Source organism: Opisthocomus hoazin, chromosome 4, assembly GCF_030867145.1.
Source record: "Opisthocomus hoazin isolate bOpiHoa1 chromosome 4, bOpiHoa1.hap1, whole genome shotgun sequence".
Classification (NCBI taxonomy): Eukaryota; Metazoa; Chordata; class Aves; order Opisthocomiformes; family Opisthocomidae; genus Opisthocomus; species Opisthocomus hoazin.
The window spans coordinates 63,345,643-63,489,821 of record NC_134417.1 but is presented as its reverse complement, the minus strand read 5'-3'; the positions used below and the strand labels follow the sequence as shown (position 1 = coordinate 63,489,821).

The following is a 144,179-nucleotide window of genomic DNA, read 5'->3' as shown; positions in this document are numbered from 1 at the left end:
GACATATCAGCAGTTGCAGGAAACATAGAATCATACAATTATGGAATCATAGGTTGTAAAAGACCTCTAAGATCATCAGGTCCAACCATCACCCCAACACCACCATGCCTACTAAACCATGTCCCGAAGTGCCATATCTACATGCTTTTTAAATGCCTCCAGGGATGGTGACCTTACCACCTACCTGGGCAGCCTAGTCCAATGTCTGACCATCCTTTCAGTAAATAAATTTTTCCTAATATCTAATCTAAACCTCCCCTGACGCAGCTTGAGGTCATTGCCTCTTGTCCTATCGCTCGTTACTTGGGAGAAGAGACCAACACCTGCCTCACTACAACCTCCTTTCAGGTAGTTGTAGAGAGCAATAAGGTCCCCCTCAGCCTCCTCTTCTCTAGACTAAACAGCCCCAGTTCTGTCAGCTGCTCCTTGTAATACTTGCTCTCTAGACCCCTCACCAGCCTTGTTACACTTCTCTGGGTTAGTTTCAGTAATTCCATGTCTTTCTTGTAGTGAGAGGCCCAAAACTGAACACAGTATTCAAGGTGCGGACACTGAGGGACTCTAGCTCTTAAAACAGCTTTTCATAGGTGTATTTTTGAATTGTTTTCTTCAAAAATTTTCAAAAATGAGTGTCAAAAGCCCTAAGGTTTGACAATGCAGGAGTACAAGTGACATTGTTCAAAGAGATTGAGCCAAAGCACTTGACAAAATGAGGTAAAGTGGTTCATCTGCACCCTAATATACCTTGTCCTAGTACAAAAAGCACATTACAGGTGAAAGTATGTAAGATACCTTTACATCAGCAAGCTAGTGTGTATATTCTAAAATTTATATGCTTTTACATTCTGAATTCTGCTATAGTCATGCCAATCAGATAACCATCTTTATGTGCAACAAATAATTTCCCAGATATAAAAGCACTGGAACAGGCTGCCCAGGGATGTTGTGGAGTCTCCTTCTCTGGAGATATTCAAGACCCGCCTGGACAAGGTCCTGTGCAGCCTGCTGTAGGCGACTCTGCTTTGGCAGGGGGGTTGGACTAGATGTCCCACAGAGGTCCCTTCCAACCCCTACCATTCTGTGATTCTGTGATTCTGTGAATCTGTGTGATTCTGTGATTCTGTGAAAAACCCAAAATGGCGAAGAACTTGGTTATGCCAGAGTGGGACTGCATATTTGGTAGCCACGTTGAAAACTCTGTGAAAACTATAGCTCTTTTAACTGTTCAGCAGTCTTTCCCTGTTCTGGTGATGATGGTAGAATTAAAGTTGAGTGCTGTCACTAAAAGAGGTTTAATCCTCTTGCTACATTGTAGTCATATGGTAAATTTTTATAGCTATAACTACTCCTGCTTTATTTGTTATCCCAGCAGGGCATGGCTGAGATATAACAACATCGCACAGCAGGGCTGTGTCTTTTCACAAAACATTTCATTGAGGCTTTTGAGCTACCTCCTACTAATCAGATTTCTCATCGATGTGCCCACCCACCCAAATCAAGCGTGGTCAGTGGACCTGGCAGGTTACCACGTTCTGAGCAGTTTAATGAATATCTACCTATTTCATTTAGCTTAAGAAGAACCAGCAGGGTGGCTTCACAGGGTGGGATTATTGCCTCTGCATCCTGTTGTTCTCTACTGTGGGTTTAATTCCTGCTTCTGCAGTCAGAGTTGGTAATTGTAATCTGAGATAGTGCATTTGATCTTGCTGCTCCTGGCAATGGAATCCCATTGAGCCACCTATTCCAAAACAATGTGTGGAGGTTTCTTATAAACCTAAGTATTGCCTGACATAAAATAGCGTATCTAACTGTAGAGCAACAGCTGGCGTGCTGAGGATATATTCATTTGCACTCTTCTGCACTGCCTCAAGCAGATATTGCTACACATAAAAGAATTGGAAGATGACATTAAAAATATTAGTTGTAGAGGTGCTATTTGTTTCCACAGCTGTTTTCAGTTCTCTTTTCTTGTTCCTAATGTTTTGCAATTTCTTTCTTATTCTTGTTTCTCCAGTGGTACCTGTGATGCAATTTTGAAACTTTAATAAACAACATTCTTTGCAGAATCTTCCATGTAGAATTATAATTTGTTTTATGACTGTTATGATACAGATCATTACTTACTTTTAGGCATATTGTCAGACAACTTTCTGGTCCAAAGAATCAAGAAATTAAACCAAAAGCAGATGAAAACAGAATGGCAGATAGCTTGGACAGGTTCTGAAGTATCCATTGCTTTGCTGTCTGGTTTATGCCTTACACAGTACAAGGCAGCCCAGGATTCAGTCTCAGCTCTGTATGTAATTGTAACTTTTTTGATAGCTGTGTTCCAACTTTATCATTAGGGACTTAATTCTGCAATTACTTATAAACGGAATTCCCATTCAAGTCCCTGAACATGAGTTCGGATTACAGAAGTGAAAGAATTGTCTGTAGAAATACGATTGCAAATACAGCTGTAAACCAGAGGGTTGCTAAAAGCATCATACGGAAGAAGACACTTAGTCTACAGGTTTTGCCTGATCACAGGTAACACAATAAGAAAGATGTAGCTGTCTAGAAGACAGTGATGTTTTCTCTAAAATGAAGTGAAGCTGTAAGACAGAATATGAAAGCATCACAATATTTTTTGTTTGTTTCTTTTTTTCTGCAGTCTGTATGGTTCAATTACATTTCTCTCCACTCTGTCGCTTATTGTGGGATTTGCAGGATGTTACTTTGCAAGCACAGCTCACAGGCATTCCTTAAGACATTGTCTCATGAAGACAGAGTTTGCTTTGTTTGTGGCTAAATGATTCTATTAAATTTTTCAGTGTCACTATCCTGACACAGGGTCTTGGACTTTTCACATTGCAAGAGTGGCTTAAACACAGAGCAGTCAAAAAATAGAAGGTGTGGATGAGGTACTATTTTAGAAACTTCAGAGCTGTGCAAAACATTTACCCTTTAACTGCCACAAGCAGCCCTGAAGTCCTGATGCAAGAAACATCGAAACCCCGCGGAGAACAAATCTATCATCTGGATCTTATCTATCTAAGATCCACCTGAGCTCCTTCTCCAGGCTAAACAGTCTAGTTCACAGCCTCTGCTCCACTCCCTTAATCATTGTCATGACCCTTCACTGGGCTGGCTCCAGTGTGTCCGTGTCTCTCCTGTATTGCTGAGCTCAGAAGCGGGCGCTGGACACTGTGTGTTGTTACATCACTAATAACTAGAAGGCAGATAGGAAGGATAACATAGCAGAAGCTCCAAAGCAATATTTCAAAACTATCAGATGTGACCACTAGAATTAATGTACCAGAACTGTGGGTTGCAAGGGCTGCAAAACTTACACAAAAGTGACAGTTAGAAAATGAGAAATAACTGTTTTCTTTAAGACAAATCAATGCAAACTAGAAATCAGCATTGGACAGTTTGGATCATCTTTGAAACAGAAATATTTAGAAATTATATTATACTGTTGTGGTGCTAAAAAAAAAAAAAAAAATCAATCTTTTTACTCAATGTTTTCCCTTTTCTAGATGCAGTGGCTGGGGGGCAGGAGACAGTGGCTTTACCTACTGTACTCCAGCAAGCAAAACCTGAGACAGGAATGAAGTGGAGTTATTGAACTAGTTAATGAGTATTCTGAAAGCATCTGTCTTTTCTTTCTGTTTATAATTTTTCAAAAGAATGCTAATATATTTTGACATGACAGAATGAATGAATGTATAGGAAAAACAACAACATTAGTGCACTGGGAGAAAGGGAAATTAAAATCTCAAGAGGAATGGGAAATGAGAAATTTTCATGTTCTTCCATAAAGAGAATCACTCTTTATCTGAATTCCTAAATCCCAGGTTGAAAAGCATAAAGTAATGCATTCAATTTCCTGGCTCTAGGTAGCTGCTTATAGAGACCATCATGGGATATATTTCCTGTTCATGTAAATGCTGAGCTTCTGGAATATATCAATAATATTTTGTCCCCCTTCCCAGGACGATTTTCAAAGGAGTCTATTGAGACATTCTGTCAAATTTCAATGTTTGGTTTCTCAGAATTTAAAAATGAAACTCTTTATAACTGCATATATCATCAGGAGGTTAAAAGTAATGAATACCAGCATTTTTTTCTTCTTTTGCTTAAGAAGTAAGTTTGAATCTTTCTAAAGACAGGAAGCTTTATAGCTATATGCTGAATGTTCTGTTCAGCATCAAGGCAAATCCCAAGTTAAGCTATCAGAGACAAAGAACAACAACAATATCATCACCTTATCTAAAGCTTTCCTTCAGAGGATTCCAAAGCACTCAGTAAACGTTAGCAAAGTTAAGCAATTCTCTGTGAGGCAGATAGTCAGAATTTTCAAAAGCCTGTAAGTGCCAGGAAATCCATTAACTCTCTATTATCAGAGGGCATCCCAGAGTAAGCCAGTGAAAAACAGAGTATGTTGGAAGAAAATCAGTCACAGATTACACAGACTCTTACTGTCAAAAGAGTATAACTTGAGAAAAAGATGATGTATGCAGTTAGTTTCCTTTCCTTTTATGTTCTGATTAAATGCTCATTAGTGTTGGTAGTAATTGCCTCATTCATTTTCAAGGGACTTGGCTTTCAAATTCAGAATGTGTTCTGAAATTTGGTCTGATCATTACAATAGAAGCATCTGAAATGGTGATGTTTTTTGAATCTAGGACTGGAATCTCACCCTTGGTCATGCACAGTGGAGTAGTGACTGTGAGGTAGGAGCCTTCCAAAATTTTGAGGTCTCTGGGTCATGTGCCAAACCTCTGCTAAACTCCAGTCTTTACACCATGATCAGATACCGGTTAAGAGAGAAACTCAAAGATCAAACACCCATCAAATCTCACTGTTTATAAAAAGTCAATAAACATCTCTTTAGTGGCAATAATCCTGGAAACGAAACTAAGTCTCAGGTCTTATAACATTGTTCTTACTCCACACTTCCTTGGTGGGTGGCTGTTTAAATTCAGCATCTGAAATCTTTTGGCACAGCATAAATAACCTCTCTAGCAAGCTGTCATTAGACATATTGGTTTTACTCCCCCTCTGTACCTGGTTGGTATAAAATAACACCATCAATCTTGTAAAAAGGACCCCTTGTTTTCCTCCTCCAGCTCACTTACCACCACCTGTCTCCATAAGTCATGAATACTCCTAGCACAGCAGGACCACATTAATGATTTATTTTTTCCAGGGAACACCCTTATTACAAATTATTTTGTTACCTTCCTGGGTACTCTCACTGCAGGACATTGTTGCTAATAGAGCCCCTCGAGCATTTACAGTCTACATTCCTCGTTTAACTGGATTTCAGGTGCTATGCTTATTAAATACCTCATCTCTAATCTCTTTAAGCAAGAGATTTCTGTCACAGTCTCTTTTGTTGGCTAGGAAACTTCTTGCAGCAACAGTAAAAACAGTGCAAGGCGTTTCTAAAATTCATGGGAGAAGTTGCTAGTTGTAGTTATTCAGAGTTGCATGCAGCAATGGGCTCCTTTTTAGGGAGAACATCAGTTCCAGTCTCCCTTGTCTCTGCCACCCTGTGTGACATTTCGTTTTTCTGAAATCCTGGATCACTTCAGATCCTCCTATTATTTTCTTATACACCTCTCAAACTGTGGCAGAAGTAGTTTTGCCATAGACTGCAGTAGGGACAGGACGAAGTGCCAATACCAAATGTTTTTAAAACTCCTGATTTTCATGCCTTCGTCAAGATTTTGTAAATAGATCCCTCCTAACAGACAGAGGAAGTCCTTAGTCAGCTGAGGGAAAGGTTTCAGAGATAAAAGAATCTAGAAAAGGGTTGAATGGATGGTAGGTCTTGTACCCACATAGTCCTGCAAGCATGGGGTGTGCTGGAGCATGCTAGATGGAGACTGACTCTGTGGTGTTGAGGAGAAGGATTGAAAAATAGTGAGATGTCATTTGGGTTGGGACCAAAGCAAGGATCAGCCAGAACGAGTGGCTCTGTGTTGTAGGAGGAGAGGCCAATGCCTGACTAGTGGACTTGGAAGCTGTTACATTTTCTGTTGGTTAGATAGCAGGTGTGAAGAGAGTGTCTAACCAGTGGTGAAGTGGAATGTAGCATGTATATGGAGCAAGTATATAGAACATGTAAGCCTCTTGGATTGCATCTCACATGGATTGCAAACCTAAAGGACGGCAATGTTGTGAAAGGCCTGTGCTCCATGTCATCATCTTTTAATGAATACCTATAGAGAAAAGTTTATTTGGAGATGCTTGAGGACTTATTTTATAATTTTTCCTGGAGTACTTCTTCATTCTCCATTTTTTCATGCTTTTGCACATACTCCTTTGTAACTGTAACAGTTGCTGATGCTTGTGTGTGATTAGTCTGTCATGAAGAGCAAAATTCTACCATTTTTTTAACATACTTTCTTCCAAAATACGATCTTACTAAATCTAAGTAAAAGTGCTTGAATATAACTTTGTATTGTTGGATATATGTGATGCTTTGCACTTCTTACTCCTCTTCACAAAGAATCAGAAAATACAAGATTAATCCAAAACACTTATGAAAGAAAGGTATGTGGAAACAAAGAAATACAGATTGACACTATTTTGGCATTATTTATAAACAGAAGCTGAATGATGGGCCTTCTGTTTTTCCAAGTAAATGTTAATTCATCTAAGTGACCTATTGTAGGGTTTAAACTATGGTAACACATCTGTTCATAGATGGAGAACAAAACATAAAGTACCATATTTCATTTACAGTGTAAACATTAAATACTATAAAGAAGTCTCCTCAGCTTTGCATTTCCCACTGAGAAATTGCTTCCAAAATTGTCTGGACATTTTAGTCTATTTCTGAAGTCCTTACACTCTTAGAAGTTTTGTCTTGCAAAGGAACAGGGAAAAAAAAAATCAAATCAAATGGTTTGTGGAACTACGGAAAGCTGCCTAGGAGGAAGTCTTTGTGTTTGCATGCATAGTTTATAGTATTTACACATTCCTTTAGAACATATCTGTGGGGTATATGGCAGATGAGCCTCCAATGTCCTGCTGAGCATTTTCTGTCGCTTACCACTCTGAGCAGATAGCGTAGACAGGAATGGCCGGCGAGGGAATGCCCTGCTGCTCATGTCTGAGTGAGGAACACCTAAGCAAGAACAATTTCCTTTATGGTTGGATTTCTGTAGCATTAATTGTCCAGCTTTCTTTTCCAACAGACAATGATTTCCTATAGTTAAATAATGTGCAATATATTTTCTTGATACATGCTAATATGCGGTTTCTGATATGCAGCCTAATCACATAACATCACAATCTGTAACCACAGAGAAGCCATAATGTCTTTTATGCACCATCTTACAAAGAATGAACTACATTGTGGAGCAAGGTGTGTCACCGACTGTAGCAGTGGTGGGAATCACAGTCACTCTGAAGTGGTAGTAAGTCATGAGAGACATTTGCAGCCTTCTTCCTCCAGACACAAAGAATATACCACTGGCCTCTTCCCAAGCGTGCTGCTTGGCAAGAATGGAGCAGCACCTACTCTGCACCTTCTCTGTCACCACATTTTTTCCTCTCACTGCGTCCGAAGGGTGTGTTATGTCGAAGAGATACACTGGTTTGCTCCTAGACTTGCAGCGCCTAATCTTTAAATGTTTGTTGATTTGGTACTGATCTGTAAGTTCTCTAAAGCTTCTGCAGTCTTTGTCAATTTTCCTATATTTAAGAAAAGCTGCTGTACAAATTGCATATATTATCTACAAATCGAAAAGTTTTGATTACGGTATATAGCACAGGTTGGCTCCCCAGCTCAGTTTAGTTGGAGGAACTGTACTCAAATAAGATGCAAAATAAGTTTATTTTCTGAGATGCCCAATACACTGGCTTTACTGAAAACATTTCTGCAATTCTGCAGTTAGCCTATATAAGTAATATCTAATCTTTATTTAGTGAAAACAGCCATTGACACCAATGGCAGGAAGGAACTTGATACAGTAAGAATGTTTGATTTGGATTAAGGTTTTTTCCTTTTGTATAACCTCCTTCCCAAAGAAAAGGCTCATTGAATGCCTAGTGTTTGCTGGGAGAAAATCACTCTCTTTGGTTGAAGACAAAAGAATGAGGGATTAGCAAAGTAGATGGACTCCATGGTTCTCAGATAATGGGTCTGTTTCACCAGAATACTTTACAAGAGGAGTCTACATCCTGTTAGGCAGACAGTGTTTGTTCCACTGAACCAGGCTTATCCAATGCAAAATGGAAACATTTGAAATGGAAATGTGATTTCTTAACATTTTTTTGAACATTTAATAAAAAACAGCCCCTTGAAACTCTAACAACCTCTGTCCCTCATCACTTCAGTATTAGTTTCACGTTTTATTTAGTGTGATGCCAGCAGGAGAGCAAACTTTTGGCTGGGAATATCTGTACTTCCATCAAAATCATTTCCCTTTCTTAATGGAATACAGGTAGAAGGTAGAGGCTAAACTGCTGGAAATCAGAGAAATAATGTAGAACTGCTGAATACTGTTTTAGTACTGACTGCGGAGCTGTGCCTGAAATGCCTAAAAGCAAAGAAGACATATAGACTCTTCCACATGGGAGAAATACATTGAGCTTAGAAACACTAAGAAACACTGAAACTGGGACTATGTATGAAAAACCGTATGATTCTAGGCATTAGGTGCGTGTCTGGGTTTACTGCCAATCCTTATGTGAATATCACCTGAAAGCACCTAGTCCTCGGCCTGGACCTTGCACTATTTTTTTTCCAGTGACATATGTATATGTATGATCCACGTATTCGTTAAATAAAAAGAAAAGCGCAAGAATATCTTCATGTCTTCCTTTGGCCATGCACTGAAGGAAAGTGGAAGCTGCTACTAAATTTTAAAGGAAACCATGTCGTAGAAGATTATTAGGCACACGTAAGAGTATCCAGCAGATAAAGCTTGCTGGTATCTTAGGTGTAATGGTTCTGTGTTTCTGGACTCTGGTGACATGATTTGGATGCCCAACTGTTCATTTCCAAAAAGAACTGGGATAAATTTATAGGCTTATTTCTGTTTGAAGTTTCTTGGGCAGCTAGGAGTATATGGCAATTGAAGCTTAGCATGGGGTTCTTGTGATTGATGTTCTGCTCTTAGCTCCAGATGTTCCTGCAGCAATGGCATTTTCATGGGATGACAACTGTTTAAAATATTTGAAAAAACACCGGGCAGACATTAGTTGTTACTATAAGAGACAGAGATTATCAGTAAGAAACCCAGAAATCTGCACCTGTAGGACAGGTTTCAATATAGGCATAAATGAGATGGAAAAAAAAGTGAATAAGTAGATGACAATTTGCTGATGATCCAAATAATTCAGGGTAGTCAAAATGAAATGGACCATGAAGAAATATAGCGAATGGCTGGGTGGTAAACTGGCAGATGAAATTTTGTTTTGATAAATTCAAATAATGAACATGAGACAAGGCAATAATCTTAACTGTACTTGAAGCGCTCTTATTAGTTATTGCCACTCAGAAAAGAGACCATGTTATTGTAGATGGTTCTCTGAGAACATACTTTTGATGCACAGCTGCAGTCACAAAGAAACAAGCGGAATGGTTAGCTTTATTGGGAAAGGAACAGAAAACATTGCTAAAAGCCAGCGGCAGTCTGTGGGGTGCCCACATTTCAGAGTCTGTGTTCGTTTGTATGCAGAGAAGGGTGGTGAAGACACTCGTGGTAAGGAATGGCTTCCAGTTCAAGGGAGAGTCCCTGTGAAGCTAGGACTCTTCTGCTTGGAGAAAAAGTGACTCAAGCGAGGAATGTGATACAGGTTTATCAAACTTGAGTGAGATGAAGAAAACAAATAGGAAAAAAAAATTTCTCATGAAACAAAGACTAGAGAGCATTTGGTCAAATAATCAAGTTTCCAGTTAAAAAAAAAAAAATCTTCTTTCAAACTGTATAATTAAAATGAATGTTTGGCATACCAAATGTTTAAATAGTTCAGAAAATGAACTTCAGAAATTCATCAAAGAAAGAGCTATCTGAGGACCATTAAAGACAGAGGTTTGAAAGACATCTGCAACACCTAATGTTAGGAGTGCCAAAACTAGGAGGACATACCAAGGAAAACACCAGTTTAGACTCGTCCCGTTCTTTCACTTTTCACAAGACTTTTCTGCATATATCCCTCATTTTGCTGGAAACTCACTTTAGGCTGAACCTTAATGTATGCTTCTAATTACGTTATCTGACTCAGATGTTCTGTGTCTCCAATGCTTTTATGTAAAATGTAGGCAGTTATACCCTGACTTTGGGGCACTTTGTGACAAGAAGGTGCAAGACAGTCAGACACTACAGCTGGAAACAACAAAGAGTGAATGAGTGACAACGTATGGCTGCAGTTATGGTTTTATGCTAACAGGGATGTGAGAGCTCCTACTGCACCTGTATCCAGGCTTTGCTTGGGATGAAAGAGTGCAGAATTTAATCTCAATAACATTTGAGAGTAGATATCTTCAAGAGTCATTAGAAATGTCCATGTGTTGAAATATTAGAGGGAACTGAAAATGAGTGAGTCTAGTTCTGGAAACCCTGCAGTGGCATTACTGGGATGCTCTACTCAATCTAGTTATTTGTGCTGGTAAGTCAGGGACCTGTGCTCCCTCTACAATGTGCCATTTACTCTTAAAAGCAAACAGCTGCTTTTGTCTTGAAAGCTAAACTTAAAATTCCCAATCTTTCTCAGACTTGTTACACGAATTTTTGTTAGTCGGATCTGTATTGTATTTACTTAATTACACCATTTATACAGGAGGATGCTACATTTTTAAAGGCAGCTCACCTTCTATCAAACACCAAAATTCTCTATCAGAAAACTACAAGGAATGTTAAATAATTTTATTAACCCTTTGCTTTAGTAGTTGGTAAGAAAACAAGGAAGTTCTTGAGACATATTTATGTAACAGGTCAATTCAGAGTGTGTTAAAATATACGGCTGGATAAATTTCGTAAATAAAGTTGGAAAAATAGGCATCAGAAAAAGCAAAGGACATTGTTAAACTGCATAACTAAGATAGAATTAGGGATTCATCAAAGACCATTTTTCAGTAAATTACTAATTCTTTTATAAAAAACTATATACAACTGTTTTATATCTTAAACCATATCTTTCTTGGCATACTGTCTGTCTACAACTTTGTTAACAAATCAAAAAGTGGCCTCAGGAAGCTGAAAAAGCAACTCAGATACATCATTACCATCATAATTTAAGTTAATTTTCACAGGTGTTCCAAGTCAGAACAGGCAGGAGTGTTCATTGCTGAGAACTAATTTTTGAAGTGCCCTTTGCCTTGGAGCTGTAGAAAGCCGCCTGATGTTCACAAGGCTTAGTTTTGTGGATTTCAGCTATGTACACAGATATGCCAGAACAGGAACTATTCAGCTATGAACTGGAGTCAGCTGTGAAACAGTGACCTGTCATAAATAGTTCACAAAATTAATTAGGTTTAAGGTCTTTTACACAGGGAAGCTTTGACTATTCCAGTGATCGTAATACACCTAGAAATCTTCCTAACTTTGAAAGGGGGATGGATAGTTGATGTATTTCAAAATATTGTAAAGCATGTAGTGAATTTAAAAGGAATATCAAGATTGTATCGTGATTTCCAGCTTGATTAATACATCTTTCAGGACGTGGGTTTTGCCACTGAACTGAAGAGCACAACCCTACCCAGCTGTATGCATGTAATTTGTCCATATGAGTATTCAACTGAAATACATTCTGAGGGAAATTCTGGATTTATTAGTCAATAGAATGCAAGCTGCAAGACCTGTATGACAGGAAACAAGTTATGCTCTTTTATACAGTAATCCTGTAAATTCCTGTCATGGTAAGCCGTAATTTCATGATACATTGACTTAAGAAGTTTCTGTCTATTCAGTTGTGTCAAGACACCTGTTTGTGGGATCTGATAGACTATCTTGTTTGATTCTTGTCTATCGTTGAGTAATTATGTGGAAAGCACGTTTGATTTCGATGTAACACAAAGTCTTAAGCCTTGGGCCAGGAAAAAAACAGGTTTGCTTAAGCACAAATCTGTAAAGAGCTTCAGTTACCTATCCCATGTTCTTTTTACTGCACTTGCATGCCTGGTTGGGACAGACAGAGCAGGAGGAGCACAGGGCAGTTGTGCCCTCTAGTGAAGCTGAGTAATAGACATAGGAAAAAGATGACTCCAACAACTCATATGGAGAAATGGTGTCCAGAAGAGGACCCTCAACTCCATCTCCCAAGACAGTGACCTTCGCTGAATGATGGAGTCAGCCTGCTAATTTATCATTCTCTAATTTCTGGGTCTTCCATTCCTGATTTCTCAGTGGTCCAGCTTCACTAGGAGAAGTAACAAAGAGCTCTCCTGCTGCCTTCCCATGAAACCCTTCTTGAAGAATTAGGAGCTATCACTGCAGCTCTGCCCTTCTTCCCTCCTTTCTAAATGGAGAGGGTGCACAACAATTCTTTGGTGGATGCTGCATGTGCTCTTTTTGTGCAAGTCAGTATCACAGCTGCAATTGCACTTGTGTCTTGAGCTGAACCTGGCACAGAGCCAGGTGTAAATGAAACGAATTAAACAAGTTAAAGGGCTCTGACCTTTCCAGAGACTTAAGCACAGTTTTGCAACCCGCTTCACATATCTCAGCATCCCGGTAAAATACGACTCCAAACCGGGGCATTCTGCAGCATACCTGGGATGGGGAAGTAAGAGAATACTTTTACCCCAAAGTGAAGAAACATCTGTTTTAATCTGCTGACTTTTTTCAGTTTTGTTAGAGGTTAGAATTATGTTCTAAGACCTAGACACCAAAGCTGGAATTTGGGCAGAAAGCAGGTGTTTTACTATCAACAAACAAACTGAGATGGGAAGTGATTATGAGGTCTTTTTGGTGCCTCTCTTGAAATGGTAGCAGCTGATTTGGAAACTTTGTCGATCTGTAGTTTGTTTTTCAGTATCTACAGAGGAGGAAAAATATCTCTATTGTTCCCTGTAAGGAAAATGTCAAAAATATCTGCAGCTGGCCACAGAGTCATACCATGCAGAGCAAAACCACTTTCAGTGAGGGTGTCTGAAGTAGATACTCAGGAATGCTACATTGACCAAACAGTAACAGTCTATCTATCTGACTATCCTTAAATTAAATCAGTATCAGCCATGTCAGCAAATGAATTTATTGTCATTATGTGTTATGCAGGGAAAAAAGACAAAAAGACAAAAAAGATTTTCCAGTGACTTTATCTGAATTTTTCCAGGATGGCATCATGATGGCAGACAGTTTAGGCAGCACATTTCTTATGAACGTTTATAATGTTTCTATGGCCTCCAAAGTTATCATCTAAAAGAAATCTGGGCCTTTCCGCATCCTTCAGATCTGTGATACATAATCTACCTCTGTATTGTCTTCTGTAAAGACTGCTCATTTCTAACTCTCTGGTGTCTCTACTGTTCTTCAGTGTCAGCTCCCTCTGACCATGCAATGCATTTTTCCTCTCAGAAAGTAAACACCATTATTCCTGGGATTGTGAACTGAAAATAAAAATGAGGCTTTCAGGTATTAATATTCATTCTGGCAATGTTTATCCACATGACCATATTCACAGCTTCTTTCAGCCAGCTGTCACTGCAGGCATTCTGAGCAGATGAAGTGTAGCCCATCCAGCTGAAGTAACCTCAGCACAGAAGCCCATAAAACAGCAGTTTAATCTTTGCTGGCCTCCACTGTCTCTTTTACTTTATGACCGTGATAGTGAGTGTTTCCACTCCATTTCAAGAAGGAAGCATCTAGCTCTTGTTCTTCAAAGCTCCGACAACAGCTTATCCATATGTACATTCAGTTGTCCTGATGCAAAGCAATTTGAACTCAGAGAGGCTTTGGGCAGCGTGTTCTGCCATACCAATCACGGTTACAGAAGTTCTGCATAAAGCCTGTTGTGAATTTACATGTGATTATTGATATGAGCGACATCATCTTTTGCTACTTTTACCACCTATTTTTTCAAGATAAAGCACTGGGGAAATATTCCAGGATATCTGCTAACTGGGGAGTACAATTCGAAGCCTCCCAGGACAGGAATTGTTTGTCTTTTAAAGTGAGGGATATTTGTAGCTGATCTCTTGCTTAAAGAACAGCAGCTCAACTTACGTCTAGTGAGGGATATACACCTGGATAAGCCTTGCCTGCCAGATGACACTTCCCAGTCTGGATTTAGGACGCTGTCTGTGGTTTCACTCCTAAGCTTTCGCTGAACTCTGCTGTGCTGCTCTGGCTTTCAACATCTAACCCTCTACATCAATCCTTATTAAAGGGAGTTTGTCTGTCAGTCAACCATATAAGATCTAAATCTTTTTGCTACAAAAGAATCTTGTTTTTTATTTGTTCTCTATTAGCATGAGCAGGTATCACCACTTAGTTTGCCGTGGGAGATTTTAACTTTACTTTTTGGACTATAAATAGGCAGTATTGTGAGTGCCAAAGATCATGTCTTGTTTCATTTTTATTTAAATAGCTTTCACAAAATTGTAGAAATAAAGATGCTCACTGGGTATCTCCTCCTTCCGAATTTTTCACTACCTTTTGGCCAAGACAACTAAGAGCCAGGCCCTGATGTATGCTGTTGCACTTGCATTAAAAGATTTGCATTTGGAACCAGAGCAAGTACACAAATACCATGTACAGAATGCTGTTATCAGATGTGGCATATGAAATACTGGGCACTGTTAGGTTTTAATCATGTACCACACAGGTTCATGTTTTAGGGCAAGCAACTCGATTCAGTAAGGCTCTTACCTGTGTGATTAAACTTATATTTATTCAGAAAATGTCTTAAATACATGCTTACATTTCACCAAGCAATGGGGTTGACATCTCCTTTCTCAAATTAGTGACTGATTGCTGAACGAGCCTTAGATAAAACAGTGGATAGTAACAAAGTATTTTCAAGTGTATTGCTGTCATAATCAAATTACAGATCACTCTGACAAGTGGTACCTCCTTTCAATGAGGTGTAGTAGAATCACAGAATCACAGAATAGTAGGGGTTGGAAGGGACCTCTGTGGGTCATCTAGTACAACCCTCCTGCCGAAGCAGGGTCACCTACAACAGGCTGCACAGGATCTTGTCCAGGCGGGTCTTGAATATCTCCAGAGAAGGAGACTCCACAACCTCCCTGGGCAGCCTGTTCCAGTGCACCGTCACCCTCAGAAGGGAGAAATTCTTCCTCATGTTCAGACGGAACTTCCTGTGCCTCAGTTTGTGCCCATTGCCCCTTGTCCTGTCACTGGGCACCACTGAAAAGAGCTTGGCCCCATCCTCCTGACACCCACCCTTCAGATATTTGTAATCATTTATAAGGTCCCCTCGCAGCCTTCTCTTCTTCAGGCTGAACAAGCCCAGTTCCCTCAACCTCTCCTCGTAGGGGAGATGTTCCAGTCCCCTCATCATCCTCGTAGCCCTCTGCTGGACTCTCTCCAGTAGCTCTCATCCAGTAGTAGATGCGCAGTTTTGTGTACAAAGCAGTAGGTTCCAGTTCCATGTGACATCAACACCACTGAGATGATACAAGAAAGGATCAGAACTGAACAGTTTGCCACAGAGAACAAAGTTCGCTTTGGAGAATTGTAGAATCTGGGATTTTCTTTGAATAAATGCGTTGAATAGGACAAAGTACAAAGATGTTACAAAGAATAGCTTCCTGAAACTTGCTTTTCCTTCCTGCATCTGCAACAGTCCCGGTACAGTAGGCCAGAAAGACATGCACTCAGGAGCAGTTCACTAAACAACGCTGTACATCTAATTTCTCAATATTCAGCTTAGCCAAGAAAAAAGGTGCCCAGCCTCTGCAGAACCAGCAACAGATGCTACCCCATCCTAGCAGCCCAGTGGTGAGAGAGTATAAAGTAAGAAGAGAAAAAACCGAGAGCCTAAAACTAAGGTACAAGGAGAAAGAAAACCATAAAGAATAAAGAAAAAGGTCAAAATTGATATTTCAGCAAAGGATGGTAGAGGCTATCTGTTTTCAAAGTTCTGTCACAAGGGAACTCCAATACAAAGGTCTAGTTCATAAGTGTGAGGGTGCTTTCACCAAACATTTTTTTCACAAGAAAAAACCTCGTGAGCATAAGGCAAAGAGATATTTAAGAGAACAGAAAGAACATCTGAGTGTTGTTAGATAAGTATTTTCTTTTAAAATTTATTTTATTGCTAAATAAATAAAAGCCAGGCTTCTTCATGCCTGCATCAATCTGACTCATTATTGGTTTCCATTTATTTTGGGGGGATAAGCATATTGAATAATGAAAGCAAACTCAATCCACCTTCATGTGAATATACTGCAAGTCCTACAATATGACACATTATTGTAATATAGTGGCTGAATTAATGATTTCAATTTATAAATGAATCCGTGATTTAGAGCTGGGCATATGCACAATCTATTTGAGTTGATATTAAGCCTGTGGAAGCAGTGTATATTTATTAGCACCTTTGTAGTAATGCAAATTACACTTGATTTGGCTTCTGAAACACTGAACAAAGAATCTTGGGAATTCAGAACTTTTAACTCCTTGTTGTACAGTTTACAATCAAGTGTGTTAGAAAATGATTAGTCAATTTACCTGAAAGAGTCCTGGCTGAATGAAATAATATCCAGCCTCTAATGGCAGAATTTTCTGTTTAGACTATAAAGCATTCAGGATTGTAGATCTTCATTGCAAAGACAATATTCATTTGGTTGTTTCATAAAACTATGCTTAGCTAAAGGAATGTAATGGCTTAAGGTTATTCAGCAGAGCCAATATAATTATTACCGTCTGTTAGAGAAATATGGGGATTACTAGAAAATTAATTTGAAAGAGGAAAGGACTTATTATGTAATTAAAGAATTGTCTTTATTAAGCAATTATTGAATGAAATGAGTTTCCTAATAGGAAAAACATCCTGCAGAAAATTACGTTCATCTGTATTTGGCAAACGAGGACCAGGTAATGATTTGAAACTGTATTTTCAAAGATGATTTGCAGAGAACATTTATTAGGTTTCTACTTGTTCACGGTGGAGAGAACCAGTAGGATTTCTCTTGTTCACCATCTGCAAGAATTCTGAATGCAGTGCTGATCAAGACTGGTCTTATTTCCTCCTTCCATACCATATGTCTCTGTCTATGATGCTCTCTGGGACTAGTCCACCCCCCCTCCCTTCTCTTGGAATTCACTCTTTCCTGTCCCCAATTTACAACCTGTTTAAGTTACTAGTAAGGACAGCATCATGTTTCCCTGTCATAGGACTTGTTATTCAGATACCCCTCCATCAAATCAGTATACCTTTGTGGAAAATACTATTACATGTGTTTTATGCATATTGAAGAGTCAGCAGAATGTATCCAAAATAATGTTTTAGGAACCATATTATATACCACTCTAATGCCTCCAGGTTAGGTACCTGGCTCTAAAAGTAATTCACAAGACCAAGATAGAGCATATTGATGAGGAGAGTTAGACACACAGGATTCAATTTGCAACAATCCAGTGGGCTGCATGAACACTTCATTGCAGAAACAGCGTTACACGTCTCTTGATGGTCAGCGACAGTGTGATTCAGTGCATCCTCAGCAAGTCTGCAACGACACCAAGCTGTGCAGTGTGATTGACACGCTGGTGGGAAGGGAGGCCATCCAGAGGGACCTTGACAGACTTCAGAGGTGGGCCTGTGCAAACTTCACGAAGTTGAGTGAGGCCAAGTGCAATGTCCTGCACATGGGTGAGGGCAATCCCGAGCACAAATATAGGCTGGGTGGAGAATGGACTGAGAGCAGCCCTCAGGAGAAGGACTTGGGGCTGCTGGTTGACGACAAGCTCAATATGACCCAGCAGTGTACGCTCGCAACCCAGAAGGCCAACCATATCCTGGGCTGCAATGAACAGCATCGTGGCCAGCAGGCTAAGGGAGGCGATTCCGCCCCTCTACTCTGCTGTGGTGACACCCCACGTGGAGTCCTGCATCCAGCTCTGGAGCTCTCAGCACAAGAAGGACATGTACCTGTTGGAGCAGGTCCCGAGAAGGGCCACAAATCTGTTCAGAGGGCTGGAGCACCTCTCCTAGGAAGAAAGGCTGGGACAGTTGAGGTTGTTCAGCCTGGAGAAGAGAAGGCTCTCGGGAGACCTTATAGCAGCCTTCCAGTACCTGAAGGGAGCCTACGAGAAAGCTAGAGAGGGACTTTTTACAAGGGCATATAGTGATAGGACAAGAGATAATGGCTTTATACTGAAAGAGAGCAGATTTAGATTAGATAAAGAAATTCTTTCCAATGAGCGTGTTAAGGCACTGGAACAGGTTGCCCAGAGAAGCTGTGGATGCCCCCTCCCCGGAAGTGTTAGGTGGGGCTCTGAGCAACCTGCTGTAGTGGCAGGGGGCGTTGGAACGAGATGATCTTTAAAGTCCCTTCCAACCTAAACTATTCTATGATTCTATGATTCTGGTGTGTTCTTTCTTCTTTTTGAAGGAAATACCATTCTTGGATATATTTCCATGAGATTATGAAGTTGTTCTGTATTGCTCTTGATTTGTAGAAATTTGCCTGAATCGTAATGCTCTAGTACAGATGTACACTTCTGTAAAGTTTTAAGAAACCAAGGTCTGTAAGGAGAGGTTAGACCCCTGTATTCCTGCGTACTTAAGGATATTGTTTCCCACCCCTCCCCTACTTAGGCGGGTGGGAATGATGTTATTGATTTCACTGATGTACAACCCTCATAGAACTGCAGGTTTCCAGAACATGTATTATGTTTTACACACAGTTCGTATGTTGTGCTTGAACTCATTAAACTACTTGTTGTGTATGAATGTTGCAATGAAACTTAATTCCTCACTTCTCATCCATCAAGAAGTCTTCTACAAACAGAAATGTAGAAACTGCAGGACCCCAGATTTCAGGTACTGATTAATTTACAGCAGATATTTTCCAGTGTATAACTGAATCAGAGCATACACTTTCCACCATGACCTTAATGAAAAAATGGTCTGCTTGAGTTCAGTTTAATGGCTTGCTAGCACCAGGACACAGGCAAGTCTTCTGGGGTGTCTGGGCATGCCAGGTTACGTGGCGCATGTTACTGTTAGGCCCAAGATCGTTAGATGTGTGAGGTTTTATACAAAGAGCTGTAGTGGGCGTTGGTGGCAAGGCACTGGCAGCAGGGCCTGCAGGGTGGCCTCTGTGAGGAGAGGCTGGGGCTGCCCTGTGCCGGAGGCAGCCGGTTCCAGCTGGTTCCAGCCGGTTCCAGGTGGTTCCAGCAGGTTCCCCAACGGACCCACCGCAGGGCACAGCTGAGCCCCTCAGCCAAGAGTGTGGCTGGCGCCTCTGGGAAAACGTCTTTAGTGAAGGGCAGAATAGCCAGACAGGCAAAGGAATGAGGGGAAAAAAGTGAGGAACAGCAGCATGGATTTTCCCAGGACACACCATCAAGAACAAATTGCAATCTTTTACCTCTCGTCCTCTTCCCAAAAGACACCGTTTCCAGCGGTTTTCCTCTTACATCTCTGTGAAACTTCTTCCTCAGTCAAGAAATTTTTCCTAAGTGCACTCCTCCAGCACTTCTTCAGTGAGAAACATACATTTTCTCCAGATGGCTCCCACTGGTTGAATAATCTGGCTTGGCAACTTGAGATAGGTAACTTCAAATGTTTCGATTTCTCTCCTGCTGTGAGGCAGGTATTTGCCTACGACGTAGCAGAGTATGAAAGCTCCAGTCCTGAGGCAGGATTTTGTTGGTACAAACTGTGCAAGTACAGAATAAAAAGGCATGTCCTTGTTGGGAGAATTTATGTGCCCCAGCTGGAAGACTGAAATACTTTAAGCAAGGCAGCAATAAACAGCTAATGGTACATGTTTATTTTTTAGGTATCATTTGTATGGCTTTTTGACTCCAGCCTACATTATCAGTGTGACAAAATGGAATGATAGCCACTAAAAATTGTCATTTATGAAAGAAACAGTCTTTGTACAAGTTATTTAGAAAATAATTTGTGAATCTCCTTTTATTTCCAAGCAGACATTGGAAGAGTCAGTTCCTTCCACTGAGATATATGTCTGCATATATCATCTACACAGATGTTAAGACCCTAGTGCTGGTGGTTGTTTTCCAGCCTCTGAGATCGATGGTTTCCAGCCTTATGGAGATCACAGAAATGTCTGAAAAAAGCTGTGTGATTTCAGAAAAAGCAGGGCTAAAACTAAAAGCCGTGAAGAGTGGGAACAGAAAAATAGAAGCCAAGTGTATGATGATAAAGTTAACTAGATCATGAGAAAAATGTTGAATTATTTAACCAAATAAATGTAATCTATATACGCTGAGTCACTGTGCCTATCTGCCGTAGTTTCTAGATTTTGATTAATTCAAAATTCAGGGAATCCAGTCCCGCTGGATTCAGACTTGGAAAAGGGAACATCATTACTTCAGCAGCAACTAATGTAATGACTCAAATCCACAGCAATGTAGATCCCTTGTTTTGCTTTTGTCAGCAATGTGGGTAAATTAAATCCTGTTAGTAAGGGATTTAGAGCTTGGTGATAAAGGCTAAGGCCGTAACTTAGTTTAGACTGAGATTATGGGATGGTAATTGTTTTAAAGTGTAGGAATACCAAATATTTACAAGCTGATTTTATACACGTACACATTCTTATATTTGCAGTTCTTACTGGGAAGGGAGACGTGAGGGGGAGAAAACTGCTGTCTGGCTTAATTTTGCTTTAGAAGAACATTGCAAATCACAATGTGCTATCATTCCTACTGCTGACTACTCTTTGATGTGTGTTCGTCTTCAGTTCTATGTGGTTTGGAAACAGCAGACAGAAAGACTGCAATTAGAATGGATTAGAAAAGACAAAATAAATTTTCTTGTTACTTTATTTCTAATCAGTCACTTCCTAAATTTTCCACAAAAATAAAATTTTTGTGGTAATTCTTACAGCAAAAACAGATGAGGCTTTTAGTTTTGTGTCATACAATATCTTAAGGTAAACTATAATAGAGATGTTTGAAGGAGAAATTTGTAAGGACTCAAATTTGACAAGTGTGGGAGCTAGTGTTCAGGTTTTATTTTTGTTTGTTATTCTATGTATCCCAGCTGTTTTTTCCTGTCTATTGCATTTCTAAGAAACAGGGATTGCCCCTACCTAGCCTTTGAGACTGTTCTGTTCTTCCTTCATCTCTGTGGAAGGAATGATGATATGGAATTACCCTCACAACTCTTTGTGTAGTGCAGAGAAGCCTAAAATAGCTCTGAGCTGGCTTGCCTTTCTTAACTCCAGCACTTGACTGCAAGAGTTATGTCTGCATGATGCTGAACACGAAGGCTAATTAGCAGAGATGGATGTGTCACCTTGACCTGGACCTGTAGGCATTGATCCTGGAGTTAGCTGGGATATTTCAGAGTTGCGCTGCATGGGGTAGATGTGCCTCTAATTCCTGGGCTTGATGAACAACTACTCAGAATAAGGGAAATGAAACCGCTATTTTAGTGTAAACCAGGATTTATTCTACTCTGTCTCTAATAAGATTTCAGAAGTAAGATGTGGTTTTATAAAATCTGTAGGATTGTTCCTTACTTACATGAGTTATAGCAAGGGAACTCTAAGCCACCATTTGCCCTCAAACACCACTCTATATACTAGTTGAGGAAGAAATGATATCTTATGCTGTTATCACATACTGCTCAGCATTTGACACAGTAATGCAAACCTCTATGATTTAATCTTTCTTTCTGTTGCTCCAGCAGTAGTTTTAATCGGCTAATTCTGATTCACATTGCTTTTACACCAAATGCAGTGGACATACCCAGATTCTGCATGAGTGTAAGAACTAAATCAGAATTACAAGCACTCAGTGACATCTTCCTGGTTTTCTTGAGTTATCACTGGAGCATTGATATGATATACCCCAGACGAGGGCCCTGAACCTGTCTGGTTCAGCTGCCACAGAAGTACAGGAAAACTGTAGGGCACTATCCCAAAAAGCTGAGAGCCTAAGGGAAGGAAAGATTCTATTTCTAACATAGGCTGAAAACTGGTGATAAGAATTGTTTGTCTGTTTTCAAAATGAAAAGTAAATACTTATTTTATTTTATTTTATTTTTTTTTTACTTGTTAGAAACAATGCAGCATAGAACAACAAGTTTTAAAAATTCTAAAAAACACTGGACATCACAGCTTGTTCAAAAGGTCATGCTAACGGTCCTGTCGTCATGCATTTTTTTTATAGTCTGGGTTTTGACTGATTGTGATTCTGTATGATATGGTGACTGAACAAAATGTTTTTCATCCCATTCTCTTTTACCATTTCAAAATAGTGAATGGGCAAGTTCTATTTTTCTTTTTTTTTCTTTATTTTTTTTCTGAAATCTCTTCTTTTGAAGTAGAAAGTATAGATACTATTGGTTACGGTTTTCAAGGTTAAATCTGGGTATAATATTCCATCTGTGTTTGCTTGTCCCTAAGAAGATTCTGCAGCTCAGACTAGGATCCTGACTAGCTTTACTGCTTTTTCCAGCTTGTACTCTTAAGGTCTCCTTAATCTTATTTAAGTCTACAAAGGACTTATATTTAGCTGAAAACATGAGGGTGTTTTGTGTAGGAAAATTTCAAGCCCTCTTGCTATGCTGTGGTAGAGCAAAAAGATTTTACTCCTTAGGTTCCCGGATTTTAAAACGCCTCTACCTCGTAAAATAAGTAACATGCTGCCATCTACTGGCAATGTCACATTTTATTTCTTCAAGTGATTTTAAGGAATTTGATTTTATTTTCTCTTCAGTAAAACTGTAGGTATCTCAGCAGTAGAAACTTGCAAAGGATCATCCAATTATATCTTATAATTTCCTTTAAGGTTGCTGTGAGATCTTTCTGTATTTGAACTAATAAAACGCCCTATCACAAATCTCAGCTACAACCTCCAACTTCCTGTTCAGCTGAAAGCATGAAGAAATGTTAATTTGCTTAAAAATACAGAAAAATGTGTTGTATCAGTGTATAGTATACCCTCTCAAGGGGTTCTGCATGTCGTTGAAAAATGAACAAATGAAAATCAAAGGTGTTTTCCCAGATACTCTTTAGGCCCTGACTCTGAGCAATTGCAACAATATAAATGTTGAAGGAACTGCATGGAAGTGCTACAACATTACAGGAAAAAAGCTTTTTTTCTTTTCTTTTCTGTGTTAAATTATATGCTTATAAGAAGCAGAACAAGGAGAAACGAATGTGAAAAGTGTTCACGTGGGTCTGAGCTGTTTGTCACCACTGAATTTTGCTTCCTCCTTTGTCTCCAGCTTAATCCAGTATGAACACAGTCATATCACACAGCTGAAGAACAGCTCTTTATGATTTTATGATGAAACATCAAAAAAGCAAAACAAACAACTGAGCCCTGTTTACTCAGCTGAGAACTATTGCTCGGTTCAAACTTGGCCTACTCTGCTGGAGGGCTGGCCAAAGTTTCAGCTGTGTAATGAAGTTCTGCAACCAGAGGGAAAAGATTTTGCAATGAAATAGCTGATTGAACCAATGCAATTTCCAACAGCACATAATGACCATTTGCTAAGGTGAAAGGATGCTATAAGGTATTCATAATTTTATACTTGTGCTGTGTTCTCATTTATTTTACTTTATTTGTACATAAGCAAATACAGAAAACTGTCTGTGTGCATGTGGTTAATTAATTCCTCCTTGTTATGCAATCCCTGCCATTTTAAGAGTGATCATTCCAAGGTGTGTGTAGCAACTATTAAATTATTCTGTTGGCAGAGTGCTTGAAAAATCAAAATTCATTCTGCTATCCTAGCTCTTGTGTTTGTCACATAATCTGCAAAAGCTGAGCATTCAGGAAATACTGGTGTAAATACCGGTGATGCTTTGTATTCACTTGTTACAGTAAATATGAACCTGCTCAAAGCACAGGGTAGCAAAGCATCAGATCTCACAGGCCATAAAAGTATGTTTAGTAAAAGATAGTTCCATCCCTTAGGATAATTGGTGATAGAGCAGCTCTGTTTTGTTTTCAGACTACTGTTTTCTTTTCCTCAGTCATATTTTCCTTCTAATACCCTTGTTTCCTAACATGTGAGCGAATCGCGTTGAACTTGTGGCCTTGTTGCTAGGTTTCAAGCTGCATTTATGCAGTCTACTGAGACAGTATTTTTGTTTTTGAATTCTGAATCAAGTCCCAAGGCAACAGGGCCCTGTTTCTTAGCAACACAGATGGCTGTATATTCCAGCTCTTTTGTACAATGGAAGAATAAACAATGCCCTAAATAAGGGTGTGCTCCAAGTTCATCCCTCTGCTTAACTTCCCGCAGAAGAGAGGAAAGAGAAGCCTTCTGTGGTACAGCGTATGAAGTTTGTCAGGAAGACCCCGTTTTCGCGGAGTGGTGAGTGGTAACTCTATCTTTTCTGGTTACTGCATCTCTTTGGGGTCCCTGTTCACCACTGTGCATATGGATCTGTAGGTACTTTGGATCAGTGAGTTTCAGTTTCTAGGTCACAAACATATGCACGGAAAATCAATGATAACAAAGGTGGTAGAGGTGGGATGAGTGAAAATACACAGACTTCTTGCTTTGGTGACATTAATGGCGAATCATAGAATTGCACTGCTTTAGAAATGTCCTCTGGATGCAAAACTTTGGTTTTAGGAAAAATCCCGGGGCTGGAGAAAACAGGTGGAGGACTGAGACATAAGGAGGAAGTGGGTATTCACGCCACTCGTGGATCAGTGGTGTGTGTTATGCAGCATATGAAAAGAAGAGTTGCCCTTTTGACACCGCCTCTGCAAATGGTTGCATGGGTTTGAGACTTCTTGGAAATATAGGCAAAATTTGAATTTTGTTGTCTCCAGGCTCTGGGACTGACACTGCCATGGGAAGGGAGGAGTGCCAGGAAGAGGGAGAGGGGCAGAGAAGGACACAGAGCTCTGCAGGGCTGAACCTTTCTGCTCCTGACACCTGTGGAGGGGCAAGAGCATACACACCCTTTTCATGATGGTAGCATGTCTAGGTTTTTACCGTTTTGACAGAAACTGGAAAAGCAGAAGAACCTTTGCTATTCATTCACGCAGCTGGCTGCCGACCTTGGCATCTCCCTATTTCACCTGTACCTAAAGCTGGCCTGGTGAGTCTGCCAGCATATCCCTTCAGTCGCAAAACAAGAAAAGGCTTCTTTAAATGTATAAATTATCAGCTGTCAAATTTTGTCCCCTTTTTGTTAAGTGATCCCATCAACACAGCAGCTGGTCGTGGTGGGACAGCTGCCTTGCCTGTAGACTGCTCCCCCATACACACTTCATGGGAAGTCTGGGCCACCTTACAGGACACAAGCAGAGCTCCCATCCAAGCCTCCTCACCTCCTCCCAAGCAGGAACAGATCCAGCCTGTGCTTCAGTGTTTGGATAGCCTGGGAACAATTCGTGGAGCCGGGACTCTGAGTTTTGGCCCCTTCCCGGAGACTCCTGCAAGTGGGGCCGTGCTGCAGCTGGGACCACTTCAGCCAGTGGGATGCTGGACTGGAAGGAGCCCGGCTTGGCAGCACGGCACAGCTCAGCACTTCTTGGGAACCAAAATCATCTGGAAAACAGAGCACAGGAACGTGACCTTCCGAAAAGAGTTTGTGGGTACGTACTTTATCTCCCATAAGCTGCCTACCCAAATCCTTATTCAGAAATGCAGTTTTGTTGGTAAGGGCAGATTTCCATTCGCCGTTATCCTTCAATGGACCCCCACCTTCTCTGAGAAAAAAAACATTCTGTCCTCAGAATGAATAGGCACCAAGAAGAGAAAGTTGTAGGGTTATAGCTTTCCTTCAGGTTTCCTAAGCACTGAACATTGCAGGAAGCAGGAAAAAAACAGTTTGTATTGTGTTTGGGCCTGTTGCAATACCCTTATGATCTATGTGTTTCTTCCAGATTTTGCAGAATATCCAAAGAGCTCTTTAAGGCTGCTATTACAGGTATAGTGTAAGAAAGGTAACACAGTCTGGGAGCGTCTTTAAGATCAGTGAGAAAGAACAGAGATAATGTATTATCTAGATCATGCACAGAGCTAAATACTTTACTGCCTATTAGGGCGTTAGTGCTGCTCCAGTGGTCTTCCACCCTGCCCAGAGGCATCCTTGGCTATAAGAAAGGAATTCCTTCTCCTCCGCCCCCCCCCCCCCCCCCCCCCCGGGGAAGAGGTGAAGCTGGAGTGGCACTGGCTGATGAGGCAGGACGGAACACCTGGGCACATATTGGGATAGCAGTGGGGCAGCTCTAATTAATGTTGTGGCCTGGGTGGGCCCGGGAATGCGGAGAAACATGAAAATGCACCAGGAAGGATGGAGACTGGAATTTCAACATTTCCCTAATTCGAGGTTTGTTTTGTCACTCCAGCTTGTGCAAGGGAGGCTATAGTGCATCCAGCACTGCCCAGCTCACACCAAATCCCTCCAGCTCACACCAAATCCCTCCTGTGCTGTGCTGTGCTGCACGCGCACAGGTTTAGTCTCCCCTCAAGAATGTGCTGTTTAATGAGACAAGAATAAAAACTTGAAGGAGGGGATGTGTTTGTGTCCCTACTTTGTGGTGGGTATTTCAGGCAAAATAAAAATCAGAGCTTCTGTTCCCACAGGCTGATATGAACATGCAGATTCCTGAACATCCATGCATTTGGCTTCAGGTGGGCTTTCTCTAATGGTTAGGAGTTTGATCCTTCAGGTTACTTTGCAGAACTGAGAGAAAGAGAAAATCAAGAACCAAGAATTCTTCATCTAAGCACAGGTACGAAATAATATTGAAGTAAAAGTACAAATTTATTTTCCATGAATGTACTAGGGTATACAGACAGGGCTAGCCAGAATGCAAGTAACAATCAACAGTACAAGTTCTGTTGTATATATGTGTGTGTATTGCTTTTTTCTTTTTCTTTTTGCCAGGGAGAATATCTGAGAAGAAAAAATCCATCAACAGGGAACTATGTTCACCCTCCACCAAGATGAGCGACAATTTTCATTTAAAAGTCAAACAAACTTTTCTGCGAGGTTTGACTTGCCTTTCTCACGGCGACAAGCTGCAGCTCAGCAGCCCAAAGCCAACACAGACGTATGGATAAACCAGCCTCCTGATTTTAGCTACCGGCTTTATACATCATCCAACCCTTCTCAGAAGCCACGAGGAAAGGGAAAAGGGGAACCGCAGCCGAAAATGACCTCTGAGTCCGTAGTCACGCAACAGCTTTCCAGGCTTCGGTCCAGGCTGCTCCCTCCTCTCTTGGAAAAGAAAAGAAGAGTACAGAAACATAGTGAGAGCATGCAGGGATGCGACGAGGAAGGCCAAGGCTCACCTGGAATTGAAGCTGGCAAGGGATGTCAAAAACAACAAGAAGGGCTTCTTCAACTACATCAGCAGCAAAAGGAAGGCTAGGGACAACGTGGGGCCGCTGCTGAATGAGGAGGGTGTCCTGGTGACGGAGGATGCGGAGAAGGCAGAGTTAATGAATGCCTTCTTTGCTTCAGTCTTCAGTGCTAAGACTGGCCCTCAGGAATCCCAGGCGCCGGAGGGAAGAGATGAAGCCTACAAAGAGAACGACTTTCCCTTGGTCGAGGAGGACTGTGTGAGGGATCGCTTAAGCGATCTGGATGTCCACAAATCCATGGGCCCTGATGGAATGCACCCACGAGTGCTGAGGGAGCTGGCGGATGTCATTGCTGAGCCACTCTCCATCATCTTTGAGAGGTCCTGGAGGACAGGAGAGGTGCCCGAGGACTGGAGAAAGGCCAATGTCACTCCAATCTTCAAAAAGGGCAAGAAGGAGGACCCAGGGAACTACAGGCCGGTCAGCCTCACCTCCATCCCGGGAAAGGTGATGGAGCAGCTTATCCTGGAGGCCATCATGAAGCAAGTGGAAGAAAAGAAGGTTATCAGGAGTAGTCAGCATGGATTCACCAAGGGGAAATCATGCCTGACCAATCTGATAGCTTTCTACGATGACATGACTGGCTGGGTAGACGAAGGGAGAGCCGTGGATGTTATCTACCTTGACTTCAGCAAGGCTTTCGACGCAGTCTCCCATGATATCCTCCTGGGGAAGCTGAGGAAGTGTGGGCTGGATGAGTGGTTGGTGAAGTGGATAGAGAACTGGCTGAATGGCAGAACTCAGAGGGTTGTCATCAACGGCGCTGAGTCTAGTTGGAGGCTGGTGACAAGTGGTGTCCCTCAGGGGTCAGTACTGGGCCCAGTCTTGTTTAACTTCGTCATCAACGACCTGGATGAAGAGTTAGAATGTACCCTCAGCAAGTTTGCTGATGACACCAAACTGGGAGGTGTGGTAGATACACCAGAAGGCTGTGCTGCCATTCAGCGTGACCTGGATAGGCTGGAAAGCTGGGCAGAGAGGAACCTGATGAGGTTCAACAAGGGCAAGTGCAGGGTCCTGCACCTGGGGAGGAACAACCTCATGCACCAGTACAGGCTTGGGGTGGACCTGCTGGAGAGCAGCTCTGCGGAGAGGGACCTGGGTGTCCTGGTGGACGACAGGTTAACCATGAGCCAGCAGTGTGCCCTGGCTGCCAAGAAAGCCAATGGGATCCTGGGGTGCATCAAGAAGAGTGTGGCCAGCAGGACAAGGGAGGTTCTTCTTCCCCTCTACACTGCCCTGGTGAGGCCTCATCTGGAGTACTCTGTCCAGTTCTGGGCTCCCCAGTTCAAGAAGGATGAAGAGCTACTGGAGAGAGTCCAGCGGAGGGCTATGAGGATGGTGAGGGGACTGGAGCATCTCCACTACGAGGAGAGGTTGAGGGAACTGGGCTTGTTCAGCCTGAAGAAGAGAAGGCTGCGAGGGGACCTTATAAATGCCTACAAATATCTGAAGGGTGGGTGTCAGGAGGATGGGGCCAAGCTCTTTTCAGTGGTGCCCAGTGACAGGACAAGGGGCAATGGGCACAAACTGAGGCACAGGAAGTTCCGTCTGAACATGAGGAGGAACTTCTTCCCTCTGAGGGTAACGGAGCACTGGAACGGGCTGCCCAGGGAGGTTGTGGAGTCTCCTTCTCTGGAGATATTCAAGACCCGCCTGGACAAGATCCTGTGCAGCCTACTGTAGGTGACCCTGCTTCGGCAGGGGGGTTGTACTAGATGACCCACAGAGGTCCCTTCCAACCCCTACTATTCTGTGATTCTGTGATTCTGTGAAAAGGGACTTGCCTCAGCTTGTCACTCACTTTCCACAGATCCGCTCTTACGAGGCCAAAATACTGTTCGTGAAGAACGGCAAATATAAGCCTGGTGTGTATGAAGATCCGAAACCCCATGATTACACGCAGGTAAAGTGTCTGGCTCCTACACTTTCATAAAGCAAACATGCTGGAATGAAGAGAAGATGCTTGGGGATCAGGCAGTGACGCCACTAGATGTCAGTGTCACTAGCCAAAAAACCCCAAACCCAGCAGTTACTACAGTATAGTTGGACTCTCACTTTGGTAGGTAACTCTGTTCTAGTCAGGAATTACTTGCCAAAACGCCTTCCATAGAGAAAGCTGATGAATCCAGGTTTGGAGCTCTATGTTTTAATGTGCTTTATAGCTGACAAGATGGTTTTACTTTGGCAGAGCAGATTGAAATATGGCATCAGGGCTAATCAGTTCATTTTTACTTTGCTCTCTTTGACACATCTGCCTGTACTTTCTGCTTTCCCCAAATTAATAAGTAGCAGTTGAATTGCTTGACAGGCTGGATGAAAGTATTTTATGGTAATTTTTCCATTTAGCAGCCCTAACTGAGACGGGCATCTCACTGTGCTAGTTCTTGTACGTAACCTATGGCAAGAAACTGTCCTTTTCTCACAACAACTGATAATCAAATTATGTACAAAAACGGTCCAAGGACAATTGAAAAAAACAAGATACAACTTGGATTAGTGCATTCCCCCAAAATCAGTGTTTTTAACATTAGAACTGCTAAGGAAGAGAAATCTTCAATGTAATGGGATTTTGTTCAGATTTTTTTTTCTTTTGGGGACTCATTCTTCGCTTTTGAGGGTTTTTTTTGTAATATCTTTTAAAATCATGTGCCATAAAAACAGAGAGAAGAAGAATCTTTTATTAAGATTCATTATTCTATCCATATTCAATTGACTTTTAATTACAAACCTTCCTATCCCCACTCCTCTGAGCCCTTCAAAGAATCTCACCCAAAGAACAATTAACAAACTTACTATTTCTAAAATAAGAAACAAAACTGAGATAGTAAACAAAGCCCCTTCTGTTCTCCATAGCAAACATTTATACCTGGACATGTAGTCATGTATGTTCATGAGAGTATAAATACTGTCTCAATTTATTTGCCAAGCTACTATAACAGGAATTTAACTTCCCTGTTTTTGAGTTTACCTAAGGTAATTAAAAGCAAACTTCTGGTTAGCTATTATGGCCAGCCAGAAGAAATTTGTCCAATAATATTCTGTCTCAAGGTGAGTTCCATTTATTTCAAGATGACCAAGTTTCCATAACAGTAATTCAATAGTAATTTATCTTAAAACCTGCTAACCAAAACATTGCTCTTTAACTAAATGTGTCTTATTTTTTCTCAAGTCTTGACCAGTAATGTAAATTTGCAAAACCAGTGGAAGGGAAAAACAGCAAGTCTGTCCTGCAACTCTAATGTTACGCTTTCTAAGATCACCACTTCAGAGGGCCTGCCTGTAACAAGATAATCTATAGCATCCCTATCAGGAAATATTCTCAATGTTTCAGAACCTTCCCTGTTCCATTTCAGGAGAAAACTAATGCTTTAATAATTTGACTGGCTCTAAAAGCTAATTCCAGGAAACCCGGTAACTAGATGCCCACGTTATTCTGCCTAAGTGAAACAAATAATTATAATTCAGCATGTCTGAAAAGAAATAAGAAAAAAAGCAAAAAAAGAAAGTTGCAACCAAAAGTTCCCAATTAAGTTCCTGGTAACAACAAAACATTATCAGACTCTCCTCAGGACTTGGTCCAGAGGTAGAGGAGATCTCCATTCTGAGGTCTGGAGGAAAGCAGTGCATATTGTCTAATTGCTTTGACAAGTCATTAACTTTTCAGCCAACTGAAACTTCAGGCTACTTAGTTCTAGTAGGCTGTAGACTGTACAGTGAGGAAATTCAGTAGAACTAAGGACTTGTCTCTACAGGGAATTTTACTCTTTTTTTTTTTTTCTCTCCAGTAAAATGTCCCCTAGGAAGAACGCTTAATGATACATTGTTAGGAGTTCAAAAAGAAATGAGCAATCTCAGTGCAAGATCTCTAAATAAAAAATGTACCTAAGGACCAGCTGCACTGGTCGAAAATTCTTAAGTATAGACTTGATCTTACTCACAAAAAGAGGTAATTTCTGTGTTCGCTTAGATGGGCAGTCACTTTTTCACCATTCAGGCCAATGGGAAATGCTTCATTAAATGGACATCAGAACTCAGTCAGTAAAAAATTAGAAAAACGGGTGTAGTAAGAGAAAGGCAACAAGTAAGAAATGTAAATTACTAGTGTACAGTGTTTCCTTCTCCTTCTGTCATTCTCTCCAATATGCTTCTGTTGTGCATCACACCCATCAATGCACAGTTAAACATTCATTACCATTAAGTTTTCAACATGTAGCTTCATGCACCACTTATGTTCTCTCCCTGATTTCACATGGTGCCCACCCTGCTGCATAGCCCCACCATTTTAACTTTATCTTGTTCACTTAATCAAAGAAAAATATCTTTCTATTCATGCAGATAGTACTGATACCTCCAGAACATCACGGCTATCAATTTCCTATCTTGTAACTCACAACTGTTTTATGATATCCATTTCAACCTGTGAAGATCAGGGAAAATTGTCAGTCAAATCTGTGTACCTAGCGATGTAGTTTCATATAGAAGAAGCAAATTGCTTTTCAACAACAGGCTGATGCACCAAACTCACCCTTCTGAGACACCTTGTCTTGGAAAGATTTTAAGACCAGTGTGCTGGTATCATACCTTCTCCTACACTTATCCGGCTCTGCAAAATGTGTTTTGGTGTAGCGCAGCACTACCAGCAGCCAAACTCACAATTTCCTTTTGCAACTGGCAGAAAACATTGCCGGTTATTTAACATTCTATCCACTTTGAATGCAAAATCACTTTTGCTTCCAAACAATGAGAATACATATCTAAACAACAATATGTCATTGATGTTAAATGACCTTCTTGTTTCAGCCTTGCTTTGAACCCTCTCCTAAGTTCTCCAGCAACAGAAAACTCTTAAGCTCATTGTAATGCAGATGACTGCAGGGTATGTTAATGATTAATTAAATTCACTGGAGAGGTTTGAAAAACAGTGCAAATAATTCCATGCAAACAACTCCAAAGAATGCAACATGTTTACTTTAGTATACATTTTTTTTAGTATCACAGCTCCTTTCTTTAGAAGGGTGTTTTGGTTTTGTTCCTCATCTGTATTGTAACAGGAGACCACTGGACTCATTTGAGATCAGGACCATGGTGGCAGGAGTTGTGTAAATAAAGAACTTCAGGGTAATGGAAAACCATAACTCTTGTCTGCCAGACAGCTTGACCTGTTAACAAGGTAATTAACGGCTAACTAAATCTCCTAAATCTTGTATTTTTTGAACAGAAATGTTACAGATACATTTTTTACCTTACCTAAATCCAAAATGTAAAGATTATAGTTAACTTCAGTGGTCTTGATTCTAGGCATGATTGCTTATGTGATGTTACAATGTACGTTCCTTTTCAAGTGCAGTATGAAGCTGGTTTACCAAAACTTGTGACAAGTTACTCCACAGATCCTTTAAAACTGAAGTTAAAATTACAGCATTTAAACACAGGTAAGTCTTTGACAACACCCACATTCATTGCGTTAAATAAATTAGGAATCAGTATGTGAACAGTAGGGAGCAGGAGTAAGAGCAAAGCACCCCTCTACTCCCATGTAGTTGGCTCAAGTGGTCTCAGATGAAGCTTGACTATCAAACAGCAATGTTTTCCCCTAAGTTTCAGTATCAGAGAAAGTCTGCTTCCTAGCTCTAAATAACGGGCTCAGATCACAGAAAATACACTGTTTCGCTCATGCAAAGACACTCAGTTTTAAGGATGCCTGATACAAGCAGGATTATTAGCTCAAAAATCTGCTTGCCAACGTAGAGTTGCTGATAAGACTGCAATTTCAGCCTTGTAAAGGTGGTTTATTGCCAGGTGACAGAATCAAGTCCAACGTCTGCTCTCCTCATCATAGATACAATAGTCCACATCTGCATTCTTACTGTTGTGGAGAGTCCATAATGGGATGTCTGCCCTTAGTGCAGTTTCCATAGCTTTGCCTCTAATAAGGATAGTTTAGTTGAAAATAATTAACTACGTGTTAGTTAAAGTACACACACGTATATACCATGTAGCATACAACACTACTTTCTTTGTACATTCACAGCACAGCCATGGACAGAATATTATTTGCTTATAATCTTTACCATATATGTTTGAATGCTCCTTTTTTGGAATCCTCTGATTAACAATAAACAGAGCTTTTCAAATCCTAGAGTCCAGACAGTTTGTCCTATAGCTTGTAAATACTGTTTTATTAATATTTTCAGATCCTGGACTTGAACCACTGAAAGGAAAGCAAAAGGACTCCTCTGATAAGAGATTTCTTACATACAGGCCTTGTGAAAATAAATGGGATCCACGGCTGCTGCTACCAAAGAATCCCTGGCCACCTAAATCTGCTTCATTTACAGTTAGTCAGATTAAAAGACATCTTCTTGCTTTTCCCTGCATTAAAAGTTTCCAAAATAATTGTTATTATTATTACTTCTGAATTACATTGATTTCAGAGCATTTTGGATCACACAACAGCTGAACATGAGGGGAAAGCTGGCATGTCCCAAGGGAAGTGTCACTGTACTGGAGACAGGGACACAGACCACCAATTTCCTTCAGCTTTTCAAGAATACAATTCTGTTTCCAACTCATGTTGACTTTGACAGAGTCTGGAAAGATAACCTCTTGGGGAACACATTCGTATTTCAGTCTTTAGCGGAAAATTATACAGCACTGCACATGGCAATACATTTGCAGGAATTAAGATGTCCACATTAGACTGTTCAAAGACACAGACTATTTCAGAATATGCAGGTAATGCGTGGATGCTTTGACAGTTTGTATACATGCACCAAACCTTTAGATGTCTAGATCTCCAAAAAGAGAATGTCTCTATTTTCATTATAAAGCAGCTCCCAGTAATATCACTGAAGATTATCAAATCGTGTGTGAAGGTGGAAAGAAATTGTTTAGGGAAGCAGTGTAGGTGACGACAGACTCCGAGCTGTGAGCATAACTCTACTGAATAGCGGCAAGTCAATATGCACATTTGCAAAACACATGAACTGTCTGAACACAAATGTCTCTAGGCATTTCATAGTGTTGTGCTCTGACTGAAGTCTGAAATATGTCTGAGAATGAGTTCTTCGATGAGCCTGTCAAAGATCATTCTCACGACAGCCACTCCCATTTCATTTTATAGCTCTGATGTACCTCTGTTTCTCTGCTTTCAGAGGCTCACACTGCATTCTTGGATCGAGTGGAGGAAAAGCTGTACCGGATGCAGCAGGGAGAGGCAGGCAGAGGTGTAAGTGTTCATCCTGCTGGAGCAGGGACACTGGATCTAGTCTCATCCAGAGGGCAAATGTGTCTTTGCTCTCCTGTGTTCTTAGATGAGAAATGACTGATGGGTACTGGCAGAAGCCAAAATTCCATTTATTTGGGAGGGTCAGGAGGACACTGACACCCAATTAAACTGAATAGACCCAAGCCTTTGAGTCCAGAGTAAACAATGCAGATAGCTTGGCTGGCCTTTCCTCACGCTGGCTTGCACTAGGGAAAGGTTACTATCGAGTGAGATCCTTGCAGCATCCAGGATGACCCTGGCTCACATGGGCTTAGTGTATCCATGCAGGCAATGCAGCATTGTCTCAGAGTCCGCGCTGCAGCGTTGGTAATCTGAGTGAGATCAAGCAATCAAAACGTGCTGGTCACAACACTAACCTTCGCTAGAATAACTTGTGCTTCTTGGAAAAATACACTTGTCTGAGCAAAGTCCTCTGCTGCTATAGCCAGGATGCTCTGTATTTCTGCTTGTGAAATATCTTGAATGAGATTACTCTTGAAGCGCAACCCCCACTCAGAGAAGGGCCATGCTGGGCAGCATCTAAGGCAGGTGGAAAGTAGGACTGCTTTTTAATGTGTTAGAAGACAATTTTTTAGCTTCCAGCACACCTCTCCTTCAGCATCCCCAGGCTGCTGACACTTTACAGTGCCCTCCATCATAGTCCCCATGCCTAGCTGCCAGAGGCCTGGGAGGAAGAGAAAAATGTCCATGAAATACACCATTTTCTGCTTCCATCTTGTCTAGAACAAACTTCTCATGGGGGAAAGTCTTGATCTTCTCACTGCCAAAACCAGTTTGCTGTAAAACTGCATTTTATCCCGTCATGTTTGATACTAGTCCAATGTGACCTTAATAGCGTGATGACTATATTTAAATAACAATGTCTTTCCTTTCACAGGAACCCCAGCCTAAACAGCATGGTGCTGAGGAGAAAACAATGCGATATGGACTCTGCACCATCATCCACACTGATGTACCAACCTTCTGGTCCCAAGAAACTTCTTCATCTGCTTATGCTATGGAAGATACTTGTGGTCCTGAGCTGTGTCTTGTGTCTGTCCTGTGAGGTCAGGTATAAGCTCTCTGAGAGCTCTGGCCCGCTGCAACAAAGCAGGCCTAGGTCCTTCAAACCATACAAAACCTGGCGCAGAGAGCCCGCTTTATTAATGATGTTCAAATATTTTAGAAAAATATCTGGTTTTTATTGTAAATACCAGCATGGAACAGAAACACACCAAATGCACTTTTTCTTGTTTATTAGTGAGTATTTGACCTCTTTCCCTTGGGTCCTGATTTGTGAAATAACATCGAAGGCAGCATTATTATCTCTTTCTCCTTAACACATTCCTCAATCTGTTTCTCTCTGTGTCACTAAAAATTGCTTACTGACTCTTCCAATTAAAAAATTGTTTTCTCTAACCAGTCCCTCCATCATCTGGAGGTAAAAGAAATGGCACAGCCCATCACACTCCTGACAACTAGAGAAGCCGAGTGCCATCATAAACTTAACGTTGGAAACTCCCCATCCTCTCCACCCGAGAGCCGGTGATCAGCAGACGGTGCCAAAACGAACCCTCCCACTCTTCCTCTTCCTTCGATAGGAGCAGCTGCTTTGCTCTTGACTCTGATCACTACACGATTGACTGCCGAAAGCTCAACACGGTCAGGTAGTTTCAATTCCTTCTATAAGCGTTGCTGAGGGGTGTTGAGTGTAGCGGGGAAGCATTTTTTAGTCACAGTCTGCATTGCTGAGGGCTTTGGAGGCATAGCCAGAGCTAGATTTGGACTCAAATCTCTAGATTTAAACTGTAAGCAAGCTGCATAGTAAATGCACCCCAGATAGTGATTTGGCATTAAAAAATTGCATATTGGATTGTTTCGCCCTTTCCAAAAGACAGTGAGCTGCACACCACCGTGGAAAGCTTGGGACACAAGTAAGAATCCCTCAAGCAATGATCTCATAGCTTTGTATGCACTGTTGTGGGGCTTGGCAATTCTCCAGGGTTTCCCAGATGCAATTGCTAGTGAAAAGAAAAATTATGTAAGATGTGAACACTAAAAAAGGACATATTTTCTGCTAAAACAAGTTTTCTACCAGTCAGGGAGCAACTGCATTGCATTTCCAGACACTTGTTTGGGGTTCCCCCAAATTTGGGTTTGGAAAGAATAAAGTCCCCAGTCTCCCTGGAAATTCCTTATTTTCTGAATGCCAGGCAAACCCAGCCCAGCAAGTGGTATTTTCTCTGTGCATGGCAAATAAAAGCTGTAGGAGAAATTCAATTTCAGAGGTTGTTAGGATCTATACCTCTTGTGGGTAGACATAATCATAATATTATAGCATTGTATCTATGCTAATCATGGAACATGATAAATTATTAGCTGGGCCTTCCCAGAGTAATATGGTATAATAATAGTATAATGGGGTGATGCAAGTAGCAGTCCTTTGCAAGAATGCTGTTGACTCTGTCTTTTTACAGATGGGAAAAAGGAGGCACAGAGCAGGTAAATGAATTGCCCCAAAAGCATGAGAGAAGGGTTGCTCTGAGGCAAGCTCTCATAGGTAAACCTGATGTCTTATCTGTGGAGGTATTTCCAGTGCTCCTTGGGAAAAGAGGAATGAACTTGTCTTTAACTTCTGTACATGACACCTCATCTTTTAAAATGTATATGGCAGACGTATATCTTCCTTCTGGCGCACAGGATGGGAGCAGCCCCTTGTGTTTGCTTGCACTGGGAGTGAGACACACGGGCTTGTTATGGATACTCATTTCCTGGCTTAGGCAGCTTCACCCTTTCATTAGAAGAGCCAGGAAGAAACCACAGGGCTGCTCTGCAGTGAGGAGAGTGCAAGGTGCTAGAGCCTCTGGGGTACAAAGGCTATTAAGGAAACTAAGTTACCTGCAATAAATCTATGCATGGATAATACAATGGGAGTTGTGAACCTGAGAGTTCCTTGAAAATGCTGGCTCAGTTTGTTCACTCTCTGCGATGTAATAGTTACATATACTGTATGCATTTACCATATGCAATTTGTATAAATAAGAAAAAAACAACTGTTCCTGTTAAGAACACTATGAAGAACTATAAAATTTTCTTTATCTCCAACACTACATCCTTGCTAGGAATCAGCTTAGAGAGCATTACTGCTACTGACAGGACAGATGTCTCGCTTCCAAATTGCCACAGGGGAGTGACACCCAGCTATATCCTTTGTGAAAGGCAGACATAGTGCTGCCAGCCAGCTGTGCACCTAAGCAGCCCCTGTCACTCTGCCAGGCTTCCCCGTACAATGCAGTGGCTTGGTCTGAAGGAGCTGGCAACGCTGCCGTACAATGTGGAGATGTAGGTGCTCTCTGGAGAGCAGTTCTGCCCCGGCTACAACGTTGACTTGATGCACTCCAGCAGAGCCCAGCAGGCGTGCAGCGTCACCGGCCTTTTGCTGCATCTCCGCACACCATTGCCCACTGTGCTAGCACGTAGGTGCCCAGGGAAGAAGCGCTCACCCGAGCAGACCGCTGTGGCAGCTCTTCGCGCTAGCCGCCGTTTGGCACCTCCTTGTCCCTCCGTTGCACACCCAAGTTCTTTCGGACTCCAAACATTCCCCCTCAGAGATATTTGCCATTCAGGGTGATCTCCATCTCCCATGACACACTTCACAAAGCTCTGAATCCTCAGAGAAAGTGGAGTGTAGTTTTTGTATCAAGGACTGTCTAAAGCGACATTTTCATGCCTCAGCAGTGGGAGACACATGCAAAATCTCTTCATCATTTTTACTTTTTCATTCTCATTGTGGGGATACAGATGCACTGTAAATCTTGCTGACAGCTATTTCAGCCATTTGGGCACACAGTCAACTGCGGCATGGACACCCCTTCGCCCAGCATACGAGAAGTGATCAGTATCCATTGCCAAAATAGCTGCTGACATCAAATCTGTTCCAGCCAGCCAGCCTTTTTCCATTGACTTTGATGTACTTTGGATCAGGCTTACAGAGGTGAATTCTTTTGTTGGAGGCAGCAGTATTGGATTGTTCCTTTAGAATTACTTTATAAAAACCTCCACAGCTTATACAAATGCAGGGAGTGAATTTGGATACTTTCTTAAATACTGGAAGGAAGCAGCAGGGTTGCAGGTTAATTGTAAATACTGTGATCTCATAAGTAACCAGAAGAAGCAAGCATTACATGAAAAGTATGTTCAGATCTGCCATCCAAGAAAACTAACTATATAAAGAGTAGTACATACAGTAGATTCTGTCAGTTATTAATACTAATATTTTGCATATATAGAGAATTTATCCTGCATATCTTTATGATAAAACAGGCAGAAATATTTCAATATTTCCACCCCACAATATGCTTCAAATTCAATGTTATCTCTAAAGCTGTTGTAGTTTGGACTAGATTTAGCCATGAGTTCTGTGATTTCTTGAACTGAGGTCCTACTCATGTGAATGATTACCATGCAGATTAAAATCAGTATTTGAATTATACACAGGACTCCTAATTCTAATCTAATCTCTGTCAACATTTCTATAACTTTTTTCACATTTTATTTGCCCTGAATTGATACCAAAGTTCAACTAGAAGACACTTCTCTATATCCTCCCTCCATCACAAACCCATACATTCGAAAATTGAGCACATACACATGGAGTACTCTGGTGGTCAGCAAATTTTAGGTACTGTAAATGGTCTCAGAATCATACTGATCATGCTGAAAGTGTTAATAACCTTGCTGCCCTACGCCTTTGAAATACCAAAATTTATACCTTTCCTATGGAAGAAAATAATAAAAAAACGTGAGATAATCAACATGACTAAAAACAGACTAGCAATCTAAAGTTTAAAGAATTATTATTAATTTATTAAGATCTTTCTGAGACCTGATTTACAAAAGCTGGTAAAGATAGCAGGATTGTTTGCAATGAAAAAATCTTGTATTGACCATAATTAAAATTATCAGGCTGGAAAAATTGTGAAGAACAATTTTCTGCCAGATACTTCTCTGCTCCATTAAATGTTGCTTTGAGCATTGCATTATAGCTTATCATGTCATGGTGATAGCAGTAGGGTAATTTTATTGCCTTAATAACACAACTGCAGTTAGCTAACACTGTGCTGTTTAGTTCATATAAAGAAGAAAAATATTAATTTGCTTTAAGTAAGGGACTGTTTCTAAAAGGGCGCTAACTGCATCCAAAAAGACACATAGGAGAGCTGTGCAACACTGGATAAAGCAGTGAAGCCTAAATGAAAAATGTTTCTGGGATGCCTCTTTTCATTTAGATAAGACTAAACCTCTTTTACTTTGCCACCAACCGCTGTAACAGCTCGGGAAGTGCTGGGGATGTTCTGGCTGAATTTTGTGCACACCGTGGCAAAGGACAAGAAGCAGAGAGGAGACTGGAGAGAAGGGAGGTAGGGAGCTGTGGGGAGAGGGCTTCGGGGGAGGCAGGGGGATGCACACAGCCGGAAAGGCTGCTGTTGCTGCAGGATGCCTGTACATGGCTCTTTTAATAAAGAGCCAGTTTAGTTTTAGTACCATGGGATTTCCTCAAGTTACAAACCCACAGGCAGCTCATGAAACACACAAGGTCTGTTCTATAACTGTTTAAAACATAAAGCTTTATAAACATTGAAGTGCTACTTTTGCACCACAGAGGCCTTTTCTTAGCTGGAAAAATAAAACAAGGAAGTGCCTGTCATGCAGGTTGTACTAAAATGATACTTAGCACAATTAACTTCTCTGTAACAGCATAGTCCTCAGCTGACTCTTTACCTACCATCTTTTACTTTGTAAAGAGAAACAGTTTATTTTCATTTGCTTCCTACATAGCTGAAGAAGACAGTAACTAAGTAGGGGTGATATTCCTTAAATGCTCATCTTAAGAGACGGGTAGGAAAACAGCAACCACCTGGAAGCCAGTGGAAAGTCAAAACCCGGATCCATAAACAGATACGTTCCCGTACATGTTTTCCTGAGAGGGTATTGTTCTTGTTGATGGATATGTACATTTGAAAGTAAATAAGAAACAGTGTTCTGAGTAAAAATAGCTAGAAACAGAGAAAGTCCAAGGACACCAAAGGGTTTTTTCTTTTCCCAACAGAGGAAATATTGTGGCCCTGTGGAAAAGGCAAGGAAGGAAAAGGAATATAATGGACTGGCGTACTTTAAAATAATTTATTAATATGCACCATTCCCTCTGATCATGTCTCTAAAAACTGTCTGGCATGCCCTGTGTGAACCACAAACCCAAATACACAGGGGCTGTGTAATCGCACAGTGTTGGCTACCTTGGATTCAGCAAGGAAAAAGTTTCTCGTGAACACAGGGAGAGTTGGACAAAGCCTTAAGTGATTTACAGATCTGGAATTCCAAGCACACAGTCCATGTGCATAGTGCTGTATTGCAGTGTTATTGAAGGAAAAAAAGCACAAAATTTATCAAATTTATTTATTGACTTTATTGATCTGTGGTAGTTTTTTGTTGCAACGGGAGGATGTTTTTTGTTTTTGCCAGCACCCCAGAGTTTATCACAGTTTCACAACATTGTAGGTCCCATAAGAGTGGGCATCCTCCAGTCTTTATGGTGCTGTTCAATATTTTATTTTTATAAGTAGAAATTTCAGAAATGCACTCCCAAAAGTCATATATATAAAGCAAGGAGCAGGCAATGGTTGGGATAGAGATAACATTTCTGTTTGGCTTCTAGACAGATCTAGTCAAGAAGGCTCAGGAGCACAGCTTGGAAACATGGGAAAGAAGAGTGCCAGAGACCTCAGAACACTGCACCAGCATGGTGGGATGAGATTTACATTAGCAGGATAAACTGGAGACACAGGGAAAAGAGGTACCTAAACTACAGATTTGGAGGAGAAGCTAAAAGGTGCTTTGTAGCTGTTCGACTGTTTTATTCTGGAAGGAGTGAAAGCTCTGGTTCTGTTTGGGAGCACAAGCATATACAGTATTATTGACACAAAGGAAACAAGGGGATAAGAAATATTGGAGACATTAGCTCTTTTTTTTTTTACAGTTGGAGGATTGATTTATTCTGGGAACTATGCCTAATGCTAGCTAGGATTGAAGGTGTTTAAATAATCTGCACTCTTCGCTGTCTCATATCAATCACACATTTTACCTCACACTTTATTTTATCTAGTACCTGCCCTTTGTCAGTGGACAAACAAATTGGAACAAGAGTCAGGAGAATAGGCTCTGCAAAGATAATACACTTGTGTCCCTGAGAACATGCATTCTCTAGAATAACAGGATCCTTAAAACAGGACATCAAGAAAATATATTGATTCCCGTAAGATTAATATTTTCCTTGGAGTCGAGGGCTGAGGGAGCGGCATGATTTGCTAATCAGACTTTAACTGCTATGAAACATGGATTCTTCAGACTTTCTCATGGAAAAAAACCTTGTTCCTGATGAGTGGTAAAAACCCTAACAAAATATTTCTCCGTGTCTATCCTTGTCACTTAGATTTATGAAATCAGCTTTGAAATAAATGTTCTGTTGACTGTAAGGCTTCTAACGTCGAGGCACCTCCATGCTTTCGATGAGTAGTGCCAACCAGAAAACGTCCTTTTCCCGTAAGTATGTCTCAGACTCTTGAAACAGGAATCAGTCCCAAGCTTTGGTTTAAAATAGGTCTTTCAATAGACATCTTGTGCAACATCAAGACCCCATCTTGAACATGCACTACAAAAATGGAACTACTTTGGAAGCCATCTCCAGTAGGTTTGCAGATCTCAGCAGCTTTTCAGTGAATTAGCATACTTTCAATATGTCAAAGAAAATTAAGAAGTTAATCTTAAAAATCTGCTGACCCTTATGCAGAAACAAATGTATAGATGTCTTTGTTCTCCTTCGGACAGCTTTGCTTTTAGATCTGCTAAACTCAATGGACAGATCCCCAATAAATGTCAGTGATCTTAGAAAATACTCACTTAATTTGGGAAGGCTGATCAAAGAAACATTCTTGACCTCTTCAGACCGAAGCAACACTGAGAGTATTGATTTTAAAATGCTGTGAAGGGATTCATGTTAGCGATCTTAGTGCTTTGTGCTAAACTTGGCTAATACATAATTGTTGACACACAGTAACAGAATTCATACTTCTCAAACATCTTATTCTTGGAGAGTGTGAATCCACCTTAGCCTTTCATTAGTTGAAGTAGAACAATACACTTGTGCTTTAAGAAAACAAGTGGGGGGCACGTATACTCTCCTGCATGATCTTCGTAAAAATTGGATGTTTTGAACAATCTAAAAAATCATTATTTTCACAGGTTGATGTACCAAGTTCCAGAAACCTCCAAATAGACTTTTTTCAGAGAGTCAGAAAACAGAAAATGTTCCCCTTCTTTCCCACATTTTCCTCCCCTTCCTTTCTGTTTCAGATATTTGAGTGATTTAAGTAAGTGTTCAGAGTCAGTGAATTAAAAACTGAACAACTTGTTAGAAGGTTATGAGCTTAATGGATGTTTCATATTTAATTCATGGGTCCATAAGATGATTGTGCTTTCTTCAAATTGTTGCTGATTTCTTGTGTTTGGGTAAACCTCTTTTCTTCAGTTTTACTTAGATGCTTTTAACGTTAATTATTGTGCTGATGGTAAATGGCAATGTGGCAGTTTTCTTGTCCTTCTTTTCTAATAACTTAAGCCGTCATCAAAACCTGTATGCTGCAACATACACATGAGAAGCTTCAATTATCACCTCTTGGCACTTGGATGATCATTCTGAAATTACAATCAGACCAAAAGTACAGTGTTTTCAAATTCAAAATGGATAAAGACCACTCTTTGACACTTACAGAATGTCAGCCTATCCAGACAACATCTGTAACTACTTCACACATAACCCTGTTAGGCAATGTACTTGAATGTTACACAAGAAAGAAAGAAAGAAATCAGGGTTTAATTCCCTACTGCCTTCCATCCTCTCTAATGTAAAGTGATGTAACTTCATCTTTTGTAATGGAAACAAAGTCACCAATCTGACACCTCGGGGCTTCCACTTAAGCAAAACAAATGGGTGAGCTGGAGCAATCTGCTGATACCGACTTGTGCATTATGACAGGGTATAACCCTTAGTGCACCACGACATGAATGGAACCAACCATTTTTCATGGGGCATTTTGTTCCACAAAGCAGTGTGCAGTTGAATCCCAGCAATACTGTGGAAATTAATAAAAGAGAGTGAAACAGGTTTTGTGGCAATAATCAACGTTATCAATGATATAAAGTAGTCTTGGTTTAATTAAACTGAGTAATAACTCCTGGCCAATACCTCTGAATCTTTCTTAATAAAGAATGGCCTTTCCATTTTTATATTTCCAACTAAGATACGCTGATTCATTGAAAATTTGAACTCTTTGCAAAGAGCTCGAGATTTCCCCCATCTAATTTGAGATCACTATATCTAAATATAAGGAACTTCTAACTTAAGGATCAGTGGGATGATTTTGGTGAAACTTACTGAGCCACGTATCTGTAGAGATTTATTCCTATGGTAGACCAAATAAGCAGTAAACATGGACAGGCTGATAAATCATTGATATGAATAATGACAGTATTTCTCTGTCTAGATAGCCAAGGAGGGTAAAATGATGAGTCTGAGAATGTTTTTCTGAATCTTGTCTCCTCCCATGACCATGCAATGAAATGCCATGTCATACAAACGTAAATGAGAACTTCTGTCTCTTGGAAGACAGGGGTTTGCTGAAGGAGTGCTTCAACTCCCTCTCTCTGACTCCTTGAGATATAATACACTGTGGCATGGGATGAACATATAATCAGAATTTCTTGATTAAACTTTTATGCTGCTCATTGAATATTTCAGGGCAAGAACATAAGAACAATGCAGGGAGCTATAACATACTTAATAATCAACACTTCGCTTCTCACAAGCCTGGTGTCAAAAATGTTTTCCTAGATTCTTTGACTGAAGCCAACATTCACGTTGCTTCCCCTGCACGCCCTACTTAGGCAGCAGCATTGCTGAAGAATGAATCCGGAGAGTCAGAGCTCCTCAGCTGCTGGGCATGCGGTGTCCTTACCTGCACAGCTGAGGGTGGTAGGTGGCACTGGAGGATCCCTCACTGCCTGTACAGGGACCACAGACACTGCCGTAGCGAGCGAGAGTGCGCCCATGCAAGCAGGGCAGGACGTAGGTAAAAGCCAGCCAGTTGCCAAGGGGAGCACATGGCGTAGCTGTGATCCCACCTCTCCGTGCCTTAGATACCTGCTTGAATGCTGCACACTGAGGCCCTTTAGTTGCTCTGGACTTGCAGCATCAAAACCAGACTCCTCTCTTGAAGGTAATAGAGAACTTATTACTTTTATGTCAGGGGACTGGTTGGGATTCTGCATGCCTCTCATCTGGTGGTCTCGTGACTCAAACTTTGCCTGTAAGGAGGAAAGGTAGCTTTCAGTCTCTCTTCAGCATGTTCTGGCTTTGCTGAAGCCTCTCCTGTTGAAGCTGGGATACCAAGCAGGATGGTTTGAGGGATGATGAGAGAATGGAGAGAATTAGCAAGTGGTAACGTAATTCTATAACCTGGTTTTGATAACTTGGCTTTTAAAGCTGGTCTAATTCTCCTTCTGCTCATACAGTATCGATGATTTTTTTTTTTAGAAGTCTATTGGGAATAAGAATTTAGCTCAGATCTGTGAACTGACTTACTGTATTTGGGGTAAATCTGAAACAACTATTGATTCATATTTCAGCAACAGAAGAGGTGAGAACAAGGGTTGACCTCTGTGGCTGTTTGGACAAGAGCGTGCTTTTGACAAACATACTCTGTGTACAGCAGACTTCATAATGTGAAACTGGGGGAAAATCCAAACATCTGTAATCCCATTGTTGACGCAGGGCCACAGAGTTCAGGAGGATATTTGGCATACATGGTGAAGAAGAAATTGGCTTTGTAGAAGGAAACACTCGTGACATCTGAAAATATTCTTTCCTTACATTCCATTTTTGTTCTTTCCATTGTTAGTTCCTGGAACTGTAATTCAATGCAAGACGTCAGCCTTGCAGAAGGACTTCAACCTTAGACTTAAAAATCTGTACTGAAAGTTATTCCTACCGGGAAAGATGCTGGAGCTCAGCTTCTGGGAGCCCTTCTGGGGTCCTTGTGTATATCACCTGGAACCACCACCTTGTTTCGTTGCAATACTTATCCCTGTCTGGGACAAAAATCAGAACACACTGCATTGCATTCTGGTTTTTCATATGTGTATACACACTCACACCCTGCATTTATGCAGTGTATGACAACAATACTTTAAGGGAAAAAGTTTCCTTAATCAATATAGCAAAAGAATTTGGAAGTAAATTAGGAAAATCAAATGGAACGTTTTTCATAAGCCCTCAAATTCTCCGAGTCATACCAAAGCTTTAAACTCAATACAAGTTTGAATCTCTGTTGTTTTAAGGACGAGATGAGGAGCAGGAACACCTTCTAACACTCCTGTGTGACCTATCAGGACTTGGGAAAAAAGCGGGCATTTAAAGCTGACCATACCTCAAACCGTGGAGTCATGCAGGTAGAAATCTACATCTTTACTCCATGACTGTGCTCCTGGTCTGCAACAGCAGCCAATTGCTATATCCAGTCTCCCCCTGAGCAAAGGGTGTGAGGCAAAATTATTTCCCTTAGTTACTTCAAAGCCAAAACAGCCCTAGGCCTTTGCCAAACTTCTGAGAAAGCCACAGTTTATCGGCAAAATATGACCTTCAGGAAATTAGAACAGAATTCTTTGAAATGTGAAGGTAGTCTGAAATTCCATTCTTGTGCAATTTCTAATGAGTGTAGTACTTGCAGTTTGACCCAGGACTTCTGAGTCACAAAACTAATGTTGTTTTTTAGTCCTCTCCACTTCAATTACTACATCAAACAACATGCAAAAGCACATAAAAAGTTAATTTTAAATACTCTTTCTGAATGTGCAAATCCTAGGATACTTCTCATTTTTTTCTCCAAAATTTCACTTTTGAATAACTCCATGTTAGAAAGCTTCTGACTATTTAAAATGTTATGAAAATCTGTGTATTGTTAATAATGTCGGTGCTTATTTTTCCTACAAAAAATAGATGGAAATAGATCATGACAAAAGAAAGCACAACTTTCATAAAATGACAGACACACATAACAGCAGCAAGACTGCAAAAGCAAGATTTGTGAACAGAAAAAGATTAATATTGAATAGTACAAACAAATATCCGGGCACTTACGATGCAAATTTCAACCCAATATTTTCGTTGCTAGCAGCGGCAAGTGGTTACATAGTACCTAACCCTAGTAAGACAAACTTGGGCAGGAGAAAACTCTGCTGTCAGTACTAACATTCTTGGTGCCCGAGCAGTGCCTCAGACTCTGAGACAAAGCGATTAAACCTTTCCTGTGCCTTCACCCTTTGCCCATTGGTGTGTGACACTGGACCCAGTCAATGCTGAACAAGGAGCACCAGCGCGCATCTCACAACAGCAGGGGGGATCACAGCAGAGAGCAATATTTGGTCTGCCGATAGAAAATTTCAAGGTAGAACAAGGAGGTGTAAATTTGACTGGGCTGGCCTGTGCAGTCTGCACACAAACACTCCCCGCTTGACAAGACAGGCAGAACAGGCAGGAGACGCAAGGCTGCCTGACACCCGGCTGGTCTGAGCACGTGTACGGGCAGAACCCAGCACACTTCCAAAGCGAGCACAACTCGCCAGCTTCAGAAGAAACAGCAAATCCACACGGTTATAGACTATGTGGTAAGTTCTGCTCACACCGACTAAAGCTAACTAATGCACAAGAATGCAAAGAGGCATGCAATGAGAACAAGAAAAGCTGCTTGGTGTGAGTGAGTGAGTGAAAGTGAAAAGAAGAACTGGCATAGATGGGAGGGTAAATCTGAGAAACCACTTATGAACGTTTCAAAATGTCTGATACTGTATTGAAACTGGAACTGCTAGAAGTTTTTGGCTGCTCTTCCTAAAGTGTTTTTTCTTCTTCACGTGGTGGACGGTCTGAAGAAGAGTATTTCATTTTGGAGGCGTAGTGCTTTATCAAGCAGGCTCAGCCTCACCAAGTCCTCAGCCCTGGCAGAATGAGGGATAAGATGCTTGGTTGTGAACTGGTGAAGCTGAGCTGTAACATGTTCAAGCGGACCTTGGACAAAGCAGAGCACCTGTGGGATTTGCAGACTGTGGGGGTAGAGCTTAGGGTGGCTGTACTCCTCTGTCCAGCAAGCTGATGGCAGGATGCTCATCAAATGGGAGCTGGTAGTAGGTACACATTGTACAACGCATCTTTTCGCTGAAGAGCTAAACTGCACACCAGACAGCACGGACAGAAGGCAGGGAAGGCAGTTAAAAGGATTTCTTAGATGTGGTGCCGTTTTTTTAACTTCTTGCCAGAGAAGATGCTCCCCAGCAGCTCTGTTGCGTTTAGCAGTGCCTCTCCCTCCCTGCTGAGGCAGCCCCGACCCAGCCGCAGGCGGGGACTCGCACTCTGCTTGTATCAGCTCGCCAAAACAAACAGGTAGGGAAACCAGGAGCCTCGAAATTAATCCGGGTGGATAAGATCATGGACCTAAACACAACGCTCTCTGAAATGTCTCTTTTCATACACTGACAGCTTGAACCGTACCTCTCTGTCTCCTGTCTGGGTTAATCTACCTCCTACCAATGCCAGACGAAAGCAGCGATCTGCCGTAATTTTCATGTTGTAACGACCTGCTGGGATGGTGTACCCACCATTTCTAAAGGAAGAAGGAAATGGGGTTAACCCTTTGGGGTCGTTGTTGCATGGTGTTGGAAAAACCCCAGCACAACGCTTTCCATTTTCTGAGAAAGGGAAATTTATGTGAATTGTGGGCTTCACCTGGAATCTTCAGAGAGACACGAGATTTTTACCCCTTCAAAAAGATTCCTGGCGATATTGGACAAACAAAACGAAATCACTGGATGGAGAATGGGAGCTGTGCTCTGCCCTTCCCACCTGGGGTTAAAAAAATAGCCCAGGAGAAAGTGCAAAATATAAAACTCCTTTGTGTTCTGATACCAGCAGCCGACAGAAACAAGGCAGATGTGACAACCATGTAAGGAAAACGCACAGCGCGGTGACACCCGCAGCCACCGGGCTAGGCCGGCTGTGCTTTGCTTTCCCGACTTTTCTTTTTTTCTCGGTATTTTAGAATAGAGAAAAACTAGCCGCCTGCAGCCAGGGACGCTGACTCTCTACACCGCCTCTGCCACGGCTCCGGGGCACAGAAAGGACAGGTACGCCGAGGGAGCTTCGCGGGCGTGTTAAAAACTAATAAATTAACAAAAAGCTCAGGCAGCCCGCACCGGGAGGGAAGGACCGGCCGCGCCCCGCACCGGGCTCGGCGGCGGAGGCGGCTGCGGGGCAGGGCGGGGCGGGGCGGGGCGGGGCGGGCCCGGCCCGGCCCAGCCCCGCTCCCCCCCGCTCCGCCCGCCCGCGGGGCCGGACCCGGCGCTATAAAGGCAGCGCGGGCGAGGCGGCGGAGCCGTGCCTGCGCTCCCCGCCATGGCCCCGGAGAGAGCCCCGGCGGCCTTCGCCGAGGCCGGGCAGCGGAGCGGGCTGCAGGTGTGGCGCGTCGAGCGGCTGGAGCTGGTGGCGGTGCCCGCCAGCCGCCACGGGGACTTCTTCGTGGGGGACGCGTACGTGGTGCTGCACACCGCCCGCCCCGCCGCCGCCTACCGCCTGCACTACTGGCTCGGTAGGCAGCGGGCGCCGCGCCGCGCAGGGTCCCGGGGCGGGGGGCGGGCGTTTGCCCCTGCGCTTCTCGGGAGCCGTGCGGTGAGGGGCCGGGGGAGCGGGGCTCCAGCCCAGGAGCAGCGATGGCAGGCGGCACCGCTGCGGGGCCGGGGGAGTGGGGCACCGCGGGAACGGAGGCGTGCGGTGTCAGGTTGGAAAGAGGTGGAGGGCTAAAGCCTGCATCCAGCCGAGGTTCGCGAGCGACATCCCGGCTCCGTTCGGATGTTCTCGCCTCTCTCTCCGCTAGGACCGAGGCTTCGTCCCGGCTGTCTCCCTATGGGGTTGCTGCGCTGCTTTGTGTCCAGAGGTGCCCTTTCTCAGCTAAAGTTTTGCTTTCTGGTGACACAGAGGTTAGAGGCCAAGTCACCAGGTTTTCTGTAAAACATTCAACACATCATTCTGACAGCCTAGTAAAGCCCCTCTTGGAGCAACTGGGGACGCTGGAGGTGGACTGATGTCTTTTGCCTTCAACCTTGACTAGCATGGTGTTTACCGACATAAGGATGGACTTTAGGCGACTTCCTCACCTTCTGGAGGTTGCTTGAGACTTCCTTGTCTGGTCACCAGGCCACCTGACCACAGGGGTTGCTGCGTAGCTGCCTGAGATCTATCACTTTGTTCTTGTTTCACCACTGCAGGGTTTGCCTTTGTAGGCAATTACTTCGGTGAATGCACATAAAGACAGGTTGACGTGTATTAACATTAGCGCGTTTGAGTTGCCATGGTTCTTGTCGTGTTTTTGGATGCATTGAAAAAGAATAGCGGATAAAGCTGGGATTGTTTTTGCATAAATGTTTGAAGCTTGTTTAGTTTTGCATGTGTTATGAGTTATCCAGCTGGCACGTGGGCTAGTGGCTGTCTCTGACAAGAGTATAATTATAGATGGCAGCATAAATGAATTTCTGGCAGATGTTCTTTTGTCAACAGCACTGCTAGTTAGTAGCAGGGTTTGGCTATTTAGACTTTTGATAACAAAGTTAGAATGGTTCACGCAGTAGTTAAGGTACCGTAAACACTTCCTAGGGAAAGATGCAAGGACTCTGCAGGTGGAAGTGAAGTCAAAATGGTGACTGACATTTGCACTAATTAAAACCTCTTTGCTGTTGGCTAAAGATCTCTAGTTGTACGCGCTGGTGCACATCTTGTGCTGATGTGGTGATATCAAGATATTGTAAATAGCTTGGCATGCATTGTTCTTATGCAGCTGGCAGCAGCGGGGCGAGCTGCTGGGAAATGCCTTCCTGCTTGTGAGATACGCAGGTGGTGGGGCGGAGGTGCTCAACGCTGCTGCAAGCTCAGTAGCAACAGGAGACCAGAACTGGTTGGGCTGGGCTCTGAGCAACCTGATCCAGTTGAAGATGTCCCCCCTTGTTGCAAGAGGGTTGGGTGAGATGGCCTTTAAAGGTCTCTTCCAACTCAAACTATTGTGATTCTGTGAACTTCATGCAAGGTGTATTGGGAAAGGCAGTCACACCCAGGGCAAGAGGTTGAATCCTTTTGGTATTTTTGCTGAGCGATTCTCACCAGTGTTACATACACCAAATTTATCTCACATGAGCAAAGGTCTTATAACCTGTGGGCTGGGAAGACCTCAGTAGGATCTGTGTGAAGGCTTCCCATAAGCCATCTCTGAACAGCAGCAGCAGTCATTAACAGTCAGACTTTGGGATGGAGAGAACTCTTGTGAACTCAGATTAATGGAAACCCTGTCGCTCTGGAGTTGTACTTCATCTCCCTCTGTTAATAAAAACAAAGCTGTTGCTAAAGAACATCATAAATGTACAGCTTTTCACACCTACTTACAATCACATATGAATGCTGCACAGGAGGAATACTTTCTCTTGAATGTGTACAATGCCAGAGTCTTTTTTTAAATACCATGGAAGGCAGGCAGGAACCTGATTTTCCTTTACTCCTGGTGAAATGTATAGTAATCTCTGAGGGAGGATTACTTGACATTTTTTCTGTCCCTCCGCTGCAAAACTACAGCTTGCATGGTACTTTGTCCTTACCAGTACTAGAGGTTCATTTGCAAAAGAAAAAAAGTTAAAATTTGGAATTAACTAATAATTAGACAATTTTCTAAAGAAAACAAAAATTACAGAATCTCTTTACCAAGTGTGTCTGCCGACTACCTGGGACTAGAGTCCTAGGGAGCCACAAATCCTTGTTTAACCTGATTTTTTTGTCACCTAGTACATAAATGTTTTACTCAAATCATTCAAGTACATCGTCTGCTTTAGTAAAAAGAGTCCAGAAATGGGTGACCAATGTTGCAGTAAAAGGGTTTGTTTTGGGAAAGAATTTCAAACATTATGTAACTTGACTTACCTATCACTCCTTTTTGCATAGTAGAATTTGTGCATATGTAACCCTAAAACCATGCCTATGGGCAGCAATACTTTTCTGGACTTCTAAGCTAATGATCAATGGTTGCTGTGGCTTTCTGGGCCTGCCCTTCTTCCCACTATCATGGTTGTTCCATTGGCCTGAAGCTTCCTATGCAAAAGCCAATGTTTTACCAAATACATATGGAGAAGTGCTGTATAAGAAGGATAATTTCTGAATGAGCTAACTCAGGTGCTGCAATGAAGTTGGCATGGCCAAGCAATCAGTGTGGTCTGTGTTGTGGTGGCTGTGTCCACTTTTAACTTTGCTCAGAGCTCCTGGGTTGGATGTCTGCGCTGGTACTTGAGGGATGTCTTAGCAGCTAAACTAATCCTGAGGGAGATGTTGTGACTTGAAACTATCACCAGTGGAAGCAGCATGTACTATGCCAGTGTGAGGCTACTTCTAGCAGTAAGACTGGCTGTAGCTCACTTGATGTCTTTAATAAAATCATGCATGATGTTTTTTAACAATTTTTTTAACCCTTGTCTCCGGAGATTAAGTGATAAGACCTGTCTGGTCTGGTAAAAATTTTTTTTCCTGTATACTCTGGCTTATTTATAGTTGTTTGTGCCTCAGACTATAAGGTAAGTCTGTTTTCCATACAGGGTGACCAACCTATGCTTGGACTGATGTTCACATTTTCTTAAACAGCGTTTCACTGACTGTTTTATTGCATGGCAGCTGTGAGACTGAGCCTCATAGTGGTTCTTATCTCTAACAGTGTTCCAAACCCAGTTTGTTTCAACCCTGAACCCTGTTGTGTAATTACAAGCAATAAATCTGGAGGATCTAGTCCTCATGTATATGAATAGCCCTATTCAAACAAACAAAACTTTACTACCAACTTTAAGGAGGTACCTCGGTCTGAGAAAGAAGAACTTATTATGTGACAATGTGCTACCATTGAGTGGTGGGGATTTTTTCTTCCAGAGCTTCTTGTGTTATCTCCCGATTTCAGTGATTTTTTTACTTTTTTCTATGGCCTCATGCTTTTCTCTTCCCCATGTCTCCATTATTCATTGAATCACTTCCCTGTTTCATCCTTTCTGCTTTTGGGAGGCTTCCATTGCACCCATGTCCCCCAGAAGCTGTGCTGGTGGCAGTGGTGGCACGGGTCCCTGGGGAAGCACAGGTGTTGGTGGCCGGGGGGAGTTGTCCTGTGGCATTTGCACTACGGGGCCACAAACAGAGCATTCCCTCTCCCTAAGAGAGGAGCTAGGTCTGTGATCCACTTGGACATCCCTGTCCTCACTTTCCCATGCTCTGTATTTCCTACTACCTTGCTGACAGGCTCCCTGTGACAACGATGACTCCCTACACCGTGAGGTGACACTGAGACCTCACTGCACACTTCCCCTTCTCCCACAGCCTGGGAGAGGTATCTCTGTCTGGGCTGCCTGGAGCTCCGCTCTGTTTTTTTCCACTTGGTCACCTGGAAGCAAAGAAATGGTTAATGCAAGTGAGCAGCTACTCTTGAGAACTGTTGCCTGTATACCAGCTTCTTCCTCTTATTTAGAAACAACAAATAAAAAATAAATGGAAAACCTTGTCTTTCTTTACTCCTCAAAAATTCTTGAGAAGCTGATTTTTTGAGACTTGATTCTACTTGCATCCTTCCTGAAACAATCGAAACTGCTGAAAATGTTCATAAAAACAGCATACGCCCATGCTGAGAGTTTTGTTTTGATATACAGCCTGCTTTGCAGTGCGATTGAGCCATCAACACACTAGTTAAGGAGGTCATTTTGCCATGGCCCTGAGAGGAGGCTAATCTCCAAAAGGTACAAAACAGAAGAAAATATCTGAGCCCCAAAGCTGCTTTTCTTTCTCTCAGCTGTACCAGGCAATCTAATAAAAGATATCTAAGCAAATCACCCTTTGCTTGCTTGATACTGTCAATAGGATTGCTCTTGAGTTATTTTAACTGTATGGCTTGGTGAGTTGCTCTTAGCATACGTATGTGGTTTACCATCTAGTCTTTGCACATGAAAGTCTACAAATCATTACTGCAGACGCTTGCCATGCTAAACTTGCTTAATTAAAATATTCTCTTGTTCAAAGAGGTTGAGAGCAGACAAACTTGGCTATTTTTCACTTTTTTCTTGCTTATGAAGGCAGTTCTACAAGTAGTTGAGAAATGGTCTGGATGGTCATGCGTTTGGTGGTGAACAAGGTTATGAAGTAGTGTTTTGTTGCAACATATACATGGGCCGTACAACCTGCTGAAGGCAATGCCTGATTGTCAGAGACAATTTCTCCAACAGAATTCAAACTTATGTTAGTCCTTTATAGACATAATATTTCATCAATTTCAGGGAAAGAATGTACCCAGGATGAAAGCACAGCTGCAGCTATCTTCACTGTTCAGCTGGATGACTATTTAGGAGGAAAGCCTGTGCAGAGTAGAGAAATTCAAGGGTATGAGTCTACTGAGTTTGTGAGCTACTTCAAAGGAGGAATTAAATACAAGGTAAAGAGCCAGTTGCCAAATTCTACAAGCATATGTAACATTGTTCCCAAACTAAAATAAAATCTTTTGCTTTGTGTCTGTTACTGAAAACTTAAAAATTGTTTCTTGATGTTTAGTGGTTTTAGATCTGAACTACCGGTCTTAAAACAGAGAAGTCCCTGCGCTTGTACAGAAAACAGCAGCTTGTTTACCAGTGTCCCTTCTGATAATTGAAAACCTCTCCCAGTGATTTATTACCTCCCCCAATCAAACTGTCCTGAAATTTTGTACTTGTGTCTAAGGGTGCTCACAGTAAGGACACTGTTTCAGAGGCAGAAGATGTCACAGAAACCATGTCTATGTTGCAGACTGAATCATTTTATTCAAATGCAGAACCCAATGTGCTTACGTCGTTAAAAACATGAGCAAAGTGGAAAAGACCAAAACCTAACTGTAGACTAAAAATGGTGCTTTTGCAATCCTACTGCAGTTTTTTTATTTTGAAGTTAAAAAAAACCTCCCAAATACTTTTCATGAATTTTTTTATTTGAAAAAGCTGCGGTGTTAGCCTCCCTGTTGTGTCACTTCCAGAAGCAGAATATTTGGAAGGAAATTTTGAGACATCTGTTTATTTTAAGAATAAAGTAGTGTATCTCCTGAGAATCTCCTTGTAGTAGGAGCTCTGAGAGCCATCACTCAGTCAGCCTTTTTCCCATTATGGAGGTTTGTAACTTATCACAAGTCTACACAACCAATTTGAAGCTTTTAACTCTGCTTGTGTAAGAGAGCTTGATAGTATCCTGCCTGCTCTTTTATTTTTTTTTCTCTGTAATTTCAAGAGACGCTCTCTGTTCCAACCCAAGATCTGGGTCTCCTGAGGGAGTGAAGAATGCTGCCTCAGAGACGGACAGACAAGCCAGTTTACAGGAACAAGTTACTTAAACTTACACTTTATAGATTGTAAATAAATTGTTTGGTCTTGCTTCTACCAGTTTGGTACTCTTTGCTAGGTTGCCTCATAACCTGCAAATACTCCTTTCAGAAAACTACAGACCTACTGTGGAATGACTCCTTCCTCTACATATAACCAGGCACCAAAAACACCCAGACCTCTGAATTTTAGGAATTTGAGAGCTTGTACAGAAGCTGTATATTCCTCTGCTTTCCCTCAGTCCTTATTTGATAACCCACTCATTTTTGTCCTAACAGGGTGGTTCAGCATTATCTTATGCTCTAGATGATGCAGGAAAGTGTGATAAATTCTATACTTTCCCTTTCCTCACTCATCTGAACACGCTTTGAAGCTAGGAGATGTCTCTTCCCTCAGATAAAGGCTCACACCTGAGAGTTCAGCAGCAGCAGTGTTCCCCAAGTCTGTCTGCTCTGTAGTCAGCATTATTAAACAGTATGTTATTTTGGCTCATCTCTAACTGCATAAACTTTTTTTTTTTCCCCTGCTAGCTCCTCAGCTGTAGCAAAAAGGTAGGTTTGCAGAAATCAGACTGAAATAAAGCTTGCTGTTTTGTTTTATTCAGGCAGGTGGTGTTGCCTCTGGATTTAATCATGTTGTTACTAATGATCTGAGTGCTCAGAGGCTGCTGCATATCAAGGGCCGGAGAGTTGTAAGAGCCACAGAAGTCCCCCTGGCTTGGACCAGCTTCAACAGAGGAGATTGTTTTATTATTGACCTCGGAACTGTAAGTCTTTCCTAGAGCAAAACACACTGAAAAGTAAGAGATGTAGCATCCCTTCTAAGGTCTGAATCATCCCCTAAAATGCATAACTGATTTTGTCACTCACCCAAACTGACAGAAAGAAGAAAAAATCAGTTTTAGTGTCACAACACAAAATTGTCCGAAATGTTTTCCGAAGTACACACAGATTGTGCTTCAGGAAACAGTGCTCTTTCCTACTAAAGGCATTGGGATTTTTTACTACAGGTGTTTGAACCTTAAGCTGTTCACATGAAGTCCTGCCTGACTTTGACACTGTCTGCCAGCTGAATGGGATCAGTGCTTGGGTTCAGAGCAGAGCCCAGATTGGACCTTTCTCTTAAAAGCGTTTCTTCATATTCATAAAACTTTGTTTGTGATAATTCACCCTAAAGAAATAGCTGCAAAACAAGAACAAGTTGTCAAAATAAACCTGTCGTACAATGTGTTATATGGTACGTTATAAAACTACTTGAGTATTTCAAGAGATCACTTGAGAAGCAATCCCATAGTTCAAGGCTTTCTGCTGAAAGCAAGTAGCATAGTGCAGAAGCATATGGACAGATAAGATAATTTTTCTTGCTTCACATGACTTACAGTATTGACACCTTAGTATAAAAAAGTCTTAAAACGAATTCAAAAGTAGCAGCTGGGATGTAGTTCATTCTAATGAGGTGCTAGTTATCAGTTTGAAATTATTCCCATGCTTGATATGCTGGCGTATAAAGCTAAGAGCATATGAAAAAGAAAAGTTTATCTGCAAAGCAGCAACTGCAGTTGGCCTAAACTGTAGTGCTTCACAAGGAAGTGGTCAGCTATTCACCAAGGTTTCAGAGAAGAGTTTCCTGACCTATTGAAAAAGGAGCAATTCTGAACTCGTTATAGGTTTGGCTGCTGCTTCTGAAAAGCATCCCCTGGTGTCATCATTGAAGACACTGGCATCAAGTAGCCATATTGATTATGTCTGTTAGAATTTTATCAGGCTTAGCAGCCTTCAGACAGAACAACCACCAATGTTTTCCTAACATTGTCCTGTCCTCCTGTGGCACTGTGGCCTAATCATCTGAAACAACTAAATCATCAATATCCAAACAGCTGTCTCTCAATGTCACTTTTTATTAAGGATGCATAGGAGACTCAAAACATCTATTCCTTTTCAGACTTAACCCTGGGAAATGGGAAAGTTGGAATGAAACATTGATAGAAAACACTGCTTTTGCAGTCAGGCTGTCGCAGGGCTTGAGTTTTCTGGTTTGGAGTTAACCTCCCATGGACACTCTGTGGAACTGGGTGCGCTCCATGAATTTGCTTGTCCTGACCCTCATTGTGCCACGGTTACCCAGTTCACCCACAGTAATTAGTCAGGTCACGCTGTAGACATGGCAATGACACTGATGTGATGCACTGTGGGTGTATATAGTGGCGTTACGTGTATAGCTTGGGGTTCATCCTTTTTGATGAGATCTGTTGCAAGCAAAGCACGTTCATTAAGCAATTTAAATGTAATATGACTCTAGAGTCTTGATTTCCAATACTGGATGTACACTGTGAGCCTTTTTCTTTTCTTCGTGTAACATCACTCTGGTTTCTGATTTCCTGTTTGACGAGACAGATGTTAAGCAGCAATGCAACCCTGTGCCTTTGTAGGAAAAAAGATTAGATATGAACATCTAGATTTCTTCTTTACCACGTGATGGGAAATGTCAGTCACATCACATGACTAACAACGGTTCTTGGTCTTGCCATGTCAGTGATATGAGGGATGGGTTTCCTTGGATGTATTAACAAGTTAAGGAAAGTCTTCCAGCATCCAGACATTTGTAGTAATTTCATCATAGGTTATTATATAAACTAGACTTTCTTGTGGGAGATGAAAAGACAGTGTGTGGCATACTTGAAGATCTAGTGAAGTGCCTAAAGAGAAATAGGTGCTGTGTAAGACTTGCTCAAGTTTCCTACTGTGACAGTGTATTTTCTAAGAGCTATATTTCAAGTTGAAGTGACTGTATTTGAGATTGAAATTTTTTCATGGCTCTATGACTACAGGCCCATTGTAAATGGGTGAGTCTTTACAGGAACTCTTAATTGAATTTAGGGGTCCTTTGGAAAAAAAAGGGTTTTGGCTCAAGTAGATTCCTTTACTTAATTGAAATAAAATGAGTCTTAAATAGCATTGCTCTTGAGTCTTGGGATTTATTGCAGGGCACTACTGAATCATTGTCTGAGAATAACGGGCAGCAATTGCATAAAATGAGCTTATGGTCTGTGCTTTTAATATCAAATTAATGTAGCATATCAAATAAGATGAATTTCCAAGACTTCCTTTCCCCAGTCTCTTAGATAACCAGAAGTATGGTCTCTATGGCACTGCAAAACTGCTTGTGCAGTCCATTTGCTGTTACAGTTTATCAAGCCACTTATCTGATAAATGATTTTTCATTATCAGTTTTCCCACTGAGCTCAATTACAGCAGTATTTTAAACCTGTGGTTTGAACAGATAAGGGAAAACTAAGAAAGGTAATAATGATCAGGAGTAAAATCATTAGTCACTAAGGTTTCCCTCCCGGTAATAGTGCCTTAAGTGAAAAGCATTTGCCTGTGTTTCCAGCTAGGTTCACATATTTACAGTTCAGGTTCTAATGGCTACTTCATACCTAGATATATTACTAAACCACATTTACAGCACTTCAAATACCCTGCTCAGGTCTTACCTTGCCACGTTTGAACTCTCTAGGCTGGAACAGAAAGTAACTGCAGATGGCAGAGAAAATGCTGTCTTTGCTATGAGGGGAGTTATTAGCTGTGGGTAATACGTAAAGACTTCTTATTCAGACAATCTTCTGTAAGACTGTGACCACCAGACTGATGTTCCAGGGCAGTGAGTGATCCAGGAGGGTGCCTGGGGTGCCAGACCCTGATTTATGGTTGTTTTTTTTTTCTTTTTGTTCTGCCAGGGATTTCCATGACACCTCCTTGATGAACCTGGGAATCTCGCTGTAAGGGAGCTTTTGGGACAGGGCAGGCAAGAGAAGTGCAAGGCAGTTGCTGAGAAGGCTTTGTACAGGCCTGGAGTAAAGCACACCTTACCTTGTCTGGCGCTGCTTAACCAGACATACTGGCATAGCTGTGCTCAAGCCCTCCCAGAAGCCATGGTCTTCTGCCACCCTTCCCATTTTGTCTTTTTGGCCAGAGGGTGCTGAGCTCTTCCTGGCATCCCACTGGAAAGGCACCAGGATGGGTTTGGCAGTTCTTGATGGCCATAAACTGTCTGGCCTTTCTCTGTGCTGTCCCCTTTACCTGCAGATGCAGCTCTCCCTGCATCAGCCCATCCTCCAGCCACTTGCCCTTAGCCACATCGCTCTTCCTCCATCACCAAGACAAGTTCTCAAAACAGCAAGGAGCATGACAGGGCACAGAAAATTACTATGGAAGGGAAGGAAAAAAATACATCATTGTGCCATCCAGTGAATAACATACTGTTTCTCAGGCTATTTGAGTATCATCTGTATGCATATGTTAATATAGCTAATACTTGCACATTTCTGATGAGATGTGCTAAAGACTTTCATCTGTTCTGCCAATTTTCTTGGTGATTGGTTTAAAGTAGGAAGGAAACATCAGTATTGTGAAGTTCACCCTGTGTACATTGGTGTACATGGATGTACAAAATGTGAATGTGGAGATGCGTTGATAATTTGGGTGGTCATCAAAACATGGACCAGAAGTAACGGGAGTAGCAATACAATAAAACAACATGAAGTGATCAGCTGATTTTTACTGAAAGTTTCTCAATTCAGTTTGGGAAGCTCTGCTGTATGAAAGCTGTCTAAAGTTGTATTCTTAGTGACCAGCAAAAATATTCTCTACGCATTTGTTCAGATAGAGCTTTGTAAGACGTAAGACTGGGTTCTCTCTGGCTGACTTCCCTCTTGGTGGGAGACAGCAGCAGTGCTAGGAGCCAAGTGACTGCAGAGGGCAGGGAGAAGGCTGTGTACAGCTCAGCCTCCTAGAAGAAATTAGGTGACAGCTGTTAAAACAAGACTGAGGGGGTGAGGAGGGTAAGATGTGTGATAAGTACTAAGCAGTTCTGAGCTTGGGCCTGACTGAGGCTGGCAAGCTTTGTCAGTACAATCAAAGTTCTGCTAACGAAATGTTACCGTTCTTCCCAAAGGAAGAGTGCAGATGGTGAGGTGTTAGCTATATCTCAAGTTAAATGAAGACTGAAAGTAACTGCACTCAGTTGTCCATCTTTCCCGTTCCTATAGTGGTGCTTATAAATTGATTTACAAACAGCCAAGAGGCTGCTGGTTTGAAATTCAAGAGCCTGCAGCATGCTTAAAACCCAACTTGTGCCATCCAGCAATCTATGTATATACTTCTCAAGGGTTCCATGAATCACAAGTGAAAATTATGATGCTAGAACTCAAAAGTGTGAGACTGAATAAAGCTGTTGTGATCATGTATCTGTCAGTATGCTCCTACTTAACTCCTGGCATAATAGGTATGTCAAAAGGAAAAAGATTGCTGTCTGGCAAAAAAACACTAGGGAAAAAAAACGCATTACGCAAAAAAGCTAGCTTTTTTGACACCTACTTTTCATACAAACTGTTAACTTGCTAAAGATTAAATTCTGTTTACAAAAAGAAAATAAACTTCTGCTTTTTAGCAGTAAAAGACCAAGAGGACAAATACTTGCTTTATGATTATGACTACAGCATATGATTCAGCATCACGTTGTAACCTTATACACAGTTGTAGTTTTGCTTGCTTCTGTAATCTCCCTGCCTTCTTGCCTGTGCTATCTCTTCTAGGTGGCTTTGCTTCTCATCTTTTAGGGAAGCCAGTTCACAATCAGCATATTAATCACTTTATTAAAGTCACAGTTTGGGTATAATCAGGACTGGAAGAGCAGATTCTTACATGTTGGAGTTCATCACTGCAAGTTTCTCTTTCTAGCTGTTTTCCCTGGCATTAACAACCGACTAGTCGTCCTTTTTCCATGCTTTTCATTCACATATTTCTCCTACAACTGACCCCTTCTCCAGTTTCACCCAGCAGAGAGTTAAACTGTCGCTCGTAGTGTAGCAGGGAGTTGCCAAACAAGTAGCAGAGCCTGAAGAACTAAATTGCTTTAGTGCTTTATTAACTTTATGGACTTATTAACAGCTTAAAAATGTGATTATGTGTATGCACAGTGTATCTTAGTATGCAAGTATCTAATATTTCTGTAAATGTGTGAACCAATTATTTTTACAGCTTGAGTAGCGTAATCTCCAGCATTCTGGAAACTGTTACGGTCCCAAAGTCATCAGATGTGAGAAAAATAAATATTAAGCCTTTTTCCTCACTTCATTTAGAGTATTCAGGGGACGTAGTTTTCCTTCATACTCTATGGACTGGAAAGCTTCCTCTTGCCCCCACTTGTATGCAGAAAAGTGGCTGAAAGAGACCACAAGTAAAGCTTCAGGTGGACAGGACATACGTGCGTGCACAAGAGTTCAGTTTTCTTCCTGATGCTGTTGGAAATCCAGATGTTTTGCTGCTTGAGCTGCTGTTACTTAGAATTAATATCCTCTTGGTACTCGCCCTTTAATGCACTGGGGTATAGCAACAGCTATTCCCAGAATATACCAGCAAAATAGGTATGAGAGGATAAATGAATGTAGTAAGTGTATGGCTGTGGTACATCTGACTTATTTTTTGTTATGACAGTTTGTTCCAGCTGAATCAAATGGGAGACTCCAAGGCTGATTATAAAGACACTATTGTAAATATACCAGGGCTGGGGTGGTGGTGGCCTCAGCAGCATTCTAGCTGAATGATTTCAGAGTTTGTTTTGGATTATCAAAACTCTACAACTTTCAATGGTTCCCTGTATTACAGTTTCAACAAATGTAAAAGGTAGATTTGATGAACTTTCTTCTTTTCCCTGCCTGTATCAAGAATTCAACAGTCAAGACAGGAAAAATACATTGAATAATTTAAGGAGAAAAAAGTCTCCAGAAGCCTATATTAACCTGGTTCAATCCAAATGTTCTTCTCAATATATTATGTCAGTTCCCAGAAAACTGCACGTCAGTGAACAAAGTGCTGTATCCCAGTCACTTTTATTCAGTTTTACTGTTCAGTTATTTTCCTTGCAACTTGGACTTTGTTTTGGTGATTTCGCATTCTTTTTGGCTTTTTTTTTTTAAAAAAAAAAAAAGCTCCACACTCTTGCTTTAGGGCTTTAAATTTTTTAGTTTGCAAAACTTGGTGTTTGGATTACAAACATCAAGGTAATGTGCATTTGTTTTACAGATACTTTTACTGAGAACTGAAGACACTAGAAACATTTCTGTTGTTTGCAGTTCATGTAAAAACTATTTTCCAAGTCTATTTGTATCTTGTATTGGCATTTTTCCTTTAAAATCTGTTAGCTTTAAGAGGCTAGACTTGAACAAAGAACAACTTCAGCTGAAATGAACTCTTGCCTTATCAGAACAGCTGTTTATTAATGGCCATGAAGAGAATGAATAGAGTCTCAGCTGAATGCGTGCTGATTATTTTGATACAAACATAGGAGCATGATAAGATACGTATAAAAGCTTTGCCAATATTTGTGCTTTGCTAGTTGTTTTTTTTTTCTACTTCCCTCAAGAAGTGGTATCTTAGGTTCACTCACATGTGAGCACTAGCAGTGCAGGCTCCTTCCGGAACTGCTGTACCACAGCTCCTCTCCTCCTAACTCACCTTTCTTTACAAGGTTCGTCAGCGTTTCTTCTACCTACCCACTGTGACACACTGCAGTATCTCTCTGTGATGTGGTTATTTGCCCAGGCTTTGATCTGGTTCTATCTAAAACAGAAACAGCTAAGCTTAAGAGAAGAGAGGGATTAAGGCAGAAATAACTTTACAAACCTTCTTTTCTTGCTTTTAGCCCTTTTGTATGAGTTGAGCGGGTAAAGAGAGTATGGTATGGTGTTTCACAGAAGTGAGTGGGTTTAGCTGAAGGCTTGTCTTGCACTAAGCCCCTCTGCTTCATAGCCATGCCTCTGTACCTAATGTTGTGGTTTAGAGGAACAGAAGACAACATCTTGACTGATGTACGTTAGGTCAGCATAAGCTACATCATGTTAACGTGATGCTAGCCACGCTATAGATTTAGCTGACTCTTAGTTAAGAGTGGTACTTTTTAAATTGAGGTGCAATTATATTCTGGGAGCATGCTCTGGTGTAGATGCAGGCAAAGGTGGACAGAGTTAGAGTGCATCAGGGCCTGCCGACAAAGAACAGAGGCACACCAGATTGTGATTCTTGGCTTCAAGTCTTTCCTTAATGAAAGCTTTATTTTTTGTTTTAATATTTTAAGATTAGTGAGACTTATCTCTTAAACATTTCACTGCTATTTTCTACTAGAATCGAAGCTTTACAGCAAACTTGCTTCAAACAGAGTTTTCAAACCTGTTTAATTTGTTTTGCTTTTTAATGTCTCTGTGTAAAAGAACGAAAATCAGCAGTTACAGTATGGGCCTGGAAATGAATAGGTACTTCAACAAAGATACAGGATTGAAACACTTTTATGTTCAGGACATGTTTGTAACTAGAACAAAATTGTGAGTTCTTCACAGATCTAAGCTGCTTGGTTCTGCTTTTGTAGTCCTGGCTAAGATTCATAGAAAAGACACCAGGACATGGAGCATATTTTCGTTTGCCTCCAAACTGAGCAGGCTGCCAGATGAATACAGAGGTAGCTGTGTGTTAGGAAAATCTGGTTTTATGTCACTTCTGCAATAAGCAAATTTTTTGGTTTATTTTTCCTACTCTTGCTCTACATATCATTTGAGTCTGGAGAAGGAAGACAGGAGGGGTGTACTTTTACAATTCCTCTCCATACAGGGGAAAGTGGCAAGATACTCAGAGTTACACAAGCCATACATAATCATCCTGCAACGTGCTTCTGTATAGAAGCTAAGTGTTGGGTCATTTTTAATGTGCTGTAGAAATCTCATGTGACTTACTCAAGGTCACTCTGCAGGCCAGAAGCTATCACAAATAAAAGCAGTGAATCCTGCTGCTCTTATCACTGGAAGACCAAACCGCGTCCCCCCAAAATGTGCAGATGAGGAGAGACCTTGCTATGAGCACAGTGTGCATGGCACCGACCCGATTTGCCTTCCCGACCTCCCTCAGGAACTCTGGGGTGGTCGTTGTGATTATTCATTATAAAATGTTCTCACCCTTGACTGCCTGTTGTCCCACTGTGATCTGAGAAGTATATTGATATGAACAACCATTAATATCAGGTAGCAGAATAGCTCTCTTCCATAGCATCTCTCTCAAGCTCTGTTAAGGAAATTGAAAAATAAATAAATACTGCTAGTACAAACTTCTGAAAATAAACTGGGCTTGGCACAGGCATTACTGATGAATGAAGTTCCTTTTTTTTTTTTTGAGATGAATGAACACTTGAAGCCTATTTTCATTTTAATGGAAACATTTCTTTGTCAGCCCGCCAATTCAAAATAAGGTCAGCAAAACAAGCCTAAAAATAGTGAAGGTGTAGCACAGCTAAGAAATTGTGAAAGCACAGAGTGAGCTAAAGCTAAATACCACATTATGGCCCTGGTTGAGCACTTTATACATATATATGTCTAAAAATAAATACATGAGTAATAAAATACAAGCCAAAAGCTCAGTGGTCTGTTGGACATGGTTAGATAACTAGCTGACTGTGTTTCAGGTAAATCCAGATCTAGATTTGAGCCTTGTCAAGAAGGGGCTTTAACTTTTAAAAATATCTTTTTCTGGCTTTAAATTGTTAAAAACCCAATCTGCCTAGAGATTCAAGTGAGTAAGTTATATCAGGAAGACAAACTTGTAAATATGTGTGAACTTCTATCATGAGGCCTTAAAATTGGATACATTTAAAAATAATTGAGAAGACAATTTTACTTCAGAAGAGAAAATTAACTAAATCTAAGCTCCTGAAGGCTTGTAGCACTGAATGCTTAAGATATTTGTTTAGTGCTTATAGTAAATACAGTAAAATATGTGCTTTGGAACACTTTCATGACTTGTGGCTGCTCACTTCTTTCTGTTAAATTACACAGTACGTGAAGTTTAGCTTTCAGAGTTTTAATGAAGAATACTGTCTTTATTCTGTAGTGCTGAAAAGAATCAGATTCTTGTTTTTCTAGCTTTTAAAATCACTATTGTTTAAATAATCAGGGGAGATGGAGCTTATAGGAATGGTATGGCTCGTCCATGTGAAGTCCAGATCAGGGATATTTTCAGACACTGCTCATTGATTCAAGTGTGTTTTTTATGCAGCAAGAGAAAACCTTACTACATGAGGTTTCTCAACATTACAGCTAACAGAATTTAAATTTTATTTATTTTAGTTTAGGACAAAAGAATTTAGGCCACATTATTTTGTGGGAATGTTTCTGTAGTTCAGAAGTGTGGACTCCATAAGGGAAATAATGTAGTCTGCAAATAAAAAATCTGAAATCTGTTACTGTAGATTTTTAAAGGTCTTTGTCCTTCCTCAGTCTGATTTGAAGCCTAGAGGCAGTGAACTGTAGGAGAGTTCAGTTTAGTCACTTGCTGACTGAAGGCAAAGTGGGAGAATACACTGTGAATGGGGCATAGCCAGGGCACACTGCGCAGTGGGACCTTTAGAAGTTGCTAAGAAAAGAAAATATGAATTTATTATCTGAGAAGTAAAGGTTTCTGTAATTTGCAGTGACAGTTTAAGTCTCACAATATCCTTTGTGGTCGGTGCAGGAAACACTACTCGTTTTGTAGATGAGAATACTTGTCTGAGGTTGCATGGTCGGTTACCAAAAAGACCAAGAGAAGGCTGACACGTACAACAGAAACTGAACTTTCAACCTTTCTGAACAGGTAATCTCCCTGATTTACAGCATGCACACTGAGATAAGACAAAAGCTGCCTAGCCTCTTCAGCTAATTCTCTGTGTATGCCTTCTTCCTCTTCCTTATTGCTTCTGTAGACTGTGGGAAATAAAGAATTCCTATTTATTGCTGCTGTATCTCTAGCGGATCCTGTTTTCTCACGTAATTTTGAATAAGCTCAATTAGTAGGAGGTAGGCCAAGATGAGAATGAGTAAGTTAAAGTGCTGAAATTCTCAGAAACTAAAGGGATCTGTGTTTTGGGAAGTCTCCCTAAATTTGGGAGAAGATGGTTGAAGCAGTGCATGGCTATAATAACTATATTAAAAATAATTTGCTCAAATTGAAACATTTGACTTTCTACACACTCAAGGAAATGTTGCATTAGTTCTTTAGAAAATTTGGTTTCCCCGAGTATGCACAGATTCTTTTTTTTTTTTCTCCTGTGGAAATGTCTGAAGTCAGATGTAAGATACGGTTCAGAAGTGAAGCCAAGTATGTCTCCAGATTCTGGATCCTTAGTAAGCTGACAGTATTTAAACCAGAACTTGGAAGCAGATTTTTTGTTGTTGTTGTCTTAAGCCTACAGTCAAGTTGGTAAAAGCAAGCTGAAAACCTCACAGCTTTCATTGTGTAACATCTGCAAGAAGAAAAGGATCCGGTTCTGGGAATCTGTGTGATCCTGGTGTAATCTTAAAACTTCATCTTTGAAGGATGTTTCCAAAGAGAAGGGAACTTGGCTGTGAGATCACTGAGTTTGGGGTTTTTTTTGTGTCCAGGCTGGTGAAAAGTAAGTATCAGCAGTTACTAGCGCTGTTTCGCATGCAGACGGCATCAATGTTAGCTGTCTTCTGAAAGTTTGCATCTGCTAGTACCGAGAAACTGTGCTTCATCTCTCACTTGTCTCAAGCCACCACTTCAAGTGCTATTAAATAACAATAGTCATCAGCAGAAATAGCTTAAAAAGATTTTTTTTTGAATGAAACAGGTTTTCATCTGAAATCTGTTTTATGCAGTTGTATATACATCGTAAAACTAAGACCCAAATGATTTAGTCAGTGAGGGCTCTGATTAAATCCTTGTTATTTGCATTGTAGATGAACACAAACCAGTTCAACCTTTTTTTTTAAAGTTGAAAATGCCTGTGTGCCTTTATTGCTGTACTATTTGGGCTATTTGATAGAATTACATGAAGAAGAATCAAATGACTTTCTTCCAGAAGAAGGGAGGAGAGGAAAAAAGCAACCAGCCAAGCTGATTCATTTCCTTTGACTAGCTCCTTCCAGCACAGCCTCTAGCAGCTTTGCAGCTTATGTTCTGCCTCTTCTTAGTAATTTTCATGAAGACTGAAATCTAAGTTCTTTATTCTGAAATGCTTTGCATTCAGGATGAATAATGGGACTTGCTAAAACTGGGGGTCCTTGGTCTGTGGTGTGACTGCATTAGGTGACCTGTCTTAGGCTGGTTATGGTGGCCTTCCCTCCTGAGAGGTGCCTGGGGAACGTGCTCCGTTCTGGTTGAATTCCACTTTCCCCGTCCTGCGCGGGGCATACCCGTTCACTACCGGTTCAGCCGGATGAGAGGAAGGCCTTGAAGGCGTGTGAGATATGTGGGCTGCTGCCACCAGACCGCTTGCTCGTCAACATGAATTGCCTCTGCTGTGGCCTCTGAGGGTGGAGGTGGCACCTTGTAAAGGTGGCAACCATGGTTGGGTGGAGTTGCTGCTGTGGCAGGAGCCTATTCCTACCTGCTGTGTTTCATGAATGGAAGCATCTTTTACAGATGTGTCTCTTGTCTTTATTTTAGTCAGTTCCTGAGGCAGGAAGGGGGACCAGGTTTATGTCTTATCTTCTGCTGGGGAGGAACTTGATGGTTTAATTGACCAGAAAAACTGTGTATTCCCGATCTGTACATCTTTAGAAGTAATTTATAAAGACATCTGTGATAACTACAGTTGGAAGGGCTTACATTAATTTTGAGCTTAATCAATTTCTGAGCTTTGGATCAGCTGTACACTGAGGAATAATCTTCCAGTGAAGAACACTTTTTATTGAAAACACTTGTGTCATCCATTTGCACTTGAGCTGGTTTTGTGGTTTGATGCAGCAGGGTATGTGACAAATGTCATAGTACAGCAAACCGTCACAAAAATAAAACTGGATTGAAAGGTCTAACTTTACCTTTGAGGAGCAGATACAGTCAGGGTTTTACTGGAGATTTTGAAATTACTTTGTTTCTTGCCGCAGATGAGAACCAGCACTGCTGAAGTAACATAGAAGGAAACTACCAAATCTAAAATAAAAACAATTTGCAGTAGCAAATTTAAGAGTTTCAGGTTCTTTAGATAGCTTAAGATATATCCGTATTTGGGATAAAACTCAGTCAAACCAAAGCTCTGACTATTCTGAGATCAAGCAATCTCCTAATATGTGGATGCTAAATTACATTACATAAGTACCTTGCGTGTTACAAATGCCTAGGTGACTTAGCAAATCTCTTCTGGAAAGAATTTCTGAAAGATGTAGCTTTGCTGATGTTCTGGTGGTTTAGATCCAGTAAGATAATTATGAATAAAATATTAATATTGCTCAGTGTTGAATCTTATTGCTAATGTGTGTGTGCTTTTAATTATTTTAGGAAATCTATCAGTGGTGTGGCTCATCATGCAATAAATACGAGCGGCTGAAGGCTACTCAAGTTGCTGTTGGCATTCGGGACAATGAGCGAAATGGAAGGTCTAAATTAATTACCGTGGAAGAAGGGAGTGAACCAGACCAGCTCATAGAGGTATTGTAATATGCATACCAGTTACTGACATAGCTGTGAATAAAATGTTTTTACACTTCAGGAACTATATAGGATTGGGCTCAAACCTTATGTTCTTCAAGGGCTCAAGGAAGTCAGGTTTAGGTTATAGCAGGCCAGTTTATACTTCTTTTCCCTCCTTATCCAAGCAGTGTTAAGTTTATTGAGCAGTAGAGTCTGAGATAATTAATCAGCTGAGAATACGTTTTCAAGAATTAAATGTTTGCTATTTTGAATTAGCTGTAGGGTGACTGGATTAACAGTACAGCTCATACGTGAATCACGCTATCTGCTCCACATGAGGGAAGAGCAGCATCAAGGTGGGACAGCACCAAACGAGAGGAAAATCATAGAATTACTACGTCTAGGATGTCAACAAATGTAGCAAATTGCATGGAGATGCATGGGGCCAAACACAGTGCTTTGCATAACCACTTCCATTACAAACTCTTACGCATCTAGCCTCAAGTAACCCTACTAAGCCCCTCCCTGGTACGTTTAGAAAGTTTAGCCATTTACTTAAAAACCAGAATTTAGATTTCATAACTGAGTTGATTTAAGTAGATTGCAAAAAAATAAATCCCCAATGTATGGAGTTTTCAGATCTTGAAAGAAATTCATGAGCACTGATGCATTGTTGCAAGCCACGTACTAGTAAAAACATTGTCATTTGGCATTTGTGTGCTAAATTAAGCTTTTTCCATTCATTCTCTAAAAAGGAAGAAAAGGGAAGCAGGGTCATAAAGCAGTTCTTCAACAGAATGGAAAATGTGCAGTTTGAATATTATCTTGTACTTCAAATTAACTTCAGGAAGTCACGCTAATGGTGCATGCAGGTATGCCATTATTTTTGATGGTGCTTAGATTCGGCTTTGTCACATGGACTGTAGCTGGTTATTGCCTAAGCAGCGAAACATGCCAGGTGCTGAGCCGCCAGCCCTTGGCCGTGCTAGCTCTGGTGACCCCTTTGGATGATCTGTCAATCTGCTTGCAAAGACTTTTTGCCGGTGGATGTGAGTACAGATGTGGCTCTGCTCAGAAGTAGGGCAGGTGGCACCCAATGCACTGGAGATTTTTGAAGGGGGAAAAAACCCTCAAACAATCCTCTGTCTGGCTTTTTACTTCCTTGTACAGACTTCTCACACCTGCTCTGTTGTGGCACTTATTTTACACCTATAACTTATATGAAAAGGACGCAGGTTGACAATTGGAACCCAACCTCTTGTTCTGTAATTGAATCACGGTATTGGGTTGCAGCCTGCTGCGGCCACGGCTGGGTGGCACCGTGGGAACCTGCTGGCACAGTCCCCTGGCAGCAGCCTCCATCCTGTCCAGTCCCAGGGTTACCGCTCGAGGCTCTGCACGGGGCTTCCGATAAGCGAACGTCTGAGCTGGGAGCATTGACCAGAGCAGCTGCACTCCGCACCTGCAATCTGAATAAGGTGCAGATGCAGCGTGGCTGCAGCAAGGAAGCGGGCCGGGCATGGGGATAGCCAGGATGACCAGGATGGATGAGGATCTCCTCCCAGATACGCTGGCGTCGCCTCGCCCCTGCATCTGTTTGCCAGACTTTCTCAGCTGGGTGCAACTGTTGTTTTGTAGCAACATGGACATGTGATAAGGAGCAGGAAAAAAGCCAAGGTTCCATTTTGATCTTGTAGCGTGTTGTTGTTGTACCAGGGAATAGATCGTTTCTTCACTTGCTCCGCAGCATATGAAGAAGTTCCTGCTTTCCCTTTTAGATTGTGAATATACAGGGAAGAAAAATGGGTAGCTCAGTGCAGGGAGTTTCATGGCTTTTATCACCACCACTGTAACGAGCCTTATTCGAGTGAGTTTGTCGGCAGCTACTGCTTACCTTCTAGCCTGTGTTGTGCTGGGCAGCCTTGCTTTTGGAAGTGCTGCTCACAGAATGGGGTTTGCAGCTCGGCCATGGCCATCCCAGTCCAAGCTCTCAAGTGTGCTGCTAATAGGCCAGGAGGGTAGTTAACCTCACAAATATATGAAAACTATTAATCCCTATCCCTGCTCAAATTGAATGCAGTGCCTGGTGTTCTTCATTTTAATTTCCCCTTGCTCCCACAAAATTGTCTCTGACTTGCTGTAGCACTTGCCCAGGTTGACTGCTCTGATAATGGCATTATGCTTATTTCTTCTCTCTGCATCAGGAAGGATGGATTTTTGCCACCTCCAGCTTGCTTAGAAAAAGGTTGATTTTTTTCCTAGAGAAAAGAATTATGTACTTTAAATATTCGTTTTGTCATCCAGTATGCCACTGGAAATCAGAATGAGATTTCCTAAAACTATCTCCTCTGATAAATGTCGGGAATGATTCCCTCTCCCATGAGGTAGAAATCTGCTTTCCATATCAGTGGCTTAACTTGGTCGTGCAGCGCTGCTAGAAAAGCGTTCACCAGGCAGGGGCTGATGTACCCACCACGAGTACCGACGTGGGGAGTCGACAGTGATCTTACCCCTACTCTGTAAGCACGGAGTTGTGTCTCCCAGCCAGCAAAGCGGGACTGCTGTGCCTACACCCCACGGAGGCGAGACACACGCCACTGGTCCAACAAGCCCTGCCAGGCTTCTCTCCTGCTGTGGGATTAGCAGAGGCAGCAGTGGCCGTGCCAGGCTGGGGTTTCCTGGCTTTCCCGCTTTCCTGTTGGGAGCTGGAGAGCTGTGGGTGAGGTGAAGTAGCCTGACAAGGGTGGTTGCCTGCTCCCAACTACCATTTTTAGCAAGGACCTGGGAACAGGCTGAACAATTTGCCCATGGGAGAGAGCTGTCTGGAGCACGCCGTAGGGCTGGATGAATTGCTGTGGCAGGCCAGCATGATACAGCTTGCTTGCCCTGGGAGAGGAGAGTGGCTCGAAGCTGGGGCCGTGAGTAGTTTTGACAGCAGCAAGCCTTTTTTTGATCTGCTGTAGTGACCAGGGGCCACTTCGGAACACACAGTGACCCTCCTGTGCTCAAGCTCAGACCTGCAGTGGGTACACAGAAGGTCTCATAACATGCTGCAGGAATCACTAGAACTCTATGACTGCGAAGATGAGGCAGAAACTTTCTGTGCAAGCACGGCAAAAGTATTTACCTAGTTTCACCTTTGTGTTTGCCCTTTAGGTGAGGTAGTGACTGGCAGGTTTAAATAAGCAGTGCTGCATAGGTTTGCTGCCTTGGAAATTTAAAAAATAAACTGACCACCTTGGACAAATTGCTGCTGTTACTGCTCAGTGGCTGTGACTGGTCTTCACAGTCGCAGCTGCCCATAGGAGAATTCACCAGATGCCAACTCTGCTCTGATTTTCTCACGCAAACAGCTGAATAGAGTTACTCATTCTGCTGAACCTTAGGCCTGAATGTTCAAATTGTGTAACAGGAAATTTTTCATCTGCATGGGACCAGTCGAAAAATAGGTCTTAGCATTGCTTGAGTCAGTTTGGCACTCTAGAGTGACCATGTTAGGGTAAGAGCTAACTACGCTTCTTTTTTTTCCTTTAACCAAAAGGAATGCTAAATATATGTTTCAAAGCTAACCTAGGACCAAAATCTTCTAGGGTCAGTTGCTAGCCCTGTCAGAAACCTCCTTGGGCTGACTGCACTGACACTGATTCTTGTCCTTCTCCCTGCTCGCAGTGGTAAGCAGAGAAGTCACAGCATCGCGTTTGTGTACCCGAGAGATTGCTGAGACCACCGAGGTCTGAGAGAGCAGCTGCAGTAACAGGTAGCCATGCTCAGAATGGACAATTTTCTAACTGTAGTTGGAATCTCTGCTCCAGTTCTGAAGCGAGGACAGAACTGGGGAAGCTAAATTTTAAAAATACTTTCCCATAATATTATTATTTAGCACTATAGGTGAGTGGGATGAGTGAATGACCAAGGTACCCTGTTTCCTTTCTCCGGTGAAGTTACTGTCCATTGTTTGGCTAGTGAGTGTGTAAGCTGTGCCTCTGCTTTCAGAGTAATGGCAGACTAGAGAAACAAGGAGTCAGAATTGTCTGTGTTTGTGAAGTTTTCTAGTCAGTCAACAAGCTGAAGCTGCTTGCAGTAGTGCAGGAAACACAGAAATTCAGTTCTGAGTCACCTGAGGGAAAGATGCAAAGCATCCAGTCTTCCATGTGCAGTGCACCAGCATCTTCATCTGGTGTCGTAACTCTGGAGATGACGTAGGAGAACAAGAGAAAGTCTTAGTATGTTTGGTTTACTAGATTTGTGTAATTTGGAATATTAGACACCCTAAAAGATTTTTAGATGACAGTACTGTTCTGACTACATAGACTCATCTCCCCGTGACAGATTATAAGTATCTCAAGCAGCTGTGACAGTCTGTCTGCAGGGTATAAGAGCCAATGGAAAAGTAAGATAATCTGGGTTTTAACTAAACTAAGTATTGAGCCTGCATCTGTCCCTTCTACTTAACCATAAAGTGTTCAGTTAACACTTTTGAGGATGGTTCTTGTTTTCTGTGCAGTGAAAACCGTCTGATTCTCAGGGCGGTTTTATTGTTTCCCTACAGATGACCCCTTTAAAACTGCAGCTCTTGGTAGCTTGTGATTGCTGCAGTTTTTACTACTGAGGCTTTTGGCTTTTGTTTCATTTTTGTAAAGGTTTTGATGTTATGGCTGAAACAATGAAACCTGAGAATCACAGAATCACAGAATGGTAGGGGTTGGAAGGGACCTCTGTGGGTCATCTAGTCCAACCCTCCTGCCGAAGCAGGGTCACCTGCAGTAGGCTGTAGAAGACCTTGTCCAGGCGGGTCTTGAGTATCTCCAGAGAAGGAGACTCCACAACCTCCCTGGGCAGCCTGTTCCATGTTCAGACGGAACTTCCTGTGCTTCAGTTTGTGCCCAGCGTGACTGCTGAGGTGTAAAACCACAAGAAAATGAAGGATCATGTTAGTACGCATCTTAGAATCATAGAATCATAGGTTGGAAAAGACCTATAAGATCGAGTCCAACTGTGACCCCAACACCATGGTGCCTACTAAACCATGTCCTGAAGTGCCACATCTACACATTTTTTTGAACACCTCCAGGGATGAGGACTCAACCACCTCCCTGGGCAGCCTGTTCCAGTGCCTGACCACTCTTTCAGTAAAGAAATTTTTCCTAATAACCAATACAAACCTCCCCTGATGCAACTTGAGGCCATTGCCACTCATCCTATCACTAGTTACCTGGGAGAAGAGACCAACACCTGCCTCACTACAACCTCCTTTCACAACTCTCATTTACACAGCATTTGCAATTGTTGTGGGCCTGGTTTTGCTAGAGTTCTAGTGGTCTTGCAACACTTCTCATAAAACATTTGTTTAAATATTTACTTACTTTATGTTTGTTCACATGTTGAGCAACAGAAGGAACCTCTTCCTCCTTTCTGATAATGCATCCTTTCCCTTCGCTCCTTTTTCTTTTGAACTCATAAGAAATGCTTAATCCTGAGAATTCCTGAATGCCATTGTGTTCAGTGATGATTGGTTTTGCATGTGATGTGAATAAATACTACACGTGGAGGTATGGGAATGGCTTGATCATTTTACAGGCAGTCACACCTCTCCACCTCTGTAACTGGAAAGGGACTGGTACCGCTACACAGTGCTCACTCAGTCATGTGGGTAAAATCTCAAGAGTGCAGAAACTGAGAAGTGCCCATCGCAAATGCAGGTTACAGAGGGTGCTTCTCTGGGGACCCAAATCATGCCACCATCACCACAATGTCAAGCTCCAGTAAACCTTAAATTAGCTGGGTAGGTGTTTGGGCATATGGACAGAATAGCAGGACCACCCCCTCCTTTCTTGTTAAATTGAAGCCCCTAAAAATTATTTGCTGCAGAACAAAGATAATTTCCAAGGGCAGCATGGAACACAGTGAGGTAATTGGGATAGACTAAGGCTTGCTGTGTCTTACAACTGACATAAATGAATTTGACAGTGCGAGGGCATGCTTCTCTGAAGGAGCTAGGCAGGTTCCTGCAGCCTCTGGTCCTGTCACATGGATCATTGCATAAGGCTCGAAGAGCAGCACATGCTCCACCGGTTTGGTACCTGCTTCTTTCCCAGGGCCAGCAAGAGTAGGATCTGCTATCACATCTGTGTAAAAGCAAAAATTGCTATTGCTGCTCTCATGACATTTGCATTTCTTCTTGTTCCCTTGCTTTTGGTTGTGTTATGAGGTCAAGTCATGCTAAGGAGAGGTTTATTTGTTTTGTATACAGAGGGGTGAAGGAACAGGAGGGGTGAGGGCGATGCAGGAGGAAGAGGAGGAGGGGTAATCAAATTCCAGGCATTTGTTAGGGATTAAATAATTGTTTAATCGTGTAGCTTGTACACAGTTTTACTGAAATGCTGTGAATTCATACGCTGTGGATTGCATGTAACTATTATGGTCCAGCCTGACCTGTTCACTAGCAAGAAAATGCCCAATATGGAAATACACTAATGAAGTCACACGAGGCCAAAATATGCATGGCTTTGGGAATATGTAAGCTAAAGTAGTATCTTTTATTATCTAAATCGAGACAGTTGGAAAAAAATGGACAAGCTTCCAGGGAGGTTTGCGAAATAAAGACTAGAAATTAATTTCAGTCCCAGGGCGGAGGCAGTATTGAACAGTCACATACAGAGAAAAAATAATGCATTGAGAGAGGGGTGAGGACAATGGAAATTGTCCCAGTTCCCAGTGCAAAGACCTGAGTCAAACACACACAGAGAAGTTAACTACATTCTCATGAGAATGCAAAGACTCAAGAAAGCTAATGGGAAGAAAATAGCAAAACTACTAGACGTAGTTACTAGCTGTAGTTGCATAAGCTACTTGGATGAACAGACAGCTTTCTTGGGCTGCTTTGAAATTATGGGTCAGATTTATCCCTCAGGAAAACAAGTGCACTTCTTCGCTGGAATGGTTTTGCATATGTGCAGGTGTCAGCAAGAACACAACTTGTGTCTTCATGTTTTGAACAGTAAGAGTTTGTAGGATACGAACACAAAATAGTCCGGGGGGAAAAATACTACACATGCTCGTGCACGTTTCACAGCAACATCTGTCCTGTCTCAGGAGTGGTAGTTTATTAATCATCGCACTGTTGAATTAAAATTTTTGATGGCCTATGAATGCAAATACAAAGTACAAACCCCTTGCTCTGCAAGGAGCCAGTTTCAAGCTGTCAAAACTGGGCAACCTGTTTTCTTTCTAATTACTGAGTGTACCTCCTTCATTAAGGACAGTCCTTTTTCTTGATGCAAATTTCCATTTAAAGGACTTAATTATGCAACCTGTACTGAGGCAAAACACCCATGGCTTGGATTTCAGTGTAGTTTAGCTGCTTTGCACCAGCTGAGCGTTTGGCCCAGTGTCTTCCGCAGGCCCAGGTAGAAAATCAGCAGGGGTTTTGCCCAAGGATGGCAGAGGCTGGTAAGGAGGACCCTTCAGCAACATTATGAGTTACCCATAATGTTCTTCAAGCTGCAGTTTCCAATCTTGGCTGCCTGAAGCCAGGTACTTAAATGACAGGGAACTGCATAGGAGCTGCAGGTGGCAAGTACATCTGAAACTCAGGCTTTTAATTAAGTCTCTAAATAAGAATTTCAGTGCCTGCATTAGAAATTTTACTTCAGAAAATATTCAGCAGTATTGTACTGCATGGCATGAACTAAATTGTTTATGAACAGCTCTAATAATAGATGGTTGAAAACCTAATTTCTTATGCTAGGAAAGATGCTTCTATACTAGGTAGTTTAGTGAATTTCTAAAATCATAATGAATTTCTGGAAGTGCTTGCAATTAAATTATAACGTGTTTCGTTTGCATTCTTGTGGGTGAGAAAACCACTCATCTTTGTTATGTTTTCTTCTTCAGCAGCCGTAGTGCTTGCAGGGTTACCACGTTAGTCAATTATAATCTTATAATTATATGTTAGGCTATTAATGGACTTTGTAATTACTTTTTTTCCTTTCTGTGGTAGACTATCAAGAAATCTATTGATGAAAAGCTGCTATAATTTTCAGTTATTAAATGAGCATAATTAAGAAGACAAGGCCAAAGAAAAAGAGTTTTTAGCAGTTATCTTCATGTGGAGTTGTTAGCAATTATTTCCATGTACTTTTTAGCAACAGGCGGATTTCATGGAGAAGAACTGAAAGGGCAGAGTTTCCTTGCTGTATAAAAAGCTCTTCCTGGAATCTAGTGTCTCCCTGAGAAAAATGCACCTTGAAAGGATTTTTTTTATTTTCTTCCTTTTTCTCTGCCTCATCCTAGTCTGTGTGCAGAGCAACTCTCAAGAGATCTCTGCTCAAGGTTGCCTTTGAATTTTCTTAAGTGAAAGTTCTGCAGTGCAGGAAGGGCTCAGGGAGGAAAACTTTGTCGGTCATTTTTCAGTGAAGTCTGCGTGTGCACCGACTGCTGTTCTCTATCCGGGCCATATAACACTACAGTAAAAATCCTCTCGCACCTGGGTAAAGGTGAAGAGCAGCAGTGTAGAAGAAAGTGTTCTATGTGTTGTGGGATTAGTTCAGTATTTCCACCACCACCAAGTGTGTAATGCTGAAGAAATATGTAAATATAATTATTGTATTTACTGCAAAGCAGGTTATTAGGGCCAGGTCCTTTGCTTATGTAACTGCCTATGACTTTGATACTACCTGGCTTTGCCTGTCAAAACAAGAGATAGATAAAATTACATAAGATGGATTTAAATATTGGAGTAATCAGTGGCGTAACTTCTAAGAGCTGTAAATCATAGCCCCTTTGAAAGTACTGTCCCCTTTAAACAAATTTTGAGGAGGTGCAGGAACTTAAAAATAGCAATCAGTTAGTGGAGGGCACCTAAACTAGCAGGACGAAATGTTTTTCAAAGAGCTAAGCAGGATGCATCTCCTGTACAACCAGATGAAAGGAACATTCTTGCTCTTTCTCTTTGTCTGACCTAATAAATATTTAATTTATTTCAAGATTCAACAGGAGGCATTAGAGAAAATCTATGCAAAAACTCTCTGATTTGCTTTCTTAAACATTAGAGTCCACATCGGTGCTCTGTCTTGGATGCAAGAGTTTGGGTGTCATACCAGAGAGGATCCCCTGGGACACCTGATCTATTAGGCTGTATGGGACTGGAAATTCTGATCTTGTGAATACAGCCAGTGGTGCACCTGGAAGACATCTCGGTGCCTTGAGTAGCTTTTTCCAATTTCCCACCTCATGGGCAGAGTGGTGGAACACTTTGCTGCAGCTCCTCATGCTGCTGTGTATCACGGCTGCCTGCCTCTGCCTCCAGCTGCAATAGATCCCCTGGGAAGACTGGTGTTCTAGCAGGGTCGCTGGCTGCCCATCACCTCCTGCTGCCTCCAGCTCATTCCCTGCTGCTTCAGGCTTCTCAGGGTATTTGGCACATTCCTCTTTTTACCCCAATGTTGGCATGGTCCAGCCTGCCACAGCCTTGGGACCCACCTGTGTGGTAGCACTGCAGAGGCCCTGCTGCAAAAGTGGAGGCACTGAAGGAGAAAAAAGCTGGGAGTTTTGTGGATTTTAGCAGAGGAATATTCCTTGCGTCTGAGGCTCCCTGTTGGCATTACTTACTGATTTATTTCTGTTATTTTCCAACACTTAAGCATGCACTGTCATGCAGCACATAAGTTTTTTTATCCACAAGGTTTTCAAACCAAAATCTGCAAAGCTACAAAGACTTCAGTGTGTGCCTAACTTTATGTCCCAATAAAGCAGAAGACCAGGCATCTCAAGCACATGTGCAAGTCTCTGAAAGATTTGGGTCTCATTTCTAATATTTCTGCTGGTATCAGAGAAGGATGTAACAAAGAAGTAAGATTAAAAATATGAGGAAGAAAGGATTAGTATAAATGCAAAAAAGATGTAGGGGTGATTACTCATAGGACAAGGGGTCATGGCTTTAAACTAAAAGAAGGTAGATTTAGATTAGATATAAGAAAGAAATTCTTTCCTATGAGGGTGGTGAGGCAGTGGAACAGGTTGCCCAGAGAAGCTGTGGATGCCCCCTCCCTGGAAGTGTTCAAGGCCAGGTTGGATGGGGCTTTGAGTAACTTGGTCTAGTGGAAGGTGTCCCTGCTCACGGCAGGGGGGTTGGAACTAGATGATCTTTAAGGTCTATTCCAACCCAAACCATTCTATGATTGTACGAAATAAGCATATTTGACTATTCATAATCCTATTTGGTTATTCATAATCTGGCCAATGTCAAAATCCATTTTTGTCTGGACCAGAATATCCTCTGCAGTGGTTGTGCTCAGGCAGAAGAACCAGTAAGCCAAAATGGTAAGAAACGAAACTGTGGCTAGTTACTTTAGCAGTGAAGCCCTAAAGCCACCTTTGTGTGATGATCCTCTGGGTGTGTGTCTGCACTGGCACCCAGGGCCAGCCAGGTGGTCACTAGCTGGCATGTGTTCTTCCCTTCCTCTCTCTGCTGGATTTTTTTCACTTACTGACTACTGGAGTAGATACTTGAGGCAATATTTATTTCAGAGAGAAGTTCCTGGTAATATTCTTCTCTGCTTTGAAGGCTAATAAAAATCTAGGCCTTTATCTACCAATGAGTTCACGTTGTGACTATAGTTCAGACCTATTGACCTGCGTAGAGGATTTATTCTCTGTCAGAGCCTACATGTGTACCTCGAGTTTGCAGGAGCAGGATATGCTTGCTTATGTCAGAGTGTGCAAGAAAGTAAATGATGAGCTACGATTCCTGTTGATTTCCAAAAGCATTAAGTAATAAAATGTCAGGCCCACAAGACAGCTCTAAGCTATGTAAATGTCTTGCTTTTCTTTTTATTGCTCTTAGCATACAAAGAGGGGAATTTGAGTGTTTTCGAGATCTGACACTTGGGATCACAGCTACAACAAATAGTTCAGTTTCAGATCCAGAAACCTAACCTAAACTGTGTAGAGTAAGAAGCAACACAAACACAGTGCTAGTGTACACAGGTTAAACTGTACAAAACTGTTTTTCTCTCTTAATTAGCCTTCATCTGATGTGTTCGTTAAGTATTGTTTTCCTAGTTGGATTTTCAGCCTCATTGAACTCTTTAAACTTCTCACTCCCATTAAATCAATATAAACTATTTTGTGATTCAGAGCTGGCTTCTCCAGTTATGAAGACAGTGTTTGCTAGATTTCTTCTTTTGATTAGTTTATTTTAAATTATTTACCTTGTCACATTCCTACAGATTAGGAACCTTTTGTCTGTGATTTCTTCTATTCTTTTTTAAAAGCAACGGAGTGGAATTCCACTTGTCAGTAAAAGCTTTGGCTCTGTATTTTGCACTTCTCTGAGGGGGTGCAGATATTTACACAGAAGAGCTTGTGCACATGAGAATATGAAAGGGGATTATGGTTTTGTAGGCAGGATAAGCTACATTGTGTTTACCATGAGATAAGAGGGAACTTGGGCAGTTGTTATAGAGGAACTGAAGTTCTGTTGGTTTCCAGAACAGTATTCTTGTGCTAGCCTAAGAGTATCAACACAGAGGTTTAACAGAATTTGAAAACTTCAAACTTTTAAAATTAATGCAAATTGACCTCCTGTTACACCCGTCCACAGACAAGATCCAAAGGTGTGAAGTTAATGAATACTTTTGCTGAAACAACGCTAGCTTGGCAGTCTGATGGTCTCATTGAGAGGTGAGCTGCCATTAAGCTACAGCCACGTAAAGCAAGGTAGGCTCTGCTGGAGCCAGCTATGGGCATGTCTTGTTCAGAAATAGCTGTGAAGCAGATTAAGCCTTGAGTGGTTCAACGGCCTCCCCTATATGGTGAGGTTAGAGTGTGCACACGGGCAGTCACCGCAGGACAGCGGCATGGCGCCTGTGTGCGCTTTTGCTGAGGCCAGGGTTGCTCATGCTTTTCTCCAGAACTCTGATAAACCTGCACGCAGGAACCAATGGTGGAGAGAGGATAAGCATCACCCTGTGGTGGAGCAACAGAGAGTGGGGGTGATATGACACCTTAATCTGTCAATGGCAGATAAGATGAAGGGATATGATGACTCTCTGTGCTTTGGAAATCAGCAGCTGCAAAGAAAGATGCTATGCCCAAAGAATGAAGAAGCTGGGGCACGGGTATACTTTCAGGGCCCCTAATAATTCTTTAGATTATTTCTACTTCAGTAAATAATAATAATAATGATTTAGAAAGTGGTTTCAAAACCTATGTGTGCAGCTGTGTATTTATGAAAGGTATGGTTTGAAGTTGCCAATATGGTTGGATGTCTGGGCAAAAGTGCACCTAGGCTGTTCTATGTCCCCAAGAGAGCACTGCAATTTTCAGGTATGTAGGGTGGATTTGTGGGTCTGAATTCTTGGCAGGTTTGTGAGTCAGGGTCTCAAACTTCAAGCAGCCCAGGAGAGCCAGCCTAGGGCTGTTGGTACTGGGTCGTAAGACGCAAAGACCCAGTGGAGCAGCATGGGTGTCTGTATAGGGAGAGTTTCATGAGCAAGGTCCTGTGTAGATAGCTACCATAGGATCTGTGTGAAACCAAGAGTATGTGTAGATAAGAATCAGAAGGCTCAATGTCCTTTAAACTGTCTGTTGGTTTAAGTCATTTTATTAGGGAACCGAGCTGAAAAGCTGTGGGAGGCTGTGACTATAGTCTCAGCTGGCATGGTTGTTTTCTGTTTGATGCATCGCCTGAGAATTATCTGTATAAAGTTGAGGTCTCCTGGAGAGCTGCAACTCAGCCAGCCAGATGCTTAGGTAGTGATACAACCCAATTCCAGCATAGCAGTCAGCTGTTGTTCAATACACACTTTGTAATCTTATTGATAAAATTATCAGTTGTCATAACATCCAGGCATATGTCTGGCTGCATGTGGACTCGGCCGTAGCACAGGAGTTTGCCATAGAAGTAGGAGAGAAAACTTCTCTGGAAGGCATTCCTTAGGGACAGAACTTAACATTTTTTTCAGCATAGATTGCTTTCTGTTTAAGCATAGAATTTTTCCTTCCATGATCTGTCTTATCCTCCAGTCTATAAAACAAGCTGGCTGAAATTAATACGTGTTGGTAATGACAGAAGTTGCTCCTAGCAATACAAAAGTGTACTGACTATATTTATTTCATACTGTCTGACTTCATGTATGGAGTAAATATAGTGCATGCTGCCTCTCTTCACAACTGGTGTCTGTCTTCACATGCCTTAGGTCATTTTAACCTTCTATCATCTTCTGGTTTTGATACCAGCAGGCAGAGGTATACATACCCGTTAGTGATTCAGCTCTAGGCTTGTTCTAACGACTGTGTTGACTGCACAGACCTCCTCACAAGTCCTGGATTTTCTTATCTGGTAGAAGGAGAAGCACATCTTGTCCCTTCTTAACATGGGTGATCAAAATGCCAGGATCTACAAGCAACTGTGACTTCAAATGCAGGAGAAGGGAGCACCCTCAAGACCCTCCTCTGTTTATTTTTGGGCTCCTCTGAGGAATGGCAGAAGAGTTACAGAAATGAGTAATGTTCCTTTTTGGCTCACCTGTGCTGAAGCACAGGGCTAGCTTTGGCCAGAGAAGCTACTGTGTGAGCTGCTCTTTAGTGAGTTGTGAATGGATTTCCCCAGAACCAGAAGGTCTCTGGCCTCTCCAGGGCAGTTCATCTCATACCTGTGACTGCATCTGCACGAAAGAGGTTTTGACCCCTCTCTCTGTGCCAGTACTGACCAGCTGAGATTTCCTAAGATAAGGCTTAGGGAGTCTGACAATGATTCTCTATCTAGTTCAGAAAAACATTTCTACATGCAGTTTTAAGACACCAGCATGTCAGGCCAGCAATCTAAACTCTGCTGGGGCCAATTTTAAAGTCCAATTTTTATAGAGGCTGCTTGGTTTAATTGCCACCAGAGTGGAGCACCTAGAGCGCGCTGTGAATACAGAGGCTGCTTCTGTCAAGATGCTTCCACAAACACCAACGGGTGCTTTTTAGCCTTGTTTAAAAATATTCAGTGGCACTCGCATAGTTTTCAAAGACCCCTGGGCAAGCAGAAAATTTTAAGAGCAATTTATTTTATATCACTTGAAGGGACTTACAACAAAGATGCAAAATAATTGCGGTCCCACAGGTGTTCTGTATGCACAACAAGGGAAAATGCTGACTTTAACTGTATCAGGAATCACAATTTTTGTTTATATTTTTTTGTGTATTTTTTTTTCTGGAAATACCTAATTAAGCAGAGAACTAGTGAGTATGGGCTTCTGGAATTTTTATTAACAGGACTTTTTTACCCTTTTAGTTGTTACTGAAAGTCAAATGTCGTAAAACCCTCAAAGCTGTTCAGTGTCTGTTCAGGCAAAGATGCATTCCTGTTATTTGGCAATTTTCTGACCTTTGCATTACAAAGACAACCTTATTCTTGGTGCTCTGTGGCTTGTGTGTAGGCTGCTGGTTAGTGTGAAAATCTGGGAAGGGAAGCATTTTCAGAAACCTTGTGCCAGTATGCCACATATGGCCACTGTGTTAGCCACTCCCCAGCATGGTGGCACTCTGTTATGAACATCTAGCCCTACTTGACCTATACATTAGTAAATCTGCAGCCATGTAGTGTAAATTCAGGAAATGCTGATAGCTACTGAAGACCTACTGGTAACATCTTTCTTTAACATTCAGGGCACTACTTTCTTGTCTTCAGTGAGTCACAAGTAAAATATTTTAGCTTAAACTGCAGCAATTGCACTTAACAAGGCTTTTTTTTTTACTATTTTACTGGCTTTATCAGATCAGGAAACTCCACAGATGGCAGATTTATGTCAAATATTTAGGCTATATTGTTTTCTTTCCAAATTATTTGCAGCTGTGTGCTTTGTCAGGCTTCCCTGTTATCAAATATTTACAGTGTTTTTGCATGTGAGTCCATGTTATATGCAAATGCACTGTGTCAGTAGAAAGGCTGGCACTGCCCTTGTACTTGATGTTAATATTTACTCCCTCAGACATATCAATTACTACTACCTTCACTCTGGGGCATAATTTCATAGAAATCTGTAATATTCTGTTTGTAACATTTTGGATCTGGTCATATATAAATCGTTAAAGAAAGATCATTAAGAAAGGGTAACTAGGATCTGGTAAAGACTACCTGACCAAAACATATTCTTGATGAACCTCTGTATATTTTGTGTAGTGATAGTTGTTATAACATTACCTGTGCTGTAAAACTACTGCGATGTAAAACAATCACAGTATTAAAATTTATATTCCAGTGGTGGAGCAAGAATATGTTTTTCTTACCCCATAATTTTTTTTCAAGACCTTAGCTAATTTTTCCCCTCTAAAAAGGGATTAGGAATCTGTAATTGTTAAGATTTTTGAGTTTATAATCTGATTTTGTGTATTGTCAATTGAAATATTTTAAAATATAATTTCAGCTCATATATTTAATTTTGTCTGCTTTAATGTAATGTTGTTAAACATTTTGAGAGTAATATCATTCCAAAAATTGTAAGACATGCTTGCTGACAGTTTAGAAGTTACTGGGAAGAAAAGGGGAAGAAAGGCACATAAACACACATGTAGAATAGGATCACATAAACCTTTATGTTCTGTGTATTTGTGCTTATATGTAACCTTTGAAGTTTTTCTCTATGTATCATTTCCTATAATAGTCTATAGATGACCAACAAGTTGGCCTGCAGGAAAGACGGCATGTAGGTCTAAAGCTGCTGGATATCTGGCACAGTTGTTTAAAATTATCTGTATGTTTGTGAACAAGTCACCCACGAGTTTGGATTTAGATTGGATTACATGTAAAGATAATCCCAATTAATCAACTACTAGGACAACACATTACAGTGTTTAGATATTTATAGTAGAGCACCTACTCTCTATCTGCACTGAATTTGTTATTCTCTTGTTGTACAGGTTTTAGGGAGCAAGCCAGAGCTTCCCGATTGTGATGATGATGATGATGAGCTGGCCGATATTACGAACAGGAGAAGCGCTAAACTGTATATGGTAAGTAACTTATTTATTTTAGTTAGGTATACTCAACAGTATTCAAGCATTCATTCATCCCTCAGATATAGAGTTCTGGCTTCAGTTACAGAACTGCAGTTCTGTTAATTGATTTGCAGCCAACAGACAAGTTTCTTAAAGGATGTCAATCAAGACAGCCCTGGTAATTTGAGGAAAAAAAATGGATTACAGTCCTGTTTACTCAGGAAACAAGTTAAGCATGGCCTCATGAACCACTCAGTGCAGGTCAAAGAAGAATTAACTCGTCTTAAATCAAATTGTAATTCCTGTCGTCTTCATTTTAACAGTGTGAGTTTTAGTAGTCATATATGATTTAGTTATTCTTAGCAGAGTTTGACAGATGTACAGTTAAGTTATATTTTTTATATAAATCCAAAGGAATTTGTATGCAAAACTCCTTTCTTTTGCAATGCCCTTTTCCTCCTTCCTCACCTGCAGTAGCTAAACACTGACTAGGACAGTGCCACTGCCAGAAAAATTACCTATAAACAAAATGGATTAAAGATTTACTCAATGTAAATCAGTAGAGTTTTATGATTACATTCAGCAAAATTATGGTTTTTCCTCACGTCATGCTAGGCTTACTGTTCTTTCTTAGAAGAGGTATTTAATTTGTTCTTCAAATTACCAGCACAGTATCTTACCTATATACAAGGCTACACAACTATGTCTTTTTCTGAAAAAAACCAAACTATTTTCAGGCCTGTATTTTCTCTCTGTTGTTTTTTTTTTTTACCCCACACAGATTCCCTGTCTTTCATATTCTCCAGCTTGAGAAAAGAAGTGAGAAAGTATTTGGAAAAGGGGGATGTTTTTAATGAAATCTAGAAAAGACTCCATTCTTCCCCCTCCCAATAAAAAAGTATTATTTTCTCCTGCAGACTGCAGGAAGAGGGGTTTGTTTTTTTTTACAAGCTCTCATTAGCATCGAGATCTGGACCATTCTCTTCAGCGCTTTGTGCTCTGGCTTGTGCAATGCTATTGCCTCGTGTGACAGAAAAGCATCTTTCTCTGGCATACAGTGTACTTTTTTCCCCACAGTCACATAACAAGAAGGGTTTGGTCGACAGGCGTCAGCACTCTGACAGCACGAAGTGCTACTGGGTCCCCATGTGTGTGACCTTTTAGGTACCATCTACAGTAGCTTCGAAGCTGCTGTGAAGTGTGGGAGAGGGTGAGTCGCTCCCTCCGCAGCTCCTGCATCCCGCAGACCACAGCGGGATGGAGCCACCTCTCTCCCTGCCCCTGACGTGATTCTTCCCCTGCCCGTATGTGTGGCCGGCATTTACAAGAATCCTATGGGAGATGATCATTGTCACAAGGCCGTTTTTAGTCCTCGTTGTCCATGTGCTGTGTTTGGTTCCCATTAATCATCCCATTCTTGCCAAAAAATCTGGCACATATTTATCTTTATAGCAGAGTTTTAGGGGAGAGAGGAAAAAAAAAGCAAAAGAAGGCCTGCATGTATGATCAGTAGCACCGCAGTAAGACAATACTAAAGAAGAGAAAAGTGCTTGCAGTGAGTTTTCGAATCCTAAGAACTCTCAGGAAATTCCATGGATATCTAATAAATTCCTCTAAGTACACGGGTCCTGCTAACAAAGCTCTGTTAGCTAAATTTAAATGTGCTGCAAGTGAGTGTCAAAGTCAGGAGACAGGTCAATAGTGAGCCCTCATGGTAGGTAAAATAGTTGATTTTTATTTGTTATATGCAGTGGTAATTTCCATCTTGTGCTTCTGTAATATACAACATAAGATATAATGGTGTATTTAAAATTAATATTTAATTATCAAAGGAAATAAAGACTGCTAGAAAAATTATTGCAATAGTAATAACTTACTTTCAGTAGTAATAACTGGTCTTTTCAGCCATGCAGAAGTGAATTTTAAAAGGTTTTAAAGGTCTACGTGAACTTACAGTGGTGACAGAGGTTACAAAGCAGATTCTGCAACAGGTCTTATATTACAGTTTCCAATTAAAGAACTGTAGGTTATAAATGTAGGTATTTCACTTGTTAATACCAGTGTAGGACTATGTTATTATAATTTCAGATGTCCTTGTTCAGCATGTACATGTACTTTTGGCTTCAGTGCGGGTTGCTTGGTAGCAGAAGATGGCACGTAGGGACTCTGCCGGTTCAGCTGAGCATACAGGAGGGGCTGAAGAAAGTATGGATTTCTACCTTTGAGGTGTCCACTGAATCAGCAGTTTAATTGAAAGTAGAAGAAAAACGAATTTATTTTAAGAAGTCGTGAGACAGGGATCCACGAACTCACTAAAATTAACGCTACGTCTCCCTCTATTGGATGTAAAATGAAGTGAAGCAACAACAAAAAAATCGTCAGCCTGCCTTACTTTCCCGCAGCACACAAGTTGCATACAGCCGTTTATACAGGAATGGCGACTGATTTTTATAGTAATTTTGGGAACAGAAATTAATTTGGTTCTAAAATCCAGAGTTGATCTAAATTTGAAATGATTGCTCTCTCAGGTGTCAGATGCAAGTGGATCCATGAAGGTGTCCGTGGTAGCAGAGGAAAACCCCTTCTCTATGGCTATGCTTTTGTCTGAGGAGTGCTTCATTTTGGACAACGGTGCTGCAAGGAAGATCTTTGTGTGGAAAGGTAAGAGATCACTTCTTGCAAATGCAGAAGCGATGCAGACATATGTAAGGAGTCGACACATCGCCCTCGGGACACTAGCAAGGATTTAATACTGGCTGGACAAAGCACCTTGCACACAAGTTCTTCCTTGGTGTAGTCAGTGGACAAGGGTTGCTCACTTCGGTAAAGGCCCCAAGACCAAGTCTTGTCTAAGCATCCGGGCTATTTTTGACGTATCTGTAAGCGTGGGTGCCTAAATGCTTATCTAAGCGGCCATTACAAAGCAAACATAAAGAATTCCACAAATTCTGTATATTGACATCAAATCCCTATCTTCTGGGACAAGATCTGGACACTGAAGGTTTGATAATGGGTAGGTATTATATTTCCATACATTGCTCCACAGAGGTGTGAAATTGAAAGGTGAGTATCCCAGGCATCAATGAAAAACATAAGCTTGCAGATACTTTGATGCATCTTTTTTTCTTGTGAATATTTCTCTGTGGTATCATCAATGCTTGTAGGAGCGTCTGCAATTGCTTTGACTGAACATTTCCCAGGAGAAGAGTACTGCTGGGGAATTAGGTCTGGACACCTTGTAGCTGGATTGTTGTGGTTTTTGTCTGAGACAGTGTATTAATTATTCTGTGGAATTTCCATTTCTTTTTACCATGTACAATAGCAAATAATTAATTGATGCAGTTGTCAGACTGCTGAAGTCAGTCCAGGAAGTGTTGTAAGCATTTTGTTTTAAAACTTCCTTTGCGGTTAGGGAAGCATCCTTTAAAAGAGAGCATTTTGGGAGCATTGTGCTCAGATGGCCTAAGGTCTGCCTGACCCCCTGATTCCTGGTTTTCACTCTCTACCTGACAGCTCCTAGAAGAAACAAGCCAGGCATAAAATAAATAAAATATAATTCAGGCCCTTTGTATGCATCTCTGTGTGCTCCTCTGTGCATCCTCATTTTGCTACTGTTGGTAACAATGATGTGTGGAAAAACCCCATTAGTGTGTGAGTGTCACCCTTGCACTGGGAGGCTGCAGTTATCATCTCAGCTGGAAATCTTCAGATCACTAAGCTGAGGAGTGTGAATTACTTTGCTAATAGTCTCATTCAAAATGGAATACAATGAATAGCTTATCAGAGCATTTTATTAGACTGAGAGGTCTTAGAAGTATAGTCGTTGGCAGCCAGCTGGGACACAGACTAGATGCACAATATCATCCCACAGAGACTTTCAGAGATGCCTAACGCTGAGCAAAGCTAAACAAGGAGCAATGGGTGGAGAAAGGTGGTGGTAAATTGCACACCCCAGCCAGACAAAATGGGATTTTCTTTTACCTGGAGTGTGGCACTGCCTGAAGAAGTGAAGGCAGTCCTGGACAGGAGCTTTATCTACCACACTGCAGCCCAGTGGGAAGATTCAGAGAAAAGAGCCAGGGTCTTCTTGTACCTTGAACCACGCAGATATTCTGAACAGTATTTTTTGACAGAAACACACACACAAAGCAAAAAATAATGCCCCCTTTTTTTTAAAAAAAAAAAATTATTTTAACTGTTTTCAAAGCCACGGAGGTACTGTTATGGCCATTCAGCTTTGTGTGAATCTTGTTGCTCATGCTACGTCCAGCACTTGTGTTTGTTCAAGATTGAGACAGGATCAATGTCAAAGAGAACCTGGCTCAAGGACATCTTGTCTTTGGAGGTTCTGTGAGCTTATTGCCATTTCCCATGTATTGTTATCCTTCTGTTTTAACCAGGCAAAAATGCTAACCCACAAGAGAGAAAAGCTGCTATGAAGAATGCTGAACAATTCATACAGCAGATGAATTATCCTGCCAACACACAGGTGCGATCTATTTATGAGGTGATACCGGGAAAGCATGAGCTCTGTTAAAGACTTTGTTTTTAAATCAGCAAAAAAATATTTTAGAGCATTATAAGACATAAGGGCAATGTTTCACTAATAGATAATTCAGAAAAGTTTCTGTTTGAGTAACTGTGCCCGTTTTGTTTTCCTTCCATTTCATGTGTCTTGCTTCATTTCAGATTCAAGTGCTTCCCGAAGGAGGTGAAACACCAATTTTCAAACAATTTTTCAGAGACTGGAAGGATAAAGATCAAAGTGATGGCTTTGGCAAAGTATATGTCACAGAGAGAGTGGCTAAAATAGAGCAGATTGAATTTGATGCTACCAAGTTACATGAGTCTCCACAAATGGCTGCCCAGCATAACATGGTAGATGACGGTTCAGGGAAAGTGGAGGTAATTCTTGTGTTGTATTAAATTGTATTCTGCCTACCTCGCTTATTCTGTTGTGGGATAAGCTGCTACTCTATGTTTTGCCATTTACACTATTGTGTAGAGTAACACTGCATTAGTGGCTGTGTCACTTCTACCATCAGACAAGTTACTTTGAAGCAGAAAGTGAATCTCTTTGTCAGCTGTATGCTGGGTCACGTTTGTTTGGTGGTTATGAAATATGTTGTACCAGTCATCAATAGAAATCAAACACCAGAAACATTTCCCCTTCTACACAATGCTTCTTAAAGATATGCTTTAAACATGATTCTTAGCCTAAAGAAAAAATTCCAGCTCATATCAGCTTGAAATCTGGAATGGGAAAACTTGCCCTTGGAGTCAGAAATTTGTTCTGTGCCTTTATGTGTGTATCCCAATCTGGTTTCTAGAGGAACTTTCTTTGTCCCTAGCGTGTCTCTCAGGTAGCCTGGATTTAGAGAGAAAAAGATGACTGACTGTACAGTCTTTCTAGATCTATTCATATCCCACTGCAGGAATGTCTTTGGACTACACAGGGCTGGTTAGGCATTGACCAGTACGACCAGTTGAATACAGGTCTGTATCTTGGGATTCTGGAAGAGAAAGATAAATACCTACAGTCTCACTGGTATATTTTCTAGGTTTCCAACCTCATACTTGGGATGGTCTGTAGGCTTGAGCTAAAGTGGCTTGGATGTGAAGGTTTTTTTGCTGTATAATTTTAGTAGTAGGTGCTTGGAGAGCAGTTGTTAACGGAATTGGGCTGTCATGAATCAAATAGTAAGAAATTGGCCTAACTGTGTTATCTGACTACAGTGTGCCCCTCCCAAATGACATGATAGTTCTATGATGAATCATAATGTTTCATAATAACATATTACAATCTGAAGATGTTAAGAATGTAAGTTCAGCATAGCATTATGGCGTTAAAGCATTATGGCATTAATCATGTGGCGTTAAAACATCAAGACAAAGAAAAAGGTACTGCAGTGGCTTGCTGATGAAGAATGTATTCATTCATTCATTCATTCAGTGGGCACAGGCTGTATCTCTCTACTTCATGAAGAATCCTTCCTGGTTTTATTCTATAAAACTTGGTAACAGAAACAAAGGCCACACAAAGGATGACACAATGAATTGCTTCTTGAAGAGTCTCAGGTTGAAGTTCAGCATTCTCCAGTGATTTCTCTGTTTCCCCAGATCTGGCGTGTGGAAAGCAGCGGCAGAGTTCCTGTGGAACCCGAGACATATGGACAGTTCTACGGTGGTGACTGCTACATTATCCTCTACACTTACCCTAAAGGACAGATCATTTACACATGGTATGTTTGGTCGGCTTTACACAGACCTCCAGCATAGCGATATTATTTTGTGCTGACTTTATGTCCTTTTGAATAGAACCACATGTAAATGCAAGGTTGTTTACTGTGCATTTGTCATGCAGTATAAGCTCTGGATTATTTTGAAACTGGACTTAACAATTATCTTTCTCCTTGTCTTCCTCAGGCAAGGAGCCCATGCTACAAGAGATGAACTGACTGCGTCTGCATTTCTGACTGTTCAGCTGGATCGGTTATTGAATGATCAGGCTGTGCAGGTCGGTGTCTTTTGGATAAAATTCAACAAAGCATGCATTACCGACCTGTGAGCCTCACCTCTGTGCCTGGAAGGGTCATGGAACAGATCCTCCTAGAAGCCATGCTAAGGCACATGGAGGACAGGGAGGTGATTCGAGACAGCCAGCATGGCTTCACCAAGGGCAAGTCCTGCCTGACCATCCCAGTGGCTTTCTGTGATGGTGTGACTACATCAGTGGACCAGGGAAGAGCTAGGGATGCCGTCTGTCTGGAATTCTGTAAGGCCTTTGACATGGTCCCCCACAACGTCTTTCTCTCTAAATTGGAGGATATGGATTTGATGGGTGGACTGTTTGGTAGATGAGGAATTGGTTGGGAGGTTGCAGCCAGAGAGTAGCGGTCAACGGCTCAGTGTCCAGATGGAGATTGGTGACAAGCGGTGTCCCTCAGGGGTCCATAATGGGACCAGTGCTGTTTAATATCTTCGTTGATGACACAGTGTGATCGAGTGCACCCTCAGCAGGTTTGCAGATGACACCAAGCTGAGTGCTGCAGTTGACACACGTGAGGGACAAGTTGCCATCCAGAGGAACCTGGACAAGCTGGACAGGTGGACCTGTGTGAACCTCATGAGGTTCAACAAGGCCAAGTGCAAGGTCCTGCACCTGGGCTGGGGCAACCCCTGCTATCAATACAGGCTGGGCATGAAGGGATTGAGAGCAGCTCTGTCAAGAAGGACTTGGGGGTACTGGTGGATGAAAAGCTGGACATGAGCTGACAGTGTGCACTTGCGGCCCAGAAAGCCAACCATGTCCTGGGCTGCATCAAAAGCAACATGGCCAGCAGGTTGGGGGAGGGGATTCTGCCCCTCTGCTCTGGTGAGACCCCAGCTGGAGTCCTACATCCAGCTCTGGAGCCCTCAGCACATTTCTATATGCAGATGTCAAGGAGAATTGAATGGAGAAGGTAGCGTGTGAAGGCTGGGAATATCAACTGCTCATGGTCTGTATCGAGCCAAGCACCATGGGCTCCTTTAAAAGTAACTGGAGATTTCCCATTTGCATCATCCTTGCTGAGAGCAGATGTCCAAAAGAACACAGATATAACACAGCCTGAAACTACCTTTTCTTTCCTTCAACTTTCACTGTCTAAAAATTAGGTTTTAGTCCTGCCTAGCCTTACAAACTCTGTACGTGGTCAGTGGAGACTGAAGGATAAGATCCACCAGCTCGCTGTGAAGCAGGTGTCTGACAGAGCTGACAGGGCGATAGCTCTGTGTGAGCTCCCCTGTCTCCTTTTGCTTATGTAGGGAGCTGTGACGTTTAGCCCAGGCAAGACGCCTGACTTTTAGAGGGCCAGGACTGGGAGACATGACAGCCCCGTGACAGCCGGGAGGGGAGAGCCTGCAGGAGCTGTGCCTCAGGGTCTGGCGAGTCCCTGCCATAGTGAGGAATGGAACTTGGGTTTTCCCATCCCGTAGTGCCTGCAGCTCCGTGAAAAGCAGGGTACACGTCCTCGCCTGCAGAAATGCGGTGTGCAAGGGAAGGCGCAGGACACTGGCAGCTAAAAGGCGTGAGATGAGCTACTCCTAGCGTGACTAGAATGTGTGCTCTCCTTTCATCCCTAGTGAGGAGTGGTGGGTAGGTGGAGAGGTGAGAGGTCTCCTCTTTTCACAGAAAGGCTAGAGCTGGAAGATGCCTAGGGACAGACAGAGATTTTCTAGGCAGTAGGAGGTAATTCTCTGTTTCCCATTTCTTAATTATCAAAGTAAAGGACTTCCCCACTCACTAAGGTATGGTTAATTTAGATGGCAGGTCACATTTTTAGCTATTAATCAGTTATGATTTATGATTGAAATGATATTTAAGGAAGGATTAGAACACTTCTAGGTAATTACTCTTTATAACATTCCTAACACATGTTCTATATTTGGACAGAGTTCAGCTTAATATGGTCCTGCCTCATAACTAAGGCCAATACTAATACTACGGTAATAATAATATTACTACTAACAACTGCAATAATAATGTGCTTGAAAAGCCTTTTTATTAAAGCTGAAGGAGATCCGTCTCACTACAACGGACATGATACTTTAAAGTACGTTTAGCCTGCAACAAATTTAGGAATAGATGTATGTGTGTGCATATATATATATGTATTTGTATATATACATGCATATGTATATATGCATGTGTGCATTTATATGCATGTACATGGCTACCTAGAATATATTACCTGTGCTTAACGTCTGTTATAAGCAGTATTTGAAAGGTTTACATGTACTATTTTGTGATCACTAGATGGCACTACAGTACAAATGACTACTAAAAAGTCGTTCCCCTACCTGTTGTGTTTTGCCGGAATATGTTTCCCTCAGCAGGTTTGGGGGAGGGGGGTCTGGTGGTGTTTGGGTTTTGTTTTTTGGGTTTTTTTTTCATTCATAAAATCCTGCCGCAGTTTGGCACCTACAAGTGTACGTGTCCTAGGGTACCCTGCTCAGGCAACTGTACCAGTCTGTCCTGTGGTGAGACAAGTGACAGCCCCTGCTCCTACTGCCCAGCACAACCACCACCGCCCCAAGCCTCACCGGGCAGGGATGAAGGCCCGGGGCTCTCCACTCCTCCTCCTCCCCTGGCTACGCAGCATGCCTCATTCCCTTTTTTCCCCTTTATCCCTGGGAGCAAAGTCGCAGCCCTCCACCTTGGCGGGTGGTACTGTTAGAAAGGATGGCCAAATGGTTGCGTACAAACAACTTTTACCATACATTAACCTAAAAACAGTCATTCTTCGTAGCTCAGTGTTGTTCTGAGATGGCAATAACATCTTTTTCATCTGTAATGGAAGTTCTTTTTTGTCATCCATGTTATCCTCTGCAAGACAGATTTACGCTCACCTTTTTCATCCTCTTGCAGCTAAAATACACATAGAAATAATGAACAGGATGAATAACCGTTCTTTTCTGCTTAAATACAGGGCACCTAAACTTCCAAGGTAGTTTTTCAGGGGAATTAAGTCACTCTATAAAACTCTGTGAAATGACAGTTCTTTTGAAAAAAGGAGTAATTTTCTTATTACAGTAGATAGCAGCCATTTTAATCAGCTAAACATTATGTTAGAAGTTTGGATCTTGTCTTTGTGTCAGAGTGATTGACAAAAAAATCTCACAAATGCTCCAACTTTAATGTGTCTGGAACTATATTTTTAGATCTTCTCAGCTTGCCACTTCTCATTCTTGCTAACATACTTAGCATTATTGGCTAACATCCCCTATGCTGTTCAACGAAGACCAAAAATAACTACTTGTATCCTTTTGTTTCTTTTATTGCATTTCTTTATGTATGTACAGATCCGAGTCAGCCAAGGCAAAGAGCCCACACATTTACTGAGCTTGTTCAAAAACAATCCGCTTACTGTCTACAAGGATGGGACATCCAAGAAGGAAGGTCAGAAACCTGCTCCTCCCATGCGACTCTTCCAAATCCGCAGGAACCTGTCAGCCATTACCAGGATTGCGGAGGTAAGGTCACCTGCTAAGTAAACCAGCTGTTCCCCGTGGGAAATGGTACAGCTGCCACGAGCCTCTCTGACTAATCTTGTTGGGTAGTCCCATGTGGCAGGAATGCAGAACTCCAAATCAGATCCACTGCTCTCTGTGACCAACCCATCTAATAAATCACAGAGGATGTGCCATAACTGGTTGCAACCAATCTGCATCTTTCAGAGGATACTGTAAGAAAACGTGTAGTGAACAGTCAGCTGACAAAGAATAGGCAAGAAATCAGCAAGCCTTATGAAATAGTCCTTCCTGCTGCCAGACAGTCCTAACTTTTGCCCTTCGGGTCAGTTCCCTGTCTCAAGTTAAGTTCTTCTCTAATTTATATCAGTATAAATCCAGGGAAAAGTTCAAGGAAAAAAGCATAGCTGATTAACATCTATCTACATGTTTTATACAAACATGCAAAATAGTGATCGCATTATTTGAAAATATGAAGAATAAACCAATTTCTTTCTTGATCTAGGTTGACGTTGACGCAATGTCACTAAACTCTAACGATGTCTTTGTTCTGAAACTGCCAAACAACTCTGGCTACACCTGGGTAGGAGAAGGAGCAAGCAAAGAAGAGGAACAAGGAGCCCAATACATTGCCAGTGTTCTTAAATGCCAGACTGCCAAGATTAATGAAGGCCGGGAACCAGGTTAGTATGAGGCCACATGGTTGCTAATGGGCAGCTGAGACTACCCAGCATTGCATGGAAATACAGCCTACATGGGTTTTGTGATCATGTATTTTGTAGGCAGAACCATATGCTCATTCTCTCTCTTTGAAAATCCAGCCCTACATTTTACCACGGAGATCTATCCAGAACTGGCTGAGGCACAAGCAGGGCGATGCCCCAGCAGTCTGTAGGACAGTAGCAGGAGCTGAAGAGGAATGTGGTCCTTTCTTCACCCCAAGTGCCTAGGAGAGAGAAAAGACATAGCACATTGCTCTTTCTAGGTCTGCAAGTGATATCTTTGTTGTTATTTTGACAAACCACAGGAAGAACTGCAAGAAAATGCACCCATCTTTGAGACAGACAAGAAGATGTTGTTTGGGGATTCTTGAAACAGTATTTAACAAGCTAAACCATCAAACGTTAAACGCACTGCTGAATAAATTATATATTGTGTGTTTCAGAGGAATTCTGGAAAGCACTTGGAGGTAAAAAAAAATACCAGACTTCATCACAACTCTTGACAAAGGCTGAAGATCACCCCCCTCGCCTGTACGGTTGTTCTAATAAGACTGGCAGATTTATTGTGAGTATATAAGGGATACTTTCCTCCTGTTTAATTACATATTTTCTGGTATATTTTGCCTTGGGAATCATCAGACATTAAATGAATTTAGGGATCTGGCTTAATTAGTCAAGCTTGGCAAGAACTAGAGAGTTGAGGTTCGGTGATTTAAATCAATCCAGATGCAAAGGACGGACAGAAGAATTAATACTGCAGACGTTTGCATGCAGAGCCTGCTCCAGCCTGGGACTAGAGGCTTGCAGATGCAAAAAGATAAGGCGTTTGCCCTGTCAGAAGCAATTGTGTTCTTGCAGAGCACTGACGGACTGCTATAATTTCGCTGAGAAACTGAAGGTCAGTGCCTTGCCCCTTACATGTTTGATAGTGGTGGTGAGGAAAAGAAATGTCCCTCGCCAAAAATGCCTGGCAGTCTGAAAATTTCCATAGAGATTTCAGACATGTAATTGTGCCTCTAAGGTATTGGCCTGTGCTCAAGGGGGCAGGAAGAACTATTTCCTTAGCAGAAATACCCGGAGCTGTGCACTGGGTGTTAAGCCTGTGATTCAGGCTTAATTACTTACCATATTCTGGGGGGGCAACACTGTGTCACTGTTTGGCAAGGATGCACTGATTTTTGGGTAGGGGACATGGCTGGCTACCATCTCTGCAGTCTCCTTAAGGCACAGTCCATTTATCTGGAGAGGAATAAAACAAATAGAATCCTTTAATAAGGACTTTAAAATCTTACCAGAGTACTAAAGTGTATTCTTCTAGCAAGCTTTTAAAACACTCCTGGAAAATACAGTAATAGGAGCCAGCCTCTCTACAATAGTCTGTTGGGAGCTATGCACTTGTTTGGTTTTTGTTTTTCATTCTCTCCAAATTCTGTGAAATCCCCTCTTTCCTATAGCATTTCTCTAGTAACAGAATCACCACTGTTAGAGCTCATCAGAAGACGTAGGTCAGATCACTCTGACCTTGTGGCCACCATAACACAGAGCAGGGAAAAGTAATGTCTTTTGCACCATCTGCTTACCAACCCTTCAGCGCTTCTACACAACGAAGCATAGCCAAACCCTTGACAGTCTTTTAGAAGTAGAGGGTTGACCACTATTATTATCTCCCCTTCTCATACAGAATAACAAAAAACTCTTTCCTATCTGCCTGCACGTCCTTGGAAGAAGCAAGCAGTCTGCCATTCCTTTGCGGACTAATCCTCGATGGCTTTGTCAACTGTAATGTCCCATTGTCAAGTGACCTGAAAGCTTGCTTGGGTGTGTATTTCATCTGAGCTCACCCACTGCAAACCAAAGCAATTTCTTTTCCTTACTAATGAATGTAAGATGCGTGAATGGATCAGCTGGGATCAGCTGGTTGACTCAATCTGCTTGGTACAAGGTGCTCTGTGGACATTTCCCTGTCCTCTTCTTCTGGCAGACCTCAGTTCCAACTTAAAAGTAGTCACAATTACAATGTAAACCTCTGCCTCTCCTGAGGATATCCTGTCAATTCTGACAAACTGAGAGATGATTTTATAGGACATGCAATGATGTGATCTCTTTCCTTTCAGTGAAACACCCTTGACACATTCATTGAATCAGTTCAGGTCTTGACCCTTCAGGAGCAAAAAGAATGGCACACCAGCTTCAGGACTTATCCTTTTAAAAATATCTTTGGTCTGTGCAAAATCAGAATATCTTGATAAATCATTAAAAAACAAAAAAAAATCCAAAATATAATATCCTTTTTAGATTGAGGAGGTCCCAGGAGAATTCACTCAGGATGATTTGGCTGAAGATGATGTCATGTTGCTGGATGCTTGGGAGCAGGTAAGCTGTGTACTTGACCACTGCATTTTGTGGTAACAAGGATAATTTATTCTTAACCACTTAGATCATAAGATGGGAGGAAAAATCATGCTTGTGAGAATGGAAGAGGTTTGGTTTTCTTTAAATTATACCAGAGGGAGATATGTTTTTTGAACTATGTGATGTGCAGAGGCCACAGCAGGCACTTCCCAATAAAACCAGTGGAGGCTGCAAGAGTATAAGCCCCAGTGGTGTTCTCAAAGGCTTGCAATAATGTTCTTGACTTTATCACTAAAATCTATTAATTTTAAAAAAGATACGAAAAGATATTGCATGAAAGGTATTCAGAAGCCACAAAATCCGTGTAGCAGCAGCTCCTACAAGTCTTACCAGAGAAGGGGGCAAATGCTAGACCCGTACACAGATTTCTTCAGAAGAACTGGGCAGAGGATGACAGAAACAATCTCCGTCATTTTCCCAGGTTCACTGAAAACTGAAAATGTCGAGAGCATTTTGGATGACAGGCAAACTTACTGCAGGTGTGGAGAGCACATCTGTTTCTCATGGTATATTCTTTCTACCCTTCCTCTCCCCCTGGAGGGAAAGGGGGAGGAGGCAACAGATCCCATGCTTTATTTGTCTTCTTCAGCCTAACTCTTCAGGAAAAAAAGGCTGATGTTTTTGGAAATGAGAAGGAACATCCAAGGTCCATGTGGAAGGAAGTGATGGGGGAAGGTAGGTGGAAGAGCTGGATGGAAAGTAGTTGGGACATACTGACTCAGGGAAGAAGGAAAGAAGTCTGGGACATGACAGAAAAAAACTACGTGGGGATTGCAGATGGAGGCTCTGATGTTGAGTTATTCTGTGGATTTACCCAGCAGTTACCCTGGGCAGCACTGATCACAGGGCACAAGCGTTGATGCGCATGCAGAGCTCAGACCAGAGACAGCTCGTGTTCAGTTTTTTTACCTGCAGCTGAAGAGCAATTTCCTTGGCAAACTGTAAAAGATACCCATGGAAAAGGTAATTAGAGTTCCTCTTCTCAGAGGGCATAAAGGTCCGGCCTTCCAGTGATAAGAGAGCGGTGAGATTTCAGAGGACAGAACAACAGCCTCTTGCAAGGGGAAAAAAAAAAAAATCATTGATTGTGGTTTGGGAGAGCTGTGCATCTCTGCGGTCTTTTCATAGTATGTATTCTTTCTCCTAGTGGAATCCACTATGTTATACTTTACCTGCTGTACAGAACATCCTCATAACAACACGGGGGCTAAATCTTTCTCTCCTCTGTTTGCAGGTTTTTGTCTGGATTGGGAAGGATGCTAATGAAACTGAGCGACAGGAATCTGTTAAATCTGGTAAATCAAATCAGTTTGGTAGAATTTTGAGTGCAGTAGCATCAATATTACTTAAAGAAGTGAAAAAAGATGATGTAGAAGAAATCTAGTTACGTTTACAGTGTTTAAAAGGGTTATTGAGCTTATTAGGATTTAATCCTGGAGAAGATTATTTTCTCCTTTAAACGTGCTTTAAAACTCATTGTATCTTTCTTATCTGTAAGTTTATGAAGGGTAAAATTAATCAAGATAGCATTACTGGGCTGCAGAGCTTTTTAAAGAATATATAGGAGAGCTCCATGAAAAGCAAGTGCACTGAAAAGAGAAAGAATTTAAAGGGAGGTACCTACTGAGCTGCACCCTACACTAATGTACATAGACAAAGGAATGCCAACAAATCCTCAAGTCCTTACACTGCCACCCTTCACTGAGTTACATTTCGAGGGGAAAATGCCAACTGCAGAACAAATCAAGACAACTCACGTGGAATGTACCTCCTTGAGAAATCACGTGTCATCTCTGGCGTGATTTCACATAGCTGAGCCGTTCTGACAGAGTTCGTGCTAAAACCGCTTGCAGGTATTTCCCTGGAGCGGCGAGGGTTACCCAGCTCCCTTTCCGATGTGTATTGATGTCACATTGTGATGTCAAGGGAAACAATACTGGCTTTTACATAGGAAAAATGGGAATGACGCTTGTGCATTTGCAGAGCACCAGCAAATTCTTTCTCCTGCTCAAGAGCCAAAACCCAGCTGTACGGCAACAAACTGATCAGAGGAACAATCCCTCTCTTTTAACCTCCTGGAAAATTCCTTCACTGGCAGCTGGGAGAAATCAGCAATTACCTAATCATTTCATTGCCTTTGAAATAATTTAATTGAATACTGTATTATAATAGCCCTGGTTCTTTCACTAGGGCTTATAATGTATTTTTTTATACCAAAGGAATGAAGTAGTGTATTACATGTTTTATTTCCTCTCTGGTTCCAGCCAGGCGCTATATTGAAACGGATCCTTCTGGCAGAGATAAGGGGACCCCCATTGTCATCGTGAAGCAGGGGCACGAACCCCCGACATTCACAGGCTGGTTCCTGGCTTGGGACTCCAACAAATGGAAGAACTGATCTAGCCAAGGAGGCTTCAGCTTCAAGCCAAAGAATGATCAGAGCCCAGCTATTTTCTAGTATTTTCTAGTATTTTTAAGCATAAGCTTATGCGACAATGTGAGGCATCTATTGTTGCACTTTCCCGAGCTTTCATACATTTCTGTGAATAATATAGAAATTCTTAGCACTGGAAGGCATGAAGGATAATTGTAAACTGGTCAAAGGGGGTGAGTAGGGCTTTTCATGTAGTAAATATGGAACGTGCTACCAGCACTTCGTTTAACCTATTGTTTCTTCAAACAGAAGCTGTGGATCAGTTTATTTTAATGTGCTAAAATGGGCCAAATCCTGCCTTCACGTAAAAATCCAAACTAATGCCAAAGAAATTCCTTCAGATTAAGGTCAGCATAATACTGTGCAGAATTTGGCCTAATAACGGACTAATTCTATGTCTGTTGCAAGGATTACACCTGGACATGATTTACTTACCAGGCCAAAATACTGCCACACTCACTCACATAAAATTTCAGATGATCCCTGATCCAGAATGGGAGCTGTGTCTTGCGAGGGGGCAAATAAGGGATGAGTATTTTGAGAAAGCTGTGCTTAACATGTTAGTACGTATATTTGGAGCTTAGGTTTTTTAGGGGCTGTCTAGCTCACTGTAATGAATTTCTTTTGATTTCTCTCTCTGAACCAGCCTCCAGCTGCAGGTCTTTTTAACCAGAGCTCTTAAACAAATTCTAGTGCACTAATGTTTCTAAGTGGAAGCAGAAGAAGTAACAGCTTCAAAAATACTTACTCTGCCTTAACCAGATTGCACTTAAGCCAAGCTTTGTCTCCGTTGCCTTACTCAGCAGTACTCAGTTTTTTTCCAGCGTGCAGACTGCTGACCTTGTCAGGTGCAGGGTACATTTCTACTCATTTTCTATGCAGGTCAAATATCAAGTACACGAAGTGCAAGGAAACCCCTTGTTTCAGCAGCATTTCTACATCCTGGAATTTGGAGTGGGAGTATGCACCATAGAATATTGCCTTCTCTTTTCTCTCAGAGATGGTTATTTTGGATTTTTTTTTTTAATTCTGGTGAATTTAAGAGTATGTTTTCAAACTGTTTTTTATTTGTAGTTTAGCCAGAAAAGTCTATGTAAGGGCAGTGGGAAAATCTGCTTTAAACCTTCAGCACTGCTTTGAATGCGTAGCCTACAATGCTTGGTTTAGACAGTTTGTACAACTGTAAATCTTGTCAATGTGGCTTTTTAATGAAGGCATTTCAACTATTTTATTATTCTTATAAGTTAGGTTGGAAAGTGAAACTTTAGATATTTTTATATTTTTTTAACATGATTGTGATTTTGAATCTGGCTAATGCAAAAGAGTGAATTTAGTCTGAGCTCACAATCAGCATCAGTGACAAAAGAGCTGTGAACCTAAGAGATGAATTATGGGAGCCTATTAGCTTTAAACACTTGTTTAAATCTCTGCTAATATAACTGGGCTGTATCTGGCTGTAACTTCATTTAAAATAAAATTACAATAAACAGTATTCCACATGCCGAGCTGATCTTCATCTTTCTGACAGATTGTTGCTCAGCGCTTCCACTGATGACTAGCAAAACTTCCTGAAACACCAGTAGGTATCTCCATTTTTAGATGGATGATGCAATGAGAAGTTTTTGGGTTTCTGGTTGTTTTTTTTTTACTTGGGTGCCATTTTACCCAATGGAGAGCTAACTCTTTCCAACAACTTCAAAGTTACAGACCTAAGTGAAAATCCAAGAACTGGGTGCTTATTAGCTTATGATTTCATCTTTAAGAAAAACTACCCTTGTTATCAAAATCTTTGGCTTTTCTCCTTGCAAAAATTACTGACTACAGAAATGACTATTTTATAAAATAGGAGGAAATATGTGTATGCTTATTTTTAAAGGATAAGTCCTACTTTTTATTTGTGAGAGTAGATAAGGAGATGTCCTTCTCGTGCTGGAAGGAGCACAAAGACCTTTTCAGTTCCTCAGCTACTGCACTTCACGCAGCCACTGAATAGCCTGTAATTATCTGATGGTTGTCTTCATCACATAGATACAATTCTTCTCATTTTTTAAAAATAACAGTTATAGTAGCTTCTTAACCAAGGATGAGACAAGATTTGCCCTCCTTGTACGTGAACATCTTCAGAACACTGAGGGCTCTGAACCCGGCGCAATCTGCCAGCGTATTCTGCAGCACTGTGAAAGCCTCTGTTCAGTTCCCTCGCACAAGACAGAGGAGCTTTTGTGGTCTCCTGGCCCGGGTAGTTGGGTTTACAATACATTGTCCTGGCACGTCGATTACTGATGTTAAGACCATTGAGAACTCATAACTGAACAGTGTTCTCAACTGGGCTTTAAGCACAACAGCTGCTGGCAACATTGTTCTTGGGTTTACCCGCAAGCGAGGAAGTTTATTTTTCATATGCATATGTGCAGTACACACAAAGATCTATTTCTTTCTCTCTGAAGAAGAGAGGGAGGGAGGACAGACAGGATCAACTGTAAGTGCTTGGAAATATTAAAGATTAAGCTGTTTTCAAGAAAATATTTAAGCACATAACTTTGTGAATATACATAGCAAACCCATCTGCCTTATTTTCAGAAAAAAACCAGAATTGTACAGAAGTATGCAGTACAGTCAGGTTCAGTCAAGAATGAGCTATATCTTGCATAATTATCAAACAGTATTCTCAGTCTGTTTGTTATGGCGAAATTAGACCCTGAGTGAGCAGTTTCATTTTGCTACGAAACAGCAAGTACTCGTATATTCTATTGGTTGTAAATGCAGCGTCATTTTCCGTCTTTGTTTTATTGAACTTCATTGCAACAGAAAGATAATGTTAGGAATCCTTAGAGCCAACAGGACATTACTATACACACTATTGGTAGTTTACATAAAATAGCATAATCTTAGAATATAACTGCAGACTGTACACAGGAGATGAGCCAGCCTCTGGGATCACCGCTCTAAATATCCATTTCGACCATGGCACGTAGTGCTGTAGAACATCAGATCTGCTGCCAATGATTGTTACAGGTAGCTAAATTCAGTCGAACAGTTTGATCCCTTGCCAGTTCAGACTCACATAGGCTTCACCTGCTACAACAAGAAAATAATGAAGATGGCAGACAGCAAGATTGTGGTACTAACTGTCACAGGAGAACTAAGGAATTAAGGAACCACACAGAAAATATTTTGCTCGCTGGACTATTGCAGGAGGTGCTCTCAGGCACCTCTGTTGGCCACAGGAACACTGTTATAAACTTTGCAATATTCTTGTAGTCTTCATTTTTACTGGATCTAAAAAGGCTAAAAAAACCCCAAACCAAAACAAGCCTATTATTTTCCATGGGCTGAAGTTGCTCTTCAGAGTCCACTTCTCTATAGGAAAGCTTTGAAAAAAACCTTCAAACTTTGCTTTAGAATACAGTTGCCTCCTAAGCATCCTACTGAAGTTATGCCTCTATGGCTCAACTGAGCCAAATATGGTATGCAAGACAAAAAAAAATAAAAGTTATCTAATGAAACCAGAGTTAGATAATACTTTAATGTGCTGAGTTTCCAAATCCTTGCTTTTTCCTTGCTAAGGACAATAATTTTGTCTTTAGATAAAGAAATAATACACTTTTCCCTTCTTATGGCTAGGACTTTTGCTTCTAAAATCAAAGGAACTTCTCATTTAATTGAAAACACAATCAGATCTTTAATCCACTACACGTTCTTAATGTCTCATGACATCCTTTCTAGACTGGCCTGAAGTTATTTTGACCTCCTCTGACTAGCAACACATTACCTTATGCTAAAAATCAATAAACTACACTCACTTCATCTGAAGCTTCCAAGGTGCAAGAGGGAGAAGGGCAGACCAATGGGATGTGGGAGGCCCACCATGCCATAAAATTAGTCAGTGACTGTTCTGGCCCTTCTCCGCTTGCATGTCAGTTCCCTGTTGACATGGCTGTGTATTTGCATTACAGGGGAAAAAAAAAAAAAATCTGTCCCTACAGAACAGCAGATGTAAGCTGATTGTTATTTTTCTTCTAAGTAACAGCAAATCGAGCTATTCCAGCGGAGCAGTTAGAAGGGACATTGGCCTGTACCAAGCTTCTTCCTAAATGCATCCACGCTTCCAGCCTGCAAGTGCTCCCTCCTCAAAAGGATGCTACGATGTTACTGAGATCCACAAGGTTGTACCTTTCACCACCACATTTAACCAGTCAGCAGTGAAACGTGGGCCTCCCCACAAATCCAATGGAAGCATCAAGTCAAAACATTAATTTTGATTGTTTGGTCGACTACAGATCATTTGCTCAGAGAATTACCTGGGCGGGGGCAAGTAGGGCCAGTGAAGTTGTGTGCAATGTTTCTTTGGGAATGCATCAGGAAACCAAGCAGGGAGGCTGGGACAATTTGCGCAGCATCCCACTGCGAGGCCCACAGATAGATAGGCACGTTTGCTCTAGCAGCAATAAGCAATAATGCTTTGATTATTCTAACAAAGTCTCCTGACCAGTGCTACAAGAACACTGCTCTCCCTGTTGCTCTTTAACAGATTTCACAGGGGTGACTCAGGGTGATTTCACAGCAGTTGGCCATATTAACATCAAGGCTGAATGCAATCAGGTGATTTTAACATCATTTACCTGACAGTTAACTGTGCTTTTTGTTGTCTGGTGCCCTTCCTACTGCTGAACCACCTACAGCAACAGTCTTGATTAAAATAGAGGAACCTAACACAAATTTCCCTCTGGGCTTATATTTTTACGGAAGTGGCTCAGAAAGGCCACAGGTGTCCCGTGACAGGCACGGCAGCGTGGCCATGTCCCCATTTAACGAGCGGAGCGGGGCTGTAGGTATCTTTGTTGGTGCCCACCACTAACTAGCTGCTCTCCTACTGGGCTTGGGCAAGAAGTTAGTTGTTGTGGCAGGGAGAAGAGAAAGGAGCGGCAGTGATGTCTTATTAGCAAGGATGACAGGTGAGAAGCCCACTCCAACCATCCCCTACTTTCTTGCTGGATAGTCCCAGCCACCCACAGGTATCTTGTGGACCTGCTGCCAGACTCTGCCCCATCCCAGCACTTGCAGATGCGCTCCAGTACCCGCTAACTAAATATCCGACGTGTGAATTCCCAAAGACTGAAGTGATTGTTTTTGCGTGAGGAAAGGTGGCAGAAACTTGTCCTGTATTTAAAGCAGCAAACAAGGATTCTGGTAACCTGTGTTTCCTCTGGTCCGTGCAGCCTCGTGTAACCTGAAGTAAATCATTGAATTTCAGAGCTTGTATTCTCCACCTATTAAATGAGGACTTCTTCCATCCTTCCCCTGTTTATTTAAGCTGTGCTGTCTTTTACTGTGTGTTTGTACAACGCTTGACCTAGTGAAGTCACTTCTCAACACTGTCGTCTTGTAGGTACCACTCATAATCCAGGCAGCTGCTGGGGTTACTGATGCCAAGCTGCACAGACTTGTTCAGAGCAAGATCAGATGATGAGTCAAGCGCGATGTCTCGGAGGCTTGCTGAAGCATGGGTGCAGCTCCACCAACAGCGGTGTTGGGGCAGCAGAGAAAGGGCTGGAGCCACCTCAGCTGAGAAGTAAAGCTTTTGTGATATAACACAGTGCGAGCAAAAATAACTCCGCCCAGCAGCACAGTTCAGGGTTGCTTTGTCAGAGCGCCCCGTAAGCTGCAGCTATCGGTGCATCTGTATCAGGTCTGTACGAGTTGCTCTCCAGATCAGGAGCAGCTGCTCTGGGGATAGTTAGAGTGAGGGGAAGACAAGGCTCGGCTGCGTTTACAAAGGAATAGTAAAATCCTCAGGTGCCTCTTTACTTTGGCCTGGAGAGTGAGAACATTTGCTTTTAAAAGCTATGTCAACTTGTCTGGTCTCCCAGGTCCTCACATCTTCCTGCTGCTGTTGTTAAAGACACGAGGCCTCTCTGCAGTACAGCTCATTGTGCTTCTGGCAAGTGGTATTTTCTGGGTGGCTCAAGGACGGCAGCCATTGGAAATCCATTGGCTCTTTCTTCTTTCGTTACCGAGTTACACTGGGTAACAGACATCCGCTGGCACGGCTTCAGTCCAGAGGCTGCGTGTGAGGGGTCCTGTCCGCAGTAAAGTATCTGAACTGAGAGGACCAGAAAGTGCCTGCTGACTGCAGATGGAAGGATGAAGATAACTGCCAAATATCTGGTTCGTTTTGAGGCTTTGGTTTTGCATGTTAATGGTAGTTCCACTCTTGACACGTCTGCTGGCTGCTGTTATTGGTTTCACATGAAAGGAAGAACTTCCTAGTGCTGGAACAGTGAAAGCTTGGAGTCAGGGACTCCGTGGTGACTGCTAATGGCTGTTGTTTTATCTCAACTCTGAATTATCACAGGACTGAAAACCACAGAAAGATGCATACGCTTTATGTGCCAGACTGCTGGGCCTTCAGTCCATCCTCAGCAAGGACTCAAAGACCTGAAGGTCTTTTCATCTGAAGGGAGGGCAGGGGTGCTCACCTAAAAAAAAACCTCTATCTGGAGTTGTGCTGAGATGAAAGACCGTGCATACGTCAGTGTCTCTAAACAAAAGGGCCGGGCTCTGCAGTGAGATTCAGCAGGTTGGATCTCTAAGGCTCAGTAACAGGCTTTCACAGAATGACCTGCGGTTTCAGAGGCCTTCCATCATTAACATAGTTGCAAGGGATGCAACCATTTGTCCTCTTTAAAGCTTTCTGATGCTTCCTTTGAAGATTCGGATCGGGGTTGCATGTACTCATGAGCTGTGTGCATCATATATCTATCATGTTACTTGCCATCTGACATCCAAAGACTTCAAAGCATGAAGAATGCCCTAAACAGTCCCCTTCTGCTTACTGTGTCCATGCTTATTTTTTCCTTACATAAAGAGGTATTATTTGTTATATTTTCCTTTTATACCCCAGCAATAGAAAGGCCTTGAACAGAACAAGTAAACTGAAAAAAAATAAGATTATGTTTATAGTATCTGTTTCTTACGGTTCTGCCTGGACTCTTCCTTAATCTTCCTTCTGCGTCCTGTGCTGGTAGAGGTGCGGAGACGTGATGAAAACTGCAGAGATTACCCTTGCAGAACTCAGAACTGCTGGCTCTTGCAGTATTGTCTCCATTCACTGGAGTTAAGTGGTGTGATAAAAATCTCAGCTAAACAATCTGTTCCTCCCTAAGTTTGTTTATCTGCCTTCCTTACTTTGTTTAAAGCCTGCTAAGTAGTGTGGCGTGGCCATGAGAGCCAGAACAGGGAAACCTATATTCTGATAAAAAGTTGCGATGTCAACATAAGGCTTTGAAATGTATGTGTTTAAAAATTAATAATTTGGTAGGCTTTTACATAAGTAGAGTTTACAACTCTAGTGGCAACAGCTGTTAGGTGCCAGATTCTCTGAAAAAATTCTACTCTTTTTTGATATTATGAAGCTGGAATTTATAATGTGGTTGGTTTGAATCATATTCTCTGTGAGATGAAAGCAAAAATGATTTTGCAGAGACAGCTTTTATAAGGTCTTCAAAGTGAGTTTACTGTTGTTTCCATCCAAGAACTGAAACCTAGGAGCGCGAAAAAAAGCTTACTGCCTAGCACGCTCATGATCAGCTTTCAAACCAACTTTCGATTGCCTTAGCTTTTAAAATTTAGCAAACAGTAGGACAAATCTTGCATTCATTGAAGTAATTTTAAGATTTACTGTTTACTTAAAAAGAAGGCATGCTGAGCTGATAAGACTTAAAAAATCTAGACTAAAGCTGAGCAATGAGCTGAAATTACTGCTCCCCACCCACACAATGTTTGTCTTCCCTGAAACCTTGTTCTTTCATCCTCCTCTTTACTTTGTTTCTTCCTCATTTTTTCACCTACCCATAACACAAGCTTGTGAGCTCCCTAGCATAAGGGGTGGTTTTCCTTTTGCTATGTTCCTATAGCACACAATAATAGGCTCAGATTTCTCACCGAAACTCTTAAGTATTGTGACTGAGAAGAATAATTACCTTTTTTCTCGCTGAAGTTTTAGAAACTGCAACAAATACCCAGTACTTCCACAAGTACCAGGTACCTGTTGTGTCTCCACGTAAGAGACTGAAACCTTCACGCTGCAGTTCAGGCTCGCTGGTGAAACTGTCCTTGACCACAGGGGGAAGAACTCTGCTGGTTGCACTGAAACTTTGTAGTTCTTATCACCTGCAGCCAAACAACTCTGTTTAGGCTTGAGAAAAATCCAGTCTAGAATGCTCAGTTCTGGTTCATATTCCACTGACTGAAGTCTACTTTTAATGCTAGAAATCAAAGCAAGGGAGTATTTGCTCTTTCCGCTCCTCCTGTAAAGCTGATCTTTAACACCCTTCTGTTCTGAAACAAAATTTAATGTATTGGTCAAAATCCAAACGTGTTCCGGGGCTGGATGCAACTGCCACACACCTGGAAAAGCTGTAGACTTCCACAGCTGCTACTGCATCATGGTTTGTGTGTGCTACACCTTGGAGTGCTGCTGGCTTGGAAGAAAGTGTAACTCTTAGCTCAAAACTCCTAGTCCCCAGTAAACCAGCAAATGAAAACCCACTCAGAAATCTGTTCTTCCATGCAAGCAATGAATTGGGCCATATGTCGTTCTGAGCGCAAATTTATGTTTTATTTTGCTGGGCCAGATTAAGTATTTTCCCCTGTGCACTTCAGATGCCAACTGACTAAGAGATCTGCCCAGTGACACAGTTTTTGAAGACTCCTCACAAATGCCTCACAACCATAGTGCTAAAATGGAGTGACCGGGACAGACTCCTGGCAGGAAGCGCAGCAAGCACTGTGGAGGATGGGGGGACTAGTGGACTGCACAGATGCTGAGTGAACTTTATCGGTTTTCTATGGTTTACAAAACACCAAGCTAATTTATCTGTTAAAGTATATATTGTGTTGTTTACCTTCAGGAACTTTGCTAATCTATTAATTACTTCATGAAAGAAATTACATTTACGCCTGAGTTTAGTTATTTGACTAAAATTCAAAATAAATTGTTGCCTTCTTTAAAAAATAAAAATAACCTCCCTTCCTGTATCTAGGGAGCCAGCAGGTCATTCTTTTTACTCATCTATGAAAGAGATGCTTTCAGAAAGCCAGAGAGTAGCCATATTCCATATATATTTGTTCTGTAGGTGACCAGGAGTTATAAGGAGCACTTGCAAGCGACTGTTAGTAGGACCACTGATAAATCACACAACGGTGCTTGGAGAACGTCAAACAAATTGTTTGTGCTCTATTTCATTGTCTCAGTAGGGACTTACATTAGCTGTCGCCTCTGAACACCAAGCTCAAGGAGCTGTGACATTATCACCGTACCACCTGCAACATTACGCACTGAACCAGAGACTTCAGATTTTTCACAGCCCTCCTGGGAGTTTAGGCTTAGCTCCCATAAAATTTTATCTCCATACACTGTAATATCTGTGAAATCTTTTTCTGTTGCTGCTATGCCTTTTCTAGGAGAGATGAGCAACTGAATTTCCTCTTTAAGACGTGCACTTAACGTGATTCACACAAAGTTATTACAGATCAACAGCCTGCTCGTTTTTACAGTGGACCTTGTATATTGGATGGGCATCTTCACGCAGCTGCTGCTGAAAGGGTCCGAGCACATGCAAGAGCGAGCTGCGCGCACACCAGGCAGGCACGAGACCGGCTCCCTGCCCCTGCCAGCTGCGGGCACAGGCCCGTCCCTGCAAATTCACTACCTGAAGGACAAAGCATAGCTTTTGAATAAGTAACTGTTGCAAGCGGATGGATGATTATGAAATAACTGGCTTAAACATATGTTTCATCCCACAAACACTTGATCAGAAGTCTCAGTCAGAACTTGCATCACTTTTTCCACTACAGTCAATGAACTGAGATACAAATTAATCAAACAGTAAGCCTTCTTAGTTCTGATGTTCAAGGTCTGTTTGTTTATCCGATCTTTTATAATTCCAGCAAATTTCAGCACCCTTGTAAATGTCAAATACTTATACAATATTTAGAAAGTTCTTTAGAAAAGCAAAAATTTAACTATATTTTTCCCTTGTCTTCATTGTTACTCTGTGCTAGCCATATCGCGACGCAAACAGCAGTATCTGATACACTACTGCTATTTCCCTTATTATTCTGGAGTGGGAAAATACCTTCACATATTGAATCTAGCTTTGCAGGGACAAAATAAAAAAGATGCCGCTCTTGTATTTGAAATTGTAGAACTATTAATCTGCTTGCAAACTGCTTCTGTTGTATTAAAGGGATGTATTTAAAAATTGTGCAACCCTCTTCAAAGGAAGCACTGTGAGGAGATGGTAGCTGATTTTGAAATCTCAGCTTGATAGAATTTAAAACTATTTGGAATAACTCTGGCATACAAAAAAGCTTTAAAGTGCCCACGGCTTTTCTGGGGGAAAAAATACTGGAGAAAAAAAAAATAAAGCTTTTGGAACCAGTGCTGTAACTGGCAAGATTTTTGAATACTAGCATTGAGTAGCCCAGCATTCTCAGCAAAAAAGCGTGTTTGACTGAAATCAGTAAAAAATAGAACAAAAATGGTTATCGCAGACGCAGGGCAGCAGGATGGGAAGTGGGGAACCTGTTGCTGTGGTGAATATAAATACAAATGTCTTTGCTCAGTATAAAACCATTGCAGAAAATACACAAGCCAAGGCTGTAAAGCTCATACGTATTATCAAACACTGAACGCTTCTGAATTTCTCACGGTGCAGAAGTCTTACCCACATACTGAAGGATTAAGGTAGGAAGCATTTTTTCCATTTACTAAAGAAACATCTTTGCTGGTGTTTTTAGTGCCAGCTGCTTAGTGAAGTAGGGGTCAGGAGACTGGAAACCAGGGATGCCTGCAATGACAATGCTTTTCTCTACTCTTTAAAACTGCCTCATAACTAGTTGTATGTCTGGGTTTGGATTTTGCGACTGTAAAATCTGCATCGTAAGAAGACAGGATCTATGCTTAACCTTTACTAATTACATGCTGCTATTAAAGAAACGAGTGTGGCAGAGAGCCTTGCGATACCAGTCCTCAACATGCAGATGTTGCTGCGGACATCAGCCAGGATTGGGCTGTTCCACCGGACCTCGCGAAGAAGGCGTGCGACTCACACAGCCACACGCACAGAAAGCGCTCAGACTGTTCCCCGCGCTCTGCAAACTCAGAGTCACTGCCACTACAGCCATCCTAGCAGAGGATGAAGCAACCAAAATCCACAGAACTTGGAAAGTGGAGATTACAATTTTAGTCAACCTGAGACAACACTTGCTCAGCATGACTAAGAAAATTTATGAGCTAGTACCACGTTTTTTCAGCTAACACGTCTAAGCAGCATTCAAGACGCAACTCAATGTGACAATATCAAAGAACAAGGCTTTTTGTTTGTTAGCCTGGTGTATGGCATAATGTTTATTTATGAAAATGAAAGCAGTAAAATGTAAATGTTAGACTTCATCTGAAGGTACGTATGGAATGAGAATAGGTTTAATTAACTGGTCTAATCAGAGAGGTAACTTTAATTGTAACACAGAGCAACTCCATCTCCTACTACTCTAAGCTTCGTTATTTATTGTGAGGGAATAAATTAGATTTTCTACCACTGACTACTCTTTAATAATCAAAGCAAAATAATTCATGCAGCATATAAGTTATCATAAAAAAATTCAGCAGACATAGCAAAGATGATAAAAGGCTTCTTTGTGTAAAACATTTTGTATGCCAATTTAAGAGCTGGTCTTAAGAGCAAAACTTCATGTGTTGCAATTTGTCAGCGATTTCATTGTTACTGCTTATTTTCAAGGGGGTTCTCAAAATCCGTGGTGAAACTGTTATAGTATTTTATGTAGGAACTTGATATTCTTTTAGAACCATATACTGTCATCTCAAAAAAATAGTTTTTTAGCTCTAATCTTAGATCTAGGGTACAGTTGAAGAAAAGTAACTTCAATTTTTGAATGTACAACAAAGCTACAGTTGGTGACTGTAATAATAATAAACATTATTATTATTACACATACATTAATACATATTACCGAAGCCTAGGTCTGCCATGTCATTGTACTGAAAAGCAATTGATTTTTTTTCACACACATTGAGAAATCTGCTTGGTTTCTGCATGGAGCAGCAAGAATTGGTGCGAGGTTGCTAACACCTCTCTTTCATGAGGACAGAGGTGTTGGGACACCATCGCTACATGCCAGCTACCCAGAGCTGACTGTGCATCGTCCTTGCAACGACTTCATTCTCCTTCGGACTTCACCCCTTTGTGTTTTACAACTAACTCTGCTCCACGATGCAGTTGGTTTCTTCCTCACCCTCCTTCTGCATTTGTTCATATTTGCTTCTGTCCTCTACTGTTCTGTAGTCCTGGCCGTACCCCTCTGCAGCTGCAGTATATGGAATTTGGGTCATTTGTCTTATATTTCACTTTTTATTTGATGTGTATGCTACTCACAACACATGGTATTATTAAAAGATAACTGCTAAGGTGATTAGCTATTGAACTGGATAATAAATGTCATTAGCCTGTTCTACAGAATGATGGTATTTAATCAAAACAAAAGGAATATTGTGCTTAGCTGACCACAGAAATTCAAGCTCACTGGCTTTGCTTTGGAAAGGATTTCTCATCTGCTGTGTCACTGATGTGGTTGTATAACAACAGTCCTATCTACCTGAATGGAATTTACCTCTAAAATGACCAGCACTAAGTGAAACTCTGATTTACTGTCTTGCTAGAGTGAACCTCTCAAGAACTGCTAGCTTTTAATTTCCATGAATTGCTATTTGTGTATGAAAGATGTTTATTTGTGAAGTACACGTGCAGCCTTGCAGGTGGACATTCGATGATCCTTTCCACTTTTGTTGTTTTCTGGGCACTGTGAGATAGCTCCTGCAGCGAATGCAGTGATGTATATTAAAAGCTAACCTAAGTCTCTGCTGAGTAATAATATTAAAATTTCCAAGAGTCTTCTCTTTCCACTTTATGCCAATTCTTTCTTGGCAACATTTCAACCAGTTTCATGGTCCGTATCCCTAATACGGACTATGTAAGTTTCATAGAGGCAGTTACTAGCTGCAGCATTGGAGGCCTGGCCCCCAAGCCTGCCTGGAACCACAATTATCCCTGGATCACTTAGGAATTGAAAAAAAAATTCCTATTTTACCACAGTGAAGAAGCTGCGCGTTATGCAGGTGCCGCTTCTTTTTCTTGAAACACAAAGCTGTGTCCCACAGTACCTCTTCTGTGTGAAAAATATATGTAGACTACACGTATGAAACATATGTAGAAAATCATGTATTACTATTTACCCTGGTAAATCAGTATCAAAGAAAGAGGAGAAGGCTTTTAGCCCAGAGAAGCTGAAGGTGCAGTTGTTTTCATGAGCTAAGGAATGCTGAGCCAGAAAGAACTCAGAGCTGTAGACAAGTTAGGAAGTGAGAAAAGTATCAGTACGTGAAATTACCCCAACACAGAAATTAGGCACCTCCTTATCTTGCATTACAAAGTCTGCACATGGCTCGAGCTTTTTCCATTTTTTCCTCGTACTATCTTGCAGTTATTTTCACCTGTCATCTAACAACACCACATTCTCCCTATTTAGCTACATACTTGAAAAGAAAGTACATACACTTCTTGCTGTACACCTCCCTCATTCAAGGCTTCTACAGGATAATCAGAGCCTTGCTTCACCCTTACCTTCAATTATCAGAAGTTGAATGTGTCAGCTGTCTTACACTCCCACTAATTTAGATACCATTACTCTGTTCCTAACACCTTGAACACCTGTGCAGTCTGCACATTTATTTGACTTCTGAAGTAGCATGACGTGCATGTGATCAACTTGGATTGTTATTTAATAGCTGTTTTGCAGAAATGCCTACAGGCATTGATTAAGATCAAGGTGCTAAGAAGACTTACAATGAAAAATAGTCCCTGCTCCAGAGAGTACATAATTCACTTTATAACAAGTTACAACAGGTGGATAAATTAACTGTAGGGACTGAAAGAGAAGTAGAACAATCTACTTCTCCAAGCATTTTCCGGACAATGTGGATCATTTTCATGTATGTATTTACAAATACAGATATGCTCATTTTGCTGAAGATATTAATTTCTCTCCAATCTCAAGATGATCTCCCTGATGTCAGAAAACTCTTCTTCCAAAGAAACACATACTCTGTGAGATTCCTTCTCCACCTAGTGTTTCGGATCTGCTATACTCCAGCAAATCATCAGTTCTGTATCCCTCCCTTTTCAAGGGCACTGAAATCTGTTATTATGTATTGACTCCTTTTCAGCAATGCAAGAGATAAAGGCAATTCTTCCGCACTTTATGTTTAAAATTAAAATACCTCCAATAAAAGGAGCTGGCCCATATCCCTCCTTGTGGAATTAATTGTAAAATATGTTATTATAAAGCTGTGTTAAAGTGTGAACAGATCTTGATAACAATCAGACTTTAAAATTTAGAAGACTGCAATATCTAGTAGGCTTATTTTTCCATTAAAAATAGGAAATACATGATTTTCTAGGTGGAGATCAAGGTCAATTTGATTTATTTGAGCTTGTCAAGTTTTATGAATAAATCTATTACCTTTAGTAATACTCTTTAACAAGGTATTTCTATCTGGTTTCCACCAATTTTAAATTACTGAAACCATCCATGAAATAATTAAGGCCCCATTTTTATTGTCACTATAAATGCTTTTCTATTACATTGTGTGCTGTACAGTACTTTACACTATGCAAATATAGTGTAAAATACTGCCAAACCTTAGTAGTTGGCCTTAGGGGTAGTAACTTACCCCTGCTTTTCCATAGATGTAAAATCACTTTCCTATACAAGCAGGCCACTTCCTCCAGAGAGTCATCTGCAAGCTCAGCATGTAAATAACTAACAAAGATAAAAGCAATGAAACATTAATCTCGGATGTAAGCAAATGAGATTTTTGCTATTTTTAGTAGGACTGCAATGGATATCAACATTTTAATAAGATGAAACCTTGCCTACAGCACACTGGAATATTTGTTGCTATACAATGTCCTTTTACTGTTAAATTACTTCTCTTTTATACATTATAATTCTTTGCTATTTAAAATATAAAGTACAATGCTTTCAAAGGAAAAAAAAAAATACGATGCCAGAACATTCTTAAGAATTCATCCCTTCATCAATAAGGGATGCCACATCAAGAAATTTGAAAAAAATGCAAGGTTAACATTGAAAATGCCCTCTTTTCTCTTTTACTTGAGCCCAGCTGGTCAAAGACTTGGATAATTGTAGTATAAAGTAAAGAAAACATACACTTGGAAAGGCAGACTTCAGTAGCAAAACAGCTTTAGTTAGCAGTTAAACATATGCTTTTATCAAAAAGATTATTTAGTATTTGTCTAACTAAGGGTTATAGATGATGACTTTTCTAGGATGTCCTGCTCTGAAGTTAGCATATCTGATCCTTTTGCGTGCTCTTTTCACACTGAGCTACAGCTCACACTGAGCTGGTATACATCCAACGCAGGCAGAAGTAACCGTCTACATTGTCATATCTGATTAAAAACTACAGTCACAAACGCAGTAAGGGAAGAGAGCAGTGGGAAGGAACAGAAGGATGGAGAGACAGCAAGCATAGCGGAGACAAAATACCTCTCCAGGCCTCCTCTAAAACCTGTATGCTCTGGAAACAGTAACATATGAAAATGTCTTGCTAGACGCTCGTTCTGACTTTGAAAGACTTGACTGCTCAGATCAGGCTTAGCTATTAAAACGCAGGATTACTTAATGCATCCTTGTGCTGTGGGAAACCTTCCTTGCAACTAAGCTAGGTGAAGTTTGTGTTCGTTCAGCCCTGAGCACTGCTGCTATCTTCACATGCCAGGCGTCTAACAGGACGGTGCCACCCGCTCAGATCTTCTCAGCACCTCCCAGACTGCTCTGTCGCCCGTTTCACGGGGACAAGTGAAAGGCAAAGAGTACACTAAGAACACACAGCCGGGGCAGCGGCCTTGGACCTCACTCTTATTTACGCAGCACCAAGAAACCCCGCTGACAGCCCTCCCCCCCCGCCGCCGTCAACCGCATCGGTATCTGCGGAGGTCCCAGGCGGCGGGGCCAGGCCGGGCCGAGCCAGGCCAGGCTGCCAGCGGGCTCTCCCCCAGCCGCCGAGGCGCGGCAGCGGCCTACAGCCCGGGCTACTTGCTGCGCCACTCCAGCAGCCCCGGAGCCGCACGGCAGTTTACTGCGGCTCCGACAGCCGCACCGGCCGCATGGCACCGCGCCGCGGCCTCCCTGGGCGCTGCTCTTTCCCCGCGCCCCCCCCCGAGTGGTCCCGAGGGGGCCGCCAGGCGAACACCCGCCCACGCCCCCCGCCATGGCGGCGTCTCCCCCCAACTCCAGCGCAGGCCGTGGCGGGTCACGTGGGCAAGGCCGCGGCCGCCGGATAGGCGGCCCGCGCGCCGCTGCTTTGAAGCCCGTTGCTAGGCGACGGGAGGGCGCGCGCGCCCGCCGGAGCGGCCGGCGGTAGGGGAGGGATGACGCAACGGCCGGGCGAGGGTAGCGGCCTGGGCCCCGCGCCCTTACCGAGGGGGGGGAGGAGGGGCTTTCCCACGGGGCCTTCGGCAGGAACGGGCGGCCGGGGAAGGGCGTTGCCGCCGGCCCCCCCCGCGGGCTGCGCGCCCCCGGCAGCGGCGCAGGTGCGCCTTGAGGCGCCGCTGAGCTGTCTCCCAGGCCGCTAGGGGGCGAGGCTAAAGTGACAGCACCCACACCCAATGAGCGCACGCACCCCCGGCGAAGGGGCGGGGCGCCAAGCACGGCGGAGCGCTGGCGCCCGCCCGCCGCAGGGGGCAAAAGGCTGCTGGCGCCGCCCGCCCGTGGGGCTGGGGACCCGCGCGCCGTGGAGGAGGGCGCGGCAGCTTTCCCCGAGGGGGGCCCGCGTGCGGCGGGGCGGGCGGAGAGGGGTCGCTCAGGCAGGGCGTGGGCAGAGCGCAGCGCGCCCCTGCCTTTCGCGGAGGCCGCGCTCGGCCCCAGCGCTGCGGCGAGGACGGTACGAGCCGGGCTCTCCGGTGAGTGGCCGGTGCCGCCGGCCAACAGGCGAGGCGGAGCGCGCCCTGCTCCCCGCCCCCGCCGCGCGGCGGGGCCAATGGGGGGCGCGGGGCGGGGCGCGCGGGGCTAGGCGCGGGCTGGGAGGTGGCCCGGCCGCCAGAGGCGGGCGAGTCGCGGCGGCGGTTGCGGCGCGCGGGTATGGGGTCGCGGGCTGGTGTCGCTTCCCCGCGCTGAGGGACGTGCCCGCCGGCGGGGCCCAGCGGTAGGCCGGGGGACGGCGGCGGCGGGGCCGGGGGGCGGCGGCGGGGCCCGGCGAGCCGCAGTGCTGGGGGCGGCGGCGCCCGCTGGGCCGGGCCGGGGCCGTGGGGCGATCCGCGTCGCGCTGCCCGCGGCCGCCTTCACAGTCGGGGCGGCGGCGAAACCCCGGCCGAGGCGGCGGCGGGGTGGGGGGGGGTGAGCCATAGGCTAACGTCGGTTGTGTCGTTGGCAGGATCGGAGCGTAGGGCGGCGGCGGGCGTAGCCGTGGGAGCCGGCCTCTGCTCGTGGCAGCCTGCTGTCACCTTCCCTGCTGGCAATGGGGAATGGACTCTCGGACCAGACGCCGATCCTCTCGAGCCTGCCGTCTTTCCAGAGTTTCCACATCGTCATCTTGGGGCTGGACTCCGCTGGGAAGACGACCGTGCTCTACAGGCTGCAGTTCAATGAGTTCGTCAACACCGTCCCCACGAAAGGATTTAACACGGAGAAAATCAAAGTGACGCTGGGCAACTCGAAAACGGTCACTTTCCACTTCTGGGATGTGGGCGGCCAGGAGAAGCTGAGGCCGCTGTGGAAGTCGTACACGAGGTGCACCGATGGCATTGTGTTCGTGGTGGACTCCGTTGATGTTGAGAGAATGGAGGAGGCCAAAACAGAACTTCATAAAATTACTAGGATATCTGAAAATCAAGGAGTGCCTGTCCTTATCGTTGCTAACAAGCAGGACTTGAGGAACTCTCTCTCCCTTTCTGAAATTGAGAAAATGTTAGCGATGAGCGAGCTGAGTTCTTCGACCCCCTGGCATTTGCAGCCTACCTGTGCAATCATTGGAGACGGACTCAAAGAGGGACTGGAGAAACTACATGATATGATAATTAAGCGAAGGAAAATGTTGAGGCAGCAGAAAAAGAAGAGATGAGTTCTATTTTGACCTTTCTATTTTAGAGTAGCTACGTGGTCAAAATTTGACGGAAGACAGCTTCCAAACCCAGGCCTGCTGGTTTGGATGCCGTTAAGCTTAGTTACGTTAAACAATCAGTTGCACAATCTTGACGTGTGCAAGGCTGTGCAGTTATGGAACTTTTTTTTTTAAACTAGTCTCTTCTGAGTTTTATGGCTCTGCATTATTTCAGAAGCCCCGATAGATGATGTAATACTATCAGGAAATGGATGGGTGGGTATATGTGACATGGATGTCTAAATAGCCAAATAAAATGAGGGTTTTCTGCTTAGTGTTGTATTCATATGTTGAGGGTGCCCTCTGCAAGCAATTTGCGTTGAAGGTGTTCTGTGTTTTTTAAACTTCTGATGCTCGTAAGTGGAGTGTTTAGGTGAACATTATACAGCTTTAAAAACATGTATGAAGCTAGTAACCATTATTTCGAGAGGCTGTTTTTTTACCTTGTTTGGGGATTTCTGCGAAAGCTTGGCTACATGTGTAGGTTTTTTTTAATTTGGCACTTTTTGAAATTGAATCACGTTCCTTTCAAATACTTGAAATTTAAGTGCTGTGGATTCTTCTACTGATAAAAGAAAGACTTTTTGACAAGTAAAAAATGTAAACAACACACTGGAGCATGGAAAAGTGGTTTCCCAACATATAGCATGTTTTTGGTATGTAAGGCTTTTATTTTTTAGAAGTAGCCATTTGTCATTATACAGTGCTAATCAGGTTTAAACTATTATTCAAAATTAGTAATTTATTTTTGAATGATGAGTATTATGTCCTCCTGCTATCAAGTTAGAAGTAAATTAATTGCAGTAAAGTAGCTACAAAAAACAACTCTGGCGATTGTAGTTCTAACCAGTGCAGCATTCTTTGCTCTACTGGTGACTTTTCTGGCAACTAAATTATGATGAAGTAAAGACGGAGTTATAAGTAGTGGAGCACATCTTGTATCTCCCCAAAATACCCCATTTTATTAAAGTGGTATTGCTATGTCACTTTCAACATACGCTTTTTTTATCATGACTCTTAAAGTATTTTGTGGTTAGGAATGTAATAATGCTTTATACACTCGAAACATTTGACACTGCCGGGGGCATGGGGGGGTGGGAAGTGGGGGAAGAAGATTTTTAAAGATGGGCCTGTGTTCTGCTTTAATTATGCTTTAAGCTGTTCTTGTTTACAGAGTGTGCAAACAGTGTTAACTGGGCAGGATAGTGCTTGATGGAAAAGGGAGGGTAGTTTTTCTTACTGGTACAGAGCTTCAAGTGACTCTTTAGATACTCAGCTAGCAATTAAAAGGGCTAAAACAGAGCCTGGATTTTTAAGACTAACTTTAGTGGTGCTGTAAAAATTCATCAGAATGTTAGATTCTCTTTAAACTTTTGTTGGAAATACCAGATTTAAAAAAAAAAGTAAAAAAAAAAAAAAAGGCAAAATCTATTTCCTCCTCTTACTCAGCCAGCAAAGTAATACATTTTTGTTACCTGCTGCCATGTACCAGGAGGATGACAGCTACAAACCTGAATGTCAATCAATGTAACTTGGATACGTTTAAAAAAAAAATAATCAAACTTTTTAACCAGCAGCTGTTTGTCCAGGAGGTAACCAGAAATGCACTTTAGTGTCTTCAATATCTGAAAGTGACAGCTGTTTTTTTTTTTTATGACATCTTGGTCCTTTTTGAATAAACTGAAGTAGCTTCCAGTGGAGCTTTTGTATGTTGGTTATATATGTACCTGCACTGGTGACATTGTAAGTCACTTACTCAAGTAATGTCTATATTTATAGAAATGTGGATGACTTCTTAAACCTCAATAAACAATTCAAAACAAGCCTGCAGAGAGAAGGTGTCTGACTTCTTGTACTGCAGCAGTATGTTCTCATCAACCTCTGTGCATGTATTGGTTCTAGTAACAGTACGACTATTTCTGTTGAAAACCTGAGACTTATGAACGTGGTGAGGCTCATAAATGTCACGGTGTTATAAACTGCGGGTATCTCATTAAGAACTTTAAATCAATGGCGTGTCTGTATGTTCACGGAAGTAATATTAACTGCAGTGACTCCTTTCTGAAGTGATGGATCTTGCATGGTTTGAAAAAATCTTGCATGTAGCTGAAGCTATTTAGTGTTATGTGCATCGTTTAACAGGCGATGTTGGGCATTTATCACATGTACTCACAGGTGGTACTTAATTTAGTATCTTCAGGCTCGTATATCTGAAGCTATCTGAGGGATTTGCATGTACTTAAGCCCTGGGTGAATTTCCTCCTTGGATTTTATGGCCACGAGTAGAATGTGGCAAGAGATACGGAAGCTTCTAATTAGTTTCGGGACCCAAACATAGGTAAGATGAACCTTGTTTGGAAGCCTACGAATCAAAATTGCGAAGTTTGAACAAGAATATCCAAACCTATCTCTCAAAACACTGAGGTTTTCATTTCTGTTTATGTAACTGATTGCACATCGAAATGTAGGTTACTAGCAGTCAGTCTCCAGAAAGAGCTGTGTTACTGACGCTGAGCCCTATGAATTCGGGGTGTAATTAGAATAATCTGGTTAACATTATCCTTTATATCAGGTGCACAGCACTACTAGGGTGAGGAAGGTGAGGTGACAGGCTGGCTCTTTGTACCCCATAAACAAACTGTACAATACCAAGTAGTAATCGCTCCATTTTGAGTATTCATGAGGCTTCTATAGGGAACAGTTGAAAAGGCATCCTGCTTGAAAAAGTCAACTGCATATTGTTCTGCATATTAAACACGCTGGTGCTTGTCTGGTGACAATCTCCCTAAACTCTTCTACATCTGAAAACTTCAGTGAAAAATTTTAAATACAAAGACATGACTGATCTGTACTCTAGCACTCTGGAGGAAGAAATGAGAGAAGGTGGAGAGCAGTGTTTCTGAAATGTCGTGGTTGTTGTCTTGTGGCATTTAATACTGACTTGAAAGTAGAAAATTTTGGGTGGGGGGTGAGTTTTGCGTTCAAGCTAAACCTTTAACTGTACTAGAACTGTTTTGCTGGAATATTATAGTAACTGTTCTGAGTAAAATATACAAATGTAGCTGTACCTCTGAAACTGTGTTTTGTATTCCTGTGAAAGTCTTCAACTACGAACAAAGTGGTGATTGCAGTAAAGCGTTTGGTATCTTAGCTGGTGGAGTTTCTGCTGGCATAGTTCTGTCAGCATGGGATCACCGTTCTCCGTACAATGAATTGACAGTTCTGGCCAAAATACTGGGATGTATAAGAAAATCTTCAGGGGAGCTGAACAAGCAGGTGTAATTTTGTTACAAAGGTGGAGCTACACAACTTAAATTTTAAAACAAATTTTGCAAAAATGGGCTACAAATGACACTGATCTTCAAGGCACTAGGTGAGTAGCTTAAACTGCTGCTACTTTAAAGAGGTATGGAACTGCATTTAGATCAGTGCAGCACTGTTAACGAACAAACCACGAGGTCTGGTGACCTTATCACTGTTGTCTTAGCTTACAGAAGTCCATATGACGTTGCTTCAGCTGTTTCTGCACATGCAGTCGTTCAAAGTTAACCAGCCTGCAGGACTTGGTCTCTGTTCTCTGTGCAGTAGCTGACGGCTGTTTCAGCTAGAAAAAATCCCATAGGATGGCGAGACTTCTCCAAGTTCTTGACATTGCTTTCAAGTTGTGTTGCACTGGGTGTGTATTTACATTCAGGGAAAAAAAAGTACTGGTTTTCAGCCAGGTGATAGGTGAAAACTTTCTCTCTTCAGTTTTTCATGCTTTATTGAGGCATGATTGTTCTTTGTGTGGAAAGCAGTACCCACAGCCAGTGCCGGGTTCCCAGCCTGGCTTGGAGAGGTGCTTCGGTACCACCTTGCACAGCACGTTGGTCCTGCAGGAGTTTGCGACCTGGGAGGCAGCAGTCACCAAGCAGCGAGGAGCTGGAAGCAACCTGCTGGGGTGGGGGCTTGCAAGCCCTCCTGGACCCCGACAGGTCTGCGTGGAGGCAGCTCTGCCTTCTGTGGGGTGCTATCTGCTCCTTGGGTCATTTGTTTACAGTTAGCAGGGTGTTAATTAGTGTCTGGCTGAAGCTTTTTGTTGAGAGTGTCGTTCTTGGCATCGGAGGAGCGTTTAGATACTGCGTTGCTACTACAGAGCAGGACTGGGTAAGGCAGGCTGTGGAAAGGGTAGGCGATCTGCGTGCGCTATAGATGGGGCACCAACCTTAACATGCAATCTTGAATCAGCTGTGCAGATTGCAGTGCACAAAGACTAGAAAACACGTGCTCGTAATGCTGTCTTTAACTTCCTTTGAGAGAGAAATCTAGGCATGAATCCGAGCTTTTTGGATCGGTGTTTTCACTTTACTGTTGGGTGACTCATCTTTCGAGAGGATCCAGCTTACAGCCCCGATCTGAGGGCCCATAGCCTCCTGTCCCCCAGCCAGAACGGCTCTTGTTGCTGCTGGAGGGGATGTGCAGGGAGCTGTGAATGGGCAGAGTCTCCTGTTTGTTTAATCTGGGGGATGAGGAAAGCTTTTTTTTTTGATTTTTTTTTTTTTAATCCTGGCTGACATAGCAATGTGAAGGCCTGCCCCTCTCAGGCTGCTCTGCAGGCTGTGACTATTTTTAGGAGCCGCATGAGACTGCAGAGCTGTATGGATAAACTCTTGCGTGTGTTTTTAAACTGAAGAGAGATACACAGCCTGACTTCGCAGCAGGGTGACGCCTGGGGTTGTCATATGGGCGCCCACAGCCATCCTGCCAACCCAAGGACAAAATAAAGGGGTGGTATGTAGCTGGTAACTTGCCCTTCTTTAAAGCATTAGTCAGTCTTCTTAAACCAGCTGTAAAGAAGCAGAAATGCACTTTGAAAGACCTAGCTGAAAAAAAATTCCAAGCAGCAAACGAAGGGCTTGGGTTTCCTCGCCGTCAGTGTCCTGTTTTAGTGGCGGTGGCTGCGAGCGCTCCGAGGCACCTGGGTGATGCTGCCTGCAGCCTGCCCAACTGCACGGTCACCGAGCGATCACATACTGTTTTTATTCAAAGGCAAACGAAAAATCTAGGGAGAAAAAGTAGGCAGGGAGGCCAGACAGTGCTTCCAGGCTAAATACCTGCTTGCAAACAGCTCAGGAAGGTAAGAGATGATAATCCCTGAGCTGTGAAGATTATGGTTTCTTAGTTCCAGCTATATTTACAGAGCTGCTCCACCAGAATTAAGAGCTAAAGATGACAGAATAGTTAGAAAGGAGAAGGTCGAGTACAGTTGTTGGCTGTAGGGTGTGTGGAGGGAGAGAGGATTTGAAACTGTTGGGTTTTCCTAGCTTTTCAAGACACTTTGAGCCCTAAGGGATATAGATATGCTTTTAGGCTGCTTAAATGGTTTAAAATCTTTTATTGTTTTATGCACTGTAGTTTTCCTGTTGCTGAACTGAAACAATACCTCATTTAAGAAAACCACCTAATCATCGCATTAATCTCAGGGTCTACTGACAAAGGAGAAGGTTAGCAGGGGTGCTGAGCCTTGTTAAACGCGCTGAGGGGTCCTGGCTGGCACACAAGCTGCTGTATTTCAGGGTCTTTGCTAAAAATAGCAGAATAGCAGAATTTAGGTCAGGCAAGGTAGAGGTGTGAAGCCTGACACCTCAGACACCACACACAGTCCAGAGGTACCACCAACTCTAGAATTGCTCATCTTCTGTTAGAATTAGTAATCTGCTGTTACCACTTCATGAATGATAAATAGGAATGATTCCCTTTGGAGCGTAACATTTTCATCCCTCTCCCATTCCAATTGCCGTTGCCCTGAAAGCTTTAACAGGTTTTGATATTGGAACATCATTGAGTTGGGTGTCACAAGGATGAGTTTGTGAGTGCAGAGGGTCAGGAAAGAGTGTTCACCTTTGCTGCAGTGACTCAATTAGCTAAACCCAATCTTTTTGTAAAGCTGGCCTAACGTGGACAAAGATGACCAAAAAGAGGGGAATATTCTAAAAATATCTTCTTGTTTCTAACATTAGCTGAACTCCACTGGTCTTGCAATTATTAGATGCTGTTGCAGGCATGGGCTGCTGCTGGAGTTTTGACACCAGTTGCATGATGATCTCTGCAATGCCTTCAACTGTTTGCAGACCATGAATGCAAGGTCTCTGCAGTAATACTGAATTTATATATCAATGATGTATGTTCTTAGCTGTTTATTTGAGGTGTTTCTGCATGAAACATAGATGGATTCTACGTGAAACATAGAAATTCATTAATGTATCAGTGTCTCCGCAAACACAGTTTATTCCTATCCGGTTCCTGTTACAAGTGACACAGTAAAATGGCACTCTATGGATTATTAGTAGCACTATTTCCCTTGAACTCCAGCTATTGAGTTTCTATTTGAATCAGAGATATATATTCCATTCTTCTTGATTGTACTGGATGTTGTATAGGAGCTGAATTGTGCTAACCGTAGAAATGATAGCTTCTCTAATTTTAATTAGTGTAGGAAATTGACTTGTACATTTAAAGTCACTGTAATTCAGCTGTAATCAGTCGTGTTATGCTGGAGACAAATGGGATTCACAGACTGAGCCCACACTGATGCTTTTTGACAGATCTCTTATTGCCACATCAATACACATCCCTCACTGTGTGCTATGGTAGCACTGGTACCAGCAAACTATTATTTCTATATGGTTCAGCAACTGTATCTCTGCCACTCTGTCATATAATTTGCTAATATACAATATTTGCGTATGTCCTGCTGTTGCTGTAATCATCATAGAGGACTGTTCGGGAAAATTCTGTACAAAGACTCAGCTGTACATGGCAACTTTAAAACAAATACATCAAACTATGTAATTGAAAGCACTGTAGTTAATTCTGAAAGCTGGAAGTTTAAAACTGAAGATTGGTACGTCCAGCTCAGCCACTGAGCGCTGGTCATTTTATCCCTGAAATCCATTCATCTATGTGTAAAGCGAGGATCTCACAGTTGCTCTTACATTTAAATTCATGCTTAAAAGTGATGTGAGCTATTAAGATATTACAGAAATACAGTGTAATGGAAACTAATAGAAAGACTGTAACAGTAATTTGGATTTTTTTATTGACTTATAACATATTTGTGTTGGATAGTTAGGCATTAGGAAATCATACAATTTCAAAAGTGAATCTGAGAATTTAAAAATACAGAAATAGTAAAAAAGTAAATTTGAGAGTTTAAAAATACAAGTTCAATATACTATATTATCTCTGACCACATGAGCACTTCAGCTTCACAGAAAACAAAAATATTACCATAGTTGAAAATAATAATGTATTTCATATTAATCAGTGAATAAATATTCATTAACTGGATCATCTGTACCTGATTTTTGTTTGCATTTGACCATAGCTATTAGGCAAAAGGAGTCAAAATTATTTGGTTTTCTGTTTGAATTAAATTGGGATGAATATATAGTCTTCCAAATCAGGCATTACGAAAGTTTTCAAGTAAAAGTGATTTGCAAAGATCCCAAATTAAAATTACTCAGTGTCTTAAAGTAAGCTTTTATTTGGAATAGTAACAAAAATGGCTGGAAATCCCTTTGAAAAGATAGCTTTATTTCATATAGTAAAGTGAGAGAAGTATGTTAGAGCGATTTCAGACCTTGGGATGCAGAGGGTCTCCTGCTCTCGCTGCCGTTCTTGGCTGTAATGAATCAGTCTGCACAGGATGTGGCTGCTAACAGATGATAATGCAAAGTGAAGGGCTGGGCCATGAAAAGCCCCAGGGTGGCTCAGCGTGGTGCTGAGTTCTCACGAAGAGCTGATTGCTTTCCAAAAATAAGAACAGGAACTAGGGCAGATAATCTATGTAAAATGCACTTTCCACCCTTACACATTCACAACATTTTATTATTTTCAGCATTATGGAGCTTTACATGTTGATTACATACATAATGCATCTAGGCACACACACCGACCTACACACACTGCTTCTGTATTCTTACAGACCCTGTTCACGAAAATTTCTCTGGGATCCTGTTTTGTGGGTGTGACTTGAGAATATATAAATAGATTCATGTTTTCCCATCATTTAAACCCAAACGTGACTGCAAACATGACAGCACTAGAAAGGTGATTCTTTGAAATAATTTCCTCCGTTTTAAATCTTTGATTTTATTAGGACAAGGTAATCTGGGCTCTTCCCACTGTCTATGAACCGTGCTGTTGTGGTGGCATTACCGCTGCTCAGAGTTCAGGTGGTGTCAGCACTTCTTTTGTAAATATAAATCTTTATTTCAGAAGCTTAATAACCTAATAAGCCTTGAAATTTCACACTTGTCTGAAACTTGGCACAGAGTATTAACTTCGCCTTTTATCACATTAAATACAAACATATATTAGAAGGGAATGTAAACAAACAAAAAATCAGCTTATTGTGTTTTGCTGCCTTTTCTATCTCAAAGTTAATTTTGTTTATTGAAATGAAATGGTGTGAACTTGCAGTTCCAAATGTAAACCTTTGAAAATTTTTTCTGAAGTTAAAAGCTGCAGTCGTTAGCGTTTGCAGATCAGACCCACACACATCACACTAACTTGCGGAGCTCACTCACAGTGAGTGAAATTCTCTCATCAGTGTCAGTAGAGCTATTCCTGTGCAGTAACAGTTGTAGGATTAGACATATACAGAGAACAGAAACATGGTTGTGCCTTTCCTTAGTTTATTTAATGTGTAATTTCAAGTCATCTCATTCGTTAAGTAACTTTTCTTAGCAGTGGTGATGTGTAAAAGCAAACCAAATGTAGGATTTTCTCTGTCTTGTGGAAAAGCCTGTGCATGTAAAATTTCCAGGCTGTTTTCTAAACTATCAAAAAAAAAAAAAATTGGAAAAGGCTTTAGTCTCAGTAAAAGTGCTGAATATTTTGATATTTGCTCACCCCATCTTGATAAACCTGAGATTATCCTGAGGGTTACTAAGGGCATAGCTTGCCTCTGCATAGTATCTTCTTGCATAGAAGAACATTTTTCCTTAAAGGTGGAACTAATTCAGGGATTCTGTATTAACAATGGTTTTAGTCTGACCTAAATCACTGCTGGCTTTTTCCTTATGGATTCACTTAAGCCTCTGCGCAGGGGGTGTAGAATCCGTCTGTTTGGATCTGCAATATTTTGTCCTCCCTTTGCGTTCATTGTAGCTGCACATACATGCCTGCACAAAGCAGCTCTGTGCTTCCTTACCAGGGAGCGTTGATCCGCTCAGAAGACTAGACACGCTTTTCACTCTTACTTTGCTCAGCCAATTTTAGAAAGATCACAAACCCTATGTAATCTTGTCCCCCTCCCCAAAAAAGGCACTTTTTTTCTACTTGCTTCCTTTGAAATAGTGACTCCCAGTTTCAGCGGGTTGGCCACAGTTATCTATTTGGTGTTGGAAAATCTTTACTCCCTTCAAGCCCTTTGGGCCAAGTTTAGAGTACTCTTCCACTCGACCTGAATTCTTATTTCCCTCCTTAAGGAAAGCTTACCATGTCTATAATGCCTTCCCAGGAGCAGTGCTGTGGGCTTTCAGTATAATACAGGCACAACAGTCAGGATTCATTTTACCTAATGCTGGACCTCTAAAAATTAGGCATTCTTGTCCCATTTAGGCATCTCTATATCTTTTTACAGTTCACGGAAAGAAATGTGTTTGTCTAGGGTATGATTCATCTTGGTTCAGGAGTGGTATCTAAGGCAGGTCAGATGAATCGCCCTGTGGTGTGGCTTGTTTCTCTCTCCGCTCTGCAGAAAGCATAAGCTGATTAACTCAAATATGGACACCTGCCTTTTACACCAACTGTCTATATTTATATCCTAAATGATAGCCCCAAATCTGTGCCAGCTACTCTGCCGGAAAATGCAGGTGTCTGCCATTTGAAATCAGTGTCAATCTACAGCAGCTGAGAGGCTCTTGCAGCGATTTTCCTTAGCAAAGCCACCCCAGGTCTCCTGGGTGCAGGGCAATGACCACACCATTTGTAGAAGGAAAATACAAAGACCAGTATATTAAATAGTATATATTAAGAAAAAGTGAAGTGAGAGCTTTTATTTAGAGTAAGCATGACATTCCACAGTCCAGATATTCTCGCTAGAGAAGTCAGTAAACCAAATTACTTCCTCTTGCAGTGTTTTATGGATCAATCAAACCACTTGTGTATGCAAAGGTAGCTTTTTCATTGAATTCAGTGGGAGTGAGATAAGGCTGTAGAACTGTGCGACAAAACTGCCATCTAGAAAAGCTTTTAGACAGTAAACTTTCATGTTTCTTTTTTGAAAACTTCAGTAAATCCCCACCTTCTCCTTGATACTGTAACTGGGTCTAGCAACACCTGTGCCCGCTTCTGCAGCTGTTGGGAGTTGCAGTCACTCTCGTGTGACTATAGAAAGGCTACCAGCAATCAGGCTGAAGTTGTTAAAGGATGAGAGGGATCTGTTAAAAGAAAGTTTGCTAGCTGGTATTTAGGGGTGACCTGAGCAAGAAACAAGATGTGAATATGGAGTTCTCTAAGCAAAGGAAATTCTGAACTGCTCTGGTGTCTCCAGGTTTCCTTCTGTCTGACAAGGTATGAGTAACTGACAGTCTTCTGATGAGAAAGCACTCACTTAGGAGGGGGTATGATAAAGGGTCTCTCTTGTCCCTGTGTTATGAAAATTGTAATAATTTAATACTCTTTTTAAGTATCTTTTATGGTCATACTCTTTGTTGGTTAAAGCTTTCAAAAGGCACTACAGCCTGTGCTCTGGGGTATGTGTAATTTATTTCTTCAGGAAGCCAAACTGATGTGCTGGGAGGTGTAGTAGAGGAAGGAAGAGACCTAGAATGTAGAGATCTTATGGTATTGTGCTATGAGCTTTGGTGTTTAATGGATGACTGAACTGAGTATATGGTGCACTTGTGTAGTCTGGGGGAAAAGTGTGAGACTTTATTTTGCTGAGGTATTGTTTGATCTTAAAAGAAAGCTAGTGCACAGGCTTAGTGAGAGATCTGCATCCCCGCTATCAGCCTATATCATCATGTGAAAGCACAATAATGGTGTACCTCCTTGAAGGCTTGTTATCTCTGATGTGAGACCAGGTGCTATGATGTTGTATCAGTTATCTCTAGTGAGAAAATAACTCTATGTAGACTCCAAAACAGATATTATCTGTTTCTGTAAACATCCTGTTCACTCTGTGTATTGTGTGGATTAAACCAGGGTTGTGAAGACATCTAAGCTGGGACTGAGACTGCTGCTGAAAAGCTGTGTTGTGCCTGTTAGCTTGCTTTCTCTCTTTCACCACAGTAGTGCATAGAAAGCATTTACCTATTGTTTTTTGGGCCTGTGACAGTGAATTAATAATGCATAACATAGTGCAACCACTTACTAGTGCTGAATTTAGTAAGGTAGAGAGAATTTCCAGTCCTGAAGAAGAGGAGAGTGGTGCAGGGGTATGATCCTGCAGAGGATTAGGGGACCAACAGGGCTACGTCTGGATGTTTGGGGCAGAGTGGTGAGGAGTTTCCATGTTCCTGGGATGGGAACCTGGCAAGTGTTCATCTCCTTTTTAACATGTGTAGTAATGTAGGTTGCTGTGCCATTGTTTAGGGATTTTTTGGTGGTTTTTGAGCCTGCCGTGATAATTATTGCATATTGAAATGTGGAGATGTATGAACAAAGACTTAAAACAAATACAACCCCAAAAAATACAGTGTGCAAGAAAATACAACTGCCTTTTGAAGACATTATACATTAAAAAAAGAGCACTATCAAGCATGATTGTGAACACTAGTTCATAGGTGCAAGCTAAACTTAATTATAGACACTCTTCTCATATCTGTTTATTTGACCCTAGTAACTGCCTTCTAATAAACGGCCTTCAGTAAACAAATGACTCCAGGTTTTGTTTGGTAATAGTAATACTTCACAGGGTGTCATGCATGTGGCTTTTTTTTTGGGTGCAAAGTGAACTATACCAGTACTCCTTCTATTCAAACTGTTCAGTTTGGTGGCCTTCAGCAGTAGGATGCCCTCTGGAACAGGGCCGGTGAGCTCCTTTTATTCAACATGCTGAGTTGATACAGGTATCAGGTTACTTTTTGTTGCAAAGCTAAGATTTGTGTGCTAGCAGCTGAGAACACTCCTTTCAACAAACTGTAGCAGCTCTGGGCTCACTTGGGATTTCATAGTCTGTTTTGCCCATCTCGGTGGTGGGAATCCTCAAACCAGTGCATTTTCTGTGCACTCAATAGCTCTTACAGTGCCAACAGCAGCTCAATGAGAATGGGTATTCAACTTATGTGTTTATTCCCCCTCCTGTGCTGCAGACTCCTGTCCCTACAGCAATGGTGTTGGACTCTAGCATGTTTCCACATGTGTCCCATACTGTGGTTCTGAAAAGCTCGCTTTAAATCTTGCTGTGGTTCATATACTCCTGTATCCAAGCAGACTACTGAATTTTCTCCCTCTTTGTCGCCTTTAATAGAGTTCAAATGGAATACCGAGGGTATTGCAATAACCTTGCTACTCTTCCATAAGGAATGTAAAAACAGGATAAGATCTCTTGAGAAATATTTTGATAGGGAGACTAATGACTAATGTGTTATTACTGTATTTGAAGAGCCCTTTGCTGCATTTCTTTGGTTAGTTGTCAGTGGTGTCTAGAGCCAGAAACTGTCAACGCTGGTGTCTCTGGGCCTGCAGAGCAATGCCATCCACATTGCCCTCCCCTGCCTGACCAGCCAAAGGCTTCGTCTGACCTCGGCAGGCTCCCAAGTGTGCCACGCTGCTCATAAAATTTCTTCTGGGGAAAGTGATTAAAGTCGCTCTGACATAGGCTATTGCATAACGATAAGAGTCAAACAGTAATATTTGTTTCTTCCAAAGACTGGTAGCGGGGTGGTTATTGCTGCTGATGGTAGGTGCCAGTGCTTATCTTCCTGTGCACCCTGGTGCTCTGTTCTGTTTCATGCTGGTTTGGAGAAATGATCTAGCTTCTGCTGAAGCTGGCATGGAAAAAGCAGTAAATGTCTCTTCTGTTTCCTGTTTGGATATTTCCACTGATGACTCTTGGGCTGTTAGGTGTTTGCAGAGGCCCTTGGTTACAGATGGGTGTATGCTGTCCTCCGGGGAAAAGGAGCGTGGAACAGGGACTCTCAGGAAGCCCCTGCCTCTGGGTGACTGGATTGGAGGTGCAGTCCTGTCTCAGGGTTTATCTCAAGAGCCAGATGAGTGTGAGGGGCTGCAATACACTAGGGACATGGTGGATGTCTTGTGTGGTGCTTCTACCCAGCCTCAGCAGGCAGGGCTGGAGACCAGTGCTGTGCAGGCCTTGTTCTAGGGATGTTTGCAGAGTAGAATAAATTGTTCTTGCTTTGGGAGGTGTTCAGATGGAAATGTCAGGCAGTGGCCAGCCTGTCTTTTTTTTTTTTTTTTTTTTCTTCCCCCTTCTGATAACCAGTTGGGAGCAAAACTCTTCCTTTGGTGGGAATGCAGGGATGGGCCAAGCCTGAGCCTTACCCTGAGCAGTGGGTCCCATTGCAGCTCATGGATGTGGAACACTCTTGCAATGCAGCCCATTGTGGGGCTGCTGCCTCTGCTTCTGTGAGGCCTGGATGCCGTAGCTGGTGTGATATTGCCTCAGGATTCTCTGGAAGAGAGGGAGAGATGGGTCTGCTGTTCCTCACTGCCTGTCCATGGCATGTGGAGGGGTCTGGTCCAGGCAGTAGGTACCTGACACCTTCTCCTAGTCCTTTGACAAAACACAGTACTACTTCTGTGGCTTGTAGTGTGTGCCTGGTCTCATTACAGCAAGCTCCTTCAGCGCCTCCTCTTTAATTTTTCTGTGGCTTCCAAGTATTACAACTTCTAAATTTCTTTACTGTGGTGAAGTGAAAGAGATATAATCCAGCAGAGCACTGATTTTTCCCAGGTGACTGTTATCTGGATAAAGACTTTCCTGTAGCCAAAGTTTGCAGTCTTTAAGAATGTTATTTCCAGTATTAGCATTTCCTTATCAGTTTTTTTAATGATCCTTAAAAGTAACTTATAGTTTTTATTTATCCTTTGAATTATATAGTCTGTCTATTTATTTATTAAGATCTTCTAATATTAAGGCTGACTTTTTTTAAAGTGGTATGTCTAAGTTCTATGTAGTTGTGGGATGAGGCAGAAGAGTTTAAAAAATAAAATTGTAAACAGCTAGATTTTTTTGACTGTATCTTTATGGTATGAAGTATTTGGTCAAAAAGTTGCCTTGCATCCTGTAGTTGTGCCGACAGTTGCCTGTGCATCTGTATTATGGCCCTTACGTGAGCTGATCTGGGTTATCTCCCGGCTTATCAGTTCAGCCTGCAGCTGCTGGACTTGCGTGCCAGCACAACTGGAGGGGGCTGTGCAGAGATTCAAAAGATGGGGCTGGATGGTGGCAATACCTTAAACTAGTGCTGTTGCTGATGAAGAATACTGGATTATGAATTAGAGCCTTGATGTTTGCTAAGTAATAGCAACATGAATGAAATGTAATTCAATAAAATGGTACTCTTTTATTTGTAGTATTTTTTGCAGCTTTTCAAAATGGACTTGAAAGGATTCCTAGGTAGGTGTCATTGGTCTCGCTGGCTGCCATCACCAAAATAAAGAGCTGAAATTGCTTTAAGCAGAAGTAAGAGGTGAACCTCAGTTCTTAACAGTGTCTGCCTTAATCTACAAAGATTTCTTATGATTGCTGTTTTAATATTTTCTACACATGCTCACGTCTGTTATATCACTGTATGGTGTACTGATGCCATTTTTTTCAGTCTCACAGCATGGATTCTACGTTTCTGAAAACTTTACGTAATTGCTATACTTCACCCTCTGATTCAATGATCAAAATACAAGCTTGTTTCTGCAGAACAGGGAAATCTTGTGGGCTTTAATGCTGTAAGCCTTCTTAAAGCCTCAAAACTGCTATCTGGAAAGCAAAAAGTGAAATAGGAGGCAGAAACCTTGTATTATGTTTGATAATTTCTGGGGTACCAGCAAGTATGTGAGGTCAATTACAAGATGTGATGACAGTTGAAGTGGTGGAAAATTTTATTTGTGGGCTTCTTTTGTGGTGTGGTATTTTCTGTTTGGTTTTGTGTCTTGTTTTGTTTTTTTTTTCTTTCCCCTGACTTGTGAGGTCAGAAGGATGAGGACTTGATCCTTCTCTGAAGGCTGGGAAACAAAGCCTGGAGACCTCATGGTGGCTCAGGACAAGGAACTGTCTGTTCTGAGGGTCGTGCTACAGTACCTCAGCCTGCTTGACTGTTTCTTGATGTGGTGCATAAGGCAGGCAGGTCTTTATCTTAATGGTACGTATGCTTCTTTGTTTCCCCTCTTGTTCCTTCCACCAATGCTGTTGGGGAGAAAAATATGATACCTTAGGAATTACTTGAGCAAGCATGACATTTCTAGGTACGTTATCTTTAACCTTTGTTTCTTCCATTAGTTTGGGGTTGTTCAATATACACAATACCTGACTTGAGTATTAAGCAATATTTCATCTTAAATTATGATGTGAAATTGTCTGTGCTTGAATTTCATATTCATCTTTCAAAGTGATATTTTCTGCTGACAGCTTCTCAAATCATCTTGGTCACCTTGGTTCTTGGTGAGTTTTAGGCATAAATGAAAGCTTGTGATCATAATGAAACTGGAAGTAAAAGCAACATTCACTTCATTACGTATTTGAATTGAATGTTTGAAGTGAGACATTTTTTGATTGTCTCAGATGGTGTTTATTTTCATTTCAGAAAGTGGTGAGCTGCAGCTGCTTTTGAGATGTATAAAAATAACTCTTTAAAAGATGTAGTAATGTTGGAGTTGGCTGCTGTCAGTCAGTCAAATTCTTAGATTAGTAATTAGATTACCTAATAACACCACAGAGGAGGATGCAATTGATCTCTCCAGGTACAACAGCCTTGCAATTGCCTCCCTTCCCTGGCCAGGCAGCTGCTGCTCCTGGGGCTGGGGAGTACCTGTGTACTGGGAGGCTGCTGCATCTGGGCTTCTAGACAGGCCAAACAGCTGCTTGCAAGGTGCCTGGAATGGTTTGTGTGCTCTCCCTATGGTGTGAGGAGGTGCTCCGGCTGAGAGCATCCGTCTGTCTTGCTGGTCACCTCTGACCCATGGGAATGGATGACTCGTTGCTGAGGCATCTCCAACTACGTAAACTGGAATGTACACAGATGAGCTCCTGCTTTCATGTCTCGTTTCCTGTGTGTGGATTTATTAGGGTTTAAAGAGGTGTGTGTGTGCTTAAGGCAGTTTCAGCCTCTTCTTTGCTCCCTTCTAAATTAGCACCTTATTGCAAGAGCACTAGGAACTTGGGCTGTCCCTGATGGATACCGCAGGTTCCCTAGCCTCCCTGGCAGTGCTGCCACAAGGGCAACTGCTGGCAGCCCACAGCATCCTTCTTTCCCCTGCCCAGCCAGACCTCAACTGGGGCCTCACCCCCTTGCATCCTGCAGAGCTGCTTGCATCGGGCTAGACACCTGGGCTTATTTATATATGGAAAATAATTGTAATGTATTTGTTGTTTAATAAATACAATCACAACTCATATTTGGTCCCCTGTAGCCTTTTGTCCAAGTATTGCTTTTTGTATATTTTAGACAAAAATAGATAGTGGCATTCTACTGCATTATCTGAAGTGAATGCTGTCTTAGCTGAGGGATGTGACTTGCCTTTATATCTGGCCAACTTCATTGTGATTTCTGTGTCTGAGTAGTGGAATGACAAACGATCTTGAAATGACTGAAAACAAGCCTGCTGAGACTTAAAATATAGTAATAAAACCTGGTATGATTCTCTTGATTATCCTAATTGCCTGTCTTGTGATCTACAAATATCTTACAGTTCAGCTATGTTCTGCTTAGTTTGCTATTGTATTAGGTAATTGTTTTTTTTCCTGTCACACTTAACAAATCAGGAATTTATCCTCCATAGAATTGATTAATAGATGCCTAATCTTGTTACACATGTGAGTAGCATGTCTTAAGCAATAGGAAGCTTCACCATCTTTATGTACGTCACTGAAAAGAATTGGACCTACGATAGTATAACACCATCTGTTAATTGTTTGGTAACTCCTTAGTGTAAAGAGATATTCATATATACATTGTGAAGTATGACCACTTCTTCAAAACACTAAAATTCCTGAAGCAAAATTTCTTAGTGGTCAAACATACATATATTTATAAAGCAGGATTTCTAGGAATGTTCCAATTGCCAACAATTATATTCATGTTTATCATGATTAGGTACTTTCTTGGTGCCTACTCAGACCACGCTTGGACTTTGAAAAGATGCAGTACCTTCTTCAGGATTTACAGAGTAATTTGCTAGACTTGAAATTAGCGGGAGGGTATTGAGGAAAAACAGGGATAGCTGGAGGAAAGAACAAAGGCTACGCTGGCATGGTTGTGTGGCTTACGTCACTTTAAGTAAACAGGGTGGTTCTGCTAAGCCTTCTGACTTTGTGGTTGTAAGCATACGTGCTGCTTGTAGCATGCCAAACCATCCCAATGATAGAGAAGTAAACTCGTTCTTCATCTACCTGTCACCTTGCCAAAAAACGATGTGTAGACTGTGGTGGGGGGATAAGATCAAATGTAAGGGATCAGTACTGCCTTTGGGAATATTTCTCTCACTCCTTCTCGTGGGAGACTTGTCAGCTTGCTGTCCCCAGCTGTAAGTCTCACCATTCCACTGTTAGTATTTCATACAGCCATTCATTCTGCGATCTGTCTACAGCAATCATTCATAGATGGGGGGTGGGGGTTATTAAAAAAGCAAATCCAACAAGGATGTAGTTCTGCCTCTGTATTTGTTGTTTCTCCTCTCATGTGCTGGGCTTCGTGCTGCTTCTGTTTTTGAAACTTTACCTGGCAAAGTTTTGATGCAGGATGACAACTTGGCAGTGTTGTTGCATGTACTGATATTGTAGACTTGATAACAAGAGAATAAATGCTTGTGTTGGTATAATTATGCTGGTGAGGTAGGTGAAGTTAAAACATTATACCACAACAAATGCTTTTTTTGATAATGTGAAATCTTAGATAAGGAAGGACCTTCCAGTTTTACTAGTCCATCTTGGATGTGTCTGTGATCTTAGTGGGTCTTTCTCATCCTACCTAATCTGAATCTGATAGTATAAACTAATGGTGATAAACAGTTAGAAAAGATTGATTTCAAAGGAAAGATTGTCACTTCTTGAAACAAAATGCTTATCTGGAAGTGTCTTTCCGTTTACAGTGTTTGAAGGTGTATAGGACCAGTGCCGGTGCATTTGTTAGCACAGCTATAGCTACTTGCACGTATGGAGAAGTCTTTGTCACTGCCTAACAAATTAGCTCTTTCCTTTTTAACATCCTTGACCTGTCATCTCCAATGGTGACTACAAAGACTTTCTCCCTTGAGCTGTTACTGTCTTCATGTTACTGCTCAGCTGTGACCGCTTGCCTCCCTGGCTGTGTACAGTGGACCCTGGGGCTTGTCTCCAAGCCTCATTTGTTGACCAAGTCTATTATTACCCTCTGGAATGCTCTTGGCGTGGCCCTGACGCACCTGGGAGGAAAGGGTGTCCACCTCCCCCCATACAACATACTTTATGGCATGTGCCAGGTCACAGTGGAGGCAAAGTCCTTTCAGCAGCATCACAGGACTGGCTCAGGCAGCTGTAATAGCTGAGGGGTTCCCTACAAATGCCAAGCACTGCATGGGTCAAAGGTAGGTGGGGCCAGTAAGGAGCCTGAATGAAACTAGGTAATGCAGCTAGATTTTGGGAAAGCTGTGGACTTCACACTCTTCCTTGGTCAGTACACTTAAAGGAGTTAATTTTGGTTACTGTTTCCTTCAGATGGCGAGGTAAAAGTATATTGTCTCTTTGCTGCTGAACTTAAACTGGCTTCGGAGGCAATCTGTCTTTTCTGTATACCTCAAAGTGCAATAGGCTCGCTCTGGACTGCTTGTAGTGTGAGCCTTGGAATCCTGTGTGCTCTGCCTGATGCAGATGACTACTAATGGTGTCCAGCACTGTGTGCATGAGCAGTTTTAGGTTGAGGAAATGATTCTGCAGCAGCTTAGCTGGCTAGACCTGACAGCTGCATTATATGAATCAGCATTCCTTGCTTAATGAAAACCAGAGTCAGTTACTGAAACATCAGTCACAGTGCCTGATGCCACCTCAGCTGATGTGACCACTTCTTTTTGGATGTGATCTGAAAACTTTGCTTCAGCACTTGCCTGACAGCTGGCCTCTTCTTATTTTTATCTTGGCTGTGATGAAGTACAAGTATGTACTACTGTTACTACAGTAACACTGTAATTGAATGTTCTGGTAAGAATCTGTTTATCTTAAACTATATTTATCTTTTTGTGAGCAGTCTCAATTTAGCTAAGACCCTTTTTAAAAGTGAATGTTTAAACATTGCACTGGAAGATGCTTTCTTGCAAAAAGCCTTGGAGTTATATTACGAACAAATTGTGTGTGCGGAAGGACTTGTCTGAAGAATATTTTTTTTAAAATGAACTACAAGTCTGAAATATCTACATGCAGCAATCAATAAAAACTATTAAACTGATTGTCATCTTGTTCTGGTTGGGAAAACAAAATGAACTAAACTGAAGAAGCCAAAACTGAAGTTCTGGGTCTGTTTCAATGTATGCAGCGAAAAGTAAAACATGTCTTTTACTTACTTGCATATGCTTGGATCAAGCCTTGAATTTTGAAGTGGGGCATGGGAAGTGGGTAGAAAAAGAATGGGAGACTTTCCACTGATTTTAGTGGGTATTGAATAGAATTCTTGTTCTCTTCCCTCTTAGCAGAAAGACTTGCTCACATAAGCTGATGAGGACCAGATCCTATCTCCTTCCTTTCCAATGGTACAAAGTGTTTGGGGCCTGCTACAGCAAGAGCAGAAATAAGCAGTCCCACTGAAGCCTCTGGGCTATCTCCTTATTAAGCAAATGCTGCCTGTCACAGATGGAGCTTTAGGCTATTAACCAAACTTGTTGAGCACTGGGAATACTACTGAGAAACCATGGTTGACACTGATGGAGACAGTTAAACAGATTCTCGGGTTAGTGAAGGCTAAGACTAGCTTTCCTTGGGAGAGATTTTTGACTCTTAAATGTCTTGTCCTTTGTTGGCAACTGACCAAACTGCTTAATTGTTCTAAGCCAGCATGTTTACTTGTTTTGGAGAGAGGAGTTCAGTTGTACAGTGTGGGGAGATTATTGCAAATTCATATAATATTGCTGGTGAATTTTTTTCTTAGAATTAGGACAGCAGTTGGATTACTCTTGCTATGCAATAAGTTAGAGTGACTGAAGTACTGAAGAAAGTGTGTAAGAACTTGTAATGGGAGCAGTGCTTTCCTAGTTAGTAGAACGAACTTGTCTGATTTGCCTGAACATTGTGCTTAAGACCTCCTTCGGACCTCCCCATCACTGTGCAAAGGGCTAAGCAAACAGACCAAAATGTCAATACTCAGTTTTGTAACTAAATTAGATGAGTAGGAAGGAGGAATACAGTATGAAGGGAAGTGGGAGGAACCTAAGAGCACTGACCAGATGCTGATGTGCTATGTGACCTTATGTAAGACCAGCATCCTTCAGAATGGGAGTGCAACTATAGCATACTGGTAATGAAACAAATCACAGGGACAACTCTGGCTTCTAAGGCTTCCTAGTGCTGTCATCTAAATTAGATACATTCCAATAGGAATACTGTGCTTTGAATATTATAGGGATTTTTTTTGAATGGTAAACTTTAAAATGCCTGAGAAAACCATGCTGAAGTCTCTCTATTCATGGTTTTTGTCCCTTGAAGACTGGAGTGGGTAAGAGTTCCAGAGGACAAACAGGGAGGAAGTAGAGGAGTAGGGGATTATTCTCACTTCTGTAGGCTGAATGCTAATGCTGCTGACTTTGGAAAGAGGTGTTAGTAGTCTGTGAGAATTCACGCAGGTGCAGTAGCTCCACTATCCCCCCTGGGAAATGTTTTATCAGCGGCTTAAAGTGATAACTAACTAAACCAGCCACCTGCCTTATGCCACAGAGTTGGTAATAATGTTACTGTGTGAAAATTGATACAGGTGAAGGAAGGCCATGGTCTCTTCCTAAGCAGGGAAGAACTGTACTGAAAGCAGCAAGTCTCCTCCCTGCTCCTTGAAGCTTTTTTTAAGTTAAGAACTTCTTTGACTAACTGGCTTGTGCGTAAATGATTCTAAGACCATCTTGAGGTGGCCGTACTGAAATGATAGGATAGGAGGTCTCATATCTCCTGCTACTATTGTTTGGTTTAGGCGTGTAGGTATTCCCTGCAAAGCTAGCTCGACAGAACAACTAGAGCCTGACAATGAAGTCATCTGTAATGCAGGAAAGCTAAAAGCTCAAGCTGTTTTGCAGTTTGCATAGTTTACTCTTTTAAACTTGGCAGTTAATAATCTTTTCTGCATGTTTGTGGCTTCTGCTCAGAATCTACAAGAGACTGGATCTTTCCATCTCAAAAATAAATAAAGCAGGGGGACTGAGTACCTTTTGAAAATCCTCCTTCAAGCCATTTCTTCTGTCCTTTAGGTGAAAGAAACTTGACGTGAGGCTGTACTTGAATATCTTCCTGTTCCCTAGACAAGAACAGCCTAGGTCTTGGCATTCAAGATCATTGAATGAAACTCTTACAGGATTTCTGGTCAAACTCCCTGCTCAAAGCAGGGCCAGCTTTGAAGCTGGGTACATTTCCTCAGAGCCTTGCCCAGTCAAGTTGTGAATATCTAAAAGGATTGAGATTCTATGACCTCCTTATTTTGATCCCCCTCCTCCAAGGGAGCCAAAGAGCTTTTAATGACTGATACTTTCATCCTAATGGTCCAGACAGTTCTCTACTTCCCTTATGCCAGCCATACCTCTATGACTTGGCTGAACTAGATGCTGAAGGAGACTGCTGAAAGTTTCACTAGAGCTAAGGTAACTTACACCTGCTGCTCTGCCTTTGTTCAAAGTCACCCTTCTATTCATAGAAAGGGATCAGGTCCATTGAGCACTACTTCCTTTTGGTAACTCCCTGTTGCTGGTTCCCCATGACCTTCTCATCCTTACTGTGCTTAGAAATGGCTTTGAAGATGTGGTACTCAGTCTTTCCAGGGACTGTGATTAAGTTTGTGGGTTCCCAAGATCATCCTTCTTGAAGAGGAGTGTGACACTTTGGCCTTTATGTAGTTATTTGGGCCCTTCCGAAAGGGCCGTGATCTTTTAAAGGTGATTGAGTGGTGTCTCAATGGTGCTGGCCAGCAGTCTCGCTGGCTTCACAGTGCCTCACAGTGCCACAGTCCATTCAGCAACAGAATCATGTTTTCTTTAAAATTGCTGTTGCTGACTCTGTACCAGGAGAAGCCATTGTTGTTGCCTCTTGCATTTTTCACTAATTTTGGCCACAGGGGAGCTTCTGCCTCCTTAGGACTATCCGTACATACTCAGGCAATGTTCCTGTTTCCATTCATCCTTCTACTTTTTGTGTGCTTCTGTGGGATCTCATCAGCTTGTTCAGGGCTGTCATATAATTTGTTTAGGTTTTAACTAACAAAGTAAAATACCTGTCTTGGGATTTTCCTTGGGTAAAGGCAATATTTTTAAGACCTTAAAAAAAACAAAAACAAAAAAAAAACGTACCCTAGCATACATGAATACCCATGTCTGAGGTAACTTGCAGAGCTTGAGATTGAAGTCTTGTGTGGGCTGATAAAGTACTTGCAGATATGAAAAGGGACTGCTAAAGGTGATATTAGTTTTGATGAGAATTTATGAATATTCACTTGCTTCCTTCTCAATTTTAGTAGCTCATTCCTATTGCAGCCTGTTGTGTGTGGAATTGTTGGGGACATATTCCACACCCACTCTTCAGATGTTGCCAACTCTCACAACCACTCTTGTTCTGATTAAAGGAATTGCCTAGCTGTATTACCTGAATTCTTTTGGCCTGATTCATATAAGCCTGAAAGCAGGTAAAGAAAAAACATATAAACTTTAAGTGCTCGAAGTCAAAGCCACAGCACAGCAGCTCATATCAGGGCTGCTGATATGAGCCCTGATATGAGCTGTCATGGTCTGTGTGCACCTTGCTGAAACACTTCTGGGTGCAGAATCACCTGTGAGTAGAAAGTGACAGAAGTGTAAAATTTCTCTGAGGTAGAATGACCATCAAACTAAGCTGCATGTTACTTGACAGATAGCTCTGAAGTTGGGGTGACTGAATGAGAGTCTGGAGCTGTAATGTGACTCCTAATGTCTGGACATGTTTCACTGGCACTGATGATTTTTTGCTTTATTTAGCCTGGGAAAACAGACTACTCTGACATCCATTTTATAAAGCTATTACTAAAACTGATTTTTTTTTTCAGCTGCTGCTGCTGCTGCCTTCAAGGCTGTTAGAAATCCACAGGATGAAGGCAGAAAGAACATAATCTGTTGAACTGTGATGCTGAAGCACATTTGCAAACATCAAAAGTGAAGAAAATATTCTGCTTATAAAACATAAATCACTACAATCTCTGAAATAACTTACTATGATAAAGTGGCAATGAATTTTTCATGAAGTACAGCAATAGCACCAGATGGCTACTGGGCCTGTGGGAGAATCTTCCCATTTCCCACTAATTCTGAAAAAGTGAACTATAAATGACATGCAATAACGAACAGGTCACCCACAACACAGTGACCGCTGTTAGTTTGGACCTAAAATAAATGCATGGAATCAGACTTGTTCTGAAGTGGCATATTTTCCTGGACTTCTATCTGAGGTCTGCCTCCATGAGTTCTTGTCTGTGCAGGTCTCTTTGCAATGTGTGAGTGAGTGGCGTTTGTCTCGAACGGCTTTATGCTCACACAGTTGTATTCTGTCCTTTTTTATCTTGTCACATCCTACTATGATTAACCTGCCTTCAAAGTGATATTACTCCATTGTGGAAGGGATGAGACCACTGCAAAAGTTCATGTGAACTTTACCTATGTCATGGGCTAGAGAGGTAGTTTCTGCAGAGTGTGGCTTTGCTTATGGTTAGGAAGTTGTGTTAGTTTAGCTTTGTACTTGCCACTGTCGAAGCGACACTTTTATCAAATGTTGGCACGTGCCCACCTGTATTTGTCTGTTACTTCAATTTATGGCAAGTTCTAGACAGGGGTGTATAATGACTAGCACCCTCTGTGCTTTTAGTCATGAGTGGTGACCTGGTTTGTCATCCCTAGTAGAAACCCTGGAGTAAGAGCACAAATTTCTGTTGATGCAATGCATCGGGAAGGAGTAATTCAAGGCTCAACCCTTTGACCTGTCAAAACTACAGAGGAATGCAAGGTTAAAGATTCCATATTTGCCAGAGCTTTGCTTTTTTGTTGCAAACCTACATCACATTTTGGCCTTAGATGCCACCAACCTTGGTTTCTGATTATTATTTTTTTCTCCCTTTTTATTTTCATAGTGGGATCTAAGCTAGTTTAGCAAGCCAAAACATGGTCTTATCTATCATTGTACTTCTGAATGGTGGGAAATGGATTTGAGTAGGGAGCTGTGTGTGTGTATGTACAAAAAATGACTCTACCTCAGGACACTGCAGGCTAAGACTTAATGCACACTAATCCACCTGAGTCAATACAAGGTTAAAGATACTTTATTTCTTAGTCATATGACTTTATTTTACTTAATGTATGAAGTACTCTCTACAATCTATAACCCCTGTGGAAAAGCTTGATAGATTCCAAAACCTTTCTGTATGGAATTTAACTACATGCAGGTACTTTGCCCTTATCAATCTGCAAAAGGTAATTCAGTGCAAACATGGGTGTATCCACTCTTTGGAGTGAAGTTCAGAGTCCTTATTTTGCCTTGAGGTGGCTGATATGTCCACATGGCACACTACAAGACATGTTAGCTTCAGTGACAAACAGTATAGCTACATTAGCCTGATGCTATTCATCAGCTAATGTGCCTTGTCTCCGTGCAAAGCTAAGCAGGCTGACCCCAGTGAAGTGGGCTCACACAGCGCTCTATCTAGAGGTACTCTGTCTAATTGGGATATATATTCCTGAACATATATTTCAAGAACTACACATACTCATGAGTGTACATATATCAAGGCAAGGTATAGCTTATGCTCCTGTTCTTAACTTGGCAAATAGTAAGTTCATGTACATATTTAACTACCCCCACCCCCTTCTGTTTAAGTCTCTTCTCTGTCTTGGTGGAACTCCTCTGAATAATATGGTCTGTGCTGGGTTTGGCTGGGATAGAGTTAAATTTTTTCATAGTGGCTAATATGGGGCTATGTTTTAGTTTTGTGCTGCAAGTAGTGTTGATAACACAGGGATGTTTTTGTTACTGCTGAGCAGTGCTCACACAGCATCAAGGCCCTCTCTGTTTCTTACTCCACCCCACTGGTGAGTAGGCTGGGTGTGCATAAGAAGTTGGGAGGGGACACAGCTGGGACAGCTCACCCCAACTGACTGAAGAGATATCCCATACCATACATCATCGCACTAAGCAATAAAAGCTGGGGTGAGGAGAGACATTTGGAGTGATGGCACTTGTCTTCCCAAGTAGCTATTCTGTGTGATGGAGCCCTGCTCTCCTGCGCAGGGC

At 41.9% G+C, this 144,179-nt stretch overlaps 3 protein-coding genes and 2 long non-coding RNA genes across 6 annotated transcripts; 4 read left to right on the top strand and 1 right to left on the bottom strand.

The window, feature by feature from the left end:
* The first annotated feature begins 25,255 nt into the window (after positions 1-25,255).
* LOC142361051 (uncharacterized) lies at positions 25,256-27,466 on the top strand. The gene is made up of 3 exons (XR_012763584.1): positions 25,256-25,673; positions 26,668-26,816; positions 26,972-27,466. It is a non-coding gene; the product is annotated as an uncharacterized LOC142361051 (long non-coding RNA).
* A 1,794-nt stretch (positions 27,467-29,260) lies between these two features.
* Positions 29,261-37,613, top strand: C4H7orf78 (chromosome 4 C7orf78 homolog; the record flags this gene model as incomplete). The annotated part of the gene is made up of 5 exons (XM_075417905.1): positions 29,261-29,356; positions 32,801-32,885; positions 33,648-33,790; positions 34,608-34,681; positions 35,619-37,613. Coding segments are annotated over 5 exons (840 nt in total), but the record flags the coding sequence as incomplete, so codon positions are not given.
* Positions 37,614-49,266: 11,653 nt separating this feature from the next.
* On the top strand, positions 49,267-101,779 carry SCIN (scinderin). Its single transcript, XM_075419251.1, has 16 exons — positions 49,267-49,467; positions 54,212-54,366; positions 55,881-56,042; positions 68,593-68,742; positions 84,631-84,723; positions 87,237-87,369; positions 89,109-89,197; positions 89,398-89,613; positions 90,829-90,950; positions 91,135-91,225; positions 94,552-94,722; positions 95,225-95,402; positions 95,885-96,006; positions 97,737-97,814; positions 99,088-99,148; positions 100,118-101,779. Exons 1-16 carry the CDS (start codon positions 49,275-49,277, stop codon positions 100,249-100,251), a joined length of 2,148 nt encoding a protein of 715 aa, XP_075275366.1. The 5' UTR covers positions 49,267-49,274; the 3' UTR covers positions 100,252-101,779.
* Positions 95,389-117,008, bottom strand: LOC142361179 (uncharacterized). Its single transcript, XR_012763768.1, has 3 exons — positions 116,872-117,008; positions 96,567-96,680; positions 95,389-95,665 (listed from the first exon to the last, which is right to left on the bottom strand). It is a non-coding gene; the product is annotated as an uncharacterized LOC142361179 (long non-coding RNA).
* A 104-nt stretch (positions 117,009-117,112) lies between these two features.
* On the top strand, positions 117,113-120,372 carry ARL4A (ARF like GTPase 4A). Of its 2 annotated transcripts, none has more exons than XM_075419249.1 (2): positions 117,113-117,353; positions 117,824-120,372. In XM_075419249.1, exon 2 carries the CDS (start codon positions 117,908-117,910, stop codon positions 118,508-118,510), a length of 603 nt encoding a protein of 200 aa, XP_075275364.1. In that variant the 5' UTR covers positions 117,113-117,353; positions 117,824-117,907; the 3' UTR covers positions 118,511-120,372. The 2 variants fall into 2 exon arrangements, with proteins under 2 accessions (XP_075275364.1, XP_075275363.1); XM_075419248.1 differs by lacking the exon at positions 117,113-117,353 and adding an exon at positions 117,502-117,595.
* The last annotated feature ends 23,807 nt before the right edge of the window (positions 120,373-144,179 follow it).

Excerpts from the sequence above, each read along its gene's own strand:
- SCIN (XM_075419251.1), top strand. The coding sequence starts at position 49,275 with ATGGCCCCGGAGAGAGCCCCGGCGGCCTTCGCCGAGGCCGGGCAGCGG. Across the intron at positions 91,226-94,551 it reads TGAATGATCAGGCTGTGCAG|ATCCGAGTCAGCCAAGGCAA; the intron begins GTCGGTGTCTTT and ends ATGTATGTACAG. Across the intron at positions 96,007-97,736 it reads ATAAGACTGGCAGATTTATT|ATTGAGGAGGTCCCAGGAGA; the intron begins GTGAGTATATAA and ends TATCCTTTTTAG.
- ARL4A (XM_075419249.1), top strand. The coding sequence starts at position 117,908 with ATGGGGAATGGACTCTCGGACCAGACGCCGATCCTCTCGAGCCTGCCG.